The sequence below is a fragment of the Moschus berezovskii genome, chromosome 8 (assembly GCF_049115385.1).
Source record: "Moschus berezovskii isolate FMDL1 chromosome 8, NW_MosBer_1.0, whole genome shotgun sequence".
In the NCBI taxonomy this organism is placed as follows: domain Eukaryota; kingdom Metazoa; phylum Chordata; class Mammalia; order Artiodactyla; family Moschidae; genus Moschus; species Moschus berezovskii.
The window spans coordinates 42,187,442-42,331,266 of NC_142467.1; the positions used below are offsets into that span (position 1 = coordinate 42,187,442).

The following is a 143,825-nucleotide window of genomic DNA, read 5'->3' on the forward strand; positions in this document are numbered from 1 at the left end:
TCCTCACAGTCGTATGTGCGTGTGTGCATGCTATGTCCCTTCATTCGTGTCCAACTCTTTGCAACCCTATGGACAGTAGTCCGCCTGGCACCTCTGTCCATGGGATTCTTCAGGCAAGAATATTGGAGTGGATTGCTGTGCCCTTCTCCAGGGGATCTTCCTGACCCAGGGATCGAACCTGTGTCTCTTACATCTCCTGCATTGGCAGGCAGGTTCTTTACCACTAGAGCCACCTGGGAAGCCCTCTCATAGTCATCTATAGCTATTAAACTTTCGTTAGTGCAATCCTGAAACTAATGATCTTTAATGATGACTTCGTTCATAAGGAAGGTTTCTGGCTCTTTGAAAAGGACAGAAGATCATTATTTATTCTGACCAGCCCTTCTTCAAATGGGATCCTAATCCTTAAACCTTGCGGGAATATTGATGCTTTGAGGAAGTAATTCTAAGCTCCCATTAGTGTTGCTAATATTTGGGAAAACTGCTCCTTTTAGACTTGCTTCTTTGGCTTGGCTTTTCACTTAGAAAACTTTGGTTACAGAAAACACAAGGAAGGGCCTTGCAAATGATACTGATCAATATAAGCTTCAAGAGGCAGGGAGGATATGATGGGCTTAAGTGGTCCCTGGTGATCCTCCCTGAGCCAAATGCACTTTCAAGATATCTAAAGCAGTGACTTTTAAAACCTAGGTCCCTATTCAGTGAAAAAGACTACCTTGTACCTTTGATGAGAGAAAATCGTCAAATCCTTTCATCTCCAGTCTCTGAATCATGGTCTCCATATGCCACTGAAATTACTCACAGTCTGATAAAGAGGAAATGTGGCTGTGGATGGGGACCCTGGTTCTGGAAATAGTATGAATCATTCCAATGTGGTGAATGGGGCATCACTGACTGTTGGCATTATATCCCAGTTCTACTCTGCCCTTAGCATCCACTGCCTGCTCTAGTGATCTGACACACAGTCTCATAAACCCAACTTTTAGTTGGATGCTAATAGCAGTTGTTTGCGTCTGTGTAACTCTTTGTAGTTTGCAATGCATTTTGAACCACTTACTGATCCTTCCATGTATTCATTCATTCAGTAAACACATAGTAATAAGTAATATGGGCCCACCATAGGTCAAAGCATTGTGCCAGATATGGAAGCTAAATGGCAACCCACTTCAGTATTTTTGCCTGGAGAATCCCAGGGACAGAGGAGCCTGTAGGGCTGCTGTCTATGGGGTTGCACAGAGTCGGACATGACTGATGGGACTTAGCAGCAGCAGCAGCAGCAGTGATTGATCAAAGGAGTCATACAGTTTTGGTTACTGCCATTGTGGAGCTGATAGTGTAGTGGAGTGTTTTGCTCATTTTAAACACATTTCAGTGAAATCCAGTTGAATTGTGATGTATAGGTATTTCTTACTGTGGGTCATGGTCAAAAACATGGAAACATACTGGTTTAGTGGAGGCTATCATAAAAGATTCCTCAAAGTATCCTCCTCACGACCACTGGAGAGTTCATGAAGGCAGTTCAGGAGACAGAAAATATCATTACTGTTCTTGCTTATCCACCAGGTATTGTACCTTGCAAGGTAATCAAAGGCGATCAGACACATTGGTCCTTGCCTTCAGTTCTTTGGGGGCTCCCCATTATCCTCAGGATGGAGGCTCAACACCTTAGGCTGATATAGAAGCCACTTCTGGATCATCTGGTCTCTCTGTCTCTCTGGCTTCTTTTACCACTATTCATATCACTCATTCCCTCCTCCTCCTCAAATACCCTTTTGACACCAGATACCTGAAAACACCTCCTTACCTTTGAACACTCAGCTTAAGTGTCACTTCATCTGTGCCTTTGCCATGTTCCTCCATGTGAAACTGACTGCTTCTTGTCTGGTCTTTCACTGTCTCCTTTCTTATCCCTCTTCTTCTTCTGTTCATGGCACCCTTTTTCCTTTGGGAAGATCCCCTCTCCCCAGCTCTCCATGTGGTGCTGATGACAGGCAAGGTCCATAGAGTAGACTCATGATCCTGCCCTAAAACCCTATATTCTGGATATTGCAGTTGGTCCAAGGATGGTATATAACCCAAGCAAAGCCAATCACAGTCCAAGAGCTTTTGCATCGAGATGGTTCAAATTGTGTCTCTAAATGGTCATGAATGTACAGTCTCTAACTTTATATTCTCTTGTTTTTCTGCATCTGTCTCCTCCTATCACCTATAAGTTCCTCAAGTCAGGGACTTGTCCCACATGCTGAGGAACACCTAACCCTGAGCTTGCCAACTACTGAACCTGAGCAACAGAACAAAGAGCCTGCATACTGCAGTTAAGACCCAATGTAGCCAAAATAAAACAATTAGGATATAATAGAATATATGATTTTATAACTCATTTTTTCACTGAGTTATATATTGTGAAAACTTTCTCATGTAATTAGCTATTTCCCCACATGATTTTTATTGGTTATCTATTTTCCTGTCGAGTGGATAAAATGTATCATAATATATTCATCAAAAATCTGTTAGAAATATGGGTGGTTTCTTCTTTTCATTATTTAAAAAGCTGTGTCTGATTTATGCAAGAAGTGACACTGCAAAGAGTGGTATTTTCATTAAATGAGGCTGTTCAATGTGATATCCACATGGTGAGTGTTAGTTACCTATTGCTATGTAACAATATTACTGCAAACTTGCAGTATATACTTCTTTTTCTTTTTGTTTTTAACTGTGCCACATGACATGTGGGATCATAGTTCCACAACCAGTTCCCATACCCCTGCAGTGGAAACTCCAAGTCTTAACCACTGGACTGTCAGGAAATTCCCAACACACACTTACTCTCTTAAAGTTTTTGTGGACAATACTTTTGTTAAGACATAGCTTAACTAGTTCCTCTGCTTCAGGTTCTTACAAAGTTGCAACCAAGATGTTGTCTAGGGCTGCAGTCTCATCAGAGGCTCAACTGGGGAAGGATCTACAATCAAACTCATGTGGTTATTGGCAGAATTCAATTTCTTGCAGGCTGCCAAACTGCGGGCCTATTTTTTTGCTGCCTGTTGGCCTGAAGCAACCCTCACTTCATTGCTGCATGCTTCCCTACATGGAGTAGTTCACAAAATGGCAGCTTGCTTCTTCAAAGCCAACAAGTGAGAGAGAGAAAGAGAGGGACTTCTTTGAAGTTGAGTGTTACAGTTTTAAGTACCATAATCACAGACACATAATTACATATATTTTATCACTTTTGCCATATTCTATGGTTAGAAACAAGTCATAGGTCCAATGTCCACTCATGAAGAGGGGAATCACACAAGAACATAAGCACCAGGGTGGGAATCATGGGATTGCTCTATACTCTGCCTCAGTGAGGGTCTGAAACTTCTTTTCCCCCCAGTTTTATTTATTTGTTTGTTTATTTATTTTGTGCTGAATTGGGTCTTTGTTGCTTCATGCAGGCTTTCTCTAGTTGTGCTGAGCTGGGTCTACAGGTTGTTGTGCTGCATAGACTTCTCATCGCCATGGCTTTTCTTGTTGCAGAGTATGGGCTCTAGGGCATGGGCTTCAGTGGTCGTGGCACAGGGGCATAGTTGCTCTGCAGCATGTTGGACCTTCCTGGATCAGGAATAGAACCCGTGTCCCCTGCATTGGCAAGCAGATTCTTAACCACTAGACCACCATGAAAGTCCCCAAAACTTTCTTGATACATAGCACCTTTAATGTCTCAGTCATTTTTTTAATGGCAGCTCTAGACCTAAATATATCTACCTAACAATTCTGTCTATTAAGTAATTAGATCCAAGCAACTTAGTAAGTATTTATATAATATACAGAAAAGAAAAAATAATATTTTATTTTACTTCTAAGCAACCACAGTGTTTGCTAATGGACTTGTGCTCCTGTTGGGCACTGCAGACCTTATCAGGTGTTAGAATCTGATTGAAAACCATTACTCTTGTCAACTTTATGTCACAGGAACTTTGAAAAACCCAGTTTTACAAAAATATGATGTTATTGAAGAGAATATAGTACAATTCAATATTGAAACTATGAACTACTTCAAGTTAATAGTTTATGTGGTACCCAATGGATGTGACTATGCTTCATTCAAAACTGTGAAATATCCCATAACACCTGTGTGAATTTACTGTGGTTCACAAGGGTGACTTGTTACACAGTTTGAGAGCCATGGTCAAATGGAAAAAATTTCCAGGACCTCTACTTCACACTATAAACAAAGTCAACTTCAGATAAATTGTAGATCTAAATGTAAAATAAAAACAGTAAAACTTTTAGAGGAGAACACAGGAGAATATTTTTCTGATCCTGGGGTAGGACAGTTTCTTGAATATGACTCAAAAGGTACTAACCATAAAAAGGATTGATTAATTTGGATATATTAATAGTATATTAAGAATTTCTTTTCATCAAAAGTAAGTGAAAAGACATTTTATAAAGTGGAAGCTGATATTTGCATTCATATATCCGACCAGGGGGTTGTCACCAAGATGTTTATAGAACCCCTGTAAGCCAATAGGATAAAGACCAACTACTCAGTAGAAAAATGGAGAGTAGACTTGAATAGAGGATGTCCATTGGCTAATAATCATATGAAGAAGTTTCAGTCTTGTTAATCATTCAGTTCAGTTCAGTCGCTCAGTCGTGTCTGACTCTTTGCGACCCCATGAACCACAGTACGCCAGGCCTCCCTGTCCATCACCAACTCCTGGAGTTCACTGAAACTCATGTCCATCGAGTCGGTGATGCCATCCAGCCATCTCATTCTCTGTCGTCCCCGTCTCCTCCTATTCCCAGTCCCTCCTAGCATCAGACTCTTTTCCAGTGAGTCAACTCGTCGCATGAGGTGGCCAAAGTATTGGAGTCTCAGCTTTAGCATATAGCACTACCAGATGACTACAGTTGTTTAAAAGGGGAAGTATCAAGTTTTATTGAGGATTTGAAAACATCCAAATTCTATTACAAACCTGGTGAGGGTGTAATACATTGCTTGAATCATTTTGCTAAACTGTTTAGCAGTATTTGCTAAAGTGGATCATTTACTCTGACCCAGCATTCAATGGCCAAGCAATGTCACTTCTAAGCAGATACCCAAATAAATGCAGATATACAGTGACCAAAAGAATGTTCACAACAGCCTCAGTCTGGGAACTATCCAAATGTCTATAAATTGCAGAATAGACAACTTGTGGCACATCCCAGTAATGGAATATTGTACAAAATGAACAATCTATAACACACGAACAATATAATACAATCTGATGAACACAGTGTTAGGCAAAAGAAGCCAGGGCATCCCAATAATCCCCTCCCCTCCCCTAGCTACAAACCACATCCTGTGTGATTCCATTTATGTAAAGTACAAAATGAGACAAAATCAATCTATACCCCAAATGAATTACAAAGGGCAAAGGTATTCAGGAAATGCCAACATACTACCTTTGCCCTTTGCAATTCATTGGCGGTTTAGGTGAATGTCTGCTCTTATGCATAAGCCCCTCATATTGCTGACTCTCAGCTTAAAAGACACCCAACTGAGAGCCTTTCTCAATCATGCTGTCTACATAGTCCTCCTTTCTTATCCTCTTTTTTAGCTGCTTTTGTTTACAAACCCCAATGTGTGATAACTATGTTTTATGTATATTGTGTAGTTCCTTGCTTATTGCCATTCTCCCACTGGACTCTAAGTACCATGAAGATAGAAATGACATGTATCTTGTCCACTATTATAATCCGAGCACCTTACAGAGTGCCTGGGATGGAGAAGGGCTTTATGTTAGTCAGACATTTTCAGACTTCTAACGAAGACAAGCTTAAGCAAAAAAGAAAATTTTGGCTCATGTAATTGAGAAGTTCCAGGGGAAGGTTCACCTCAGACATGGCTTGGTCCACAGGTTCAAATATTATTAGCTAGCTCCACCCCTCCCCCACCCCCCATCTCGCTTTTTCCGTCTCTTGTCACTATTTGACTTAATTTTCAGACAGGTTCTTTCCAGACATGGTAGCAAAAGGACTACCCACATCCTCAAATTTACTTTGGTCAACATCTCAGAAGAAAAGGAAGCAGTTTTTGCTAGGGTTGTCAAGAGTCTTGGGGAGGACGCTCATTGGTCCAGATTAGGGCCACATACCCGACAATGAGCCAAACACAGTGGGTCTGGGGATGGAGTTCTACTCCCAGGCCTTGGCTCCTTAACTGTCTCTACAGGGGCAGATGGGCAGGAGAGGAGGCTCCACCCTATACTCAAAGCATAAGCAGATGTGAACAGGTGCAAGGCCACCTGGAGCCGACTTATTTGCCTGTCTCCTAGTTTAGCTTACCACTCAGTCAGCTGCAGAGACTCAACTCTTTTACTGAGAGTATGCAGTCATTAACCTAAAACCAGAATGAGACCTACAAGTAATCGAGCTATTTTCCAGTTAAGTGAGGCCAGCTGGAATTAAGTGCCTCCTTGAACCTTGATTGCCATTTTTAATCAGGCAGTATGTTGGCATTTCCTGAATACCTTTGCCCTTTGCAATTCATTTGGGGTTTAGGTGGCTGTCTGCTCTTTATAACTAATACAGTGATGTAGTTCATATATAATGTTTTCCTCCCTTCCAATCCTTATCCTAAACTGGGTCTGTTTATAGCATTTTCTTGATCAATTTAAAGATCACACTCCCACCCTTCCATTTTATCGACCTGTGTCTCCTTCAGTCAGATCAACCCATAGTTGACCGAGCTAAGTGACAAACAGGCATTTTCTCATTGGTATGCAGAGGTACCTCAGATCCATAAGCTCACTGGCAGAGTTAGTATTCACTGCCTCGCAGACTCATCACTTTAGACTTCCAATTTGGCTCCTCTTTCAGGATTTGTCCATGACCTTGAGGAATTCAATTCCTTCCTTCTGGACCTTGGTAGCTCTCACTATAAAATTAAATAATTACCTTGTCTGCTGCACCAGTTAGTTTCTGAAAACCCTCTCCCCTGCAATCTCTGATCTTGAAATCACCTTTCCATCCTCCTTAGCAATCTGGTGATGAGAAGGTTAAGATTAAGTGTGGGGTGGCTGCAGAATCAGCCACATGATTTGTGGGTCCTTCTACAAAATGAGAATGCAGTTTCTCTTGTCCAAAAATTATTAAGAACTTCAAGATAGCAACAGCAAGGTATTAAGCCAAGTATGAGGACCATTTGAGACTGGGGTCCTGTGTAACTGCCTGGGTCATACTTCTGTGAAGTCAGCCCTGGTGTCTGAATTAATCAAAGAGGATTAACCAGCTATGCTCATGCCTGTCCTCAGAAGTGTGCATATGTCTCCACCATCTTTTCCTGGGATAGGAAATCAAATGCCTTTTAAATAAATGGATGCTGTGACCAGGGGAGAATTTAGGCCAATGTACATTCTCATCAACAGTAGACAATGGTTCCATTTCTTTCACATCCTCACCAGTATTTGTCATTTGTGTTCTTATTGATAATAGCTATTCTGACCAGTGTGAGTGACAGCTCATTATAATTTTGATTTGCATTTCTCTGATGATTAACAATGCTGAGCATCTTTTCATGTACCTTTGGATCACTCACCTAGACCCACACATCTTGAAATGTGAAGTCAAGTGGGCCTTAGAAAGCATCACTACAAACAAAGCTAGTGGAGGTGATGGAATTCCAGTGGAGCTCTTTCAAATCATGAAAGATGATGCTGTGAAAGTGCTGCACTCAATATGCCAGCAAATTTGGAAAACTCAGCAGTGGCCACAGGACTGGAAAAGGTCAGTCTTCATTCCAATCCCAGAGAAAGGCAATGCCAAAGAATGCTCAAACTACCGCACAGTTGCACTCATCTCACACGCTAGTAAAGTCATGCTCAAAATTCTCCAAGCCAGGCTTAAGCAATATGTGAATCATGAACTTCCAGATGTTCAAGCAGGTTTTAGAAAAGGCAGAGGCACCAGAGATCAAATTGCCAACATCCGCTGGATCATGGAGAAAGCAAGAGAGTTCCAGAAAAACATCTATTTCTGCTTCATTGACTATGCCAAAGCCTTTGACTGTGTGGATCACAGTAAACTGTGGAAAATTCTGAAAGAGATGGGAATACCAGACCACCTGAGCTGCCTCTTGAGAAACCTGTATGCAGGTCAGGAAGCAACAGTCAGAACTGGACATGGAACAACAGACTGGTTCCAAATAGGAAAAGGAATATGTCAAGGTTGTAAATTGTCACCCTGCTTATTTAACTTATATGCAGAGTACATCATGAGGAACGCTGGGCTGGAAGAAGCACAAGCTGGAATCAAGATTTCTGGGAGAAATATCAATAACCTCAGATATGCAGATGACACCACCCTTATGGCAGAAAGTGAAGAGGAACTCAAAAGCCTCTTGATGAAAGTGAAAGAGGAGAGTGAAAAGGTTGGCTTGAAGCTCAACATTCAGAAAACAAAGATCATGGCATCTGGTCCCATCACTTCATGGGAAATAGATGGGAAAACAGTGGAAACAGTGTCAGACTTTATTTTTGGGGGCTCTAAAATCACTGCGGATGCTGATTGCAGCCAGGAAATTAAAAGATGCTTACTCCTTGGAAGGAAAGTTATGGCCAACTTAGATAGTATATTAAAAAGCAGAGACATTACTTTGCCAACCAAGGTCCGGCTAGTCAAGGCTATGGTTTTTCCCGTGGTCATGTATGGATGTGAGAGTTGGACTATGAAGAAAGCTGATCGCCAAAGAATTGATGCTTTTGAACTGTGGTGCTGGAGAGGACTCTTGAGAGTCCCTTGGACTGCAAGGAGATCCAACCAGTCCATTCTAAAGGAGATCAATCCTGGGTGTTCATTGGAAGGGCTGATGCTAAAGCTGAAACTCCAATACTTTGGCCACCTCATGCGACGAGTTGACTCACTGGAAAAGACTCTGATGCTGGGAGGGATTGGGGGCGGGAGGAGAAGGGGACGACAGAGAATGAGATGGTTGCATGGCACCACCAACTCAATGGACTTGAGTTTGAGTGAACTCCGGGAGTTGGTGATGGACAGGGAGGCCTGGCGTGCTGTGATTCATGGGGTTGCAAAGAGTCGGACACGACTGAGCGACTGAACTGAACTGAACTGAACTGATGCTTCTTTGGGAAAATGTTCATTCAGGTCTTCTGACCATTTATAAATCAGGTTGTGTTGTGTTTTTTTTTTCATACCTATCAGATTTGGTGACTTTAGGTTGTAAATCTAAGGACTTGTTTGTTGTTTTGAATTCTTAAGGGATATGTTTTTTCCCCCCTCATTCTTGGTATAGATGTTGGGCAAGACTGTTCTCCTTTCAGCTTCCTGGAAATTAGTGATGGGAAGGCTTGTTGATTTATTTTTGTATATTTATTTATGGCGGTGCTGGGTCTTCCTTGCTGAGCACTGTGGAGATCAGGGGCTACTCTGCATTGCGGTGCACAGGCTTCTCATTGCGGTGGCTTCTCTTGTTGCAGAGTACAGGCTCTAGACAAGCAGACTTCAACAGTTGTGGCTCACTGGCTCTAGAGCGCCGGCTCAGTACTTGTGGCGCACGGGCTTACTTGCTCCACAGCATGTGGAATCTTCCTGCATCAGGAATTGAACCTGTGTCCCCTCCATTGGCAGATGGATTCTTAACCACTTGACCACCATGGAAGTCGTAGGTTGTATTTTCGATGTTGAGTTGTATGAGCGGTGCTTGTATTTTGGATATAAATCCTTTATTTGCCATGTCATTTGCAAATATTTTCTCTCATTGTATAGGTTGTGTTTTCATTTGTTGATGGTTTCCTTTCCTGTGCAAAAGTTTTTAAGTTTAACTAGGTACCATTTGTTCATTTTTGCTTTTATTTCTTTTGCCTTAGGAGACATATCCAAAAAAATTATTGGTATGATTTATGTCAAAGAGTGTTCTGTCTATTCTTAGTTATGGTTTTTTAATGTTGATAACTATTGAGAAAAATTATCCAAAAATTGGAAATGAGGCAAAAGGATAATTACAGTTCCTTTCAGTGACATCCAAATACAGTGGCTCTCAAATACAGTGTGCTTCAGCATCAATATAATCTGAGAACAAAACATCAGTAACATCAGCATATGTGTGTGTGTGTGTATCTTTACTATTCTCTTTTGATTTTCGCTTCTCTTCTTTTCACAGCTATTTGTAAGGCCTCCTCAGACAACCATTTTGCCTTTTCGCCTTTCTTTTTCTTGGGGAATGTCTTGATCCCTCTCTTCTGTACAATGTCACGAACCTCTGTCCATAGTTCATCAGGCACTCTATCAGATATAATCCCTTGAATCTATTTCTCACTTCCACTGTATAATTGTAAGGGATTTGATTATGTCATACCTGAATGGACTAGTGGTTTTCCCTACTTTCTTCAATTTAAGTCTGAATTTGGCAATAAGGAGTTCATGATCTGAACTACAGTCCACTCCTGGTCTTGTTTTGGCTGACTGTATAGAACTTCTCCATCTTTGGCTGCAAAGAAAATAATTAATCTGATTTCGGTGTTGACCATCTGGTGATGTCCATGTGTAGAGTCTTCTCTTGTGTTGTTGGAAGAGGGTGTTTGCTATGACCAGTGTGTTCTCTTGGCAAAACTCTATTAGCCTTTGCCCTGCTTCATTCTGTACTCCAAGGCCTAATTTACTTGTTACTCCAGGTGTTTCTTGACTTCCTACTTTTGAATTCCAGTCCACTAGAATGAAAAGGACACCTTTTTTGGGTGTTAGTTCTAGACGGTCTTGTAGGTCTTCATAGAACCATTCAAGTTCAGCTTCTTCAGCATTACTGGTTGGGGCATAGACTTGAATAACCATAATATTGAATGGTTTGCCTTGGAAACAAACGGAGATCATTCTGTCGTTTTTGAGATTGCATCCAAGTACTTCATTTCAGACTCTTTTGTTGACTATGATGGCTACTCCATTTCTTCTAAGGGATTTCTGCCCAGAGTAGTAGATATAATGGTCATCTGAGTTAAATTCACCCATTCAAGGCCATTTTAGTCCACTGATTCCTAAAATGTCGATGTTCACTCTTGTAATCTCCTATTTGACCACTTCCAATTTGTCTTGATTCATGAACCTAACATTCCAAATAGGGAAAGGAGTATGTCAAGGCTGTATACTGTCACCCTGCTTATTTAACTTATGTGCAGAGTACATCATGAGAAACGCTGGGCTGCATGAAACACAAGCTGGAATCAAGATTGCCAGGAGAAATATCAATAACCTCAGATATGCAGATGACACCACCCTTATGACAGAAAGTGCAGAAGAACTAAAGAGCCTCTTGATCAACGTGAAAGAGGAGCGTGAAAAAGTTGGCTTAAAGCTCAACATTCAGAAAACTAAGATCATGGCATCTGGTCCCATCACTTCATGGCAAATATATGTGGAAACATGGAAACAGTGACAGACTTTATTTTGGGGGGCTCCAAAATCCCTGCAGATCGTGACTGCAGCCATGAAATTAAAAGACACTCATTTGAAAAAAAGTTATGACCAACCTAGACAGCATATTTAGAAGTATAGACATTACTTGCCAACAAAGGTCCATCTAATCAAGGCTATGGTTTTTCCAGTAGGGACGGGGGAGCCTGATGGGCTGCCATCTATGGGGTCGCACAGAGTCGGACACGACCGAAGCGACTTAGCAGCAGCAGCAGCAGCAGCAGCATGTATAGATATGAGAGTTGGACTATAAAGCTAAGTGCCAGAGAATTGATGCTTTTGAACTGTGGTGTTGGAGAAGACTCTTGAGAGTCCTTTGGACTGCAAGGAGATCCAACCAGTCCATCCTAAAGGAAATCAGTCCTGACTATTCATTGGAAGGACTGATGTTGAAGCTGAAACTCCAATACTTTGACTACCTGATGCGAAGAGCTGACTGATTTGATAAGACCCTTTGATGCTAGGAAAGATTGAAGGTGGGAAGAGAAGGGGATGACAGAGAATGACATGGTTGGATAGCATCACTAGCTCAATGGGCATGAGTTTGAGTAAACTCTGAAAGTTTGTGATGGACAGGGAGGCCTGGCGTGCTGCAGTCCATGGGGTCTCAAAGAGTCAGACATGACAAAGCGACTGAACTGACTGACTGTGTGTGTTTATACACATACATTATGTATATATATATATATATATATATATATATATATACAAGTGTGTATATATATATATATATATACACTTACATGTAAGTGAAATGAATGAAAGCAATGATACAAGGGAAGAGTTAGTATTACTTTATTATTATAATGTACTCATGCTACCTGTGAAGTGACATAGTGTTGTTTGAAAGTAGACCTGAATTAGCTGTAAATGTGTATGGCAAACTCTAGAGAAACCACAAAAAAAATTTTTTTTAAATAAAATTAAATTAAATTAAAAAATAAATAAATATAACTGATATGCTAAGAGAGAAAATGGAATCATATCAGTTCAGATCAGTCACTCAGTCAAGTCCGACTCTGGGACCCCATGGACTGCAGCACGCCAGGCCTCTGTGTCCATCACCAACTCCCGGAGTTTACTCAAACTTATGTTCATTGAGCTGGCGATGCCATCCAACCATCTCATCCTCTGTCGTCCCCTTCTCCTCCCACCTTCAGTCTTTCCCAGCATTAGGATCTTTTCAAATGAGTCAGTTCTTCGCATCAGGTGGCGAGAGTATTGGAGTTTCAGCCTCAGCATCAATCCTTCCAATGAATATTCAGGACTGATTTCCCTTAGGATGGACTGGTTGGATCTCCTTGCTGTCTAAGAGACTCTCAGGAGTCTTCTCCAACACCACAGTTCAAAAGCATCAATTCTTCGGGACTCAGCTTTCTTTGTAGTCCAGCTCTCACATCCATACAAGTATGGATGTATAGAATCATATATTATGTTCAAATAAAACCACCAAAGGCAGAAAAAGAGTGGAAGATAAAAGTAGGAGCAATGAACAAAGGCATCAAATAGAAAACAATAGCAAATATGATAAATAATAATCCAACTTTATCAATAACCACTTTGAATGTCAATGGTATAAATGACCAATTTTAAGAAAGAGATAATCAGAATGTTTCAAAAGACAAGATGTGTACAAGAAACGCAGTGTATATATATATATATATATATGTGTGTGTGTGTGTGTGTGTATACGTATGTATGTATGTATACACATATATCAGGGGTCTGATGCTTGGAGGGATTGGGGGCAGGAGGAGAAGGGGACAACAGAGGATGAGATGGCTGGATAGCATCACCGACTCAGAGCACATGAGTTTGGGTGAACTCTGGGAGTTGGTGATAGACAGGGAGGCCTGGCGTGCTGCGATTCGTGGGATCGCAAAGAGTCGGACACGACTGAACTGAACTGAACTGATACATGTATATATAAATTAAATGGATAGAGAAAAAGATACTATTCTAACACTATCTAAAAGAAAAGAAATTGGGAGTAACTTTATTAATTTTTAGATGGAGAAGACATCAAAGCAAGGAAAGTTCATCAGGGATGAAGAAGCGGGAAGGTTGTACATGAGTTGGCAAGTATAAGGAATTCTCTCTACTTTCTGTTAAATTTTGTGGTGAACCTAAATCTGCTCTAAAATAATAAAATTTGTTAATTAAAAAATCTACTTCCTTTACGTTCTAGTGAAATTTTTCTTTTAGGTTCTTGTTTCTGCCAATGCCTCTTTCCTAGCTGTGTGGGCACTACCTTGATGGAAGTGCTCCTAAGAATGGCCTGAAATCAGCCCCATTTGCAGAGAGACAAGGAGGCGAAGCAAAATAAAGGCAGTTTGGCCTGGAATTTGAAGCTAGGATGCCCTGAACATTTGAGCATGGAAGATCCCACAGTCATCTCAGACAACTTCACCTTTTCACTCGGTTTGCTCCTTTGTCATAATACCAAAGTAGCATATATGGGCTTCCCTGATAGCTCCATTGGTAAAGAATGCGGGAGACCCTGGTTCGCTATCTGGGTCGGGAAGATCTGCTAGAGAAAAGATCAGCTACCCACTCTAGTATTCTTGGGCTTCCCTAGCGGCTCAGCTGGTAAAGAATCTGCCTGCAATGCGGGAGACCTGGGTTCAGTCTCTGGATTGGGAAGATTCCCTGGAGAAGAGAAAAGCTACCCACTCCAATATTCTGGCCTGGAGAATTCCATGGACTGTATAGTCCATGGGGTCATAAAGAGTTGGACACGACTGAGTGACTTTCACTTCACTTCAGTATAGTATATACAGATTACTATGGCTTCAGTGACTCTGAAGTTCTTCACATTTCAGTTTGAATCCAGGCTTTCTCTTCAGTGCATGAACGTACTTAAGTTACCATTCTACCATCACTTGCAGCCTCAGTTGTATCATCTATAAAGTGGGAATATTAGTAGTAACTAACATAGAGGGTTATCCTGAGTATAAAATGGATAATGCCCTGGGCATATTGTAAGCTTTGTGTAATCAATTATAACTATTATTTATTAGGTTGAGGGCTTCCCTGGTAGCTCAACTGGGAAAGAATCTGCCTGCATTGCAGAAGACCCCAGTTCGATTCCTGGGTCGGGAAAATCCTCTGGAGAAGGGATATGCTACCCACTCCAGCATTCTTGGGCTTCCCTGGTGTCTCAGACAGTAAAGAATCTGCCTGCAATGTGGGAGACCTGGGTTCGAGCCCTGGGTTGGGAAGATCCCCTAGACGAGGGCATAGTAACTCACTCCAGTGTTTTTGCCTGGAGAATCCCCATGGATAGAGGGGCCTGGTGGGCTACAGTCCATAGGGTCACAAAGAGTTGGATACAACTGAGCAACTAAGCACAACAGAAGCACACTTTAAGTTGAACCATGTTATACTGCCAAAGTTTGATTCTTTATGACCTTCAAAATCAATAATACCATATGGTTTAACCTAAAATCTCTTATGGGACTGTTACAAGAACTACATGAGATAATATAGGTACTGTGCTTGGCACCATTTGAGGTGCTTAATACATGATAGTGATTATTATTATCCACAATCCTGGAGACATTACCTGGTGTTAGGAAATCAAGAGACCCAAGTCACACATCAAGATAATTGGTCACTGTGTATAACTAGCCCTTTATCTGGTAGCTCCTAGCTCCTTCTCTCTTTCCCGTACCTCTCCCTACCCTAATTTTTATAGTGGAGACCTTATCTTAGAAATCTTTGTTTTGGTAGATTCTTGCAAAGGCCAGGCATATAGTAAATGCTGTTGGTTAAGTAAGTGATTCTGAGAACTTTATGGGTTTCCTACAGGTTAGGTGGATATTTGCATTTTCTGTGGGTAAAAACTCAAAATTAGAGATGAAAACTTTGTTTGAGGCTTTCACTGTCATGGACCTGGGTTCAGTAGGTGGTTGGGAAACTAAGATCTCACAAGCAGTGAGGCTTAAAAAAAAAAAAAAGTACTAATATGTGTAACATTATGGCTGAATCTTAAATGAATTATGCTTAGTGAAAGAAGCCAGACTCCAAAGGCTACATTCTGTATGGTTCCATTTATATAACATTCTAGAAAAGGCAACACTATGGGACATGGCTTCCCAGGTGGTGCTAGTGGTAAAGAACCTGCCTGCCCATGCAGGAGACAAAAGAGATGTGGGTTCGATCCTTGGGTCATGAAGATCCCCTGGAGGATGGCATGGCAACCCATTCCAGTATTCTTGCCAGGAGAATCCCATGGACAGAGGAGCCTGGTTAGCTACTGTCCATAGGGTCACAAAGAGTTGGACATGACTGAAACGACTTAGCACGTATGCACATAGAGGCGTAAAACAGACCAGTGATTGCCAGGAGATCGAAGTCACAGGAGACAGGAGTGTGATCTTGATTGTGGAAGTGGTTATTAGATTATATGCATTTGTCGAAGCTAATAACCATGTGTACTAAAAACAAAAAAAAATGGAGAATGTTAATGTATGTAAATTATACTAGAATAAACTGAACTTGAAAAAAAAAAGAGCTAGTTGCTGGGAAATGGTTTACAAAGGAAAGCTATCGTAGGGCCAACATTATTTTCACAGTAAGGGCCCATGGGGACAACTCTTCCATGAGCATCTTGGAAGTTTGTCCTGAACCAGAGTAAAAGAATTATTATTAGTTATTTAATTTATTGGAGAAGGGAATGGCAATCCACTCCAATATTCTTGCCTGAAGAATTCCATGGATAGAGGAGCCTGCTGGGCTACAGTCCATGGGGTTGCAAAGAGTCAGACATGACTGAGCAACTAACACACACATTTAATTTATAATTAACTTAAACATTTGTTGTCTGTCTTCCAAATGTGGATGAGAGAAGGAAAAAGTCCAGCTCCTGTTCACAAGGGACTCACAATGTAGTGGATGTGGGGTATGAAAAAGACAATTATTAATACAGCATAACATGATAATTAGCTTTGATAATAATTAGGGAATCAGTATATACTTAAATTCTTCACACATTATACAACTAAAAGCACAAGCTAAACATTATGAATATGGTCCCCACCCCCACATTATTAGCAGTAGATTGAGAATAATTAAAATTAGCATGTGTTAACTGCTTACTATGTGAGAGGTACTAGTCTAAGCACCCATTTCAGCCTCACAAAAATTCTATCATTTAGGAACTATCATTGTTAGCATCTTTTATAGATGAGGCAACAAAGTCACAGAAAAATTTATTTGCCTATGCTGCTAAAGAAAAGAAAAGGGATTTAAGCCATGGAAGCATGACCACATTCTAACTATGATATTGTACTTTCACTGTAGCTGGAACAGTGACCTGGTTCACCTGGACTTCTGAAATCTGGAACTAGTGAGGCTCACTCTGCCTCAGTTTCCCTAACATCAGAGGAGAGAGTCAAGCTTGTATACAGAGGTCAAGTATTCAAAACTCTCTTCATAAAACACCAAGATGAACCATTATTCCTTTTGTGTTTCTTTCTTGTGTTTACCACTTATCCACCCACCCCTACTGCTAAAGTTACACAGTAAGTACATAAGTATTGTAGAAAATAGAAGAGGCAAAACAGACAAACAAAAAATGATGAACAAAACCCCCCAAGACAAAACCAAACAAAAAACCCTTCATCCTTCCATAGTCTCACCATCCAGAGGTAACTGCCACTACCATTTTGGCACATTTCCTTCTAGTCTTTTTAAAAAGTTTTTTATTTACATAGCTGAGATCATACTTACATTTGTAATTTTGGACACTGTTTTTCTTTCACTTAACATCAGAGCATAAACTCTTTGCAAACACTATTTTAAGTGGCCACATAGTAACCCATCATACGAATATTCTGTAATTTATTAACTGTCCCTTCACAGTTGGATATTTAGGTTGTTTCCAATATTTTCACTATTATAAATAACACTACTATTAACATTCTAGTCCATAAATCACAGATTATTATTTTAGGCTAGTTTCCCAGAAATATAATTACTAGGTTAAATGGCATGACTATTTTAAAGATTATGTAGAGATGTAGTATTCTTTATAAATAACAAACACATTCTTTATAAATAAATGGAAAGTCTTATGGGGGGGTCAAAAGTTGATGTGTATATGTTTGTTTTGTATATAAGTGTGGAAGTGGGTAGATGAGACAGAATTGGGAAATTTCTCATTTTTTGGTCAGTACAGAGACCATCAAACTTTTTCTCTCGTGAGCTACTTCCCAATTTTCAGGTACCTCAGCTGATTAAATATTGATCAAGTGAGGGTCAGGAAATGGGAGCAAATTTCACGTATGGAGCTTGGATGCCTTTTGCAAGTAGACTGTCCATGGAATGAGTTAGACTTGATACTTTAGCATTTTTTACCTGGCACAGCACTTTCAATACCGTTATCTCAATAACTTCTCCTAGGTCCTGAGTGAGATCGACTAGGGTGACTATTACCATTGGGCTATTGGTCAGAAACTCAGGCCCAGAAAGAAGTATCCAGAAGACTTATCCAGAGTCACAGAGTTGGTTGGTGAGAGCTGGGTCTAGAATTCTAGTCTCATGTTTCTAGGGCTAGAGCCCCTGTTCTGGACTAAATTGTATCCTCTCCACCCCCATTCATATGATGAAGCCCTAACCCTCAATGTGACTGTATTTGGAGACAGGGCCTATAATGAGGTAGTAAGGTTAAATGAGGCTATATCTGATTGGATAGGATTAGTGTCTTCATGAGAGGAAGATCAGAGCTTCTCTCTCTGCATGCTCACTCAGAGAAGAGGCCATGTGAAGATACAGCAATGAGGCAACTGTCTAGGAGTCAGGAAAAGAAGTCTCACCAGAAAACAACCCTGTCAACACCCTGATCTTGGACTTCCAGCCTCAAGAACTGAGGAAATTAATTTCTGTTGTTTAGACCACCCCCAGTCAATGATATTCAATTGTGCAAAGCCCTGAAGACTAATACAGATTTTGGTACCAAGAAGTGGGGTCTTGCAATAACAAATGCCTAAAAATGTAGAAATGACTTTGAAACTAGGTAACAGGTAAAAGCTGGATAAGCTTTGAGGTCCATGCTACAAACAACCTAGATTGCCTTGAAGGGGCTGTTGGTAGAAATGTGATGTTAAAGGCAATTCTTGTGAGTGTTCATGAAGAAAACAGAAGTACTGCAAAGAAAGTGACCATCATTTAGAGATTTATGAAGAGACCATTGGTAGAGCTATGAATGTTAAAGGTGATTCTGGTGAGGTCCCCGATGGAAAGGTAGAACATGTTATTGGAAACTAAATAAAGCTGATCCTTGTTTTTAATTGACAAAGAACTTGGTTGAATTGTGTCCTAGTGTTTTGTGGAAAGTGATATCGTGCAGGGCCCAATGGGGCTTCTGTGCACAAGGCCTTTCTGGGACCCTATTTCTTTGATTATAGGAAACAACCTTCATTCAGCCTCCATGACTTCCCCTGAGTTCCAATGGGCAGACTCAAACAGTTGTTAGGGAAGGGAGGGGATGCCAAGGCCTCCCAGGTAGTGCAATTGGTAAAGAACCTGCCTGCCAATGCAGGAGACCTAAGAGACACCGGTTTCATCCCTGGGTCAGGAAGATGCCCTGGAGGAGGGCACGGCAACCCACTCCAGTATTCTTGTCTGAAGAATCCCATGGACAGAGGAGCCTGGTGGGCTACAGTCCCTGAGTTTGTAAAGAGTCAGACATGACTGAAGTGACTTAGCATGCACACACAGGGATGCCAGACCAGGGAGAAACAAACAGCCAAGAGCAGCCTTGGGGCAAGGTCCTGTTTCCCATCAGGGTATACACACAACAATATCTTTGAGCTATTTTGCAGATACTGAAACCCCCTCCAGGTGGGAGAAGTTAATGGTATGCTGCCCACAAGCATATAGAACCCAGACTAGTTGGACCTGAAGGTTGATGCTGACTCCCACTTACCTCATTGCTAACCCATCAGAAGAATGTCCACAAGCTGATCACGCCCTCTTTGAGCAATTATTATAATAAAACTTCTCACTATTTTCCCCAAGTTGGGACACATGGTTTTGAGGGCATTAGCCAACTGTGTCCCCTTTGCTTGGCAAAGCAGTAAAACTATTCTTTTCTCATTCACTCAAAACTCTGTCTCTGAGATTTGACTTGGGACCCATGTACAGAGAAGCTGAGCTTTCAGCAGCAAAAGTAGAAATTCCAAGCGATGATCTTGGATATTTGGCTAAGGAGATTCCTGAGCAGAAGTATTCAAGGTGTGACCTGGTTTCTCCTTGTTGCCCACAGTAAAATACAAGAGGAGGGAGATAAACTGAAGGGAATCTAAGCAACAAGGAACCAAAGCTTGAAGATTTGGAAAATTCTCAGCCCATCTACATTGCCAAAACGGAGAACACATGTTCTAGAGAGGGTACCGAGGGTGTGGCTGGACAATCACTCTATACGGAGATGACTCAAGCCATTTATCAGCCATCTCTGCAGCTACCAGAAATAGAGATGCGCTTATGCTAGCAGAGACACTGCCAGTTTGGACCAAGGAGAAGAGAGATAACACGAGGGCTTTTGAACTGCTGTGACCCATAGGACAGGCCAATACAGCTATTTGGTTGTGAATATGTTTTGTCCTTTAAGAAAAGGGGAGAACAACCTGAAGGTGATTCAGAGAGCATCAGGACTGCCATTCTCACTATTTATAGAGCACACAGGCCGAGAGCAAAGGCTATTTCTGTCTTGGTTTCAGAGTATGGGACACCCTCTTGGTTTCAGGGGGCCAGTCCTCCCTTGCTCAGTACCTCAAGGGCAGCAAGAAGGCACAGGGTGGGGCTGCTGCCCAGAGCAGAGGGGGCAGGGCCACTGCTTTGGGCTGTGGGGGTGACACTACTGCCCCAGTGGGCTGGGAAGGCAGAACATCCTGCCAGAGGATTAGTCTAGAGCTTTAAGATCTAGTGGGGACTTCCCTGGTGGTGCAGTGGATAAGCATCCACCTGCCAATGCAGGGACACATGGGTTCAATCCCTGGTCTGGGAAGATTCCACATGTCTCGAGGCAACAAAGCACCTCGACCAGATCTACTGAGTCCATGCTCTAGAGCCTGTGAGCCGCACCTACTGAAGCCCGTTGGGTTAGTGTCTGTGCGCCAAAACAAAGGGTAGCCCCTGCTCACCACAGCTAGAGAAAGCCCGCAGGCAGCAGCAAAGACCCAGTGTAATCAAAATAAAGAAAGAAATTTAAATTAAAAAAAAATCAAATGGAATCTGCTTGCTAGCTTTTGGACTTGCCTGAGACTCCTTTCTTCTTTCTCTTTTGGAATGAGAAAGTCCTTCTAACCTGTATTTTGGAAGCATATAACTTGTCTGGTTTCAAAGGTTCACAGATGGAGAAGAATTTTTTTCTCAGGATGAATCAACCTTGAGTCACCCCATACTTGATTTAGATGATATTTAGATGAGACGTTGGGCTTGGAACTGATGCTGGAATGGGTCAAATCTTTTGGTGTTGCTGGGATGGGATAAATGTATTTTGCATGTATCAACTAAAAATTGCCATTTCCCTCTATAAGAATGATATAAGTCACTAGCTGGGCTTCCCCTGTGGCTCAGTGGTAATGAATCTGCCTGCAGTGCAGGAAATGCAAGTTCAATCTCTGGGTCAGGAAGATCCCCTAGAGGAGGGCACAGCAACCCACTCCAGTATTCTTGCCTAGCAGGCTACAGGCCATGGGATCGCAGAGTCGGACACCACTGAAACGACTGAGCATGCATGCACACAAGTCACTAGCCACTGCAGTAGCTGACCTTCAACACTCCCTGAAAGGAGGTAAGGGTGGAGATCAAGAATGAGGCACTCTGTGCTCTGGGAAAAACTGGCAGAACAGGCCTTTAGAGAGATAGTTAGATATTTTTAGGAGAAGATTTTATGAGCTCAGATTCCTGCATCTCCTCATATCTACAAAAGCACTAAAATCATTAACGGTGACATTTGCTCCTCGTGACTAGCAGCATGCATCTCTCAAAGTGTGTGCTTGACTGCATGCACCCCCGCTTCCCTAAAATCATATATAATTCTGACCTGCCCTTCGGAGCAGCTCTTCAGAGCCACCTGAAATGCTGTCTCCCAGGCTGTAGTCCTCATTTTGTCCCAAATAAAACTTAACTCACAACTCTCATATTGTGCATTTTTTTCAGGTGATACATGTGAGAAGGAATGAATTTTGGGGGCCACAGAATAGAATGTTATGGACTAAACTATGTCCCCAATTTCATATGTTGAAGCCCTAACCACTCAAATACTGTGTGACTGTATTTGGAGACTGAGTCTATAAAAGGTAGTAAAAATTAAAGAAGATCATAAGAGTAGGGCTCTGTCTGATGGCATTAGTGTCCTTAAGAAGCAGAAGACAGCAGAGCTTGCTTTCTCCAAACAAGTAGAGAAGAGGTCATGTGAAGCCACAGCAAGAAGGCAGCCACCTATAAGCCGGTAAGAGAGGCTTTATATGAAACGCAACCAAGCCAACACCATAATCTCCAAAACTATAAAAAAATAACCTCCTGTTGTTCAAGTCATTCAGTCTTTAGTTTTTGGTTATGGCAGCCTGAACAGACTAATATAGCCTCTAAATGCATCAATGGCAAGAGCAATGTATTTTATTTATGCCCACTGGTTTCAACAGACATACTTACTAATATCTCCCCAAAACACAGCATCTTGTTTAGCTGTACAACCCTGGGTTTGAAGAAGGAGACGGAGTGAAAGGAATAGATAACAACAGATCTGAGGCTCAGACTTTGCCAGGGATCTTAGGCAAGACAGTTTTTTTCTGATTATCAGTTTGAGTGTTAGTTGCACAATCGTGTCCAACTCTTTGCGACCCCATGGACTGTAGCTCACCAGTCTCCTCTGTCCATGGAATTCTCCAGGCAAGAATACTGGAGTGAGTAGCCATTCCCTTCTCTAGGGGATCTTCCTGACCTAGGGATCAAATTCCGGTCTCCTGCATTGCAGGCAGATTCTTTACCATCTGAGCCACTTGGGAACCCCCAGTTTATTCATCTGTAAAATAAGATGTGCTGTAAGAGGCTCTGGAACTATTTAGATGTGGACTTGAATCTAGCCTCAGACTTTAGCTGTGTGACCTTGAGTAAATTACTTAGCCTCTAAGGTTTGGTTTTCTCATCTCTAAACCAGGATACTGTTAGTACTTATTTCAGGGGATTATTGGGCTAATGAAAAGAGATGATGTATACAAAGCCCCTGGAAGATTTTAAAGGGCAATAAAAGGTAATTCTTCTCCTAGATTAATTAAATAAATTGACATGTAAAGTGCTGAGAACGGTGGCACTTAGGAAATGCTGTATCGGTCTTAGTTATTATTTTCTTCTTCTAGCAGATAGAAACCTTCAGTAAGTGACAGTCATTATTATTATTATTTTCAAGTCTCATCTCCCTCCAATTTCCTTCAAAACCCTAAATGCTAACCATCCCAAATGCCGGTTCCCCCAATTCCGCCCATGGGCTTTTCCGCCCTAGTCCGTCTGTCTAGGGTTTTCTGCTCCATTTCGGCTCCTCCGGAGCTCAGATGTCATCTCCTCTGGGAATCCTCTCTTCACCATCCCGCTCCTCCCAGTCAGAAGGAAAGGATCCTAGATTTGTGCCGTGCTAAGAAAACAACTCCATATAGCACTTGGTTCTCCGTGCCAGGTTAACTCTTTCGGAGCCTGCCTCCAAAAGTGGAGGCCGGTGCTGGGTGAGCAGCCTCTTGAGTGACACCCAAGGCGTCTAGCCCAGCGTGGGACAGAGAAAATGGGCTGTGCAGAGAAGGGTCCAGTTTAATTCCTACAAACTCGAGCCCCCAGCCCTCCTCAGGCAGCGCCCACCGTGAAGGGTCCCTACCCTTCCTCGGGCTCGGGGTCCCCCTCCCTTGATCGCCGACACCTGAGCGGCCTCCCCCGGCCCTGCCGCACCCCCGCGCCGGGCTCCGGGGTCGCTCTGGCTGCCGCCCAGCCTCCTGCCGCCCCTCCTCCAGCGCGGTGGAGCTGGGGGGCGGAGCGAACGGTCAATGGCTGGGAGCGGGCTGGGAGCTGCTGGGCGACCGTGGCGGATTCCAGAGGCGCGGCGGCCTGGTTAGGGGGCTGGCATGGCCGCGTGCTGCTGAGCGCCGACTGCGCGAGGGGCCGGCTGCCACCATGCCCCGGGGCGCGGGCGTCGCCCGGCTCTGCCTGCTGGCGCTCGCCCTGCCTGGATGGACCAGAAGTAAGGAGCGGAGCGGAGCGGAGGGGCTGGGGGTGGCTGACGGGGGCTTTGGGGGTGGGTGGACTGGGGGACCTGGGTGGACTGGGGGACCTGGGGACCCACCCCCCGCAGCAACTCGGAGCCGCGCCCCTGCCGTCTCCTAGCCCGGGAGCCCCGGCTTTGTTCCCACGTTGTGCGCCCCGGGAGGTGGTGGAGATGCGGGAGATACAGAGCAGGCGGAAAACAGTGGGTCCCTCCCCGGCTTGCCTCCCTCTCTCTCCTTTTCCTCTGTTTTTCTGGCTTTTCCGCTGCTTTCCGAGTCTCTCCTCTTTTCTTCAGTCTTTGTGTGTGTGCCTAGAAATACGTTTGGGTAAAATTGGAACCATACCATATGTACGGTTTTGTGTCTTGCATATTCCACTTAACTTTATGAGCATTTCCACATCGTTACATTCTCCAACAACATGGTTTCAATGATTGTAAATTCCGCCAAGAAATTGCAGAAGTGCAATTTTCAGAAAGTTAAAAACACGACTCGTACAAATATAGGATGGAAGATTGGCAAAGATTGATCTGATTCTTCAGAGAGGCAGTGAAGAGAATGATAAAGCTAGTTTAAAGCACTAGAGGAAAAAGGAGTGATACGGGCATTGGAGACAGTGTTGAAATCCTGTGCTGGGACAGATATGAAAGTGGTCAGTGCTCCACCGGGCCAAACAACTGTAATTCTTACTTATCTGTCTATTATGCTGGAGTCATTTGCATCTCTACCAGACTGAAAGTTACAGTTAACAGAACTTCGCAGAGTATATAGCCTTTAATTACTAGTAAATAAAGGCAAACAAAGATACATTTCCCTAGGTAATTCACTAATCTGTGAAAAGGCCTGCTAACCAATGCTCCAAATGTGATATTGAAAGGACATCCTACTTGCTCTTTTTGCTTTATTTCCAAGGTTTGAACAGTTTTTCCTAAGTTGTACTGTTTCTCTATTACTAAGCCTAGCTTTCGTAATTTTTGCAATCATAAAGATCGTTTCATTCCTTTAAATGTTCTATTAAATATCATAATTCCTTTTTGTTGCAAAGAATCTAGATTTATCAGAGCTGCTAGAGCAAAAACTGTCTTTCTGATTCCCCAGTGAGTATCAGACATCTAGCATAGTGTTTGGCCTGTAATTAGGCACTCAGAAAATGTGTAAATGAATGCATTGCTTCTCATTTTTACTAATATGATAACACTAATGTAGTCTAATGAATTTTTTTTTTTTGGATATATTTTGACTGAGAATGCATCATATCAGTAATCTGAAACGGAAGTTAATCACTCATCATTGGGCCAGTGTAACAGAACAAATATGGCCATCTTCTATGTAACTCATTATATTCTATGCAATTCATGTGATTAGTTTAGAAAGAATAGATTTTTGGAGTCCTCACTTAGGACCTCAGGAGTTCTGTGGATGTGGCCTATTCTTACCAGAGGCTAATTTACTTAGGTCTTGAGCAATTACCACTTTATTAAGATTGTCTGCAATCAGTGTTTGAAGTCTGCCCTGCCTAGAACAAGTCTGTCTGCAAACAGATTTCACTTCACCTTTCTTGAAAACAGGAATCTTGTTACCTATCTCCCAGGGTTGTGTTGAGTACAGAGATCTGGGTGGTGAGAATTATTTGGAAAGTAGGAAGCGATATGCAAATACAGCCTTGCCCTTAGGAAGTTCAGGTTAAAGCAATGATGCTTTTGTGGATTGGGAAGCACTTTCACAGTAACTCTCCCTATTAATGATGTGAGATGGGCAGGTGGGTATCATTTTACAGATGAGAAAACTGAAGCACAATGTGAATAATACCCAGGGGCTTGCCCTCCAGATATACCCAGAAGCCAAACACTTCATTCCTCTCCACTGACGTCATTCTAGTCTGAGTTACCAGCAACTCTGACCAGCACTCCCGCAAGGCTCCATCCTTGCCTTCCTGCTTCTACTCTCACCCCTGCCCCTACAGCACTTCCACCCTCTCAGTCTCCACCCAACTGTCAAAAAGATCTTTCACAAACCGTATACAGATCATATTGCTCTGTTGTCTAAACCCTCCAGTGCCTTCCAAGTCACGGGATTTATAATACAATCTAGACACTTTCCATGGCCTCTGTGATAGCAGACCCCGTATCTGTCTTGCTGACCATATCTGCCAATTTCCCCTCTCATTTGCTTGGTTCTAGTTACTTCTAATTTCTGCTTATTCCTTAAACAGGCCAAGCTGTTTCTGATCTTGCTGATCCTTCTCCCTGGGACACTCTTAGACCCCTAGACTTTGCATCTTCTTTCCATCCCTCAAGTCTCAATTAAATGCTGTCCTTGACGATCATCCTAAAATAGGTACCCCCTCTTCAGTGTCTCTTTATTTCATGACCCTGTTGTACCATATGAGAATATTTGTGTCATCCTCTTCCCATCTCTAGAAGGTAAGCCAGTGAAGTATACACAGATCTACCACTCTATTATCAGCACCTGGCAGAGTGCCTGACCCATAGTAAGTGCCGAGAGCCTGGAATCCACAGGTCTCCTAACACCCCAGTGTGGAGTCTTCCCTATTGGCACTGCATGCCTGACTTAGCTAGGGTATAGAGGTCTGGAATTCCAGTGATGTGTTTGCTGTATTGGCAGGAGGAAATGGGGAAGGCAGCCCCCAGCTGCAGCATGAACTGATAATACCTCAGTGGAAGACTGCAGAAAGCCCCATGAGAGAAAAGGTAAGACTCAAAGCATCTCATTTTCACAGGCGGAAGCTGACAACTCTGTTCTGTGAGGCTTGGGGGTCACCTACTTAACTTTTCTGGAGGTGCTAATGGTTGTCACCATTAGTTCTGTTTCTGGCCCACTCTGCTCTCTGTGTACTCCAGTTTTGGAAATCCTCGATGGGACTTTCCTTCACTGTGTGACAACCTACTGTAACACTTCCAGATGCCAGTAGCTGAGGAAATGAAAATCCATGTTAATGCCGACATAAGCTAAATGCAAGTGTGTTTCACAAAAATCACTGACTCTCAACTGGGATTGATTAAATGTGGTCATTAGTATTTTTTGCTCTGCATAATATGTGCTTCACTGTATTGATGAGTTGATATACTTGGAAAGAAAAATGACAATCCAAACTATTTTTAAAATAAGAGGCAGGGTAGGGCTTCCCAGGTGATTCAGTGGTAAAGAATCTACTTGTCAATGCAGGAGATGCAGGCTCGATCCCTGGGTCGGGAAGATCCCCTGGAGGAGGAAATGGTAACCCACTCCAATATTCTTGCCTGGGAAATCCCATGGACAGAGGAGCCTGAGGGGCTTCAGTCCATGGGGTCCCAAAGAGTCGGACATGTCCGAGCAACTGAGCACACATGCAGGGACCTAGAACTGCCTTAAGTCTGTCTTAAAATCCAATAATATTAAAATTCAGTAGGCTCCTTGGGCCACAACACCAGCAGAATGGATAGGCCTCATCGAGGGCATTGGGAATAAGACAGAAAACATTATCCCGTTCTTGCAGGAAGGACCTGTGCACCTAGGATAGTCTTTGGTTCTGGTTCTTACAACTCAAGTGAGACAGGAAAGACCTAGAAAGGAAGATGTGTTTGCTGTGTGCCAATAACCAGCTATCGGACCTTTCACTTTCTGAGCCCAGTTTCCTCATTTAAAAAATAGGGCTTAGAGGGGATAAGAAGGAAGAGGGCTGGAGAGGAGGGGTGCTTAATAAGAGTGCTTTGGGTTCAAATGGTCAATGATTTATTGGGCAACATATAACAGCAAGATTATAGTAGGAGAGAGAGGAGAGAGCGGTGTCAGGAAAGATTTCAGACTTCGAAGTCCTTGAGTCTGGAAAGGTAAAAGGAAAGTAGAAATGCCCAGAGTCCGTGAAATTATGGCTGGAGGAATGCAGACATGTCCAAAAAAGTGCTCCAATTTGGAGGAAACTTACAGCAAAAATATTAGGACAAATGAAAGCAAATAATATTTTATCCTAAAGATAATAAACGCATGGAGTTCATTTCATCCCAAACTAGGAGAGAATGAAAATAGCTCCAGGAAAAGTCTAGACAAATTAATGGATGGACATCCTAGGGCAGGTTATTTTTAAAAATTAAGATCTTGGATATCCCGGCCTATCCGTTATTGTCCAAGGGATGGATCTGATACTTTTATAGATGCCTCTCTGTTCTCTCCAGATGTGGGATGCCGGGCATCCTCAGGAAGGGCCTGAGAAACAAAGTGGAGCTCAGATCCTGTCTTTGTTCCCAGCCATTGTCTGCCCAGGATCTGCCCAGGTCATTGTCCTTTGTAGGACCAGCTTGGCACCGTAAATATTTGTTGAACCAATGAATGAATGTCAGAGAGGGAGAGGAGAGGTAGGTCTCACTCGGGTGTCTTGTTCTCATTCATGTAATTACTTCATTTAGCAAATGTTAGTTGAACACTACATACTAAATATACATGTACTATGTCTTAAGGGGGATGTAGATGTGTAGTATAGATTTCCAATACCCTGTACAGCTGAAGATCTATTTAATCTACCTCAGAAGAAAAAGGCATTTAAAACCTTGCCCCAGGGAAGTATAAACAGTGGGTCAACTCCCTTCATTTCCTAGGAAAGGTGATGTTGCCCCTTCCTAGCAGAGTGGAGTTGCTAGAGAAAAACCTGAGTAAATCTGAACAGGGAAGCTGCATGAATCTTTGTAGTGCTGTTTCATTGTTTTGCTTGAAACATCTCCTGGAAACAAGGAAAATCATATATTAAATATCAGTGTCTGAGCATCTTCCAGACTAGAGAGCAAGAGTTTTGGATTTCCCACTTAAATATTCATACTCAGGCTGCAACTTGTGTCTCTTTGGGGGAGAAGTGACAGTGGTTTGATTGGTGTCAACTTTCCTTCTTTGTGTGTGGACTCTAGGCCACCTTCCTCTTGGATAAGGGAATAGATACAGCTCTGTTGCTGTGTGTTTCCTCAAGTGCCCACTTGGGACTGTGTCCCTGATGCTTTATGTGATTGGGCAGGGCCCTTGCTCCAGAACTCCCCAGAGTGAAGCAACAGACCAGAAATAGGTATGGGTAGAGCTGAATCCGAGCATCAGAAAATAGAGAAGTGAATTTCTTAGTGCAAGTTTTTGCATAAACATCCTTGTCGCTTCCTCTTCCCGTGTTTTTGACATGTCCCTTAAGAGAAGTGAGTAGAATAAATTTGCAAAACAAAGCAAAGGACAGGGTTGCACAAGCATCCAAGATCCCAATGTTCGGACCACATCAGAGCCCTCAGTGGCACAAAAGCCTTAGGGATGCTCAGGACCCTAATGGGAAATGGGGTTTGAAGCTGATAAGAAGAGAAATGTGCTTGGAAGAGGCAGGCCCCCAACCAGAGGTTGCAAAGCAGGTGACGCACTCACTCATACATGCCAAAACTAAGTTTTGAGGCTGACCTTAAAAGGGATAGAAGCTTTCCTCTAGCAAGAGCTTCATGTGAATTGAAAGAGACTTCACGAGTTTATCAGTTCCTTAGTCCCAAGTTGGAGAATGTATATCTAAAACACGCAAAGAATCGATCCTTTTAAAAATGTTTAAATACGTAAATACTCTGTTTTAATTAAATAATTTCTGCCTTTAAGAAAAGTTCAGCTGTTCTAAATTGAACTTTTGTTAAAGCATGAAAGTTTATGATGATTTGGATTTCTAATATCTTTGAAATTTTCCACAATAATTAGATAAAAGGGGATTAAAAGTCCATTTCTGAAAATATAAAAGGCCATTATAAAAACATGGGAAAGTGCATAAAATAAAATTGAATTATGATCTCACTGAGCTTCCCTGGTGGCTCAGTGGTAAAGAACCCAACCTGCAGGATATGCAGGTTCAATCCCTTGATCAGGAAGATTCCCTGGAGAAGAAAATGTCAACCCACTCCAGTATTCTTGCCTGGAAAATCCTATGGACAAAGGAGCTTGGCTGAATACAGTCCATGGGGTTGCAGAAGAGTAGGACACGACTGAGCGACTAAATAGCAACAAATGATCTCACTAACGAGAAGTTAACTGTGGTAACCTTTTGGTTTATTTCTACTTTTGTCCCTTTATAAAAATATGTATGAGTAAAGCATATAGTGTTATGTTTTAAACCTTTGTGCTTAATCATTATCAGGTGTACTTTCTTGATAATTTTAAAATGATTGAAAGCCCTCATTTTGAATGGCTGTCTAGTGTTTTGTCATATGAATGGATTATTGGCTATTTAAACATTCTCCTACCTTTGGATTATTTGGATTCTGTTTCATTAGTTATTATTATAAGTAATGAGCATCCTTGTATATAAACTATTGCCTGTGTTTCCATTTGTTCCCTTCAGATAGAATCTTCTATAGGGTTTGCGTGTTTAAACATTTTTAAACTCTTGGTTCATACTGTCAGATTATTTTCTGGTGAGCAGGTATCAATTTAAATTCTCATAGGTAGGGTGTGAGAGTGCCCATTCTATAGTATACCCTTCTGCATTGTGATTTATGGGTTTTTTTTTTTAATCTTTGTTGCTTTGACTTTTTAAAGGATATCTTAAAAAAATACTTTTGGGTGGGGGGCAGTTACCAGTGATGCTGAACATGTTTTTAATGCTTATTAACCATTTGTATGACACCTTAAAAGGTCTATTCTGGCTATCTAGCTACTTTGGCTCTTAGTACATTTTTTGTGTAAAATATATCTTTTGGACCTTTAAAACCTTACTTGGAGGTTCTGCCAGTTGTCTCCTCTGAGATGATTGAGGGGTATCCAAACTGAAAGCCACTGTAAAATAAGAGTCCATGATGAAGAGGCTTTTCCCTGGTATCTTAAGTAGCAGCCAGCATGCAACAGGGGCTTCCTGTGTGCCAAGCACTATAATAAATTCTTTCCGTTTACTTTGTCACTTAGTCCTAACAACATCCCCACAAAGTTGACTATTACTTCTATTTTACAAATGAAGCTGAGCTGTAGGGAGGTTCAGTAACATGCCTGATTCCACGGCTGTAGTGTTGAAGCCTACACTTGATCCCAGATCTGACTCCACTCAAATTTGCTGTCCAGGATCGTGTTTTTTAGGGTTTGCCTTTACCAGGCCTGACACCGCATCTCGGCTTGGAGTTTCTTTCCTTTGTCTCTGAGGAGAAGGCAGACAGGGAAGGAGAGCTGGGTCCTTCTGGGACTGAAGTTATTTCGCGTCTGGGCTAAGAATGCAGTTGGCCCTTTCTCCTTCACTTCCTGTGGCTCCATCGTGTCAGAGCTCTGTGCTGGGCCCTCCGCCTCTCCCTGGGAGCCTCGGCCCCTGCTTTTCGGAACTGACGTTCTTTCATTGTTTCTTTTAGCATCCACTCAAAGCGGAGCTCAGGGTGATGGCTGACGGGCGAGAGCTGATCCTGGACCTGGAGAAGAATGAGTAAGTGGACTTCTCCTTTGTCTAAAATGAGACAACCCACTTGTGTGTCAGCGCCAGATGCAGGTGCCACTGACTTGGAAGGAAGTAGTTAATGAAGTGACCCAGGCTGTCAGCCTGTGGTTCATTTACTGGGAGCATTCTTGCAAAGCCTGCATTTCCACAATCTCTTGACTTGCTGTGAAATTACTGGACTGTTTACCGTCTTCCTTGAATTTCCTCAAGCTGGGGAAATTCTGGGGCCTCTTAGGGTTCACTGTCTGTGTGTGTGAAAGAGAGAGAGAGACAGAAAGACCCGAAAGAAGGGATGGGCTGGAAGACTTGGGCAGCTGTCTTACTCGCTCCAGCACAGCGCATGGCAGGAAGTGAAGGAGATGAGAGGAAAGCAGCAGAGAGGAAAGAGGCGAGGTGGGGTGTTGGGATTTGACGCTCACACCCTGACTGCTCCGTCCCTTCTGGGTCAGCTACATCTGAGCTTCTGCCAGTAAGGGCATGGTCGGCAGTCTCCTGGCTTCATCAGCCTGGTTCTTCCATATCCCCAACCTCATTTGTCTTGGGTGGCTGCCTTGCTCAGAAATATTTCCACATTGATTTGCCGTCAAGCACAGTTGTATCTTGATTGATGTTATCGAGCAGGTAAATAGACATAAGGCACAGCTGCGTCTGTTGCCCATTCATTGACCAATCCCAGCCTGTTTTGGGCACTGGAGAGCTTTCCTTACTTGGCCAGGGCTCTCTGAAGGCTTCTGCTGTCTCCTCATCAACAGTCCTGCTTACATTATGCCACACAGACCTTGCAGATAAGGCTGCGTGGCTTAGAGAACTGCCTGTCTCCTCTTGGCAGCCTCTGGAGTCCCCTGGAAGCAGATGAGTAATCACACACATCACTGCCAAGAAAGGGATAGATAGGGACCTTCCCATATCCAGAAGGATGGGAATGATTGCTCAGCTTGTGTGGAAAGCAAGAATATAAATTATTCCAAATTTGGGCTTTTTGGACACTTGTGGAGGAGGATGAGTGGTGTTGGAAGTGCATTATAAGCGTGACTTAAGCAGTGTGTGCAGTGCTCATCCATGTCTTTCCTCTGCCTCCAGGATGCAGTGGCCTTTAGGAAGCCAGAAAAATGGGCATCTCAGTCATTTTTGCTGCTTTCCTCCTTGGAGTGAAAGCAGTCCTTTCCTTGTGCCTTCCTCCTGAGGTGAAACCGGCCCAGGAATGTATTCTTTCTGTTCCATTTCCCTGGAACAGACCCGGCTGTCTGTGTCTGTCAAGAGCGTAGGCCCTGTCTGCCTGGGATTTCTCCTTGCATTGTCTTCCTCTCCTCTTGCAGGGAGGTCTCTCAGAGGGTGTGTTCTTAGTCTCTCTCAGGGCCTATTTCAGTTTCTTACAGTCCCAGCCCTCTAGCTCTAGACTAAAGGTTTCCTATTGCTACCTCCATCTCAGCTGTCCTCTCCTGCCTCCGTTTAGAGTATCTGACTCCTCAGTTTCCTCTGGGCTGCCCATATGATGGGGTTGGTGTCATGGACACACTTGGGAGTTGGATTGGCCAGGCAAGGATCCCGGGACTCATCCTTCCCTCATATTTTGTAATCTTTACAAGAGGTCATGGGAAGTTAGGGCACAAAGATGCCTTGGAAAACCCTGAGTGCAGCAGTCTTATGCGTGGAAACAGAAACTTCAGCTCAGAGAGGGAAAGGAACTTGTCTAAGGCCGCACAGCAAGTAAATGAGAGAGATGAGATGAGAATCATTTGTGTCACAGAAACCCAGATTCGACTTCCTAGCTGATTAACCTGGGGACGCATTGCTGGGTCTTTTGGAGTCTCAGTGTCCTTAGTTATAAAATGAGGATAGTAACACCTACCTCATAAGCGTGGCTATGAGGGTTAAATGCAGTGATGTACACAAAGTGCTTGCAGAACACACAGTAAATAGTTGACTACTATTGTGACTTTTTTTACGGTCCCATTCTGAGGTTCCAGAGGAGAGCCCGGAAATGTGGTTCAGTTGTCTGCTGCTGGGAGCAGCTCTCTTGTTTCCCAGTGATCAGCAGTGGGCTGGATATGGTTCCTGGCCTCCTCCAATTGGCAGAAGGCAGGAGATCCGACAAGAATGGAGGCAGCAGAGCCAAGCAATATGACCTCACCAGGTATCCCTAGGGACGGCTTCCTGCTATTTTCGTCTAAACTGGGCTTTTTGTTTCTGAACATGTGTTAGCAAGCGGAACTCCAACTGCACACGACTTCCTAGTTTGTTTACTTCCCAAAGCCTTTTCATTCATGGTGCGTGCGAGCCTGGATTCTAAACAGCTTGGGGGTGTGGGGAGGGGTTTGGAGGAGACGCTGCTTTTCTGATTTTCAAACCTTATTAAAAAAATAATTAAATAAACTTCTTACCATCCTATGATATTTGAGGGGAAACTAGGCCCTGTGCTCAGGGATCCTCACGCTCTGATTCTTAATATCCTCAATTGATTCACTCATCTTTCCCATCTCGGGTACGTCTATAACATTCTAGGCACCAGTGCAGGTAGTGCAGATCCAGCTGTGGATAAAATAGTTCTGCCTTCTTGGAGCTTGTATTCCAGTCGGAGTGAGCAATAAATAAACAAGCAAATGATGACAACTGCTACAGAGGAAACAAAGAAGTATTAGGGCTCCGAAGAGGGAGGGAGGTGTTGTTTGGAATGGCAGCTAGAGCCAACCTTCGTGGTGAATTGATATTTGAGTCCAGACCTAAAGGAGGTGAGGAAGTGAGCCACATGAACAGCGGGGAGATGACAGTTCCAAGGAGCAGGAACAGCCGCCGAGTTCAAAAATGCTGCTAGACTATGAAGGCTTCCCTTCCCTCTGCCTACCCCCAAACACATTCCCCCGCATGTTAGATTCTCAGGCCTCCCAGGAGCGGTGGGCAAGGACTCCTGGAACTGTGAGGGCAGGGAGAGGACATTTCTCGTTTCTTTCTCATCATCCTGAGGTGTCTGGCCTTCTCACATTTAATCAAAGCCCAAGTGCTAATGCGTGGCCCAATATAGCAGTGAGCCAGCCTTTAATGGAATTCACACGTGAAGAGATTGCCAACAATGGTGAGGATGCAGGAGTGTGGGGCTTGGGCCAGGAGCGAGGGCATAGCAAATGGGTCTTCAGCTCAGGCAGCAGACACCCCAGAGTGCCTTAGTTCCATAGCATGCATGGCCGGCAGCAGCCTTTTTCCATTGAGAGGCAACTCAGGATCAACGGCTGACATTCCCATGGGGGATACACACCCTTTCCCCTACTGATTGCAGGTGGAAAAGAGTGACATCACAAGGATGATCTGAATGTGGCTTCCGTGTGGGATCCTGACCCTGCCTCTTACTAACTGTATGTCCTCTTCAAGCCTCAGTTTCCTTATCTGGGATATAATATATCTGAGTTCCACACTTAGAGCCATGGAAAATGAGATGGTGCCTGTCAGAGGCCAGCATAGTGCCTGACTTGTACTCTGTATACCCTGTAGGAGGCAGCTGCTATTTTTCTCTTGCTTGTGGTTTTGTGATTGCAAAAGCAGTGTGTACTCATTGTAAAACTTGTGGCAATACCACAGTATGATGAGTAAAAGAATGAAAGCCTCCTGCCTACAGGGCGGATCCGCTGTGAACGGTTGGTGGGCCACCGCGGACCTGTCCTGTGTGTGAGAGCACACACAGAGATACTTGCAGGCACAGTTACACACAAGCACAGCCAGGCTGCTACTTTTGTGATGATGCAAGACCAGAAATGAGACTGTAGTGTGCATATTGCTCCACACTTATTTTTATAGACTCAACTGCAGTGATGAAAGTAGTATTCTGCTCTAATAAAATATATGTTCCCTTTTGTTGTTCAGTTGCTCAGTCATGTCCGACTCTGTGACCCTGTGGACTGCAGCACTCCAGGCTCCCTGTGCTTCACTATCTCCCAGAGTTTGCTCAAACTCATGTCCATTGAGTCAGTGATGCCATCCAACCATCTCATCCTCTGTCGCCCCCTTCTCCTCCTGCCCTCAATCTTTCCCAGCATCATTGTCTTTTCCAGTGAGTCCGCTCTTTGCATCAGATGGCCAAAGTATTGGAGCTTCCAACTTCAGCATATGTTCCCTAGTTTTATATTTATTCACACCTATACTGATCATTTGCAAATGTTGGTGCATAGCTGTGGTTAGCAGAACCTGACTTGTGACTGGGACTCTGTGGTACAGTGGAAAGAGTACTGAGCTCAGAGACAGGTGATGTGGAATTGGTCAGCAAGCCAGTTGGCTTTGCTGGGCTTCCACCTTCTCGTCTGTTGCATGGGGGTTTTGTCCCAGTTAGGCTCTAAGAGCCTTTCCTGCACTTATTTAAGGGACACCACATAAGTGGAAAATGAAAAAGAAGTCCCTGCCTCAGGGCATTTGCTCCCCAGTTCTGGAGACATTCCTGGAAAGAGGGGGCAGTGGGATAAAGGCAAATATCCCCAAAACCACAGAAGCTGAGGATGAACTGCTAGCTCAAGACCCATTGTTTAAGCTCATAAACACAAGGAGGAAAATTACAGGAAAGAAATTACAGGCTGCTATTTTCGTAACCCACAATTTTGAGGCATAAATCCATAATATTTGTCCTCCATGTCATTTCCCCCAGACACTGAGGACTGCCTCATCAATCCAGAAACCATACTGGACAACAACTTGTTTGCTGAAATAAAATGGAGTCTTTCTTCACTGTAGGCATCTGGACATCTGGATGCCTCCAGGAAGATGTAGACCCTGCTCTCTCCCTTCTCACTTTTTCCCCAAAGGAGGGCATACTGAACTTTGAACCTGCTTGCAGGATGCTCACTATGTTACTACATTACAAGGTCACCTTCAAAAGCAGATGAGCAGCCCAACCAGAGGGCGCTGTGCCCAGAGGACCTTCGGCTACCTACTTCTCTCTGCTCATCCCTTAAACACGCTCTGGAACTGTCATCTCTTCATTAGACTTCCTCCCTTGAGTCTAAATGATGCTAAGATTTAGGTTTTGGCTTGGGAAAGGGAGAGATATCCCTTGTTCTCACCACAGCCCTGTTAGCGGAAGAGAAACAGAGTTTGTACAAGGCTGGCTTATAAGAGTGGATATTTGTTTTCTTTCGTGTGTGTATCTACCTCCAGACCTCAGGGGGAATAGTAATTGTCAAGGCAGAATTTAGGTATTTGGAGGTTTACTGGTTATCGTGCCTACCACTACTTCTGACTTTCATCTCTCCTTGTATCTCTAACTTCTTTTCAGTCCCTCCGAGATATCTTAGGGATGAAGACTTTTTGTTATCCTGGAAATCAAGCTGCAGCCTGGAAAATGAATAGTTGTTCATTGCTAATGGAGTGATCCAGCTCCTTGACTCTTTTTCTTCAACCCTATTTGAGTTGTCTGTAATACTGGAGAACCCAAGAAGGGGAGGAAGAGGCAGAAGAGGAGTTTTCTCAGCAATAGATTGGGTGGGTTAGTCACCACCGCTTACCGTTGCACTTCTCTTCCAAGGAGGCCTGGTGGTAATATTAATACATAGCTGATCTGGAGCAAAACTCTGCATACCACCCAGACCACGGACCTCTTCCCAGCTCCCTGCTTCCTTGTGGGTGAGGAATAGCTTTTAACATCTTATCTAGGATAAAGGACAGCTCTCTTTGACCCTCTCTTGTCAGGAGCTTCATTTATTGTTGGCAGAATTCAATTTCCTGGATCAAAGAGAAGCTTAAGAAAGGCTTAGGCATATCCCAGCGCTCTTGGTAAACCATGCTTCACTGAAGTGCATTTAAATGAGTCACAGACATATGGCTTACATTTCACTTAAAATACACATGGCTTAAGAAATTGGAGGATATCGTCCTTTAACCAAGTATTTGGCAGATCCAAAGTATTCAAAATGTTTTTCCAAACTCAGCACACAGCTGGGTTCCCCATTCCCTGCAGCTGAGATCCTATAACTCCGGTAGACCAGTGCTGAGGAAACCGTTGGATAGATGGGTGGGGACATCAGAATTTGCCAAGAGCTGCCTCCAAGTGGCTGAAATTTTCTTCAATAATATATATATATTTGAAGTACCAAGAACTGGAATTAACCCCGCTGCATTGACTCTGAGGCAGTGAATGCGTAAGTGGATTTAAATTCTAAGTGCTAGGTTAGGCACCTTGCCCCAGAGAGACCACATAGTCCTGTCTGAAATGCAGCTTCCAATTGTAGCTTTGTAGATGGAGATTGATCTCACAATTCCTATGTTGCCCAGAACCTCTGGAGTTGCAGACTGGATTGCCAGCCAATGTGATGTGGTCTTTCTACAAGCTAAATTCTCAGCCCCAGCCCTGCTTAAGCAGGGGCTCCATTATTTCTGAATCATTAGAAACATGATACTGCTTTGTTAGGGTCCACTGCGTAAACTCAGTCTCAGTAACGGGAAATGGTGATCTGCGTGGATGCAGCTAGACAGTAGCTGGAAGGGAGTATCAGGCAGCATCCACAATTTTAATAACCCAGCTGTGTTGATTCTTTTTTTTTTTTAATTTTTAACTGGAGGATAATTACTTTACAATATTGTGTTGGTTTCTGCCATACCTCAAAATGAATCAGCCATAGGTAGACATACATCCGCTCCTTCTTGAACCTTCCTCCCGCCTCCCACAGATGTGTTGATTCTGAAGGCTGTGAGAACGTAAGGCAAAATGCCTAATCCATAGTAAGACAGGCTTGGGTTTTGGTGCTGGAAGGACCCAAATTCAGTTCCAGGCGCTGACACTGTCTGGTTAGGTGGCCTTCAGCAAGTCACGTGTCTTCTGAATGTGGTTTCTTCTTGGGTATTCACCATAATGCTCACTCATTCAGTCCAGTTCAGTTCAGTCGCTCAGTCGTGTCCGACTCTCCGCAACCCCATGAATCACAGCACGCCAGGCCTCCCTGTCCATCACCAACTCCCGGAGTTCACTCAAACTCATGTCCATCGAGCCGGTGATGCCATCCAGCCATCTCATTCTTTGTCGTCCCCTTCTCCTCCTGCCCCCAATCCCTCCCAGCATCAGAGTCTTTTCCAGTGAGTCAATTCTTCACATAAGGTGGAAAAGTATTGGAGCTTCAGCTTCAGCATCAGTCCTTCCAATGAACTCCCAGGACTGATCTCCTTTAGGATGGACTGGTTGGATCTCCTTGCAGTCCAAGGGACTCTCAAGAGTCTTCTCCAGCACCACAGTTCAAAAGCATCAATTCTTCGGCGATCAGCTTTCTTCACAGTCCAACTCTCACATCCATACATGACCCCGGGAAAAACCATAGCCTTGACTAGCCAGACCTTGGTTGGCAAAGTAATGTCTCTGCTTTTTAATATACTATCTAGGTTGGTCATAACTTTCCTTCCAAGGAGTAAGCATCTTTTAATTTCATGGCTGCAATCAGCATCTGCAGTTATTTTGGAGCCCAAAAAAATAAAGTCTGACACTGTTTCCACTGTTTCCCCATCTATTTCCCATGAAGTGATGGGACCAGATGCCATGATCTTCATTTTCTGAATGTTGAGCTTCAAGCCGACCTTTTCACTGTCCTCTTTCACTTTCATCAAGAGGCTTTTGAGTTCCTCTTCACTTTCTGCCATAAGGGTGGTGTCATCTGCATATCTGAGGTTATTGATATTTCTCCCAGAAATCTTGATTCCAGCTTGTGCTTCTTCTAGTCCAGCGTTCCTCATGATGTACTCTGCATAGAAGTTAAATAAGAAGGGTGACAATATACAACCTTGACGTACTCCTTTTCCTATTTGGAACCAGTCTGTTGTTCCATGTCCAGTTCTAACTGTTGCTTCCTGACCTGCATACAGGTTTCTCAAGAGGCAGGTCAGGTGGTCTGGTATTCCCATCTCTTTCAGAATGTTCCACAGTCCATTGTGATCCACACAGTCAAAGGCTTTGGCATAGTCAATGAAGCAGAAATAGATGTTTTTCTGGAACTCTCTTGCTTTCTCCATGATCCAGAGGATGTTGGCAATTTGATCTCTGGTGCCTCTGCCTTTTCTAAAACCTGCTTGAACATCTGGAAGTTCAAGGTTCACATATTGCTGAAGCCTGGCTTGGAGAATTTTGAGCATGACTTTACTAGCATGTGAGATGAGTGCAATTGAGGGTAGTTTGAGCATTCTTTGGCATTGCCTTTCTTTGGGATTGGAATGAAGACTGACCTTTTCCAGTCCTGTGGCCACTGCTGAGTTTTCCAAATTTGCTGGCATATTGAGTGCAGCACTTTCACAGCATCATCTTTCAGGATTTGAAATAGCTCAATTGGAATTGCATCACCTCCACTAGCTTTGTTCGTAGTGATGCTCTCTAAGGCCCACTTGACTTCACATTCCAAATGTCTGGCTCTAGGTGAGTGATCACGCCATCGTGATTATCTTGGTCGTGAAGATCTTTTTTGTACAGTTCTTCTGTGTATTCTTGCCACCTCTTCTTCATATCTTCTGCTTCTGTTAGGTCCATACCATTTCTGTCCTTTATAGAGCCCATCTTTGCATGAAATGTTCCCTTGGTACCTCTAATTTTCTTGAAGTGATCTCTTGTCTTTCCTATTCAGTTGTTTTCCTCTATTTCTTTTCATTGATCACTGAGAAAGGCTTTCTTATCTCTCCTTGCTATTCTTTGGAACTCTGCATTCAGATGTTTGTATCTTTCCTTTCCTCCTTTACTTTTCGCTTCTCTTCTTTTCACCGCTATTTGTAAGGCTTCCCCATTCAGCCATTTTGCTTTTTTCTATTTCTTTTCCATGGGGATGGTCTTGGTCCCAGTCTCCTGTACAGTGTCACGAACCTCCGTCCAGAGTTCATCAGGCACTCTATCTATCAGATCTAGTCCCTTAAATCTATTTGTTACTTCCACTGTATAATCATAAGGGATTTGATTTAAGTCGTATCTGAATGGTCTAGGGGTTTTCCCTACTTTCTTCAATTTAAGTCTGAATTTAGTGAGCATTAACTGAGGGCCAATCACTGTGCAAAGGCACTTCACGTACCATCTTATTTAATCCTCCTGGCAACCCTTTTAAGAAGGTATGAGTATTATTCACATTTTATAAATGGGGAGATTCTCAGGCGGAGCCAGGAGTCAAACTCAGGTCCATTTGCTTCTTACTATACTTTCCCTCCATATAGAAAATGAAAATAACTTCATTGTGGGTAAGGTAGGCTGAGAAATGTTCCCTACCCCCCAAAAAGACCCACATTCTAATTCCTGGAACGTGAGACTATACTGCCTTATGTGGCAAAAAATAATCTTTGTAAGTGTGACTTAATGAAGCATTTTGAGAAGAGATAATTTTGGATTTTCTGGGTGGGCTGTAAATTCAGTCACTACTATTTGTAAGAGGAAGGCAGAGGAAGATTTGCTCACAGACCGAAGAGGAGAAGGCATTGTGACCACCGAGAGGGCAGTGATGCAGCCACAATCCAGGGAATACAGGCAGTCACTGGAAGCTGGGGGAGGCCAGGAATGAAACCTCTCAGAGTGAGTGCAGCTTTGCTAGCACCTTGACTTTGCATTCTTGACCTCCAGCACCCTGAAAGAATAACTTTCTGTTGTTTAAAAAAAATATTTTTTTCTGGTTTCTTTTTCATCTTTTTTTCTCTTTTCTTTTTTTGGCTGGGGCAAGTGGGATCTGAGTTCCCTGACCAGGGATGGAAACTGTGCTCCCTGCAGTGGAAGCATGGAGTCTTAACCACTAGACCACCAGGGAAGTTGCTAACTTTCTATTGTCTCAGCCACCCAGTTTCTGGTAATTTGTTTCACACCAGGCACAGGAAACAAATCCACTATGTTTATGAACCTTAGGGATAATGTATTACGATGTGCTTAGTATCATTACAACGCCTAGGTAAGCTGGTTTTCAGTACTTGTTAACTTTCATTAATGTAAAATCATGAACAGATGTTTTCTAAAGTGTCTTGGTGATGCAAACCATTGCATATGGCCCCTGTGAGTGTTTTCAAGTAAGAGTGACAAGAGAAAAACATGTTGAGACATAGCATGTGTGGTTACAGTTTGTCAGCATTTCCTGAATGCTGGGTCATGTTGTATGATACAGTCTGCCTTCAGGCAGCTTCTGGCTGAGGAATGATCGTCAGAAAGTGATAATGATATCGTCAGTCATGGTAACAGCTACAAAGTAGGAGATGCCCTTATAGCAGGCTCTGTTGTGCAATCTCTACATAGTTCATCTAATTGAATCATCACAGCAATGCTATGGGTTGTCGTTACCTGTGTTAGTCCTGTTTGGCCGATGGAGACCCTGAGGCACGGAGCAGCATGAGTTGGTCACCTTGGTGGGAACGGTAGAGTTAGATCTCTTTGACTCCAAGCCCAGGCTCTTAGCTGTGGCCTCAAATTGCCTCCTGGATGCCCTGTCCTTACTCAGTATGCTCTTCAATGAACACTTGGTGTTCTCTGATATTCTGTCTGCCTTCCTCCCTTTCCTTCTGCCTTCCCTGGTTGGATTTGGATTTCAGTGGATTGTAATGATGTAATCTTGGTGTGTTAGATTCAGAGCCTGGCTTCTTGTACCTACTGGAGGTGTAAGCTTTGGCAAGTTGCTTTACCTTTGCAAGCCTCAGTTTCCTCATCCACATGATGGGGCCAATAATAGTGGCCACCTTATCAGATGTTGTGTGTTATTCGATAATGCAATGCTCTTCGAGGACTTACTCTGGCGCACTGTGACAGCCCAAGAGTTGCTATTATTTGTATTTTGCAGGATGGGGAAAACATTTAAAAATGTAGTAAGAGGTAATTCCCCTGAGGTGGTTTCCAAATGTAATTAGGAAGACGACCTTAAAGTCCATTGCCCTTGGGAGGAAACTCACTTCTGCTCCCCCGCTGTGCCAGTTTGACCTAACTGTATCTCCAGAATACAGCTTTGCAGGGTTGTCCAGTCAGCCAAACTGTACCTCTTGTCTCTGCCTGCAGAATCCGTGCCCTCCCTAGGCGAGGCTCTGAACTGTCTGATAAGCAGGTAGAATTTGTTCACCATTTCCGGCTCTATCTCCTTCCAGAGACCTGCAGCCAGGGCTGCCTGTGTAGCCAGGAAGGATGTCCATAGTTCTCTTTTGTCTCAAGTTTATTTCTCCTGGCAGCCCTTCAGCAGGAGCACAGGGTAAAATGAATGGAAGGAAGCTGTCAACTGCCCTGTTGGCCTTAGATGGACTCTTGTCAGAGCAAAGGGAAGCTGTGTACTTGGAGGAAGTTGAGAGTTGATTCTTGAGTTTGAGGAACCCTTGACCATCAGCTGTTTACCTTAAGATAACAATGATAGCTGGCATCCAATGAGTGAACATTTACCATGAAAATACTATTTTACATAGTTTTTTTAACCCTGTATAAATTTCCATGTAAATTTATCCAAATGGGGTCATACTATAGCCTAAGTTTTGTTATCTATTTTTTTAAAAAAATTTTGAAATACAGCATGAGAATCATCAATTATTTTTTTAAAAATTACAGAAGAAATTTTTGGAGTGTTTGAAACTTTCATAATAAAATTCTAGAAAAAATTACACAAGTAATAAAGTTTTGGGCTTCCCAAGTGACTCAGTAGTAAAGAATCTGTCTGCCGATGCCAGAGACTCGGGTTTGATCCCTGGGTCGGGAAGATCCCCTGGAGAAGGAAATGGCAACCCACTCCAGGATTCTTGCTTGGGAAATCCCATGGACAGAGGAGACTGGCGGGCTACAGTCCATGGGGTCGCCAAAGAGTTGGAAGCAACTTAGTGACTGAACAACAAAATAAGGTTTTAAAGTAAATGAGATCATACTTTATGAACCATTCTGTAATTTGCTTTTTAATTATTTGACTTCAATACCCTTCCACATTCGCTTATTTATAGACGTATTTCATTCTTCTCAGTGATGACAGAGGATTCCACTGAATGATTTCTCGCTGTTATAAGTAATGCTGCAATAATAGTCTTATGCATAATCTTTAAACATATTTGCAAGTATTATCGTATGATTAATACCTTGCAGTAGAACTGCAAGATCATATAGCATGTATGTCTAACATGTTTTAACTTTTGACGAATTGTACTTCCCATTCCACAGATTCCTCCTCAAAGGCTGTACCACAGTTTGGGAGTATATTATGGATATATTTCTATGTAAATTTATGGGATCATTTTTAATGGCTGTATGATAGTACATTGTATGTGTATGCCATAATTAACTTTTAAAATTTCTTATGATGATTTTGGGTAAACTCTGGGAGTTGGTGATGGACAGGGAGGCCTGGCATGCTGCAGTCCATGGGGTCGCAAAGAGTCGGACATGACTGAGCACTAAACTGAACTGAACTGATGATGAAAAATTATCAAATGCACACAGAAGTAGAGAGAATGATATCATGAATCCCCGTATACCCATCATTCAGATTCAGTAAAAATCAAGATGCCATGATTAATTTAATCTCCCATTTTGATGGGTATTCAAGCAATTTTTTCCTTTTATTTCTCCCCCCCCGCCCCATTTTTACAAATAGTGCTAGAGTGGACACCTTCATGTTCTTTGAGAGACACTTTTGGGGGATCACTTCCTAGATGTGAACCACTGGGTCGCAGGGAGTTTACACAGAACATGTAGGTAGATAAAGACACTTTGCTTTTGGCTTCTGTGTAGCTTAAACCCACTGCCTGTGTTGAGAGAAGTTGTTTCACATGCTGACACTAACAGGTTAGTTGCTGAGCTTGGGCTGCTGCTGCTGCTAAGTCGCTTCAGTCGTGTCTGACTCTGTGCAACCCCATAGACGGCAGCCCACCAAGGCTCCCCCATCCCTGGGGTTCTCCAGGCAAGAACACTGGAGTGGGTTGCCATTTCCTTCTCCAATGCATGGAAGTGAAAAGTGAAAGTGAAGTTGCTCAGTCGTGGCCGACTTTTCACGACCCCATGGACTGCAGCCTACCAGGCTCCTCCGTCCATGGGATTTTCCAGGCAAGAGTACTGAAGTGGCGTGCCATTGCCTTCTCCGACTGAGCTTGGGCAGTTGCTTTAAATCCAAAATTTTTTTTTTAAACCAGCTTTATTGAAATGTATCTTACATACCACATAGTTGATCTGTTTAAATAAGTATGCCATTCAGTGTTTGTTAGTATATTTAAAGAATTGTGCAGCCATCATTATATTCTAATTTCTGAACATTTTCATCACTCTAAAAAGAAGCGATTAGCAGTGTTACGGGTTGAATGTGTTCCCCCAAAGTCATATGTCAGAGTCCTAATCCCTGGTACATCAGTGTCCTTATTTGGAGATAGAGTCATTGTGGATGTAATTAGTTGGGATGAGGTCATCCTGGAATAGCACCTAATCCAGTATGACTGGTGTCCATATAAATAGGGGAAATTTGGACACAGACGTGCACAGAGGGAGAATGCCATGTGAAGACGAGAGTGAAGTTATGTGGCCACAAGCCAAGGAAATACTAGAAGCTAGGAGAGAGGCCTGGAACAGATCCTTCCCCAGTATCTTCAAAGGAGCACGGCCCTGCCAGTGCCTTAATCTTATGTTTAACTTTTTAGAACTGTGAGATGATAAATTTCTATTTTTTAAATCTCTAAGTCTGTGGTGCTTTGTTAAATCAGCCTTAGCAAATTAATGTAAGCAGTTACTCCCCACGTTTCCCCAATGCCATCAGCTCTCAGTTCAGTTCACTTCAGTTCAGTCGCTCAGTCGTGTCCGACTCTTTGCGACCCCATGAATCACAGCATGCCAGGCCTCCCTGTCTATCACCAACTCCCGGAGTTCACTCAAACTCATGTCCATCGAGTCAGTGATGCCATCCAGCCATCTCATTCTCTGTCGTCCCCTTCTCCTCCCGCCCCCAATCCCTCCCAGCATCAGTCTTTTCCAGTGAGTCAGCTCTTCGCATGAGGTGGCCACAGTATTGGAGTTTCAGCTTTAGCATCAGTCCTTCCAATGAACACCCAGGATTGATCTCCTTTAGATCAATGGACTGGTCTAGGCAACCACTAATCTGCTATCTGTCACTATAAATTTGCTTACTCTGGATATTTCATGTAAATGAGATTATCCAGTATTTGTGTGTGTGTGTGTGTGTGTGTGACTGGCTTCTCTCACTGTGTGATGTTTTTGAGTGTTACCCATGTTGCATAGCATGCATCTGTACCTCACTCCTTTTTATTGTTTTATAGTATTCCATTGTATGAATGTACCACCCTGTGCTTATCCGTTCATCAGTTGATGGATCTCCTGCCTTTTAAACCAGAGCTTACTTGACTCCACTCTACAAGTTTGATTTCAGCAAATTTTTTAAAAAATTGAAGTACACAGTTGGTTTATAGTGTGTTAACAGCTGCTGTACTGTCAAGTGATTCTGTTATATATATATTCTATTAATATTCTTTTTATTATGGTTTATCAGAGGATATTGAATACAGTTCTCTGTATTCGACAGTAAGACTTTGTTGTTTATCCATTCTATATATAATAGTTCACTACTGCTAACCCCAACCTCCCACTCCACCCTTCCGCCAATCCCCTCTCCTTTGGCAACACCAACTTTGTTCTTTATGTCCACAATTCTGTTTCTGTTCCATAGATAGATTCATTTGTGTTGTATTTTAGATTCCACATATAAGTGATATCATATGGTATTTGTCTTTCTCTTTCACTAGTATGATAATCTCCAGTGGTACTCACGTTGCTGCAAATGGCATTATTTTGTCCTTTTTTATAGTTGAGTAGTATTCTCTTGTGTATGTATATATACCACATCTTTTTTTCATGTTGTTGGACATAAGTTTGAGTGAACTCCGGGAGTTGGTGATGGACAGGGAGGCCTGGCGTGCTGTGATTCATGGGGTCGTGGAGAGTCAGACACGACTGAGCGACTGAACTGAACTGAACTGAACACTTATTGACATACATAGTTCTTTTTAAAATTAATCTTTTTAATTTTTTTTACAGTATACCTTGTTGGTTATATAGTTTAAATATAGCAGTGTGTACTACATCTTCTTTATCCATTCATCTATTAATGGACATTAGGTGTTTCCATGTCTTGGCTGCTGTTCATGTATCTTTCTGAATTATAGCTTTGTCTGGATCTGTATCCAGGAGTGGGATTGCTGTATCATATAACTACATTTTTCGTTTTCTGAGAAACCTCCATACTGTTTTTCATGGTGACTGTACCAACCTTCATTTCCACCAACAGTGTAGGAGGGTTCCCTTTTCTCCACATTCTCACTAGCATTTGTTTTTTGTAGGCTTTTTAATAATGGCCATTCCGACTGGTGTGAGATGGTACCTCATTGTAATTTTGATTTTCATTTCTCTAATAATTAGTGATGTTGAGCATCTTATCATGTGCTTTTGGCCATCTGTATGTCGTCTTTGGAGAAAAGTCTGTTTTGGTCTTCTGCCTGCTTTTGAATTGGGTCGTTTGTTTTTTTGTTGTTGAGTTGTATGAGCTGTTTGAGTATTTTGGAAATTAAGCCCTTGTCCATCACTTTGGTGGCAAATACATGCTTCTGTTCTGTAGGTTATCTTTTTATTTTGTTTGTGATTTCCTTTGCTGTGCAAAAGCTTCTAAGTTTGATTGGGTCCCATTTGTTTATTTTTGCTTTTATTTCTATTACCTTGGGAGACTGACCTAAGAGAAGATTGGTATGATTTATGTCAGAGAATGTTTTGCTTATATTCTCTTCTAGGAGCTTATGGTGTCATGTCTTATGTTTAAGTCTTTAAGCCACTTGGAGTTTATTTTTGTGTTGGTGAGTGGATGTGTTCTAACTTCACTCATTTACATGCTGCTGTCCAAGTTCCCAACACCACTCACTGAGACTTTTTTTCCATTGTATATTCTTACCTCCTTTGTCGAAGATTAATTGATGGTAGGTGTGTGGGTTTATTTCTGGGCTCTCTATTCTGTTCTGTTGATCCACATATCTGTTTTTGTGCCAGTGCCATGTTGTTTTGATTACTGTAGCTTGAAAGTATTTTTTCAGCAAATATTGATTGAGCACTATGTGTAAAGTCCTGTGCTAGGTGTTCCAGGGAGTAGATGCAAAGACCACATCCTTGCCTCCGGCTATTTACTCTCTGTGGGAGAGAACATACTCACACAGCATAGTAAGAGACTGGGTAGAGATTTACTTAATAGAGTTAAAAGTAAAGTGCTGAGGGAGCCGTAAGGAAGGAAGAATGTCTGATTGGGGGCTAGAGAAAGCTTCCCTAACAAGGGTTCCTCGGAGCTCTGTTTTGTGGGAGCAGGGAGGGGAGGCTTTGGATGAAGGAGGGAGGAGAGATGAGTGGGAGAATGAGAAAGGAATTCAGACTGAGAAATTAATATATAAATATTTGGTCTGGATCTAGGGAAACCAAGACTGTAGTGCTAATAAACCGTTAGGAATTCAGTATTCCAGCTAGCCAAATCATTGTATTTCAGAAGAGTGGTATGTGGCAGTGGGGAAGGGGTTTCTCGCCCTTCCACAGTTGGGCTACCTGAGGATTTGAGTGACTTAGAGTTCACTTTTTTTTTCTTTTTTGGGCTGAGCTGAGTGAATGGAGATGGACCTGGTAGATGGAGCCTTGGCCTGAGAGGGGCTGGCCCAAGGCAAATATAGCTTCTTCCGAAACTCAGAGTGGGTGGTAGGGTGGGGGTCTCCTGAGAAGCAGGGCCTGGAGAGCAGGATGCAGATTGACGTATGGCTGTGCATTTGGATTTGGGAGATGTGCTTGAAGTCCCACCTTACAGACCTAATTTTTCATCTTCAAGGATGTGCCTATATTCTTCATCCAGACTCTCTGGAAGCTGGAGGATATCTCTGCTCTTCAGCGTTTGTGCTTAGGAAATGGAGCATGATTATCTGGGGAAGAGTTCTACTTCTCTGTGGGAGGAGGAGGCCAGTTCCGAGGCCTCTAGACTGGTTCTGTCCTGAGAATGAAGCCACGTTCACATTTTTATTCTGATTTTAAGAAGGTAAACTTTAGTCTTTCTCTATTTAGCACTCAGTGACATACACACACCTTTGCTTGGTACCTTGAATGCTGAATGAACAGGCTTTTGGGCACCCTGGAGCAAATTACAGGTCTTGCTCAAACTCACCTGGGAGCAGTTATTGGGTCAGTGAATCCCTGGTTTTTCTAACAAGAGTCTCCATTGTACTGGGCTTGAGTTATGGATTCAGTTCAGTTCAGTTAAGTTCAGTCGCTCAGTCGTGTCCAACTCTTTGCAACCCCATGAATCACAGCACGCCAGGCCTCCCTGTCCATCATCAGCTCCCGGAGTTCACACAAACTCATGTCCATCGAGTCGGTGATGCCATCCAGCCATCTAATTCTCTGTCGTCCCCTTCTCCTCCTGCCCCCAATCCTTCCCAGCATCAGAGTCTTTTCCAGTGAGTCAACTCTTCGCATGAGGTGGCCAAAGTATTGCAATTTCAGCTTTAGCATCAGTCATTGCAATGAACACCCAGGATTGATCTCCTTTAGAATGGACTGCTCATTGGGAATTCTTAGCTTCCTGTCTCTCTTACTTTCTCTTCCTTCATTTAACAAATACTGTGCATACCAGCCATGTGGCTGGCATTGGGCTAGGTCCTGGGTGTTCTGGAAGAGTAACGGCAAGCAAGACACTATCTGCTATCTTGGTGCTTGCTCAGTGGAGGGGAAAGATAGGCCACTCATTGTTGACCAGTGTGGGGCATGCTATGATGGGGGGAAGTAGAAGGTACTGTGGGAGCACGGGGAAGGGAACCTACCCTGGCTCAGGGGTTGGGGATGCCTTCGAGGAGGAAGTAAAGTAAAAGGAAGAAGTAGGGTGGTGGTAGAGGGGTGGTAGAGTTGGTTTATACAAGGGTGAGTTCCACCCAGTGCCAGTAGCAAGAACAAAGGCCTTTGTTGATGATGAAATTAGAATAGAAAGCAAGAGGAAGGCAATGGTCCAGGTGGACAGGGGAGAGTCCTTGAAGGGCCTTGTAGCTTCATTAAAAGGGCTGGTGTGTATCTTGAGGGCAACAGGAAGCTGACAAAGACTATTTTAAAAGCCATATAGTGACAGCATCCAAAGCATCTAAGAAAGATTACTTAGTCTGAAGTTTGGAGGATGGATTGAAAGGGGCAAGACTGGTGATAGTAATCAGACCCATTCAAAAGCTTTTTTAGAATCTGAGGGGGAGATGATAGTGATCTAATTTAGGGAAGAGGTTGCCGATACAGGCAGAACAGCTCAAATTCCAGAGAGATTTACAGGGTGGCTCATGGAGACAGAGAGGTGGGCTGAATATGAGCTGGGGAAGAGGATGGCTTCCAAGGCCAATCTGAGGTTCCTGACTTGAGAAAGTAGCAGGACAGTGGTTTGAGTGCCAGGGTTTGTCCTTCCTGGTAGCGGAACCTTGGATAAGCCACTTCTCTTCTCAGATCTTTAGTTTTCCCATTAGTTGAAGGTAACAACCCCTAGTCATCAACTTCGCAGGCTTGTGGTGGTTGGGAATCCGCTGACAAAATCTATGTGAAAAGTAGCATCCTATACTCTTTCCATGACCCTAAAAGTCCTGGCAGAAGCGAAGTATGTCCTTACCCTGGTTATCTTTATAATTTGGACTCTTTGTATATAGACTTCCCCCCTTATCTACAATTCTAAGCACTTGGTCTCCCAGGAACTGGTGAGGCCTCGCTGAGGGCCTCCTTGTGGATTCTCAGATTGACTTTTGCTGAAAACAATGATGTCATTGAGTGGGTGGAGCTGAGCCAGACTCCTCAGCCAGTTTAAGGAGAATTGGGGTCTTTATGACTTCTGTACTCATGGCTGTCATCCAGGCCCCTCCGTAGTGCCCATGTGCCCCACTGCCCCCTTTTCCTCCTCCTTTCACCCCTGAGGTTACGGGTTTGCAGAAAACTGGCAGCCCCCTTGTTTTCTTCTCTTGCATCAGTCTCCCTGGAGAGAGATCCAGATGGGCCATGGGGTAGAATGGCTGTATTATATCAGGCGTGGTTTCTCTTTCCAAGTCCCCCTTCCCGGGAAAGGAAGGACAGGTCATGGGAAGGGATTCCCTTGGAGGAAGACTGAAGTGCTAGCGAAAGAGGGGATCTAAGTGCTGGGAGAGATGTTAGACTCCTTGTATGCTAAAAGCTCTTTATCTGGCTTTAATGCTGGATTGGGGGCTTCAGTAAGAATGCAAAGGTTAAACTGGCCTTTCATTTGTGTGATGACAGGAATATGGCTGTGGAAAAGGAGATTAGCAGTGTTGAGGATGGTGAGTCCCTGGTCCCTAGGCAGCTCTTCCTCTCTGCTTTCCATACACCCATACTCATGCACAGGCACCCCTCCTCCAAAGTGGTGTAGGCAGCTTGTTAGGGGAAATTGGAAGTTGATTGCTGCTCTGGTTTGCAATCGTTCTAGCAAGGAAGGAAGTTTTTGGCCAGCCCAATAGGTTGTAAAACAGAAACTTGGTTTCTAGGGACCAACTAGTAATACCTACCTTCTGTGTGGCCTGTTAGTGTTTTCAAAGTACTTTCACAGATGGCCTTGGAAAGAAAGAAAAACCAATTTCTGATTACCTGTTCAAGTTCTCAGCTGTAGCAAAAGAGACTAGCAAGAGAAAAACAGAAGTTTATTAAAGCATATACATGGGAGATACCCAGAGAAAAAGAACCGACAGTTGGCAGTCAGGCTTCTGTAGCATCTTCAACAAAAGACAATGTTTGTAGAGAAATGGTAGGAAAAAGGAAAGAGGTTTTGGGCTTCTAAAGGCAGTTAACTGTGGGAAGGTAGATATTTGGGAAATGCATGGTAGATAAAGGCTGGTTTGTAACGTTTGTTTTGTAGATTCCTCTGGTACCATCTCCAGGCTGATGGGGCCTAAAACTATCTCGGCTGATTAGATTAGCTTTTGTCTTTCCTGGTAGAAGACCTTTGAGAACTGATGTCTCGTTTTTAGGCAAATGGAAGGAGGACAGGGAACTTTCCTTGTATCTGCTGCTTCTCAGTTGCCTTCAGCTCAAAATGATCCTTTCACTAAAGTTGCACATCTGGGGTGCCATGATCTGCCACCCCTTCAGCCTCCTCTAATCCTCATGAGCAAGTTGCCGTGTGGAGGGCAGGAAAGCAGTACTTGCCTCCTTCGTACCACCTAGCACAGTGCCTGGCACATGATTGGCCTCAGTACATATTTGAGGAATGGCTGTTCCAAAGAGGCCCTGCAAGTTCATGGTCTGAGGTTCTGAAGAGGTACCACACCTTGGCCATGAATTCAGAGCAAATACATAATGAATTCAAGCTGGGAGGGACTTGACCTTCCTGAGGTCATGTGCCCTGTAGTTTGTACCATATTATGCTGCTTAATAAGCATTCATTGATGAGATTTCATGAACATCCTTCCTCTCTGCCTCCTGGCAGTGTCTGGATGGCCCAACTCTTGGATTATCTACTGCTGATGATTAGCTAACTGTATTTAGACTGATGAGTTTTGAAGCAAAATACAATTGTGTGATGTTGGTAGGTTGCTTTTGTTCTTTTTCAAATTCTACATTGATAAGAGTAGAGGGTGAGGTCGGGGGGAAGCACTGAACAGAGAGCCTGATTATATATATGAAGATTTTTTTTCTTTGCTGTCTGAAATTTATTCACCGATCCCCTTCCTCTCCAAAAAACTGCTTTAGAGAAGGGTATGAGGCAATAGTGGAGAAGGAAATGGCAACCCACTCCAGTGTTCTTGCCTGGAGAATCCCAGGGACGGGGGAGCCTGGTGGGCTGCTGTCTAGGGGGTCACACAGAGTCAGACACGACTGAAGTGACTTAGCAGCAGCAGCATGAGGCAATAGAGTGAGGGAAAAGCTGAAGAAATAAGGCTTGAGAAGGACAGGGTCTGGGAGGTCAGGTGGTCTCTTCTGGTGCCACCAATGGTGTCTCAGTTTCAGTCATTTTCACCAGGTGTCACTCATCTTGAAATTCAATGAAATGAGACCTGATTGTCCTAGTTTGTTATGACTAACTCCAGGTGACCCAACTCAGCATGCAGCAAGAGGGGAATATTTCTCTAAATGAAAACTTGGCCCTGTTTTCCCAGGAAAGTGGCAGAGATACTGGGCAGTCTAGGATGACACATGTCCACTGTGGTCTAGGAAGACTTTACAAGTTCAATCCTTCTTGACGTGTGCATTTGCATTGATTTGTCCTTTAGCTTGCTGAGAAACACTGGGCAAGGTTTATCAAAGTTACTGGGGTATTTAATCAGAGCCTAAAAGGGACCAGGAACTCACATTTAGGGCAGGTTCGTTTGTGGTCTTCGCATTTTGTCTGTTTGCTTTTATTCATGGGATGGCCTACCTACTTCCTTTTTCTCAGCATATTTTCAGAGGTCCTGTGGTTTAGAGGTTTCTTTTCTTCACTTGCCCCATGTCTTATCCCCAAAATTTACTAAAGAGTTTAACCATTGCCTCTTGCATTGACTCTTCCCTTTGGGTTAATCTGATAACTGGGGTTATTTACCATAAACTGTTTGCTAGTGCACTAGTCACTTTTTTTTTTAGCTTTCTCAGAAGTGGTAAACTTCTGAGTAGTACCCCATTTCCCCGAACTCTTCTTATCCAATTCCCTAAGTGCCTATATGGGCACTTTACAGTACACTGCAAAACAAACTTATAAACTCTTCCTGGGTGAGCCATTCTGCAGGCCTCTTAAGTCTCTGACAGTTAAGCATCCCCACCCTGAGAGGTCAGCCCTGTTTGCACAGACAGGTTATTCATCGTGGAGGCAGCCAAGAGTGAGGCCTGAAGAGGATTAAACGAAGGCCCTGCTGGCCAAAGGAGTAAACAGTGCTCATCCAAACATCCTTCGGTCAACAACACACAAAAGCCAAACACAGGACCAGGAGCTGGTCGGAAGGGGGCCAGGTCTTGTAGGAACTGGGAGAAGATGTAATGAGATGCGATCTGTGAAAAACAGTGTTGATTTAATGCATTGTTTGGATACTTCCTTAATAGAAGGAAAGACAACATGCTTTGGCTTTATGCCAGGCTTGTGGGTGGCACCATCTTGCTTTGTGCCACTGCTTCTGGAGCTGGCCCTCTGGCAGCCACGATGCTTGATCCAAGTGAATGATTGCACTAGAGGAGATCTCCTACTCTTTACATCAGAAGCAACCTTTGAAGACCCGCCTTCCTTGGTTTTCTGTTCCTTCAAAGAGAAACACCTCTGCCCAAGGAGTGCCTCTGCCTGTGGGCCCCTTATTTGGCTTTAGGTCCTTGCCTTTGGCATGTTGCTTTGTTTCCATTCCTTTGGAGTCAGAGGTGAAATGAGCACTGCTTTGGAAGTTTTGGTTCTGAGGCAGATCAAGCTCTCTCCTCCCCTTTTCTTTCTTGCTCTTTGAAAACAAAAGACAACAAAACACTGCTTACTGAATCTGTTATTTTGTCCCAAATATGGACACTAGCCATTATACTAGAATATCACTCTCTGCTTTTCAAAAGCTCTTCCCAGTGTGTGCCTGTCCTGGGTATCACCATTTCCATTTGAGAGAAAGGGAAACTGAGGCTGAGGAGCTTGTGACGTGCTTAGTATTACCTCTCTAGTTAAAAAAATATGAATATAGAAATTTTCAAACATACCCAAAAGGAGAGAGACTAGTATTATTAAAACCTCAGAAACCCATTGTCTTGGTTTGAAAATTACCTGGTTTTACCCCATGTGCCCATAGAGGTGTGTGTGCACTCAGTCACTTGTCTTAGACTCTTTGTGACCTCATGGACTGTAGCCCACCAGGCTCCTCTGTCCAGGCAAGAATACTGGAGTGGGTTGCCCTTTCCTTCTCCAGATCTTCCTAATCCAGGGATTGAACCCAGGTCTCTTGCATCTCCTGCATTGGCAGGCGAATTCTTTACCAACTGCACCACCTGGGAAGCCCATGAGCACATAGCTAGTCCTGGAGAAAATGTTAGCAATGATATTAGTAGAAGCAAATACTTTATACTCTGCAAAGAGTTCTTTTGCTTTTGTTCATTTTATTTAGCAGATATTCATAATACTTTTCTAACTTTGTATAACAATTCTATGAAGTAGATTCTATTATTTCCCCATTTTATAGATGAAAAAACTGAGTCTCTGAGAGGCTAACTAATTTGTCCAAATTCACAGAACTTAAAAATGTCGTAGCTAGTATTGTGAATGTATTTTCTCATTTGATCCTCTCAGTGGGGCTATGAGATCATAATTATCACATTGTTTATTTGCAGTCTAGGAAACAGAATTTAGGTGGCTCAAGTGCAAACAGTTCTCTTTCTCACTATTTGTATGAATACAAATAGTGAGCATTTGTCTAAGTTTTATTTATCTAATTAATGAGGGAACCAACACAATGATAAAACTGGTTTTAAAATTGGCTAGATAAGGGAAACATATATATGTGTATGTGTCTATATACATATATATTTCAATAGTGGACAGAGAATGCTGAGATAACATCGCTAAATTACATATAAAATTGGTTAATATCCAGGGGCAATAAAATCATAACCTTGAGGATTATCTTTTCTGTTAGGTGGAAATCCTTTGCATCAATGTTGTATCTTATTAAGTTTTTACAAGTTAACATCTAGTCTTACAGGATTTTACAAGAGTTGTCTTAAATAATTGTAAATAGTCTTTCAAAGCTACATTTCCCCCCGCCACGGAGTCCAAAGGACCTCAGTCAGGCCTCTTAGAGTCTGCAGTTTGTTGGTGCTCTTGTATAACATTGAAAGGCACCGCCGTGATCTTTTGCCTCAGTTTCAGGGTTTGAAATGACAACTGGAGAGTGCAACTGGTACTGAAACCAAACCTTTCTGGGCCCTGGACTTGCCCTCTAGGTCGGGCTGGTGTCATCTTTAGATTTTGAGAGGGTGCTTTAGGAGGCTAGAAATGAGAAAAAGAATTAAGAATGTTAAAATTGGTACAATGGAGTAGAATTCCCAGAGCCTGTAAAAGCATCACCTGGAAAAACCATTAAAAATATAGATTTCTGAGTCCTTCTCTAGAGACTTAAATTCTCAGTGGGGCCTGGGGTTTTATATTTTTCCACAGTATTTCCGGGTGTTGTATTACTGTGGCGAGTCCCATAATGACGGCATTAGGAATATGAGTGAGAAATGAAAGAGCCTGTGTTATCAGCACCACAGGTGGACGGGGTATGGGTGCAGCTCCCCCAGAGAGGAAAAGAGGGACCAGCACAGCTTACCTCCCAAGCACTAAAAGTGTATAAGTGCCCCAATACTCTTGAAAGAGCCAAATATGAAACAAGACCTGGGAGAAGGAGGTGTCAGTAAAAATAGCCACTGGGATGAGCAGAGTAATGTTTGTTTATGCTGAACTTGTCTGGGTAGGTTGTTTTTCAAGGTAGTTTGAAAATTGTTATCACTTTGTCTTCACCGATTTGCTTATCTGTAGTAGCAAGGTAGGGGGATTGAACTCAGGAAGATGTTTTGCAAATTTGTTTTTGTTCTGTCACTTCTCTTTCCCCAGAAGGAGTTTTAGAGAAACTTAGAGAAGCATTTGAAATTGGTCTGACAGGTCCATAGCCCTTAAGGGCTTCCCTGGTGGCTCAGTGGTAAAAAATCTGCCTGCCAAGCAGGCAATGGGAGAGTTTGATCCCTTGGTGGGGAAGATCCCCTGGAAAGGCTACACACTCCAGTATTCTTGCTGGGAGAATCCCATGGACAGAGGATCCTGGCAGGCTGCAGTCCACAGGGTCGCAAAGAGTCTATACAACTTAGCAACTAAACAATAACACATAATCATTAAAGGGATAGTTCTGGATTTGAGGGCTGTGAGCCTTGGGAAAGGTGAGTCAGGGCTGTTGGAACTTCAGTATGTTTGGGGTCTGGCCGAGTGTACAGTTTCCAGGCCACCATGGGCAATTCTGTTGTCTTTCTCTGAAGAGTGACCTTACATTTTAAGTCCAGTAGTTGGAGGACAGTTTATTTTCCCAGTTGGGTTTCAGAAGATGCAAAGAGTCAGGAGATTGCTTGAGGACTTTGTGGCCAGGGCAGCCAGGGTTTCTCCCAAAGTTAGCACTGCAGTGAGCCTTGGGATGGTGTGTGATCTCTGCCTGCCAATGGGCTTGTCAGCCCCGAGGGCACGGGTGGGAGGCACTTCTTCAGAAACTGCTTTTCCATCAAAGCCAGAAAAGGGAGGGGGCGGGGTGGGAAATCTTGAACAGTCTTTCTCTCTTCCTGGACGCACATCACTCACAACTCGTTTCCTGAAAAACCTAATACACTCCAGTGGTGAGAGACAGCTTCCTGCAGATCTGCTGAGCCAGCCCCTTGTCAGAGAGGAGATGAGAACAAGATGTGGTTGGAGAAGGTTCGGCTAGGCTGAGCTGGGCTGCTCAGGGGCTCTGCCGCCCCGTCTCTGAGGGGATTGTCTTTGGTGCTTAGAGCAGTGCCAAGGCACCACCTGGGCATGGGGACATAGATGAGCCTAGCTTGGGGCACTGGGGAGCATTTAAAAGCAGGGTTTTATGAATCAGTACAACTTCACAGATGGTAGTGATGAAACATGACCCTTCCTTTTGCTTCTAGAAAGAAGGATGACCTTCCTGGCTAATATTGCAACCCCATTTGGGGAAAGGATTATTGAGAAAAAAAGCAACTGAAATAGCGCTGAAGTCCTTACATGTCCATCCTCTTTATCTTGCCCCGTGCTTTGCTACCCCTTTTCTCTGCATATATTCTCACATCTAAGAGCCAGGAGCCTCCTTTCTGTGGGATCACATGTTCTCAAAACTGCTGTCATCACCATGAAATTGTGCCCTGGACTGCTGCTGACAGTGTTTTCCTTTTATGCTTCTGCTTTCTAATATGCTTTTTCCTTCCTTGGAGAAGGAAATGGCAACCCACTCCAGTAATCTTGCCTGGAGAATTCCATGCACAGAGGAGCCTGGCAGGCTACAGTCCATGGGGTTGCAAAGAGTCAGGTATGACTGAGCAACTATCACTCAACTATCACTTCTAATAGAGACAGAGCAGACAACTGCTTCAAAAGTGGTCTGGTCTAACAGACTTGGCTTTGAAACCTGCCTCTGACGCTGTGCTGTGACAGCTTGGACAAGTTACAGGTCTTGAAGTCACAGTGTCCTCATAGGTATGTTGTGAAGGTGAAATGATTTCACACTTAAATAAATCCACATGAGCTAATTTGATTGCAACTTTTTGGGGTTTCCTTAGCTCGGAAAGATACAGGGTGTGATGGATGCAGAAAGGTGAGACAGGTGGCTATTTCTGAAGTTTGCCTGCCTTAAAAATATGTTGCGAACTTGTGGTCTAGGGTAGTGGTTCTGCATGATAATCATTTGAAGAGTTATTACAACAGATGATTGGGCTCCAGTATCAGTTTCTGTGTTCTTCAGGCCATCTGGGATGAGGCCGGGCAATCTGCATTGTTTTTTGTTTTTTAACAATCTGCATTTTAAACTAGTTCCTAGGTGATGCTGATGCTGCTGATCCTGAAAAGGGCAGTTAGGTGGACGAATTGTTTCATGTAGACTCAGAAGACAGAATGAGGCTGGTGGATACAGATTACAGAGAAAAGATAGCTTTTGGTTCAGTGTGTAACAACTTTCTCTAACTACTGTATGTGGTCAGGAATGGAGTGGGTGGTCTGGAGACGTCCAGTGCAGGATGGCCATTTGGAAATTCCTACACAAGGTACAGGATTCATTTGTTTGTTCATTTATCCATTTATCCACTTTTTCACAGAATAAACATGCCTGGTGCTAGGAGCTGAGGAGAAGCCTTGAACAAGGCAGCCGTGTGCTCCCTGCTCTCAAGGAACACATAGTCTAGCGAGTTTGGCTTAATGATTCTTGAGGTATCTCTGAGTGCTGAGGCTATGAGTGACAGAGGCAGAACCTCAGAACAAGAAGGTGTAGAAAGATGCTCACCCTTCTGAGGACGTGTGGCTGAGAACCGACAAGAATTTGGACTCCTCTGAGGTTGTCTGGATTGCTCTCTTTTTTGGATCATCCTGGTGTTACTAGATGAATATTCCACCCCACCCCTCAACTCCCAAGATGTAGAAGAGGCTGAGGATATGTTTCCAGGAGTGCACTTACTGTGGGAACATTCACGTCTGGCACCCGGGATGAACCATTAGATTCTGAACTCCTGACTGGCCGTCCATTATGCAGTCTGAAAGGAGACCACAGAAATGGGCTGCAGAAATGAGCTCATTGTTTCCTCGCCTCTTTCAAGTGATATACTGGGGAGTTAATGGCTGGGGGGAGTTGGAAGGAAATAGGTAAATTCCGCCAGTTTTTCTCGGTTCTTCTCATCACAATCCCTGTTGAAAGCAATTGTGATAATCACTAACGTTTCCTGAGCTCCACTCTGAGCCAGGCCTGATTTTAAGTTCTTTTCATGCATTATGTAATTTTACTCTGATGACAACGCTGTTGAGCAGAAGGGTTTTTGCAGAAGAGGAAACAGGTTCAGAGAGGTAAAGTAACTCCCCCCTGGCTATAGAGATGGTAAATGTCAGAGCAGGGGCTGAAGCTTAGTCTCTGGATTCCACACCATGCCTCAGCTCCCAGCATGCTCAGTGACCACCTCCTTCATTCAGAGCAGGGGCTGAAGCTTAGTCTCTCGGATCCCACACCATGCCTCAGCTCCCAGCATGCTCAGTGACTACCTCCTTCATTCAGAGCAGGGGCTGAAGCTTAGTCTCTCGGATCCCACACCATGCCTCAGCTCCCAGCATGCTCAGTGACTACCTCCTTCATTCAGAGCAGGGGCTGAAGCTTAGTCTCTCGGATCCCACACCATGCCTCAGCTCCCAGCATGCTCAGTGAGTACCTCCTTCATTCAGAGCAGGGGCTGCAGCTTAGTCTCTCGGATCCCACACCATGCCTCAGCTCCCAGCATGCTCAGTGAGTACCTCCTTCATTCAGAGCAGGGGCTGCAGCTTAGTCTCTGGATTCCACACCATGCCTCAGCTCCCAGCATGCTCAGTGACTACCTCCTTCATTCAGAGCAGGGGCTGAAGCTTAGTCTCTCGGATCCCACACCATGCCTCAGCTCCCAGCATGCTCAGTGACCACCTCCTTCATTCAGAGCAGGGGCTGCAGCTTAGTCTCGGATTCCACACCATGCCTCAGCTCCCAGCATGCTCAGTGAGTACCTCCTTCATTCACTCATTCATTCATTCAGTAATTAGTTAACACAGCCTTCCTTTGGGTAAATGTTAAGCATCAGTATATACTGGTGAGCAAACAGCTTGGCCTCTGTCCTCCTGGGGCTTAGCCTTTATCCCCTTCAGACAAATGAGTGACTCTTCCCTTAGATCCTTGACTGGTTAGATGTTAAGGAGAAAGAGGAAGAAAGAATCTGGCAATTTAGCTACTGACCCAAACTTGCCATGTGAATTGGAGTTTCTCTACACAAACTAGGTTTTCTGCTTTGCTTTGTCTTCACATCTCCCTGTTGGGTTTCTTTTCTTCTTGTTCAAGGCTGGATGTTGAAGGGCTTGATATTGTGCAGGAGATATCATCCTTGTGGCATTTGCCTTCTGACTGTGCTCTGGGGGCGGAGGGGAGTCTGAGAGTCCAGAGTCCCAGAACTTAGAGCTGGAAGTGACTCTGGAGTGACTCTAGAAACCCTCTTCAGTGACCCTGTCTTGTGGGAAATGTCACCTCTTACAAAACCAGGGTGGTCCCTGCGGATTCCTTTGGCTTTCTGTGCTGGCCTCAGCTTGTATTTTTTTCTCTTTTTAAAAGGCAGTTTCAAATTAGATTTTCCGTTTTCAAAATAAATGCATGATAATTATTTTTTTTAATCAACCAGTTTTTCAGAAATATACAGCTTACATTGTGAACATCTTCTGTAATCCCCTGAGATCACTACCACTACCGATAGGCATGTCCTTCTCCAGCTATTGTCAATGCATGCCCTAGTGTATACTGCTATTACTTTTTCATTTGAAGAGATTTTAAAGGTACATACTTTCCTGAAATTTTTCTTTATCTGACTCCATTTTAAACATCTTTCCATGGTAAAAGATATAGATCCACTTAATTCTTTTTTGTTAGACTCCAGTTTTTAATGATGCCTTCCATTAAAAACCATTTTGCTTCCTGACCTCGATTTTCTTTAGATTCATTCTGCTTTTAACGTGGCTGAACTAGTTGAAGAATCCATTTGGCATTTTTATTTCTCTTTTAACTTTCAGAGAAATTCTAAAAGCCTTATTCAGGGTCACCTTGCCTTGGGCGAGGGATTCTTAACCTCAGCTTTTGGAGATCTGTAACAGGAGACAAACCAACATCCAGTTTTAGAAAGGAAAAAAATTATTGAAAAGGTAACACACAGAACCAGGTCTCAGGAAATCTGAACCATTAGGTCTCATAAAAGATGGGCAAAGGAAACTTCCAGAATCCTTGCAGCAGGAACAAAGGAGCAGATAAATAGCTCCCATCTGTTACATTCTTGCCGCATTACTCCATTGGCTTGGCTTGCACAATGGGCCAAGGCTAGGTAGGATACCTTGATTGTCAATCTTAACAAAACCTGCAACAGGCAGGAGGGGTTCCCTTAAAGAATGGTTGGTGTGCTGATACCAAAAGTTAGTGGATGTGCTGGAAAAATAATCAATTAAGGTATACAGTAGGGTCCATAGACCCTGGGAAATTCTATGAGTGTGTTTGCACATTATCTTCCCAGGACCCAGAACAAATTAGGATCTAATATCACTGCTTTGGTGGTCAGCAGCATCTGGATGTGGCTGAATTAAGTGATGATCCCAGTGAACACAAAATTCATAACAAACTTCATTCTGTTTTTCTTTTTATTCCTTAAGCCCTTCCATAAGGCTGCCCTGTTCCTTCTGCATGGAAATGTTTGGGGATGGTTCTACCAGGTTCAGTTAGAATCTGGCTACTGTTCCTAGGAGGGTAAAGCCTATCTTCTAAGGAGACAAATGTCTTTTTTGTTCTATTCAGGCGCCTTTTTGCTCCAGCCTACACAGAAACTCGTTATACTCCAAGTGGCGATGCTCAAACCACCACCCTGAAATCCGAGGTAAGTTCAGATCAACATAAATCTCCCAGGCAGCTTCCCTGTCCCAACCCCACCCCTAGGAAGCCAGGGGAGAAGCTCAGTGGAGACAATGCCTCCTCTGAAGGAACTATTTTCCCTGACTGAGATTCAGGGAATGAGCAGGAAAAACAACATGTGAATTTGTTGTTTCATGGATTCATAATGCTTTGCTGGCTAAAAAAGGTGAAATAAACCATATTTTAAGCTTATTGCATCTGATTAAAATTGATACAAATCACTGAATTACCCACATCCTCACAAAAATCTAAGTAAAAGAAATGATTTGCTGTTGTTTCTCCCAGTCAGGTGTTAGTTGCTTTTTCATATGGGTGTGTAAAGTTTTGTGGTCTGATTTGTCAATGTGAGTTTAGGATGTGAAGATTTTCTTATTTTGCTGCTATTTTCATATTGGCTATTTTTCTCCCTCAAAATTGAGTCTGACTGTTAGCACAGAAATTTAAGAAAAAAAAATTTTTTTAAATTCATTTATTTTTAGGTGCATTGGGTCTTAGTAGCAGTGTTCGGGCTCTCTAGTTTTGGTGCGTGGGCTTAGTTGCCGCCCATCATGCAGGATCTTAGGCTTCCATGGTGGCCTAGCAGTAAAGGTTCCACCTGCAATGCAGGAGACAAGGTTTTGATCTCTGGTCTGGAAAGATCCTCTGGAGGAAGAAATGGCAGCCCACACCAGTATTCTTGTCTTGGAATTCCCATGGACAGAGGAGCCTGGTGGGCTGCAGTCCATGGGCTTGCAAAAGAGTGGGACATGACTTAGCAACTAAATAGCAACAACAGGTGGGATCTTAGGTCTTGGACCAGGGATCGAACCCACAGCCCCTGCATTGAAAGATGAATTCTTAACCACTGGGCCACCAGGGAAGTCCCGTGCACAAAAACTTGTCATTTAAAAGCTGGTCTTTCAGTTTTAATCTTTTAGTTTGTTTCATCATGCCATTTGGTCACCAGTGGACATTTAAGCTTGTGAATCACACACATTTCATGATTTGCTAGCTTTTCCTACAGGGGACCTGTTAGAATTTGTAGGATTAGAGTGGTGGTTCTCAATTAGGAATGATTTTGGTTTAAGTCATTTCTTAAAACCTTTGTTGAATATGTTGATTACTAACATAATAAAGCAAGGAAAATATGCTTCATGATGAATTATACCAATTTTAATCAGGTGCAAATAAACTAAAATGTTCTGTTTCTTTGACCATTTTAGTCAACAAAGGATGGGAGGCTTGGCAATGTGTGGAGATAGTTCGGATTGTCATGACTGGAAGGAGGCTGCTACTGTCTGGTGGGTAGGGACTAGAGGTGTGCCAGTTACCCTCCAGTGCACAGGCATCCCTCCACAGTAGTTGCTGCTGCTGCTGCTGCTAAGTCGCTTCAGTTGTGTCCAACTCTGTGTGACCCCATAGACGGAAGCCCACCAGGCTTCTCCGGGATTCTCCAGGCAAGAACACTGGAGTGGGTTGCCATTTCCTTCTCCAGTGTGTAAAAGTGAAAGTGAAGTCGCTCAGTCGTGTCCGACCCTTAGTGACCCCACGGACTGCAGCCTACCAGGCTCCTCCATCCATGGGATTTTCTAGGCAAGAGTACTGGAATGGCTTGCCATTGCCTTCTCCTCCCCAGCAGTTACCCTGTCTTAAATGTCAGTGGTGCCCAAGTTGAGAAATTCTAGATTTGAGTGATCCTTCTCAGACTCTCTTCTTGCCTGGAGAATCCCATGGATAGAGGAACTTGGTAGGCTACAGTCCGTAAGGTCACAAAGAATCGGACATGACTGAAGTGACTTAGCACTCTCAAACTCTATGCCAAAGAGCAGGGGTGAAGGAGAAGGGACAATAGATCCAGGCAGGAGGAGCAGTGTCTTCTGCCTTTGGGGTCGGGCATCATGGGCTTTCATGGGTGCAGACCTGGGAGGTGTGCTGGGTAGGCAGCACAGTGCCTCAGTGCCCCTCCAAGAGCTTCCTGTGGAACTTGAGATTCCCGTTTTTAAAATAGCCCTGCCAATCTTTAGAATAGCCTAGAAGACAGTGACAGCCACTGTCAGTTGTTAACAGCACAGATGAGTCGATCAGATCACCCTTGCGTGAGGAGAGGGACACAGGACAGTTATGTTTTGACAGGGTCTGTGAGGTCTGAAGTAAGCAGGTCCTGCGGGGCTATGTTGGATCTTTGGGCGTGAGGATCGTGCTGCTTTCTTCACTGAGACCTTCCTGGATGGGGGGGTAGTGGCCAGTGCCTGCAGCAGAGTAGCCCATGTCCTTTCGTCTCTGGGGGAGCTGGCCAGCTGTGGCTCCACACGTTTTTCACGGCCCCTGGTTGAAACTTCCTCCCTTCAGACTCCAGTTCTCTGTCTCCAGCAAGATGGGAGGGGACGGACAAGCCTCTGAAGCCCCTCTCCATTATGACCTCACAAAGCACCCTCCTCCGGGTTGGGCTCCTGCACTTCTGTACCCAGAGCCGAAGAATGGGTCTCAGTGCATGAGTTTGCCATGAGCTCATGCTTCCTGCTACGAAAGCCCCCTCAGGGTGGCCCCCTTAGGCCGAGAAACTGAGAAGGAATGCGATGACTTCATGGCTGTTGTGTTCATATACTTGTTCTTTGTGCTCTCAGGATTGGGCAGAGAGGCTGTGAGGACCTTTGAGAAACAGAGGGCAGTGAGAGAACTTCCCCTCCTGCCCAGACAGCCCCTCCTTCCCAAAGGTCTCGTTGACCAGAGTACATCCCAGCTAAAGTAGGGGTGACTCTGATTTCCTGTTCAGTACATCCCCTCCTCCTTGGCTCTTGCAAAGCCCCCACCCAGCCCTGGGGGCTCCCAGTCAATATTATTTGGGAGCTGAAGACTCAAAAGAGAAATGGGAATGGAATAAACCACTTAGCTTCAGCTGACCCAAGTGTTGTGGCCACACTCTCCCACAAAACTTGGCTGGGGGTAGTGGGAGTTCTGGGAACCTGATCCTGCTCATTGCCAGGCCCGTGGGTTCCAGCCCTGATCTAGGTCAGGTCACTGGGGGAATGGTGAGTGTGTTCCAGTAGAACAAGTTGCAGAGTTTGGGGTCTGAAGCCAGGGTTTTTGTCTTGGCTTTGACCGACTGTGTGACCTGAAAAGCCCTTTCAGCCATATTAACGTTGAGTTTCCTTATCTGAAAATTGGATATGCTAAGATATGACTCTCAGGAATATGGAAGGGTTAGATGAATCACTGATTTTTATGGGAATTTATAAACATCTCTTCCAACATGACATTTTACAGATGAGGATATTGAGAGGAGATGGGGAAAAGGAGCATGCCTTTTTGCTTGCTCTCAGTGAGCAGCAAGGCTTAGACTAACACCTCAGTCTGGGTCAGTGTTGGAAGATAATAGAGCTTTTTTTCCTTTAATATTTATTTGACTGTGCTGGGTCTTAGTTGCAACATGGAAACTCTTAGTTGCAGGATGTGGGATCTAGTTCCCTGACCAGATATTGAACTCCGGCCCCCCCCTACCTTGGGAGTGTGGAGTCTTAGTCACTGGATCTCCAGGGAAGTCCCAGTGATAGAGCTTTGACAAATTAAGCCCATGTACTTTGCTGGGTCTGCTTTTGCTAAGATAGGCTGAGCATGGAGCCTGAAGTCAGGCTGCTGGGGTTTGCATCTCCACTTTGCACTTAAGTCATCCCTGTGAATGACTTAAAACCTCTCCAACTTATGAGAATGAGAATAAGAGTATCTACTTCATAAGACTATGATCAGAATTAATGGGGGGAAAAATCTATATAAGTTGTTTATCCAGGAGCAGGAGCTGGGTAGATGTTAGCTCTGTTGTTAATAACAGTAAATGGCCGGCATTATTATGTCACGCGGTGATGTGTGTGAAGACCCTTTACATTTTTAAAGCATGTTACACTGCAGTCACGCCTAGAGCTGGGCAGTACTGGAGCCCGAGAATGTAGACAAATGGCTTACTTAGCTGTCTCCTGGTTCACATGCCTGCCTGCTGGGGACCAGGGAACAACCGCAGTCAAGCGTGGTCCTGGTGATGGCTCGCTCAGACTGTTGTAATGTGGGCGAATGCCGGACATTCCTGATTGGCCCTGCTCACAGGACGTTGGTGGGGAAAGAGAAAGCTTCCGTATCTGCAACTACATAGTTTACATCCTTTTTAAGACCTTAGAACCAGACTGTGCTCTGGGGATTTTACCTTTTTTTTCTTTGCTCCAGCTTATCTCTTTTGACCTATTTGGGATGAAGTTTATAGGAATGTGTCCCTTGTTATCACTCATAGGTCTGCTGAGGACAGCCCTGGTTTGTGTCTGTCTGTCTGGTTTAGCGCTTTATCACTCTCAGCAGAGTCCTGCTTTGCCTCATAAATACTCTGACTACCCTACTTATCAAACACTCTGCTGATACCTCAAACTTTATTTCAAGCCATTCTTTGTGATTTGTGTCTTTGTATGACTTTTAAGCTACGACTGGCTCTCACAAGACGCTAAGTCCTACGAAGTCTAGACTCGACTCACTGTTGTGTCTTAGAGCCTAGCCCCGGGCCTGGCACATCGCAGTGTGTAGCCAGGAGGAATCCAGCTGGGTTGGGAAGATCAGATGGCCGTGACATATGCCCTGGTGAGAGCACAGCAGCAGACCTGCAAGCATCCATGGACACAGGTGCAAAATCAGGTCTGGTCCAGGTGCGCAGGGGATTCAAGGGAGGCAGGGAAGATGCATGATGGATCAGTTTCCTAGGGCCGCTGTAGCAAAGTGCTGTAAACTTGGAGGTTTAAGACAATTAGAAATGTGTTCTTTCACGTCTCTGAGGGCTAGAAGTTCAAAACCAAGGCCATGCTCTCACTGTAGTCTCTAGGGAAGGATCCTTCGTAGCCTCTTGCAGCTTCTAGTGGCTCCTGGCCATCCTTGGCGCCCACTGGCTTCTAGTTTCATCACTCTAATCTCTGCCTCTGCCTTCAAATGGCCTTCTTGGTGTGTGTGTATCAGTGTCCTTTTCTCTTTTTATAAGGATTCTAGTTCAGTATTGTTTTATCTTGATTTAGTTATATCTGTAAAGACTCTGTTTCAACTAACATCATATTCTGAGGTTTTGAGTAGACATGGATTTTTTTTTTGTTTGTACCACATGGCCTGTGGGATCTTAGTTTCCTGATAGGGATCAAACCTGTACCCCTCACACTGGAAATGCAGAGTGGGTAGACGTGAATTTTGGTGGGGACACAGTTCAGCTCTCATGGTGGGTGGTCACAGAGGTGACTCTAGCGGTGAGGCAAGCTTTTCGGAAGGCAGTGTTTCCTGTGACCAGCATCATGTCATAGAAAGAGATCTGAAATCCTGGCTTCTCCAACCAGCAGAGAGACCTTCAGCAAATCCCTTTGCTCTTTGAGCCTTGGCTGCTTCATCGATTCAGTGGGGATGATGGCATCCGCCCTGTCCCTCCTCCCAGGAATATCATGAGGATCAAATAAAACAGTGGCTGGGAAAGCTCTTTGCAGATCTAAGGTTGCGGTAGGTATACAGTCATCCCTGACTGTCTCAGGATGCCAGCTTGGCTGACTTGTCAGTGTCCTGTGGTCTGACCGCTGCTCTCTCCTTGCTAGGATCACTGCTTTTACCACGGGACAGTGAGGAAGGCGGAGCAGTCCAGTGTCACGCTCAGCACCTGCCGGGGAATGAGGTAAGAAGCCCTGACAGTGCGAGGGGCACCTGGAGAGTGGAATGTTTAGGACAAGTGGTTCTGACCTTGGGCAGGGACTTTGAGAAGCTGTCCGTAGAGAATGTGTGCAAGCCAGCTCTGAGAAAGGCTGAGCTCGGGAGGGATAAGGGTAATGATAATGATAAAAATAACCCACAAATTCACTGGAATTGACCATACTCTTTCTTGAGGAACTTGAGGTTTTATTATTATTTGGGTATGGGGAAGCCAACAGAGTAGGAGACAGCTGCCATTAGAAAGAGGGTTGTACTCAAGATCCCAAGAGGTTGGGGCATGCCATGCTTGGTGGGGGCCCCAAGGGTCACTCAGGAGGCAAAGGGGGAGAAGAGAATATGGGCAAGAGTCTTTATCATGGTTATTATGGGAAGGAACAGGCAAGGTGGGGTAAGCAGCTTAGGATTGGCTAGTTTGAATAGTTTCAGTGGGATTTGGGGCACGGGGCTGTTGCTAGGTGCCTGGTACCTGGCCCTGGGGTGAACAGGCAAGGGGGTAGTGGCCCAGAGAATGAGATCCCCATTGGAACATCATGCTGTGCTCACTGGTGAGTTCTGTCTCAGGGAATGGGCTAACTCTGGGGGCAGGGGCAAGGTCCCCAGATATCAAAGCACCAAAATACAGGACATAAAGGAAATCGTTCATACACTTAAAATTGATGAGTTTGAGCATTTATTCCCACTTCTTCTTTGCTCTTCTCCAGTAGAAGTGCTTATAAGCAGTAAAAAGGGAAATGGGCAGCTAGTGGAAAGAGCAGGAAGAGAAGGGAGGAGCAAGGATAATCTTCAGGACAGGAAATGAGGTGGAAAGTTCCATCTAGATGGCATGTTGAAAAGAGAGTGACTTCATTCTCTGAGCTAGACAACCTGGCTTTGAGCCAATAGCAGTTGACCAGCTGGGCCACTTGTAAAATGTGGGTAAGGGAAATAGACCTCTGTCATGTTGTGAGGATTGTACATTGAAATAGCACAATGGCATAGATTGTGCTAATAGATAGCTAACTGGCCCGTACATACGGGCACTTGGTCACCTCCCAGACCCTTGCTTCTTAGATGAGGCCCACAGAGGTGCATCATCAACATCACCTAGGAGCTTGTTCAAATGCAGTATCTCAGGTCCCACCCAGACCTACTGGATCATTACCTGTATTTTCCCAGGATCCCCAGATGACTCGTGTGCAAGTTATAGTTTATACCTGAGTATGTGTGTCCCTTGAGAATATGAATTCTGTCTCAATTTCTGTTTCTCTCCTCCAGCCTACCCTGGTGCTTTGCATATAATAGGATTTATACATCTGTTGAAGTGATATCATTTATTCATACTCTTCCCACCCTCCCCTCCTTTTGGAAAAGGGATGATGATTCGAAAAACCTAATTGTCTATACTAACTGCCTCAGTTTTAATTGCCTATACTATGTAGTACCTGTGCCCAGTATGTTGGTAAACTAGCTCTGTGAAAACGAAAACAGAATAAAAGCCCTTATTTTTAGCATTTGCCAATATAGTGATAAAAATATTCCCACCATGACCAATTCAAAGCTGTCAATGTGATGTTAGTAAAGGCATCACTGGGAAGATATACACACGTTAGCTCTCGTGAACCAGAAGGAGGTGTTTCTACGTGTACCCTTCCTCTCTCTTAATTGATTCAGTCAATATTGTTTCTCTTTTTTTTAAATTAGTATTTATTGGAGTATTGTTGATTTACAGTGTTTGGGGTTAGTTTCTGCTAGACAGTAAAGTGAATCAGTTTTACATATACACATATCCACTCTTCTTTAGTTTCTTTTCCGATATGGGTTACTAGGGAGTATTGGGTAGAGTTCCCTGTGCTGTACAGTAGGTACTTATTAGTCATATGCTTTATATACAGTAGTGCATATATGTCAATCCCAATCTCTCAATTTATCCCTTCCCTCACTTCTCCCCATTGGTAACCATAAGTTTGTTTTCTGCATCTGGGACTCTGTTTCTGTTTTGTAAATGAGTTCATTTGTACCATTTTTGTTTTTTTTTAGATTCCTCATGTAAGTGATATCATAATATTTATCTTTGACTTACTTCACTCATTATGGCAGTCTCTAGGTCCATCCTTGTTGCTGCAAATAGCATTATTTTGTTCTTTTTTATGGCTGAGTAATGTTCCATTGTATATATTTACCATAGCTTTTTTTATCCGCTCATCCATTGATGGACATTAATGATTGCTCCTTTCATTCAGCAAGCTAATATTGGCTGTCTGTTCTCTGCTGGTGCCCTGCACAGGTGGAGGGAAGACAGGAATATAAAAGTAATTTCCTGAGCCCTCAGTCTCTTGTCTGTAAAGTGAGCATGGATGATAGGCGTGGTGGAGAATGCTAAGTGCTAAAGCATGCAGACAGGATTATTGTCATCTTACCACAGTGAAGCCATTCTGAGACTCACCCAGGCTTACATGCCAATGTGAGGCCCATCGTGCTGCTGATCCCACGTGTTTGTTTATAAATCGAGCCATGTCTCCTCTGTAAGGCTTCAGGCTGAGTCGGCCGGAGGGAATTAGGCAGGAAACAAGCTTTGGCTGGGAGGCCATAACAGTGGCCCCAAATCCCCTGCTCAAGTGATCTGATTGAGCCCAGCCAACTCCCAGTGGTGTTTACAGGCCCAGCCACCGCCACCTGCAGCCTGCAAGTAAACAACGTCTGTCTCGAGGAGGATGAAAGGGAACATGCAGGTGCGACTCACTTCTCTGCCTCTTCCTCTGTCCTCTTGGTCTGCAGCAGTGGGAACTTGGCCCAGCCTCTTATAAATCATTCCCACAGCCGTGCTGACAAGGGAAAACTGAGTGAGCCATCCATGTGTTTCTGTTTTGCACGCTTACCTCTGGTGGGGTCCACCCGCCTTATTTTCCCAGCCTTCTCGCTACACACCTTCAGAAACCAAGGGTGTCTGTGGGCCTGACTGATTTAAGAGCTGGAAACGCAAGCCAGATGGCTCAATTCGGACTCTGGAGAAGGAGCAGCTGCAGCAGCAGCAGGCTTCAAACCCATGTAGCCCTCACGTTGTCCCCCCACCAAGGCTCATAAAGTGATGCTGCAATGGAAAATCTCCATAGCAATTGTGCTTCTCTCCTGGAAACAAGCACTTTGTGATTTGGAGAAAGTAGGTAGGATTTATACCAAGTAGGATCCTCAGGGTGATGATCCAAATCCAGAGGAATTCAGCTGAGTTTCTAGGCTGTTGCTGGGTCCCCTCTTCTCCTCTAAGCAGTTCTTTAAGCTAATTTAACTGAAGCAGTAATACAGGATCATAGTAAAAATAAATTCACATAATACAAGAATGTACAGTGGAAAAGGTCTCTTCCTGTTTCCTGAATCCCTCCCCAGAGGTAGTCATTGTTAACCACTTTCTTGTGTTTCCTTTTAGAAATACTTCTTCCAAGAAGGAACGTGGATATGTGACATAATGCTTTGTAATCTTGTTTAGGCCACTGACCCCTTTGAGATTTGAGTGGCAGCTGTGGATACTCACAAGCTACACCAAGGAAAAGATGTAACACACCATTTCTTAGGGATGTTTTTATGCACTGGAGGAGGCCACGGCAACCCACTCCAGTATTCTTGCCTGGAGAATTCTGTGGACAGAGGAGCCTGGCGGGCTACAATCCATGCAGTTGCAAAGAGTTGGACATGACTTAGCGACTGATAACAGCATAGTATCCACAGTCCCCAGGCCTGTCTTCTGTGAAGGACTCATCTTCTAAATGTGCTGCACAGCATCTTGTGTGCACAAATGCTTTGCAGATTCACACAAAGTAGAAATGTTAGGAGCAGTGATTATTTGTGAGGAAATCTTGAGCGACTGAACTGAACTGAACTAGGCATTACTGGGCTGAGATGTCCTTGACTGAACCTGTGGGGTTTGGTAGACACTGTGTGTACATGTGTGTGTGCCCGTGTGTGTGTCCCCAGCTTACCCAGCTCACTGTCTGTCTGTCAGCAGGAGAGGTATTGATTGCAGTAAAAACATTTTTTTAACCTGAATGATCAGTCTATTTGTAAAGAAAATACTCTTTAAAAATGATCATTATATAGCTAATGGGTGTGTTAAACATTTAGTTAATACAAACAGCATAAAACTAAACGCAGTGAAAATTCTTTATCCTGTCCTGCGCTTTCAGTCAACCTCATTTCCCATCTGTAATCACTGTTGGAGGCGTATACATAATTGAAATATGTCATCGTGTATATGTATATGATTTCTTTAATCCAAGTGAGATTACCGTGTACATAGCATTCTGTCAGTTTTTTCCTCCCCTCAATTTAACATTATGTCTTAGACACACATAGATCAAACTCATTCTTTTAATAATCACACAGTATCTTAGATACTAATGTCTCGCAGGTTTAATTACATGTAAAGTTTTTCAGAGACACACAGCAGATCATCTGTAGTCATCTGTTTGATGCATCGCTCGGATTATAGCAGATGTGTCCTCAGTGCTCTGGGGCCCACACTCACTGTGCTTACACCTTACCCCGGCTCCCTGGACTCAGACTCTGTGGGAGAGAGTACGAAGCTGAGGGTGAGCACAGGAGGATGTGTGTGAACGTGTGTGTGATGTCTTAGAAGGGGCTCGCAGTCAGATCTCACCTCACAACTCTCGGCTGTGTGACCTGTTGAGTGTTTCTCTCCCTGCTAGATTTCATTTCCTTCTGGCTTTACATTGGCCAGGCTGTTGCCTCCCGTGAGCCTCACTCAGCCCTCTAGATGGTCAGGAGTGGGTCCTGGGTAGGGGGCTGAGGGTGGCGTCAGGGCCCCGCCTGTAAGTAATGAGGCCGCACGACAGGAGGCCTGGGATATGCCCCTAGCTCCTCACTCAGTCACCTTGGGCAAGTTCCCGTGTCTCTGGGTTTTTGTTCCTCTTGTCTGAGAAAGGAGGGTAGACCAGACCATGAAAAGGATCCTCCAGTGTCGGAAGTTCTGCGCCACAGGCAGAGTAGGCAGAATTTTGGGAGGTAGGTCGCCTGGGGCAGCAGAAGCCAGTCTGTGCCTGTCTGCCCCTTTGCCGACCTGGCCTTCCTTCTGCAGAACAAATAAGGCGGGCCACCTGTGTGCCAGGCACCGAGTAAACCCTCACAGGGCACTGTCAGGGTGTGCCAGGTGTGGATTCTGGAGTCAGGCAGTTCCTGCTTTAAAGCCTGACACCTTGCTTCAGATCTCTTGCATTAGTTTTCTCCTCTAAAATGGGAGCAACAGTAGTGACGTCATTGGTGGGTTTATGCTAGGTGATCAGTGCAGCCTCCTTGACAGCAGGGATTTTTTTTTTTTTTTTTTGATGAGCCTGCTGCATCCCCAGTGCCTAAAATTGTTCCTGGCACACATTAGGTGCACAGAGTACCTATGTGTTGAATGGCTACTGATAAGATGCCTTGTACCAGTCTGGTGTATAACACATGCCCAGTGACTGTTGCTGCTGCTGCTAAGTTGCTTCAGGTGTGTCCGACTCTGTGCGATCCCATAGACGGCAGCCCACCAGGCTCCCCCATCCCTGGGATTCTCCAGGCAAGAACACTGGAGTGGGTTGCCATTTCCTTCTCCAATGCATGAAAGTGAAAAGTGAAAGTGAAGTCACTCAGTCGTGTCCGACTCTTAGTGACCCCATGGACTGCAGCCTACCAGACTCCTCCATCCAAGCGATTTTCTAGGCAAGAGTACTGGAGTGGGGTGCCATTGCCTTCTCCACAATAACTGTTAGCTGTCCTTTTAAAATATTACCCTGCCATGAGTTTGAGTGAACTCCGGGAGTTGGTGTTGGACAGGGAGGCCTAGCGTGCTGTGATTCATGGGGTCGCAAAGAGTCGGACACGACTGAGCGACTGAACTGAACTGAACTGAACTGAATGGTTAGTAACCACTGCCTATGACTTCAGTTTTCATAGCAGCCCTTTGAGAGGGCAGTCATGTTGAGAATCATGCCCCACAGCTAGCAGACAACAGAGCCAGACTTTGAATCCAGGTATGTCCCCCTTCCTGAGTCTAGGCTCTCCACTTGTGCCTTGCCACCCCCGTCCCGGAGGGATCACATCACCCATGTGCCTTCTTGGCTCCCCTCAGTACTGCCTTTGAAACTCCCTTCTTCTCACTTGCACACAGATTTTAAGGGAAGGAACGAAGGGTGATGGAGTGATTACCTCTTAAGGAAGCTCTGGATGTATCCTTGTAGGCTGCGTCCCCTTTAGGTTTAGCTCTGAATGGACTGATTCCCAAGAAGCAGTTCTCAAACCCAGGTCCTGGAAGGATGCATTTGAGCGAGTCCAGCAGTCATTCAGGGGTTAAATTCACTGCCTGCCTGCCCTGCCCTGCCAGACTTCCTCTGTACAATTTCATTTGTATCAAACTCTCAACAATGAGGAATATAGATTGCAGAGCGGAGCGGAGAATTGCGTGTGAGGTCCTGGCCACCCAGCCTCCTGGGTCCCCCTCCTGAGCTCCCCCCCACCCCCTAGGCGAAGCTCTGCCAGTGCGTACATTGCACAAATTAGATCAACAGAGATGTTTCGGAGGAGAAATGACTGGGGAGTGCTCAGGGAAGGACGGTTAGCAGGGCTTGAGGGTGGTGAGAGGGGAGGCCCCTGGGAACTAGGTTCTCACAGATCCCCCCACTCTCAAAGCTGGCTTCCCTGTGACGTGCTGGGGCCCCTGCCTGCCTCTACTCCGCCCTAGGGAGTAGGGGGATGGCAGCTGTGACACAGGCAAGTTATGGGGGACCACATGAAGGAGGGGCGGAGAGCAGCCATAGAGTCCTATTGCTCAAGGACCCTCGGGGTCACTCTGAGCTTGTGTTTCTGCAGTGGTAATCTGCCCACTCCCTGGAACAGGATTGCTTGGAGCTCTGTGGAAAGCCCTCCAGAGCCTGGGCTCCAGGTCAGAGCTGTGACTGTGCAGGAGACTGTGTGGGGCTTGCTCACAGTGCAGATGCTCAGACTACAGAATCTGCATTTCCTAGACTAGGCCTGGACATAGGCATTCCCCGCCCCCGCCTCCCCCTGTGCTGTACAGTAGGTTCTCATTAGATACCTGTTTTATATATTGTATATAATTGTATGTCAATCCCAGTCTCCCAGTTTATCCCACCGTCCCCTTTCCCCTCATGGCGTCCATATGTTTGTTCTCTATGTCTGTGTCTATTTCTGCTTTGCAAATAGGTTCATCTGTACCATTTTTTCTAGATTCCACGTATATGTGGTAATATACAGTATTTGTTTTTCTCTTTCTGACTTATTTCACACTGTGTGACAGTCTCCAGGACACAGGCATGTTTAATACATTCTGTAGAATATTCTAATGGATAGCTCTGGGAGCTTTTATTCTAGTATCTCTGACTCATAGGTTTGGAACTCACCGATAGAGGCAGATAGCACAGAGGTTAAGGGCGTAGGGTCTAGACTCTGCCAGACCTTAAATTTTTGGCCACACAATACTCATGAGAGTTTGTTAATTAATCTCTCTGAGGCTCAGTTTCCTTATCTATAAAATGGGACCTGTGATGGTGCTTTATAGCATTAATGTGGGAATGAAATAAGAACCATTGTATGCAGAGCCCTTGGCATATAATTGTGTGTTAAGTCACTCCTTGTCTAACTCTTTGTGACCCCATGGACTGTAGAGCCCTTCAGGCTCCTCTGTCCATGAAATTCTCCAGGCAAGAATACTGGAGTGGGTAGCCATTTCCTTCTGGAGGGTATCTTTCCAGCCCGGTAATTGAACCTGCAACGCCTGCATTGGCAGGGGGACTCTTTACTCTGGGAAGCCTGGTGCATAATTCAGTTCAGTTCAGTTCAGTCGCTTAGTCATGTCATAATTAACTCTCCCCCAAATGGTATCTAAAAATGAAAAGTAGCCAGTGCCTCTTCCAGCTGGTGTCTTACTTCAGACAAGCAAGTTGCCTGATGGCCAATCACACCTCAGAGGAGAGTTGCTGATTTTTGTCATTGATAGCCACTCTACAGGGCTGTTGTGACAGAGGCAGTGTGAGGTCATGGTTAAGATCTCAGGACATAGAACCAGGCTGCTGAGGTTCTTCTTGTCTGTGTGACTTTGGTCAGTTAGTTAACGTCTCTGAGCCTTAGTTTTCTCATTTGTGAAATGAGGATAATATTTGTAAGAATAATGGGAGTTTGTATGAAGAGTAAAATACTCAGCACAGTGCATGGTCGATAGCACAGACTCAGTGATTTATGGCCGCCACGATTGCTGCTCACTGTGCACCGGAATCCTGTGTGGTCCCTGCCCTCCTTGGCCTAGAGGCTTGTTCAGGCGATGCCCTGTCAGCCGCACCGGGACTTTCCACCCACTGAGTTAGTTCCATAGCCACAGCAGAATGCAGACAAAGCCGTCACCTGGTTTGTGGTCAGGCCCTTTGCTTCCAGTGTTTGCAGCCTTTGGGAGAAACTGAGGGGTCGGGAGGGGCCTTGGTCAGCCGAGATGAGCAGATAGCTTGGGAACAGGATGCCCGCAGCAGCTCTGCCCTCTGCTCTTTTCCCGTCTGGACTCAGGAGCGGATGTGACCCGTGGTCTTTGCTCCATCCCCACCCCCAGCTGCTCAGGGAGCACCTTAGGTGTCCCGCTGGGGGCTGGCTCGGGATTGCTGTGTCAGCCTGGGCGAGGCAGCCGGAAAGTTGTCAGGCTCCCTGGCACTGGAATGAGGTCAGCCAGGGATGGATTCCAGGAAGGGCTGCTGCTGACTAGGACCTGGCGCCGTCTCTCCTGAGAGCCTTGCAGGCCCTTCCCGAAGGGCAAAACCTGGGTGGAGATCTGGAGGGGTCCACGGTGGGGATGGAAGCCTGAGAGATGCCCTGCCAGGTCCTTTACCTTCGGAAATTTCTGGGTGGATAGAGCCTGAGGCTTTGGAGCACACAAAATGCTATGGGACTCCTGGGATTCATTGCTGGGATCTTCCTTCCCCAGGGCCCTGGTCACACTCCCTTGCTCTAGTTTTCATCTTGTAGTGTCAAGGATGGTAGATGCCTGCTGCATGGGTATCTACTGATCTGCTGTCCCTTCCATTGATATTATTGGGATCATGATTGATAATAAGCCATGGCACTCTTTCTCACCGAATTCAGATAAAGGGCCCAGAAGCCTCAGTGATGCAGCATTCCATGCAGCTGTGTCCAATCCATCAGGGTTAAGGGTGGGGAAAGCTTTTTGCCTTCTGTTACATGCTGCTGCTGCTGCTGCTGCTGAGTCACTTCAGTCGTGTCCGACTCTGTGTGACCCCTTAGACGGAAGCCCACCAGGCTCCCCCGTCCCTGGGATTCTCCAGGCAAGAACACTGGAGTGGGTTGCCATTTCCTTCTCCAATGTGTGAAAGTGAAAAGTGAAAGTGAAGTCGCTCAGTCGTGTCCGACCCTCAGCGACCCCACGGACCGCAGCCTACCAGGCTCCTCCATCCATGGCATTTTCTAGGCAAGAGTACTGGAGTGGCTTGCCATTGCCTTCTCCGCTGTTACATGCTACAGTGATTTATTCCCATGTTCAGACTCTAAGGTCCACGAGGGCAGGCATCTTATCTGTCCTGTTTACTACTCCATCCTTAGCAACTAGCACAATGCCTGGCACATAGTAGGAAGCATTTGTGGAATGAATGTCTGTCTGTCCCCCAGTGAAATGTGAGTCACTCAAGGACAAAGATTGTGTCTAGATTACATCTAACACAGAGTAAGGACTCAATGAGTGAAAGAATATAATGAACAAATGTACATCTTTATTCTGAATTCAAGGTTAGCATCTGTAACCCAGAGAAAAAAGTAGTCACATATGCTTGGTTGTGGCCACCACCTCACCACAGAGCTGCATTGCTGATCCTGGGAAATTGGGGCTGGTAGCTGATGACTCTAGCTTTGGCTTCCAAAAACAAAGATACTTGTCTTTCCATTTAATCGTCCCAGGAGTCCTGTGAAGTTAGAAAATTAACATTGACATTTGCATCTGGGGAAACTGAGGCACAGAGTGATTGAAGAAGTTTGTTGAAGAGCGTTTGGCAATTTAATATTGGAGCCAAGATTAGAACTTGGGTCTCCTCTCCCCTAGACCAGCGCTCTTCCTGTGGTCAACTTACTGTCTCTTTCTCAACCTGTAAAGTTTTGACCTGTGATCTGCTGTATGCCACGTTTGGGATTGGGAGGCTTTTAGGAATCCTAGCCCTACCATCCTTTGCAAGTGTTAACTGTCCCTGTTCCAGCCCTTTTAGAGCCTTTGGGTTTTTCCATGATAGGCTTTCACACCCTGAAACTGAGCACCACATCTTGTGTCCATGTACGTTTCTCTGGAGAGGAGGTCAGAGTTTGTATCAGATTCTCACCAGGGGGTGCATGACCCCATAATAAGATTAAAAAGCAGTGATCAAAACCAGCTCTGCCATTTTGCATATGGGGAAGCTAAGGCCCGAGCAAGGGACTTTTCCAGGACCGTAGCCTTTGACCAGATATTCTAATTCTCTTGTCAACAGAGGACTGATTATAGTGAGCAGTAACCTCAGCTATATCATTGAGCCCATTCCTGACAGCGAGAGCCACCACCGTATTTACAGATCCGAACATCTCAAGCTGCCTCTCGGGAACTGTGGATTCGAGCCCACTGCCAGGGACTGGGTGCCCCAGTTTACAAACCAGACCAAGAAGCGACCTCGCAGGGTGAGTTTCTCAGTACAAGAGTCAGTTGGGAGATAATCCCTTCTGAGAACCCCTTCCCTGGATCCACAAGTATTTCTAAATTGAATGGAGATGGCTATGAAGGAGGCAATAGCTTTTTCATTTTGTTTATTTAAAAATAATTTTTTGGCTGGACCACATAGCATGTGGGATCTTAGTTCCCTGACCAGGGATTGAATCTGCGCCCCCTGCATTGGAAGCATGGAGTCTTAACCACTGGACCACCAAAGAAGTTCCAGCGTTTTCCTTTTAGTCTAAGTCATTCTTGAGTGTGAGAAACCCTTGTATTTGATAGAATAACTGCTTTGGGGGGAAAACATTACTTCATTTAAGATACTCTAAGGTGCCGATTTCAGAAACTTTAAAATGTGAGAAAAAAAATACATGCCTCCCTTTTTGAAATAGCCACTTAACCACATGCACAAAATGCTTGTATTTATTTATACAAAAATAGAGGTACGTGGTTTAAATATTTTTGGGAATTTGATTGTCAGCATGTTCCCTCACAGTATGGTGGCCTCTGTTCTGTCTGCACTGGACAGCCAGCTCATTATTTTTGGAGACTAAAGGGCTGGACCTGGTGTCCCAGAGCAGCCTCCAGCGGTAACCAAGATGGCGGGCAGAAGGTGTGGTGAGGGTGATAGTGAGACGGTCATGGCTGAGTTGTCTCTGGAACCTGGCAATGAGGTTCGCTGCTTATTAACTCCACCGCTTCTGAGCAGTGTTTTGAAATGAGGCCAAGTCCACCATTTCCATAGCTCTGACATGCTTATGTCTCTTCCTTAGATGAAAAGGGAAGATTTACACTCCATGAAGTATGTGGAGCTTTACCTTGTGGCTGATTATGCTGAGGTAAGGAGGGGCAGTGGGGTTTAGCAGAAAAATCACTTTCTTAATCACTTCCATTCCAGCCTTCAAACTGCTTGGGGAAATGCTGAAGTGCCAAAATGCTGAATAGGGGAAATGATGAAAAAAATGCATCTTTTTCCAGTTTGTCATGTAATTTTGACCTTAAATCTGACCAAAGGCTCTTTTCACTATTTTAAACATAGTTGGGAGAAAAGCAAGGAAAAGTCTGTTCAAGCTCAATACATTAATCAGAAAATCAGGACAAAGACTGTTATTTGGATTAACACTCCTAGACCGGATCTGGGAGATCCTTAGGTTTTTGTGCTTACTCTTTGGGAGTCCATGAATTCTTTATAGAAATTAAAAAAAAAAAAAATTTTTTTTTTGTTGTTGCAAAGATAAGGAGTGTATTTATCTGATTGAATACAATTTCCTGCCAACATGTGGATCCATTTTTATAATCACGTTAGTGCCAAATGAGTACTGAAGCTGAAGTGCCCTGAATGTGGTCCCTAGCCCAGCAGCATGAGCAGCATCCAGGGGCTTGTGACCATACAGATTTGGGGGCTGCACCCAGATATTCTGAATCCCCAGGTGTGAGGCTGGGGTCTAACAAACTGTGTTTTAACAAGCCTCCGTGTGATCCTGATGCACAGGCAAGTTTGAGAACTATTGACCTAAAGGAGTAGCTGTTTGGCCTTTAATTCCACATTCTTCAAGTTAGGTTCTCATGTGCCTTGGCTTCTAAACTTTAATAAACACTCATTTCCCTCACTCTTTCATTTCATTCAGCCATTGATTTCTTGATTCTCTGTTATGTGTCAAGCACAGTGCCTAGACCCTGGAGATACAGACCTGCCCCCCACATGGCAGAGTTTCCAGGAACAGCACAAAGACTCTCTAGTTCCGAGTGTGATGCCTGCTCATTGGAGAGGATGAGAGCACAGATAACGAGGGGCCCAGCGTGGTCCTGGGAACTGGGGGAAACCTTCCTGAGGCGGTGGTGTTGAAGCTGACTCCTAAAGGGCGAGGTCAGACCCCGGGTTTGCCTAAGTTAGCCGTATTTCACCTCATTCTCACTGTGTAGTGGCTCAACCACAGAACTGACGTATCTTTCAGGCGCGGAAGGTGAGGTGAACTGATCGCTCCTTAGTTCTAACATGGCACCTCACCCAGGGCTCCCTTTGACAGGCATTCATCAAACTCCTGTCTGTCACTCTCCATCCAGATAGATAGAAACCGTTTATCTCAGACTGGGACTCAAACCCAGACAAAATCCAGTTTGGGACTTAAAACCACAGGGCTGGGACTCGAACCCAGCCAAAGGCCTGCCTGGGACTCAAACCCAGCCAAAACCCACAGTACCTGGTTTCAGGACCCAGTGAAGCTCAGGCTCTTGATGTCTCATCACAGAAAAATTCAGTGAGAGACAAAGTGATCGGTAAGAAGTGGTTTTATTCAGATGCAGAGAGAAGCACATTCCTCAGTCAGAGTGTGGGCCATCGCAGAGGGCAAATGCCACGCGAAATTTGGCGTGGTTAGTTTTTGTAGGCTGGGTAATTTCATATGCTAATGAGTGGGAGGATTATTCCAGCTATTTCTGGGATGGGGTGGAGATTTCCAGGATTTGGGCCACCGCCCACTCCTTGGTCTTTTAACAGTGAACTGTCACCTCTGGGTGTGTCATTTCACTTGTTGATTAAGGTCTAGTCTTGTCTGCCATTTTGGTCCCATGTGATTCTAATCAAATTAGAATGTTTATGTGTGTCCTTGGGCTATGTCATTCTTTCAGAAGTTGTGCCCTGCCGCTTTACCTCCTGTTACAAGATGGGTTCCTGACCAGCTCCCCAGAGGCTTATTCTCAGGTGGTTAGTCCAACAGCACAGGTCCTGGAGGCTCTATGGGGTGGGGGAGAACATTTGACTTCCCGCTGGGGGAGCTGCCTTCCAGTGTTGGAGGCAGCAGGAGGTGGCGCTTGAGAGTCTACGAGGATATAGAGTCATTTACTGGGCCGAGAAGGAGGGGCCGGGCCCTCCAGGCCAAGGGAACATCTTGTTCTGCTTTGAGAGGAGTTTTGCTTTTTAATTGATGTTGGTGCTGGTTGTTCCAGCAGCCTTTTTCCCCCCTCCTTTTGTTTTCATTTCCAAAGACTGATGTGTGTGCAGGTTGGGGGAGTGGTGTGGGGAGCAAAAGCCAAAGGTGATTGGAAAGCTGCAGCTATGCAGTCTGGGAGGGGCTAACGGCCCTGGCCCCTGACTCACAGACCTGCCTTAATGGGAGAGTCCCTGGTTGAAAGCTGAGCTCCTCCAGGGTTGATTTAAATCAGTAGCTTTCGATTATTTTTGTTTTCCTGGTGGGACTCCCTTTTCCAATGTCTAATATAAAAGTCTAGTGAAAACAGACTTCTCCAAGCTGAAGCAGGGGTGAGGACCCTCTTACACCTAGGTCATTTAATACAGTGGTCTCAAACCTTTTTTTCTTTCCCCTATTTTTTTGCCATGCTGTGTGGCCTGCGGGATCTTAGTTCCCCAGTCAGAAATCAAACTTGTGCCCCCTGCAGTGGAAGCACAGCATCTTAGCCACTGGACCAGGGATATCCTTTCTTTTTTGAGCCACAGAACCTTTGTTCAGACTACAGCTCCTGGGACCCCGATAGTTAAGCGTGTAGAAACACAGCTGCTCTAAAGTAAAGGTGGGGTGGGGCTGCCCTTTGGCCCTGCAGTCTCCCCAGAGGACTCTTGGTGCCGGGTTTTAAGATTTCAGGGGGTGTGAGTCTAGAAGCTGGAGAAGTGAGGGTGGGGTAGAGACTGGGGTCTTTAGTCTCCTGATCCCAGAGTCACAGCAAAACCCCTAGAGGAGAAGTGTCGGCCCCAGGTGCCTTCAGGAGTGTGGTGCCCTGGAGAACTGTCTTCCTGTTCTGAAAGACAGCGCCTCCACCAGCAGCCTCGCAGGTGTTGCTGCAGGCCATGATTCTTGCTGCTCTGTGGATGGTGGGTCGGCCCTGTGCTCACTTCCCAGGTCCCCGCTTTGGCTGATTTACGACAGGGGTGGGTGGAGGATATGAGAAGCCAGGCTGGGCCCACAGGCTCGCAAATCCCTGCCCCCGTCACCTCCTCTTCCCCACTCCCTCTCCAAGCGGCCTCGTATCCTCCACAGGCAGCAGTGTATTCCTGACAATGAATTAATCTAAAAGGACGGAAAGACAGGGCCAGGGCCAGCTACCTTATCTGTGATTTATAACCTGGTGCTGAGACAGGCCCAGCTTCTCCTGGGCTGTGAACTCGGCATTGGGAATAGAGACAAGGATGGTGTTACTGCCTGGAGAGAGGGTTTTTAGCAGTAAAAATGATCAAGCAGCTCCCTGGGCCTAGTTTGGAGCACTTGGAGTAGTTTGTCTTTTGCTTTTTTATTTGTTTTTAGAAAGGTAGAGCAGGTACTTTTTTTTTTTTTTTTAAGCTTTTTATTTTTGACTACGCAGTACAGCATGTGGGACTTAGTTCCCCGACCAGGTGTCAAACTTGCTCCCCCTGCTTTGGAAGCCCAGAGTTTTAACCACTGAACTGCCAGGGAAGTTCCCCGGGGTGCTTTTCAGCTTATTCATTCCTCAGGTAAAGCAGGAGACCTAGGCAGGGGAAGAGCAAGATGGGATGTTGTAGGAGGAGACAGGGTAGCTGTGAGAACAGGTGTGTCAGGGACTTTCAAGACACAGACAGGTCGTGGGCCAGTTGGGAAAGCCCAGGTGTTTTAGTGTCTGTGTCCACCCAGAAAGTGTGAAGGGGAGGTACTGTTTTCTTTACATCAGAGGTCTGTAAACTATAGCCCATGGCCAGATCCAGCCCACTCCAGGTTTTTGTAAATAAAGTTTGTCTGAAACACATCCATGCGTGTACTGTCCATGATTACTTTTGAGCTAGAATGGTCGAGTTGGGTACGTCTGGTAGAGACAGTATGACTGCAAAGCCTACAATATTAACAACCTGGCCATTTACAAAAAAAGTTGACTGACTCCTGCCTGAAGCTCCAGGACAGCATGATACTTTGCTTAAACTGTGGTGGCATTATCAGGTAGTTGTTTGAAGATAGGATTAATATATTTGAAAGACAGTGAAGTCTGCCTCTGATGTTCTAATGAGTATTCACTAAATGCTGCTGCACTTGCCGCGCAGTGAGACCGGTTTAGAAATGCAGTGACTCCGTAAAGAGAAGCTTCAGGATTGACACCTTGGAAAGGCCTGAGTCCCAGCGTCTTACATGGAATTTAACTGTGTAGAAAGCAGTCATGAAAGTGAGTTGGTTGCAGTTCTGATGGAGGCCCAGGAGGGTCCCAAAGCGGTGGGAGAAAAGGAAACCGTTTCTCCCTATATCGTGGCTGAGACACACCCCTATCCAGACAAATACCCAAGGGTGTCTGTTCTTTTTGTTCTTGAATATTCTTGTGGGATTTTGTCGAGGAAGGATGCGAAGGTTTGAAGTAAGGTATATTCATGTATATCCAGAGTAATTCAGATGGTAACACAGTATTACTGTGTATGGGACATACCTATTCTTTTCAAATTTAGGCTGCAGTTGTGGCAAATTTTATCTTTATGCCATGAAGCATTCCTTCATCATTGCAGCTGAAAGTGATATATCGTTTTGAAGCAGGCATGATGAATGTGAGGCTACCTATGAAAATGTGCTCCTCCTGGTACCCATGGCAGACATTTCTGATCGAGCACAGCACTCTTTTCTGCTGAGCCCCTTGCAGTCTCAGAATCTTTCTCACAGTGAAAGGCACTTCAGTTGATCTGAGTGATGCGCCAGTTGAAGCCTGTTTCCCAAGGTCTTATGATCCTCATTGCTCACACTCGTTTTGTGTTATTCACGTGGCCTCTTGTTGCAGTTATTTCTGTGCAGGTTTTCTCAGCCCGTTTCAATTTCATACTCCTTACATACAAAATCTGCCTTCATTGTTATTTCTGACCCCTCTGTGTTCTGACTGAAGCTCCTTCAAGGTTAGGGCCAGGACCTCACACTTTGTGTCCTACCCAGCACCAAGTGCAGTGCCTTGCACACTGTGGTGTTCAGCAACGGTTTGACCATGTTGACTGACCACCTGCATGGAGGCCTTGGGTGATCCCTGTGATGGGGGCTCCATGTGGGGTGATGACTGTGGCAAGGACTGGATTGGTCCTGCTTCTGAGCCCCAGTGGGAGTTTGCAGAAGGCCTTTTAAATAGGGGGATAGGAGAACAGGGTCGACCTCACAGGCTGGAGGAAGACAGTTCAGTTCACTACACAGCTACTGCATGCCTACTGTATGCCTGGCACTGAACTGTTAGCTGGAGATACCAGGATGGATGTGATGCAGGCTCTGCCTTCGCCGAGCTAACACTGTGTGTCAGGGAGATAGTCCTAAGGAAATGACTGCTCTCAGAAGATGAGAGAAAATGAAAGAATTCACAGACAAGTAATGGGACACATGAGGGATCTTGGGAAGGATGCTGGGGTCTCACCTAGTTCTGCTTGCCCCATTTAGTTTCAGAAGAATGGACGGGACCAAGATGCCACCAAACACAAGCTTATGGAGATCGCCAATTACGTTGATAAGGTGAGACCAGGTGTGTACTTGTGGGAAAGGTGCCAGCACCTTAGCGGAGCTGCCCAGCAGGAGCTGACCTGCCTCTTCCTGGAGTGGCTGCCCTGTCAGCTTCCAGGAGGCAGTGGCGATGCTGCAGGGGCTCGGTGCTCACGACAAGCCGTCAGCTGCATGGACCTAGCCAAGTAACTTGTCTTGTTTGGGTTGCAGTTTTGTTTTTTAATTTACAAAGTAGGGTTGATTTAAACCAATAGCTTTCGATTATTTGTGTTTTTCCAGTGGACTCCTTTTTCCAACGTCTAATATAAAAGTCCAAGGAAAACAGGCTCCTCAAAGCTGCAGCAGGGCTGAGACCCAGAGCGCCGTCCTCTGACATCCTCAGCCTCACCCCTGCCTTAAAAGTGGAGGAGTGGATTGCTTGGGGTCAATCTGTGTCATCTCTGCCTGTTAAACTGTTCTAAAATTATTTGGTTTTGTCTCTTAGAAAGGCTGAGCAGAGGGTTAACTTTCCTAGGTCAGGCTGTTTTAAAACATGCTCTTAGGAAATACCCAAATTCTTTAATTTGACTAGAATAGGCTGGTTTGGGACTTGGAAATACTTTGTTTATATGAAAGAATGCAAAACGAAGTAGAAGAGGTAACCTAGAATGACAGTGACCTCTTGATAGGCAAGTAGTAAATAGTTTTTAAAAGTAGATTTTAATCATTTGGTATTGCAGGTCTCTGTGAGAATCTGATCACATTTATTATACAGTCTCAGGGCACTCAGAAAATGTCTGAAGCTTAACTCTTGGTCTGCTAGGGATTCGTGGATCCCAAGTCTGAAGGGGGAATCTTTTTTATTTTTTTTAATATTGGAGGATAAGGAAGAGAACTTCAGTATTTTTAGGGATTTACAAACAAATTTGGTAGTGTTCCGGAGTCATTGGATGGGAAGGTCTATGCCCTCTATTTTTGCTTTAGATGAAGTGCTGGTCATTGACAGGTGAAAGTTAAACACAAACACTGGCATTTCCTGGAAATGAGGACTCCAGGGACCCAGTCCAGTTCTCACTCTAGCCTTCAACTCCTCAGCAATAACATCAAAATGATCCCACAACCCAAACACTCAGCATCTGGGAAAATAAGAAAAGCTTGTTTCCCTGGGGTAGACCCTGTTATCACCCACGTGACGCCTATTGTTCTGGAGACGCTGCAGGTGGGAGAATTGGCTGGCTCTCCTTTGTGGACTCTGCAGCTGGTCTGGGTGTTAGAATTGGGGGTGCTGGTGAAAAGTGGAAGGAGAAGAGAGGCACTAGCCAGCCCCATCCTTGCTGGAAGTCCCCAACCTTGCCTGCTGGTTTGTTTTGTGAAGCAGCCTTGGTTCTCTCATCTGCAGCTGAGGTTAGTCAGCCCTGGCTGGGGTGAGGGCAGGCAAGCCCATTTCTCTCAGGCTTGCTGACCCAGCTCCTTGAACTGAACTGTTATGGGACTAAAACTGGGATGCACTGCACTCATTTGCCGAATCATGAACCCAGGCTAGAATGTTTTTCCTTCCCTATGAAAAAGCTAAGTCAAGTCCTCAAAAAGCTCCCTAGTGAAGCAAGTTTGAATTGGAATCCAAACCCTTCATTTTCTGGAATGACTGACCTGGCACAAAACAGGAAAATCACAATTTCCATTGAAATCAACTGATATTTTGCTGAATCTGGAGACCATTTACACCACAATTTCCTGGGGGCAAGTTGATTCTCTGGGTGGGTAGAGTCTGAGGTCTAATAATCCAAGTCTTCATCCCAACTCTGCCAGCTTCCTGCTGAGAATTCAGCAAGTTACTGAACTTCTCTAAGCCTCAGTCCTTAATATATAGAAAGTGCTTGATAAACATTGGTGCTACGATTGTTATTTTTACCAGGGGCTGTACCTGCCAGTTTTGGATTGAGATGACATCTCTTGCTTACGTGACCTAGGTTTAGCTGTGATGACTTTTTTTTAGGCCAAACATGAGGCATGCAGTATCTTAGTTCACTGACCAGGGATCGAACCCGTGCCCCCCTTGCATTAACCACTGAGCCACCAGGAAAGTCCCCATGATGACTTTTTTTTAAGTTGCTGCCTCAGTATTCTCTAGGGCTTGGTCAGTCAGGGAATTTCTGGTATCTATGCCTTCCAGTACTTAGCTTTAAAGAAAACCTTCTTCCTGCTATGTGTGCGTGAGATGAAAGATAGCGTGTAATAAAGCTTAGATGTAGCTCTAGCCTGACAGAATGTGGTCCACTGGAGAAGGGAATGGCAAACCACTTCAGTATACTTGCCTTGAGAACCCCATGAACAGTATCAAAAGGCAAAATGATAGGATACTGAATGAGGAATTCCCCAGGTCAGTAGGTGCCAGTATGCTACTGGGGATCAGTGGAGAAATAACTCCAGAAAGAATGAAGGGATGGAGCCAAAGCGAAACAAATACCCAGTTGTGGATGTGACTGGTGATAGAAGCAAGGTCCGATGCTGTAAAGAGCAATATTGCATAGGAACCTGGAATGTTAGGTCCACGAATCAAGGCAAATTGGAAGTGGTCAAACAGGAGATGACAAGAGTGAAGGTCGACATTCTAGAAATCAGTGAACTAAAATGGACTGGCATGGGAGAATTTAACTCAGATGACCATTATATCTACTACTGTGGGCAGGAATCCCTTAGAAGAAATGGAGTAGCCATCATGATCAATAGAAGAGTCCGAAATGCAGTACTTGGATGCAATCTTAAAAATGACTGAATGATTTCTGTTCATTTCCAAGGCAAACCATTCAGTATTACAGTAATGCAAGTCTATGCCCCAACCAGTAATGCTGAAGAAGCCGAAGTTGAACGGTTCTATGAAGACCTACAGGACCTTTTAGAACTAACACCCCCAAAAGATGTCCTTTTCATTATAGGGGACTGGAATGCAAAAGTAGGAAGTCAAGAAACACCTGGAGTAACAGGCAAATTTGGCCTTGGAGCATGAAATGAAGCAGGGCAAAGGCTAATAGAGTTTTGCCAAGAGAACACACTGGTCATAGCAAACACCCTCTTCCAACAACACAAGAGAAGACTCTACACATGGACATCACCAGATGGTCAACACCGAAATCAGATTGATTATATTCTTTGTAGCCAAAGATGGAGAAGCTCTATACAGTTAGCAAAAACAGGACCAGGAGCTGACTGTGGCTCAGATCATGAACTCCTTATTGCCAAATTCAGACTTAAATTCAAGAAAGTAGGGCAAACCACTAGACCATTCAGATACGACCCAAATCAAATCCCTTATGATTATACAGTGGAAGTAAGAAATAGTTTTAAGGGACTAGATCTGATAGATAGAGTGCCTGATGAACTCTGGATGGAGGTTCGTTTCATTGTACAGGAGACAGCGACCAAGACCATCCCCATGGAAAAGAAATGCAAAAAAGCAAAATGGCTGTCTGAGGAGGCCTTACAAATAGCTGTGAAAAGAAGAGAAGCAAAAGCAAAGGAGAAAAGGAAGGATATAAGCATCTGAATGCAGAATTCCAAAGAATAGCAAGGAGAGATAAGAAAGCCTTCCTCAGCGATCAGTGCAAAGAAATAGAGGAAAACAACAGAATAGCAAAAACAAGAGATCTTTTCAAGAAAATTAGAAATATCAAGGGAACATTTCATGTAAAGATGGGCTCCATAAAGGACAGAAATGGTATGGACCTAACAGAAGCAGAAGATATTAAGAAGAGGTGGCAAGAATACACAGAAGAACTGTACAAAAAAGATCTTCACGACGAAGATCACGATGGCGTGATCACTCACCTGGAACCAGACATCTTGGAATGTGAAGTCAAGTGGGCCTTAGAGAGCATCACTACGAACAAAGCTAGTGGAGGTGATGGAATTCCAATTGAGCTATTTCAAATCCTGAAAGATGATGCTGTGAAAGTGCTGCATTCAATATGCCAGCAAATTTGGAAAAGTCAGCAGTGGCCACAGGACTGGAAAAGGTCAGTCTTCATTCCAATCCCAAAGAAAGGCAATGCCAAAGAATGCTCAAACTACCGCACAATTGCACTCATCTCACATGCTAGTAAAGTCATGCTCAAAATTCTCCAAGCCAGGCTTCAGCAATATGTGAACCTTGAACTTCCAGATGTTCAAGCAGGTTTTAGAAAAGACAGAGGCACCAGAGATCAAATTGCCAACATCCGCTGGATCATGGAGAAAGCAAGAGAGTTCCAGAAAAACATCTATTTCTGCTTCATTAACTATGCCAAAGCCTTTGACTGTGTGGATCACAATAAACTGTGGAAAATTCTGAAAGAGATGGGAATACCAAACCACCGGACCTGCCTCTTGAGAAACCTGTATGCAGGTCAGGAAGCAACAGTTAGAACTGGCCATGGAACAACAGACTGGCTCCAAATAGGGAAAGGAGTATGTCAAGGTTGTATATTGTCACCCTGCTTATTTAACTTGTATGCAGAGTACATCATGAGGAACCTTGGGCTGGAAGAAGCACAAGCTGGAATCAAGATTTCTGGGAGAAATATCAATAACCTCAGATATGCAGATGACACCACCCTTATGGCAGAAAGTGAAGAGGAACTCAAAGGCCTCTTGATGAAAGTGAAAGAGGAGAGTGAAAAGGTTGGCTTGAAGCTCAACATTCAGAAAACGAAGATCACGGCATCTGGTCCCATCACTTCATGGGAAATAGATGGAAAAACAGTGGAAACAGTGTCAGACTTTATTTTTTTGGGCTCCAAAATCACTGCAGATGCTGATTTCAGCCAGGAAATTAAAAGACGCTTACTCCTTGGAAGGAAAGTTATGACCAACCTAGATAGCATATTAAAAAGCAGAGACATTACTTTGCCAACCAAGGTCCGTCTAGTCAAGGCTATGGTTTTTCCCGTGGTCATGTATGGATGTGAGAGTTGGACTGTGAAGAAAGCTGATCACCGAAGAATTGATGCTTTTGAACTGTGGTGCTGGAGAAGACTCTTGAGAGTCCCTTGGACTGCAAGGAGATCCAACCAGTCCATTCTCGAGGAGATCAATCCTGGGTGTTCATTGGAAGGACTGATGCTGAAGGTGAAACTCCAATACTTTGACCACCTCATGCAACGAGTTGACTCACTGGAAAAGAGTCTGATGCTAGGAGGGATTGGGGGTGGGAGGGGACGGGGACGACAGAAAATGAGATGGCTGGATGGCATCACCCACTTGATGGACATGAGTTTGAGTGAACTCCAGGAGCTGGTGATGGACAGGGAGGCCTGGTGTGCTGTGATTCATGGGGTCGCAGAGTCAGACATGACTGAGCGACTGAACTGAACTGAACTGAACTGTAGCTCTAGCCTTAAGGAGCCCAGGAATCAGATCTCATTTATAGAATTTCAGGATCTCTGGATTTCACAAAATCTTGAGGATTATCTGGGACGTTTACAGCCTCATGCTTACAACCTGTTTGTGGTATCCTTTACAAAACCAGAGAACTTCCAGTGATGGGGAAGGAAATTTCGAGAGTAAGCACATCTGTGTGTATATATTATCATTTATATCCATTTACTTCCAAAATGAATGGGAGACACCTTTAAGTAAAGTCGTATGCAATTTGGTATATTCTGGCATGGAATACTGGTCAGCAAATAAAAAGAAGTGGCAGAATGATATAGACAGCAAGATGGATGAGACTCAGAACATGTGAAATGAAAGAAGACACACAGGACCATGTATTATATAATTCCATTATAGACTATATCCTGGAGAAGGCGATGGCACCCCACTGCAGTACTCTTGCCTGGAAAATCCCATGGACGAGGAGCCTGGCGGGCTATAGTCCATGGGGTTGCGGGGGGTCGGCCACGACTGAGCGACTTCACTTTCACTTTTCACTTTCATGCATTGGAGAAGGAAATGGCAACCTACTCCAGTGTTCTTGCCTGGAGAATTCCAGGGACGGCGGCACCTGGTGGACTGCCGTCTATGGGGTCACACAGAGTCAGACACGACTGAAGCGACTTAGCAGCAACAGCAGCATAGACTATATCCAGAAAAGGCAAATCTGTGGAGACAGAAAGTAGATTAGTGATTACCCCAGTCTAGAAAAGGCAGAGGAACCAGAGATCAAATTGCCAACATCCACTGGATCATGGGGGAAGAGCATCTATTTCTGCTTCATTGACTATGCCAAAGCCTTTGACTGTGTGGATCATGATAAACTGTGGAACATTTTGAAAGAGATGGGAATACCAGACCACCTGACCTGCCTCTTAAGAAACCTGTATGCAGGTCAGGAAGCAACAGTTAGAACTGGCCATGGAACAACAGACTGGTTCCAAATAGGGAAAGGAGTATGTCAAGGTTGTATATTGTCACCCTGCTTATTTGACTTCTGTGCAGAGTACGTCATGAGGAACGCTGGGCTGGAAGAAGCATTAGCTGGAATCAAGATTGCCGGGAGAAATATCAGTAACCTCAGATATGCAGATGACACTACCCTTATGGCAGAAAGTGAAGAGGAACTCAAAAGCCTCTTGATGAAAGTGAAAGAGGAGAGTGAAAAGGTTGGCTTGAAGCTCAACATTCAGAAAACAAAGATCATGGCATCTGGTCCCATCACTTCATGGGAAATAGATGGGGAAACAGTGGAAACAGTGTCAGACTTTATTTTTTCGGGCTCCAAAATCACTGCGGATGCTGATTGTAGCCATGAAATTAAAAGACGCTTACTCCTTGGAAGGAAAGTTATGACCAACCTAGATAGTATATTAAAAAGCAGAGACATTACTTTGCCAACAAAGGTCCGTCTAGTCAAGGCTATGGTTTTTCCCGTGGTCATGTATGGATGTGAGAGTTGGACTGTGAAGAAAGCTGATTGCCGAAGAATTGATGCTTTTGAACTGTGGTGTTGGAGAAGACTCTTGAGATCCTTGGACTGCAAGGAGATCCAACCAGTCCATTCTAGAGGAGATTAATCCTGGGTGTTCATTGGAAGGACTGATGCTAAAGCTGAAAACTCCAGTACTTTGGCCACCTCATGCGAAGAGTTGAGTCACTGGAAAAGACTCTGATGCTGGGAAGGATTGGGGGTGGGAGGAGAAGGGGACGACAGAAAATGAGATGGCTGGATGGCATCACCGACTCGATGGACATGAGTTTGAGTGAACTCCGGGAGTTGGTGATCAACAGGGAGACCTGGCGTGCTGTGATTCATGGGGTCGCAAAGAGTTGGACCCGACTGAATGACTGAACTAGGTGTGAAAATGGGCAATGATAGTAAATGGACATAAGGTTTCTTGTTCGTATGATGAAAATACTCTAAAATTGGATTATGGTGATCACCTTACAACTTGGTAAATTTGCCAAAAAATAGTACCCTTAAAATGGGTGGATTCTATGATGTATAAATTATACCTTAATAAAGTTGTTTTAAATATTCATATAGAAGAGAACTTTTTAGACATATATAAAAATAAGGGCCATGAAAGGAATTGGGTGGGGTGATTGTACCAGACACATGAGCCAAGGGTGCTTGTTACAGATGACAGTGAGGCTTAGCTCTTGACCAGCTTTGAAAGTGTTTTCCGGTTTTAAAATGAACCGTGTCTTTTACCTATTAACCGAGCCCCACTTCAGGCTCATGTGTAATAGTGCTGGTCCTTCCCCACTAAGAGCCCTGTGCCTGTCTGAAAGCAGCTCTGTGTCCTGGCTCGGTCCTCGTTTCTCTAAGCTAAGTCACCCCAGTTCTGCTAGCAGAGGCAGAGCCTCTCTCAGGATGTTGAGCCTCTCAGGATGTTGTGCCTCTCTCAGGCTGTCCCCCTTCTGAGAAATCGGAACACCTGTTCCCTCCTCCCCTGGAGGCAAGTAGAGAAGAGAAATCTGGATCTGAGCTCAGGAAGGGGTTCGTCCTCCCAGGTGGTGCCCACAGATGACGCTGTGACTTTTCCGTGTATGTTTTCAGTTTTACCGATCCTTGAATATCCGGATTGCCCTCGTGGGCTTGGAAGTGTGGACTCATGGGAACATGTGTGAAGTTTCAGAGAACCCGTACTCTACCCTCTGGTCATTTCTGAGCTGGAGGCGCAAGCTGCTCACCCGGAAGAACCATGACAACGCGCAGTTAATCACGTAAATAGCCTTTTCCATGTGTGCTGCCGTGCCCTTGGCTGCAAAGCCCCTGCCCCCAGTGCGTGTGCTGTCTGTCCTTTCTCCCCAGTGTTGACAGTTGGCTGGATTAAGCTATCCTGACTCTGCTCCAGTAACCAAATATTCCTCAGGCATGTGCTCTGTGCCCAGTATATTCAGGAAAATATTAAACAGCCCGAGTCATAACAATTCCAAGAAGTGTTTACAACCCAAATTAGAAAATTAGTGCCTTGAACATATTTAGTTGAGTCTCTGAATCAACTGGGTGTGTATATGGGAAGTGACTGTCATGGCTGCTTTGAAGCAGACTTTCTGAGGGGCTCACCCTGATCTTCATGGCGTTTTGTTCCAGTGCAGGAGTTGATTTCCCCATGCAGGCCCAGGAGAGGGGCTGCCTCGGCTTGTCCTTCATGTCATTCCCAGGGTCTCAGGGCCAACTGCGAGGTAGTCAAGTGGCAGATGTTGCAGGAATAGTGTGTTTGAGGGGACGGAGACATGAGGGGGAGAGGGTGGTTGTGTTGGTGTTTGTTCAATCCCAGAGAGAAAAGAACAGAAACTGATGGGGGTCGTGGCGGCCCGTGACAGTCCCCCATGATGACAATCTGGTATTTATTAGTGCTGACTTCCAAAGGTATTCTGAGGAAGTTACAACAAAAAGCACATACATAATAAAGCCATTTTTTTCCTGTTCCCTAAATATCTCTAAAACAACAATCGTTTAAACTGTTGTTTATGCTTTAAAAGAGACCGAGGAAATAGCGCTACCAAAAACCTGAGTTCTTGCTTCATGATGACACACTTACCTAGGAAGAGTCTTTGATTACCAAAATTTTGGCCTGATCTTTGAAAATCTGGTGTCCTGCTTTGGGCAAGACCTTGAATCCAGTTTCCAGTATAAATTCCTCAGTGCCATGTCTGAGTTTATCAGACAACCAATAGGGCTTCTTAGAGATTTGCATGGTTTTTTTTTTCAGATTATTTCTCTAAAGATAAATCTGCATTGAATTCAGCGAACATGTGTTAAGCACCCACTATGTGTCTGATTCTAAGCTAAGTTCTCATGATCCCAAAATAAATAAGATAGTCTTGGCTCTCTAAGATATCATGGACTATATAAGAAGGCAAACACAAGAGATATGAAAGCATGATGTAATGAATTTCCACGTAGATCCTTTAAATAAATTTCATGGTTTGTGGCTTGCACGAAAACACCAGTATTTTATTCATTCCTTTGCCCCTGTGCTGAGAAAAGAGTACATTAAACTAGGGGAATGTAGCTGGCTGTTGGCAGATTAGGGTCACAGTCACAAAACAAAGGCAGAAACAGCCCATCCTCACACCCAGCTGCACTCTGTCCCGATGGGACGCATCTGCTTCCTTGGCCTCAGAGTGATTCAGGAATGAAACATCAGCGCCCACAGCTGCTGCCCTGACCCCGACCCCCGCCATACACATACCACAGAGCCAGGGCTATGGTGGGGGACCTTGGCAGCTGGCGGAAGTGGGCATGATTCACTTCAGCAGCAGAACCTGTGCCACCCTTCCCTCATCCCCACCCTCTGACCTTTTCCTCTGTAGCAGGAATGGGATGCAGCTTTGCAAGCCCTGCCCATTTCCTTCCAGGGGATGGGATTATGGCCATCCTGTGGGAAGAAGTGACCTTTTGATTTTCTGTTTGTCTAGAGCGGTGAGAGAGTAGGTGAGTGGAATTGAGAGATGTGGTGACTTGGGAATTGTCGCGTTGACTTAGAGTAGCAGGACCTCTCCCCTTGGGAATGATTTGGGAATGTCAGCAGGGCCAAGGAATGCCATGACGGCTTCTGGGCACATGGGAGCAGCCCCCTCCGCCCCTACCCTAGTCACCTTCTGTCCTTCCTTCCTGCAGGGGCATGTCCTTTCATGGCACCACCATCGGCCTGGCCCCACTCATGGCCATGTGCTCCGTGTACCAGTCTGGAGGAGTCAACATGGTAAGTCTCAAGCCATTATTAATGCTGCAGAAAGTGGAACACTGTCTTACAAAACAGGAGGTCATCTGCTAAAAATAATTGTGTATGAAGTATTACAGGAAAAAAGGTTGGACATAAAGAAGGGAAGTTTTTTTTTTAAATGAAAGTATTATGTTCTAAGAGATGGAGGTACTAAGGGATGAATTTTCATTTATTGTCATTTGTTCCCAATTCTCAAACTCAGGAGAACCCTGAAGCATTACCTTAATCATACATCACTACATCTCTTATATGGTCCAGACCAGGGCTGATAAATTATAAGTTACAGAGATAAAAATGCCTTTATTTCAAGACTCGGGTTGTTCTGTGTACCTTTATGGAGCAAGAGCCTTTCTCAAAGTCACAGTTAGGAAATTATTGCCTTCTTTTGAAGTTCTCTCTGAGTTTGTGAGAATGTTTGTGCTGTTCATTTCTGGCCTGTGAAGTGGACAGCAAGGAGGCTGCCGGGCATTTATCTGCCAACCTCGGTCGACCTGTGCTTACTAACAGATGCTGCAGGGTACTTAAGATCATGGACTTTAGTCCCTGAGCCTGTATGCCCAGCAATTGTGTTATCAGTGGAGAGCTTGGCTAAGGAAAAGGCAGGGCTGCAGAAGGGAGCTGTCTTTGACCTGAACTCTCTCCCCGAGCAGGACCACTCTGAGAATGCCATCGGCGTGGCTGCCACCATGGCCCACGAGATGGGTCACAATTTCGGCATGAGCCACGATTCTGCGGATTGTTGCTCAGCCAGCGCAGCTGACGGTGGGTGCATCATGGCTGCTGCCACCGGGTGAGTCAAGCAGGAAGCTGAGGATGCGGAGGAGGGCAGAGGGTAGAGCACGAGAGGCCAGTGCAACACGCTCCTGGCCCAGGGAGCCTCTGTTATACTTCTGACATGGACCTCAAAGAGAGAAGGGGAAGAAGACTAAGAAAACTAATATTGGAAGCAGCACAGGTTTCTAGCAGAAATTTTGGTGTCGTAGAACCTGTTATTGTTTAGTTCAACCCTTTGTAACCCAATGGACTGTAGCTCACCAGTCTTCTCTGTCCCTGGGATTTCCCAGGCAGGAATTCTGGAGTGGGTTGCCGTTGCCTTCTCCAGGGGGGGTCTTCCCAATCTTGGGATGGAACCTGCATCTCCTGCATTGACAGGCAGATTCTTTACCACTAAGCCACCAGGGAAGCTGATGAAACCGGAGATTCACTTAATTTCTGCCTCGGGGGTCTTCAGCTGTAAAATTGGTCTGACCACATGTGTCTTTTCCACTTCACGGATTTTTGCTGAGAACGCATTTATAACAGCCACAACCCTTCATCCCTTCATGTGAAGGAAGTATGATCAGGGCTGTCACGCCTAGGCCTGACTGGAAGCACTGATGTCGCCTCCAGAACAAGGAGAAGGAAGGACAGCAACCCCACACCCCACGGTGACTCCTCAGGGGTTTTGCAGGCTGCATTTACCACAAGGAACAGGGACAAGTCAGCTCCATCTCACTGTAGTTCTGAGGGGTCTTTAAACCAGAGCCTTTGAAAGAGAACTCTGAAGTTGCTTCAGAGGACTTAGAGTCAGTGTCTGGACTCACACAGCAGAGAGCACTGGGTTCTTCAGGGACCCAAGTCACTCTTCAGAAGGCATAATGGTGGGAGCTTGTGTTCCTCCTGCGGCAAGCCATTAGGACCTGCTCATGCTGCTCAGGGAGTGGTGCTGCTGTGTCTCTGAAAGGAGATTCAGCTTGCTTGGTGTTCCAGTGTCTTCTCCTCACTTCGTGGAGAAGTAAGTAAATGTTAGTTGCTCAGTCGTGCCCGACTCTTTGTGACCCCATGGACTGCAGCCCACCAGGCTCCTCTGTCCAAGAGATTTTCCAGGCAAGGATACTGGAGTGGGTTGCCATTTCCTTCTCCAGGGGATCTTCCCAAGCCAGGGATCGAACCTGGGTCTCTTGCACTGCAGGCAGATTCTTTACTTACTGAGCTACAAAAGTATCACACAAAGAATGATGTTGATATGCAGGAGACAGCTCCATGGTTCGTGCTCAGATCCCTGCTGTTTGAGCAGGGTTCAAGTTCGCTGTTAAGTCCACCTCTTTCTCTCTCAATCTAAAAATCTTATTTGTAGACAGGTGTTTAAGAGAGTTATGTTAATTACTACAATTTGTTTTAAACTGTTCAAACATTTTAGTAATTTAACAATTTTTAGTGACAAGCTTTTTGTGATATTCCTGACAACTGAAAGAAACCCTCCAGTGTCTAACTTTTACTTGGTTTAGGTAGTTGGGATCAGGATAACTCTTCCTCTGTACACCCAGATCATGGTACCCACCTGTCACTAAGGAGTGCATGACTTCTGCTTCTTTTCCCCAGTAGCGGGATGCAGGGCCTTTCACACTCTTTTGCAATACAGACCATGTGTTTGTGAGTTGGGCGGTTGAATTTGGAGTGCTGCCTGCATCGTTAGAGCAGAGATCAGATCACTGGCCCAACAAAGAAATTAAACTCATAAACTTGGCCTTTTTTGGCCTGGTCTTCTGTTCTAAGAAAATCTCCATCTAATATCAGCTTCAGGAAAAGTTTGGGTTGGCTGGAATTTTATTCCACTCTAAGGCTCAAGAGACCTATTGTAACATACTAGTTATCCTTTATTTATTGCAACTCCTTCATGGAAAGGGCTGAAATCATTGCTTCAGATTCTCAAATAAATCCTCCATGGAGAGAAAGGGGAAAAAAATATTATGGGGTGGTTAATATTTCTTAGTTCATAGAAAGTTAATGTACAGGTGATGTTCTCAAGGGGCAGAATGTGTGTGCATGGGCCTGTGGGGGTCTGAATCCAGCTGGAATGAGCCTCATGGGCAGCAGGATTGCTGCTATTCTGGCAGCCTGATGCTCAGACCCCCAGCTGATTCCACCCTGGCTCTCCTCCCAGGCACCCCTTTCCCAGAGTATTCAACAGATGCAACAGGAGGGAGCTGGACAGGTATCTGCAGTCAGGCGGGGGGATGTGTCTCTCCAACATGCCAGACACCAGGACGCTGTATGGAGGCCGGAGATGCGGAAATGGGTACCTGGAAGATGGGGAAGAGTGTGACTGTGGGGAGGAGGAGGTAAGGTGTCATGCCGTGTTAGTGGGAGGGGAAGAATTTACATTGACTTCAAATCTCAAGGTCAAAGAGCATGTATTTGAAAATTAGTCATAGGCATTTCCTACATACACGTGGCAGTCAAAGACCCCATCACAAATAACATGTGGGGAGTAAGCCTTAAATATGGACCATTTATGTAGATTCTCCCAGTTTGAGGTTGATAGTATCTGTGTCCAAAATCCTGGGGAGTTCTCCTTGTGAGCATCTGATCTACTCAGAAACCACAGTCTTGGCCAGTGGAGCTACAGATGGCTTCCTTAGCTGTCCACAGCCGGATACATGAACTTGAACCTGGGCATTATGAGGATACTTAAAATAACAAGCTCATGCTCTTTGACCTGTAGAAGAAATGATTGCAAGGGGAAGTCCTGTCAAGTCTGAAAGGGGCTTCTAGGAGGAAGAAAGAGCAGAATTGGTGGTGTACAAGCCCTTTCCTTCCTTCTGATCTTCAGGATGAATATAGTGGGCATATCATAGCTCTGTCACTTCTAACAGATGCTAGCGGTTCTACAAAAAGCAGAACTGGATAGTTTCATATCTATTTTATGAAGCATGAAAATATGAACGTTAACAGTTTGTGGGAGAATGTGTCAGTAGTCTATGCATTCAGAATAAATTCTGGGGATGAGATTGAGGGTCTGTATATGTGGGAAAAGACTATTTGCTTTTTTAATCTTCTCTATTGTTTGACTTTTTAAAAATGCCAGCATGTAACTTTAATAAAACAAGAACCATTTAAAGGCTTCCCACCTGCACCAGCATGAGTTCAGAGAGATCAGCCCAGACCCTTCAGAAAGGAGAGAGTTGTATTATCATGGAGGGCCCAGTGAGGTTGAGGGGCCCACTCCTATGAGTGGGCTTGGCCAATGGGTTATATTCAGAGCAGTTTCTCCTTCAACAAATGAGTATGTGATACTAGGTCATGTGCCAGGGATAGGAAAATAAATAGGTAGAAAAAAATAGACATGGTCCCTGTCCTTACGGGGTATATAGTCCAAAGCCAGAAACACACATTGGCCAAATAGCTGCAAAAATGTATAAATACAACTGTGGTAAATACTAGGAGAGCCAATAGCATGATGCTGGCAGTGTATGTAATGTGAGGGGAGCTGCCCTACTCAGGTGGGGGTGGACTCTGACCCTACACTCGAAGGCTGAGGTAGGAGTTAGCGAGGGGCACAAGGAGGGGAAAGCACACTTTAGCTAGTGGGAGAACTGTGCCTTGGGGTGGGAGGACACCCGGTGCTCTAGAAGGGAAGGAAGACAGTTCTGTCTGGATGCCAGGAAGACGTGGTCTCTGGATGTTGGATTGGGGGTGAGGAAAACAAATCATAACATTTCCTTATAATGTAGTACTATGCTAAAAATCACATTTTAGAAGAATCCATGATTACAAGGAGAAGTGGGTGTAGTGTGTTAAGTTTAAAAGCGGTATGGATACTGTGATTTTGTAAAATAACTGTATGTTTATAAATGTGTCAAAATGCAGTTGTGTCTAAGTTGTGCATTACTGATGATTCTGCTTATATATATTCTCTATAATATATACATACTATCTTAATGATAAAGCTATAAGGAGATGTTTTGGGTAGAGATTTCCCAGGGAGCTGGAGTTCCAGGGACACATGAGGTGGGATGGAGGTAAAGGCCCCTCATCCTCCCTTGTCTCTCATCTCGCTGCCCTGCTGCCTTGGAGGTTCACGCCCCCTCTCGCTGCCTCCCCAGGAATGCGATAACCCCTGCTGCAATGCTGCTAACTGCACCCTGAGAGAGGGGGCCGAGTGTGCGCACGGCTCCTGCTGTCACCGCTGTAAGGTAAGGGGCCCTCCCCGCCCGGGGTTCTGACCTGACAGTCCGAGGTTCTGCAGGGGCTGATGGCCAGGATTCAGCCTCAGTCCTGGGGAAGTGGTGGTGTCAAAGTTTCAGAAATATGGAGCCAGAAAGAGCCTTTGAACAAAAGTTCCCCTTTTCTATATTTGACCTCACTGAGTTCAGATTATCCCAGAAGGCTGTGTGGACCTCCTGGAAAGCGGAAAATTAAAAAAAAAAAAAATGTCCAGAGAGAGAGAGTAGGCTTGATTTTATTTGGCATTCATAATAGTCCTCATCACAGTTGTGATTAACATTAATGGATTGCTTGTTAGGTGCCAGGCACAGTGCCGAGAATTTTATATGTGTCATCTCATTCAGTCCTTATAGAACACCTATGGGGTTTGTGTTAATATCCTCAACTTAAGATGTAGAGACAGAGGCTCAGAGGGTATAAGTGACTTCTCCAGGGTTAAACAGTGAGGAAGGGGCTGAACCAGGTTTCTCTGACTCTGGAGCCCACATTCTTAGTATTGATTGGAAGAGCATACCATTTTTACCACCAGTGTTACTATAGGTCTGCAATCTCTTATCTACAATTCTGAAATTCAGGAAGTTCTAAAAACTGAAAAAAAAAAAATTTTTTTTTAAACTCATTTGGTGGCAAAATTGGACCTGAATTGACATAAATCTAATTATAGTCTTTTTAAAAAATCACACTTAAAGCAAATGGTGTATTTCATTGCAAAAACTTTAGTGTGTTTGATTTTAAAGTATAATCCTAGGCCTTGATGCTGGGTTATGTAATATACATATGTCATGTGTATGTATAGAGATAGATATACACATATACATATGTATGTACATTTGTGTAATGTCTGCTTTCTCAAATCTGTGAAGTCTGGGGCCCATCTGGTCCCAGGGTTTTAGTTTGGATCGTGGACTGTGCTTCCACCTACCACATGCTCAGGGCTCATTATGTTCCCCACACTGTTGAAGTGCTTTATTAGAACATTCTTTCTAGCATAATCTTCTAGCAATAACCACGAGAGGGTTATTATCCTCATGCGCCCATGAGAAAGTACATGAACAGAGGTCTGCTGGCTAAGGAGCTGGGATTTGAACCCAGGCAGACTGGCTCCAGGGTTGGTGGGTCTTTTTCCCCTCCATCCTGCTCTTGGGTGGGGAGATGCATCTGAGGCCACTCTTGCTGTGAGACTGTCAGCAAGCTGCTCAGCTGGCCCGCTCCCACCTTCCCTCCTGGGATGCCTCGTGGGTAGTGTGGAGTCACCCAGGAGTGTGGCGGGGTGCTGTTCTCAGACATAGCTCTCTTTGCCTATTCAGGGGAACTCCCAGGCCGTCTGTTTGACTTTAAGACAGACCGGCATCCCTCAGAGAGGCTGTGCTGCGTCAGGTCCTTGGGTCTCAGGCTGAGGCCTGAGAATGAACGTGGACAGCACTTGTCTCCGGGTCCCAGGATTTCAGCTTGGATCTTGGAAAGGGTTTCCCTGCAGAGAAGTGTGTGGGGAAAGATGAGCCCTGGAGTCTGAGATCTTTGTTTCCAGCCCTATGTGTGATTTGGGGCAGCCTATTACCCATCCAAGCCTGAGTTCTTTATCTATAAGATGGGAAGAGTACTAATAACACTGACCCCCACCCAGGGAGGCTGGAAGACTCTAACAGAAACTCAGTCTTTACCAGTTCCCTAAGATGTGCTATTTGATCAGGTTATTTCATCTGCAGAATGGGGCAAATAGCAGTATCTAGCTCATGGACATTGTGAGGATCTCATGAGAGGAACACGTGTAACATACTTAGCCTGGAGCTTGACTCAGTAATGTGGGTATGTTATTGCTAGAGTGCTCGTGAATTCAAAGATGCATGAATGCTAGTGTGTGTGTGTGTGTGTGTATCTGTACATATATACATGTGGGTTTTGCTCTTCTGCCACTTACTAACCATGAGACTTTGGAGACATGCCTCAGATTTCATCATCTATAAAACAGGGATAATTATATTACATAGGACTGTCGTGAAGACTAAATGAAGTATTATTTGTACTGGGCATTTAAGTAGGTGCTCCATAAAGTAGCTGTTATTACTAAAGCACTTCCGTTCCATTCCGTCGCTCAGTTGTGTCCGACTCTTTGCGACCCTGTGGACTGCAGCCTACCAGGCTTCTCTGTCCATGGGATTCTCCAGGCAAGAATACTGGAGTGGGTTACCGTTTCCTTCTCCAGGGGATCTTCCTGACCCAGGGATCGAACCCGGGTCTCCCGCATTGGAGGCAGACACTTTAACCTCTGAGCCACCAGGGACTAAAGCACTTAGTGAACTGTAAATAGTTGCATAAATATTATTTCTTACCTGATTCTTAAGACTGCTATGTAGAGTTAACATTTGTAAATCCACCTTGAAACTAAGTGTTAGATGTTTCATGTTAGATGATTTATGGTGGTTTAAGCTAGTGAGGTCATGTAAAAAGGGCTCTGAAATAATGGTAACGGGAAATTCTGTTCCATGGGAGTGATGCTCATGAGCCCATGCTGGGAGGGTTGAGGACAGGTGGGAGATTGACTTTATCCCCCTTCTTGTTCCTCGGCTCAGCTGTTGGCCCCGGGCACGCTGTGCCGTGAACAGGCACGCCAGTGCGACCTCCCGGAGTTCTGCACGGGCAAGTCCCCCCAGTGCCCCACCAACTTCTACCAGATGGACGGCACCCCTTGCGAGGACGGCCAGGCCTACTGCTACAATGGCATGTGCCTCACCTACCAGGAGCAGTGCCAGCAGCTGTGGGGCCCTGGTAAGGCTCTCCCCAGGGAACAGACGACTCTCCTTCCACCCCACTGCTTCCTAGCCAGCCTCCCCCTTCAGATACACTGGATTGCTTAGAATCAGCTTTAAAAGAGCATCTCCAGATATTACCATTTTTTATCCCCTTGCCTCAAGGTAGACTTTCAGCAGGAGGCAGTAGACAGTGTTCTTCCTAGTTCTTTGATGCTTTAAATTCTCAGTGAGTGAATGGATAAGAATAATACAACAAAACAGGTGGATGATGGAGCTGTGAGCAAAGTATCAACTATGAGATGGGATTTTTTTTTTCATGTATCATATTGGCAAAGACTGAAGAATTAATATGATAAGTTGGAATGATAATACTGTAACAATAGTAATATAGTTGGAGAAAACCATATTATACATGTGGGGAAACAGATGGGTACAACCCCAATGGGAAGCAGTTTGGAGATACCAGAATTTTAAGTGTACCTATCATTGGACCCATCCATACTGCTGCTTAGGGATGTGTCCTACGTTTGTATTTGGCCAAGTAGATTTACAAGGATATTTGTTACAGCATTGTTAGAGCAATAACAACCCGTAAATCCTTCAATAAATCCTACCAGTTAAGGTAATTCTGGTTCACCCATACATTGGGACTCTATAAGCTGAATAAAAGGATGCAGCTCTGTATGTGAATCGTGTGAATAGACTATGCTGCCACTCTTTATTAGATAGGTTATCTCTAGAAGATACACAAGAATTGTATCTAGAAGGTAGAGATAAAATTATCTTTGGAAAATACACTATTAATTGATTGCTTCTCCAGGTTTTAGGGATGGAGGAACTGGAATGACTAAGTAGAAAAAACTGAAAGACATATTTTATTTTTAAAAATCTTCTGCAGGTATTACCTTTATTTAAAACAAACAAACCAAAAAAAAAAACACCTGAAATGAGACAGGGCTTCTTCATGAGAAAGAAGGCTTATCACACAAACCTCCCATAGATAAATAAAGTGTAAAGAACTGATGTAAAACCTTTTTTTATGAGTAGGTCTTGAGAAGGCAGGGGTAGAGAAACAGATAGGGTAAAGAAAAGGCTGTGAATATTCCCTTCCACAAAACTTCCCTAAGTTCCTGATTTTGTCAAGGGCTAGCACAGTGTTCTTGCCTAGATAATCCCAGGGACGGGGGAGCCTGGTGGGCTTCCGTCTGTGGGGTCACACAGAGTCAGACACGACTGAAGTGACTTAGCAGCAGCAGCAGCAGCAGCTCTGTCCTTTGGGGGCTTCTGACTTCTACTAAAGTTGGCTAGTGTGCTGATAAATGTTTCTTGCCCACCCAGGAGCCCGGCCTGCTCCCGATCTCTGCTTCGAGAAGGTGAATGTGGCAGGGGACACCTTTGGAAACTGTGGGAAGGACATGAATGGGAAACACAAGAAGTGCAACATGAGGTGATGACCATAACGCAGACCCCATGAGAGGAGGATGACAAAGCAAGTCCTGCCCTTTCGTCACTCCCGCCCACTCATCAGCTAGAGCGGGCCCTTAAGTAAATCTCTTCCAGGCCGTTTTGACAATGCAGCATGCAGCCCTAAGGAAGTCAGAGGGAGGGTGTGGAAGCAATGCTTCCTAGAAGGCTGGTCACATTTCCTTTTGGGACCTTCTTATCCTAGGGCAGCCCATCAGCCCTCTTGGGTCATTTCCGCAGGGTACTAATTACACCCTCATCGGAATAGCCTGTCATTCACCCAGTCATTCATTCATTTCAACCATCCATCCACCTACCCACCCATCCACTATCGTGGATTTACCATGTGCCAGACACTGGGCTGAGTACGTGGAACTTAACAGGATAGTGTAATAATGGAAATATGGTGGGAGCCACCCAACCCACCTTAGTGGGCTGAGGTGGTTTCCCAGAGGAAGTTATGCTTAAGCTGCGATCTGGAGAAAGTATCTATTTGAACAGGATGAAGAATGGTGCTGGTACATGGGAGAGTATCCCAGGCAGGGAAATGAGTAGAGAAAAGCTGGTGGTAGGAAGAATTGACAGCAACTTGATATAGTGAAAGTATAATGTTGGGGTGCAGTGGTGGGGGAGGCTACTGAGAAATGAGCCTGGCTAGTTGAGTAGGGACCATATCAAGAGAAACCTTGAGTCCCTGGCTAGGGGAGTTTGGACTTTGGCTTGAGAGCAGTTTGGAAATTAGGCCCTTGTAGGGAGGCCTGGCGTGCTGTGATTCATGGGGTTGCAGAGAGTCAGACACGACTGAGCAACTGAACTGAACTGAACTGAGGGCAAGTCTGGAGCGGGGAGATCAGTTTCCTGGTGTCTAGGTGAGAGAGGATGGTGGTATGAACTTGGGTTGGTATATAGGACGGATGAGTGAGGTCGGGGATGACACCAGGCTTCTTCTGGCTACAACACCCGGGTGCTTGGGGGTACAAAGAGCATAAGGGGTTAGGTTGCTCAGGTCAGGCAATTGTTCTTGCAGTAAAGAGGACTTCCCAAGGCCAGCCCTCAGGCTCCGTCTGCTTGGGAATAAGGATGTAGCATCCTATTTTTGGTCTAAGACCACACAGAGGAATTCTGGCTGAGCCCCTACAGCACACTCACTGCCTTTTGCCCCGCCCCCATACAAACCTGCTGTCCCAGTCGAGAAAGATTGAAGCTCTTTCGTGTCCCAGCTCTTCCCTGTCTCTGATTCCACCTCCTTCCCTCCTTCTCTCTTGGGCTCAGAGATGCCAAGTGTGGCAAGATCCAGTGTCAGAGTTCCGAGGCCCGGCCCCTGGAGTCTAATGCAGTGCCCATCGACACCGTCATCGTGATAAACGGAAGGCAGATCCGATGTCGGGGCACCCACGTCTACCGAGGTCCCGAGGAGGAGGGTGACATGCTGGACCCCGGCCTGGTGATGACCGGGACCAAGTGTGGCCATAACCACGTAAGTTCCTTCCTCCAGCCTCACTCAGCCTCTGGGTTGCAGAGGGCAGTGATTGAAGTGGGAGTCTGGGGGAGGATGCCTAGGTTCAAATCCCAGTTCCCCAACCTCTGTAGCCCTGTGGCTTGCATTCTTTATAAAGCACATTATTAAGAGCAAGACTCACCCCATAGAATTGTTGTATGGATTAAATGAGATAATCCCTGTAAACCGTTTAGAAGGATTGGCTATTATATCTCTTTAGTCCTCATCATTAATTATCATATGAATTATGAAATGGTCTAAACTAGGAGTTTGGGAAGCCTGGGGTGGCTATCTGAGAGTTAACTCTGAGAATAACATTGTAAAACACATCTGAAGCACTCGGTGTAGTACCTGATACAAAGTAAACAGCTATCACCATGGTCATTATCTTTAAGTATAATATTTAAATTAGTACATATTAATATACAGTTAAGTAATTAACATATAACCAATATATAGTAATATAGAATGAAATAACACATATTTAGTATATGGGCTTCCCAGGTGTGGCACAGTGGTAAATAATCTGCTTGCCAATGCCAGGAGATTCAGGAGACTCGGGTTCAATCCATGGGTCAGGGAAATCCCCTGGAGAAGGAAATGGCAACCCAGTCCAGTATGCTTGCATGGAGAATCTCATGGACAGACGAGCCTAGTGGGCTACAGTCCATGGAGTTGTAAAGAGTCGGACACAACTTGGCAACTGAGCACGCACGTACATTATATTATTATATTTTCTTAAAATGTAATATTTGTTGTTTTCTCCCTCATTGCAAGAGGAATAGCAGAACTTAGTTAATTGCCATCCTGTTTTTGGCTTTTTAGGTTGTTTTTTGCACTATAATAACCTGAAGCAGGCTGCCTTTTTGAGTCCCATACGTTCTGAATGCAAAACCTCAGTCTTCTAATCACCAACCGGTGTCCCTTCTGTTGTACTGACCCGTTTCTTCTCATTACAGATTTGCTTTGAGGGCCAGTGCAGGAACACCTCGTTCTTTGAAATGGAAGGCTGTGCGAAGAAGTGCAATGGCCACGGGGTACGTATGCTCAGGGTTCTGGGGCTTCTCTGTGATGATGTCCATGGGGGCAGGCACTGTGGGAGGCCAGAGCTCTCTAGGGTGCTGACACCTCTTCCCTGCCCTGCCTTTGCTCCAGGTCTGCAACAACAACCAGAACTGCCACTGCTTCCGGGGCTGGGCTCCACCCTTCTGCAGCACGCCAGGCCAAGGGGGCAGCATCGACAGCGGGCCCATGCCCCCCGAGAGTGAGTGGCCAGCCTGCGTGGCTCCTGCCCACCTTTGTGAGGAGGGATGGGTGGCATAATGCAGAGGAATAATAAGTCAGCACTGTCCTCCTGAATTTTACAGATGAGAGAACAAGAGGGGCTGAGTGGGCGGCATGGCCCAGGCTAGCAGCCTGGTGTGGGGCCCAGCTCCGTTGTTCCTCCTCTGTCTCTCTCCCTTCTGTTGAGGAGTCTGTTCCTGCTTACAGAGAGATTAAGACAGACCACAGGTTATTGAAGAATCCATTCTATCTGGGGGTCAGTGGTAGCAACTACCCCTTCTTAGCCACTTAAAATTAATCATGAACCCAGAGCACATTATATTGACTCAGATGCCCTTTGATGGACAAAGCTTAAAATGAGCTGGAAACTCAGAAATGTATTTCAGGGATTCTAGCTCTTTGGTTTCCAAACTTTAAAAAAATAATAGCAAAAAAAAAAACTTTTTTTTTTGAGCAAAATCTTTCAAGGACGAAACCTCAATATATAAAACAGTTAAAAGTAGTGTGTCACTGGTCTATATATATTTTGTATATATAGATTTATAATTAGATATTTTTTTAAATATAATTGTATATTTAGATTTATAATTCTTGAGAACATTGAGGTGAGTTTGGTGAAACCAAATGTGAAACTGTGGATTATGTGTGAGACTTCTAATCTTAGATCAATCTATATGTCTCAGTGTTTTGTGCTTGCTTTGTGTTTAGGAAAATCATGATTTAGGAAGAAAACAAGTGGTAAATAATAATAGAGCTCCTTGCCTTATATGAAAAGGAATGCTTTTCAATTAAGAAGAAATAGCTGGAGAAACTTTACTGTGAATTCTCTGCCAAGCAAGTTGACCTGATTATTGAAGCTAGTAATAATATTAGTGACTTCACAGTGGGACATAGTATGTGTTTTTTTGTTATAGTTTTTAAGTTAAAATAAGTAATACAAGGTGAATACAAATCAAGGATCTGAAGAGTATCTGGAACATATTTGAAATCTGCTACTGAAGCTCCAGCTGCTTCTAAATCTGCCACTTGGGTTCTGTTTCTGGAAGGCACTGGTCCTGTGGTAGCCGGAGTGTTTTCAGCCATCTTCGTGCTCATGGCCCTGATACTGATGTACCGCTGCTGTAAACAGAACAACAAACTGGGCTACCTCAAGTCCTTAGCCCTCCCTTCCAAGCTGAGGCAACAGTTCAGGTATGACGGGGTGCTGTGAAGGATTTGAGGTCTACCTGCTTTCTGAAAGCAGTGCCTGGTTTTAAAAGAAGAAGGTGGTGGTGGTGGGTCTCATTTAGTTGGAAGGCAAATGCCCAGTGCACGTCACCCTCTCCCCTTCTGCTACGCTCCATGACCACAGCAAACATTTCTACCTGATTTTTATTGTAAGTAAGCTTGGTTGAGCCTAGTCCTCACTTCAGAAGCCTTCTCAGCAGAATGCCCCCAACCAATTCAAGCTGGAATGTGAAATGAAATCTATCCTGTATCTAATGGATTCCCTCCCCATCTTAAAGCCCAGAAAGTGAGGCAACAGAGGAAAACTGACTAGCTCAAGTCAGTCACAGAGGTGGCTAGACATCAACTCAAGACAGAGAGTAATTTTTTCCCTAAGTGATTCATTCCTGTGGATATTGAAGATATATAGTCTCCAAGTCCTCTGTTATAAATCATACTTTTTCCAGAGGAGATTTTTAAATCCCAGGTCCTCCTGGAATGATGCCTGAGGGAGACTGGTTGATGGTTGGTAACATCCTTGTCTTCTTGGGGGAGAAAGGTCTTAAAAGGGTGAAGAAAAGATACTGAGGCATACTGTGCTGTGTATGAGGCCAACTCTCTTTCCTTGGGAGTTTTCCACTGGCCACTGTCTCCATGCCGAGGGAGCTGGGCTTCGGGAGGGCCAATCCCACTTCCGCCAGAGCAGATTCAGGGAAGACTGAGCTGCTGGCTGGCCGCACCTCGGTCAGAGCGAACTCAGGCAGTGACCTTCAATGAACAACCTGTGCTTCTCCTTTCTTGTTACTAGTTGTCCCTTCAGGGTGTCTCAGAACGGTGGAACAGGCCATGCCAACCCGACATTCAAGTTGCAGACACCCCAGGGCAGGCGAAAGGTAAGGGCTTTGCATCATGAACTTTGCTACTTTGACCTTCTCTCTTAGGACTCTGCTAGATTTTCCCTTAAGCACCTTTGTGGGCCCCTTGGGACTGGTAATAAATGACACTTTCATGGCCTGAGAGATGGTCAGCTGGTTCTACCATCCCCTCATGACTTTAAAAGTTGCATCTGACCTCTGGGATCCGAGGTCTTTGTTCGTGCCAGTGGGACACCCAAGGCCACCCCCAAGTTTTTAAGTGCATTAAGGGTTCCTGTTCCTCAGGCGTTCCTCGTCTTATGCATACAGGTGACTAACACTCCTGAAACCCTGAGGAAGCCCTCCCAGCCTCCTCCCCGGCCCCCTCCAGACTACCTGCATAGCGTGTCACCACCTGTGCCGTCACCAGCACACCTCAGCAAGGCTGCTAGAAACTCCCCAGGGCCCAGACCATCAGTAGAAAGGAAAGAATCATCCAGGGGACCTCCCCCAAGTCGGCCGGTGCCCCCTGCACCTAAGTGCGTCCTCTCCCAGGTAAGTGGCTTCTCAGCAACCCTGGATCAGGAGCATGAGTTGTCAAGTCATCAGCCATGAGGAATGAGGAATGATGGAGGCTGGGAAGAGAGAGCTTGCTGAATCCTGGGCTGGCTGCCTTTCCTGCATTCTGGTCCATATTGGGCACACAGAATGTGAGGCGATGAGACGGGGAAATATGCTGCAGAGGATTTCCTCCCTGGTTGGCCTCTTCTGTGCCAAGCCAGTGCCCGACTTCCACCCCAAACGTGCATGTTCAGTTAGTGTTTCAGTTCCCCGTGGTCTTTTCCTCTCTGCTGCTGCTGCTGCTAAGTCACTTCAGTCGTGTCCGACTCTGTGTGACCCCATAGACGGCAGCCCACCAGGCTCCCCCGTCCCTGGGATTCTCCAGGCAAGAACACTGGAGTGGGTTGCCATTTCCTCTCTGCTAGGCCTTTGCAAATGCTGTTTCCTCTGCCGCATACACTTTCTTCCCTTTGCATCAACATCTCGTGTTCATTCTTAGATCTCCTGTTAAATGCTGCTTCCTCCAAAAAGCCCTCTCTGACCCCCACGCCCAAGTTCGCTGTCCCTGTATGTCTCTCATCATAGTACTTAATCTACCAAGTTGTGCCAATCAGTACCTTGCACAAGTCGGGAAGTCTTCCTGAGGGATGTAGGGTGATGCTTTGCTCATCCGGGGGGCAGGTCAAGGGCCCCAGCCTCTGCGAGGGGTGGGCAGGGTCTGGGCTATCCCCACATCATGGTGTTCTTTAGAAGCAGAGCCATCCTGCCCAGCAGTCTGTTTACCTGGGTGTCTGTGCTCTGATGACTCCAGCTATACCTTCCGGCAGGAGTTCCTACAGCACAGACACAGATGTTGGGTAGTGGCCAGGCGTAGTGCCTTCCGGAACCACCTGTGTTTTACCCTCAGTTGGGGTAATGGACTTGCCCATTTTCCTCCTGGGACTGTTGTTCTTGGGCATGGTCCAGGGGGCCCAGGCTGTCCGTGCCCCTAAGGACTGTGGTTGGCTCCAGGTCCTAGGGTCCCTGGGACATGGCAGTGTCATGGTTCAGCAGAGCCAGGAGCAACAGGTTTGGTTCTCTGATGATGCAAAGCTGCTGCAAGTGCATGCTCCATCGCTCAGTCATGTTCGACTTTGTGACCCCGTAGACTATAATCCACCAGGCTCCTGCGTCCATGGAATTTCCCAGGCAAGAACACTGGATCGGGTTGCCATTTCCTTCTCCAGGGGGATCTTCCCAGCTCAGGGGTCAAACCTGCATCTTCTGAATGTGGCAGGCAGATTCTTTACTCCCGTGCCACCTGGGAAGCCCTGCAAAACTGCTGCTGTCCCATTTTTCTCATCTGGGGCAGGAGTGGGATAGAAAATTCCATACAGAAAGAGAAAAGAAAGACTGCAGGGAGAGAAGAGGCCAGAAGAAAGAGGGGGAGAGAAGAGGACGTGGAGAGTGTTAGGCTCCTTGGGCAACTGTCACAGACACGGCCGACTGGGGCTGGGGTGGTGCCGAAACCACAGAGACCGCTTATTTCCTGACGGTTCTGGAGGCTGCAAGTGCAGTAGTTTGGTTTTCTCTGCGGCGACTCTCCTTGGCCTGCAGGTGACTGCATTCTCCTGTGTCCTCACGCGGTCCTTCCTTTGTGCGTGTGTGCCCCGATGTCTCTGTGTGTCCACATTTCCTGTTAAAGGGCGGCAGTCAGATTGGATTAGGGCCCGCTCTTAACGGTCTCATTTCAACAAAATCACCTCTTTAAAGGCCCTGTTTCCAAATACACTCACATTCTGAGACACTGGGGGTTAGAGTGGCCACATGTGAGTTTTGAAGGGCACAGAAGGAGAGAGAAGGGGAACAAGAGGGGAGAAAGCAAGCATGCGCAGACGAGGGTGTAAGGGGAGAACAGAGGAGGAGGGAGGGAGGGAGCAGTCCACGGAGACCAGTGTTCAAAAAAATCTTGCACTGGAGGCTTGTTGAATGGAGATGGCTTCAGCCTGAGCCCCAGGTGCTGAGCATAGGCTGGGGGAGGGGCTGGGTAGTGGACTCCAGCTGCAGGGAGCCCTGGAGGCTGCTGGCAGGAATCCAGAGCCCAGAAGGCCCCTCAGCCAGTGGCAGGTACCCCAAAATACATACCCCCAGCATGGCTTCAGGCCCAAACAGCGATTTCTCAACAGTGCTGAGGACAGGCGGCAGGGATTCAGTCTGGGCAGATGCCCTTCCTGGGAACCGCCCCAGGGCTGAGTCTCTGCTGCCCTCAGTTTCTGTTTGGGGGAGCTGTCTCACAGGGTTGAAGGGGCCAGGCCAAGGAGGTGGTTTGTAAGTAGAGTAGCCAGGACTTGCAGCTAGGGCTGACTCCAAACCCTTCACCACCTTGTGTGTCAGGTCCAGGGTAGGCTCTGGGGGGATCCACACTCTCAGGTCTCAGCTCCACCACCTCCTAGCCTGGTGACATGCACCACTCTTGAGAGGCAAAGCTTTGCAACCTCTTCTGCTCTCTCTGCACATGTGTGTGAACTACTTCGTACCTGGCAGTGGTGAGCAAAGCAGAAGCCATTTCTGCCTCCTGGAGCTCACAGCCTGCTGGGGAAGACACTGGTATGTGTGTAGTTACAGTAATGGTAAGTGCTATGAAGGAGAGGTTCAGCTTGCTTACAAAGAGAGTTATCGGGGACTTGATCTAGTCTGGAAAATCTGGGAAAGCTTCCCTGAGGAGGTGACATTGGAGCTGAGACCTGAGGGGTGAGCAGGAGTTAGCAGGCTGTGAGGGGCAGGAGAGGTTCTTGGACCAGGGACCTATTGATGGGGAAGCTTTGTGGTGAAGAGAGCCCACAGATGGAAGGACCTTCAGAGCCCCTTTGCCTGGGGCCCAAGGAGCTATGATAAGAAGCTGGAGAGCCAGGAGAGGCCAGACTGTGCCATGGGCCTGGATTACAAATTGGGTTTGCATTCAATGGGAACAGGACAGTGGTGGGATGTGGGTGATGTGATCAGATTTGCTTTGGGATCTCACTTTGGGCTACATTTAGGGAAGAGGGAGGCAAAGTGCCTAAGAGAGGGCCCAGAGATGTTTCTGGGGCTATTAATCTTCCTTTTTTTTAAACCTGGGTAAGGATTACATTAGTGTGTTCACTCTGATAATTCATTTGGTTGTATATTTATGACTCATGTTTTTTATGTATATTGCACTTTAATTAAAAAGTCGTTTTAAAAAATGAAAGGCCCACTATGGTGGCATTTGATCAAAGGGGGATGAGGCTGAATGCACAGACATTATCAGTTACAAGGTTTAAACTGTGTCTCGGGGAGAGGCGATGGTAGCATTGAAAGGGTGAAGCCCATGACGGGTGTATAGACAAGAAAATAGATAGGACTTGGCGAACAGTTACTGCTGAGGGTTGGGAGGGGATATGATCCCCGCCTGCCCAGTGTCTGGTTTGGTTTGTGCAGCTTGACTGACTCCCATCCTGCTGCTGAGGATGGGAGCGTTGGGCCAGAGCAGTTCAGGGACTGTTTCTGCCCCAGAAAAACAGTGTTGGGTGAGGCCTCTGGTAGAGCCGAGCTGGGCTGAAGCAGACGTGGCCAGTGGCACGACCCTGCTCGGGGAGGCCCAGTGTTGGCATGCTGACGAGGTTCCTGCCCAGATCACCTCTGTTAGCTCACGTGCGCGTGCGTGTGCGCGCGCGCGTGCACACACACACACACACACACGCACAAATTGTTCATTTTGCACAGCAAGCCAAGGGAACACAGCATTTCCCCACTGCATCCTGACATCTGCACCCAGCTGTTGCTTCCGCCAGAATGTCTCTGTCCTGGCCTCCAGCAGCCACTCTGGTTTGGCAGCTGTCTGGCCTGGAAGGGTGTAGGATCTCTTGGTCCTTAGGGGAAGGAATGGAGCAGAACAGCGTGGTTTTTTGGTCCCAGGAATCTGCTGCTCTTACTCATTTCTGCTCCGTTTTCTGCTGACTGAGAAGCTTCTTGCAGAAAATCTCTGATTTACTCCCACCCTCTCCCCATGCTTGCCATTTAGCCATTTTTATGCTCGCTCATGACCTTCTCAAGAAGGGGAACCATCCAGGTCAGCAGGCCCTGAAACCCTCACTTGTGGAATCAGCTTCTCTCTTGTACCAGCCTGGGGATCTGTGGGTGGTGGCATGATCCAGTCTTTGCCCCTTAAAATTTGTTTTTTGATCACAGAAGAGATGTAGTTATTTAAACTTTTCTGAGTAGTGCAGAGTTTTATTTATTTATTTTTTTCAACTAATGTATGTTGAGTGCTTACTGTATATAAGGACCTCCTCAGGAAGCTTGAGCTGTATCACTGAATCAGACAGAAAAGGACCTCTGCTCCTCTTTCTGGTCTAGTGGGGAACAGAGAGAGAAAATAAAAAATAAGGGAGTATACAGTGGTGGAATGGGCTAAGTGATATATACCAAGAAAGAAAAAGTAGATTAGGATAAAGGGGTCTGGGAATGCTGAATGAGGGAGTGGTGCAGGTTTTAAAATTCTATTCCCTTTTATTTTTATTATTTAAAAAAATTTGACTGCCCCATGGGGCATGTCGTTCCCCAACCAGCAATTGAAACTGTACTCCCCGCAGTGGAAGCACAGAGTCTTAACCACTAAACATCCCAACTGTAGTAGTTTGAGTCTCTAGAATTTTCTATATGTAGTATCATGTCATGTGCATATAATGACAACTTTACCTCCTCTTTTCCAATTTGGATACCTTGTATTTCTTTTTCTGGTCTTGACTACTGTGGCTAGGACTTCCAATGCTTTCCAATGCTATATTGAATAGAAGTGGTGAGGGTGGGCATCCTTGTTCGGGATTGTAGTTGGCAAGGCTTTTAGCTTTTCACTGTCAAGTATTATGTTGGCTGTGGGTTTGTCATGAATACCTTTTATTATGCTGAGATATGTTCCCTCTATATCCACTTTGGTGAGTTTCTGTTATGAATGAATGTTGAATTTTATCAAATGCTTTTTCTTCATCTATTGAGACAATCATGTGGTTTTTGTCTTTTCTTGATGAGGTGTATCACATTAATTGATTTGCGTATGTTGAACTATTCTTGCGACCCTGGGTTGAATTCAGTTTGGTAGTGATGTATGATCTTTTTTATGTGTTGGATTCAGTCTGTTAATATTTTGTTAAGGGCTCTTGCATCTACATTCATCAAAGATATTGGCCTGTAATTTTCTTTTTTGATGATTTTGTCTGGTGTTGGTATCAGAGTGATGGTGGCTTCATAGAATGCCTTAGGGACTGATCCCTTCTCTTTAATCTTCTGGAGTTGTTTGAGAAGGATTTGTGTAAGTTTGTCTTTGTATGTTTGGTACAATTCTCCAGTAAAGCCACCGGTCCTGGACTTTTGTTTGCAGGGAGTTTTGTTTTTTTTTTTTTATAGATTGTGTCTCACTTCTAGTGATGAATCTGTTCAAATTATCTATTTCTTCCTGATTCAGTTTTGGAGGGATGTATGTTTCTAGAAACTTGTTCATTTCTCCTAGGTTGTCCAATTTATTGGTATAAAATTGTTCACAGTTTTCTCTTATGATTTTTTTGTATTTCTGCAATGTCTGTAGTTGTTTCTCCTCTTTCTTGTTTTATTTGGGTCCTCTGTCTTTTCTTCTTGGTGAGCCTGACCAGATGTTTATTGATTTTGTTTATTCTTTCAGAAAACCAGCTCTTGGTTTTATTGATTTTTTTCTATTGTTTTTTAATCTCTGTTGTTTGTTTCCTCTCCAATCTTTATTATTTCCTTCCATAAACTGACTTTAAGTCTTGTTTGTTTTGTTTGTTTAAGTCAAACTGCTTTTTCTAATTCTTTTAGGTAGTAGGCTAGGTTGTTTGAGATTTTTCTTGTTTTCTGAGGATGGCCTGTATCACTATGAACTTCTCTCTTAGGACTGCTTTTGCTGCATCCCATAGATTGTGTATGGTTGTGTTTTGCAGGCTGTTATAATTTTAAATAAGGCCATTAGGGAAGGCCTTATTGAGAAGGTCGTAAAACATGAAGGTAATGTGAAAGTATAAAGGAAAGAATTGTGCCACCCACAGACAACCAATATGGAAAATATGGTTTCTTCTTTTTTAAAATTTTATTTGCACAGGTAATATACATATATATACTCTTGTTAAAAAAAAATTGAATGTTCACTTGGACAACCCCTTTCACCATGCACAGCCCACTCTTAACCTCTGACCTCTGTTATCAATTTGGTCTTCATCTTTTCTGACATCCCCCCATACATTGGTAGGGGGCTGGGGGACGGTGACTTGTTTCTCTAAACTGTCTTCCGCAGCTTGTACCTCACCTCGCCATTCCTCTTGGTCATCTTTCTCCCTCAGCACTTATCAGCCTACTTCATTCTTTTAAAATGCTGCGTCATATGTCACTGTGTAATTTTAGTAATTTGTTGATGAAAATTTTAATTATTTATAATTTCTTTTGCTGTCACAAACCGTGCTTCGAGGAATAGCCTTGCAGTTTCATTTCTGTGGCCTTGTGCAAATAGTTCTCTAACATGGGTAAAAGGAAGTGAAATCATGTATTAGACCAGAGAATGATCACTTCTAAATTGAGTATGATTTCTAATTTTAATAGATACTGCCAACTTCCTCTCCAAAAAGGCTTTTTTTCCTGAGCAGATAAACATGTACGCACACAATCTGTTTTTATAAATGGGACCATTCTTTTTAAATGGTATATCCCCCTTCTCATCTGCTTTTGGCCTGTAACATATTGAGGATGTATTCTCTTGAACGGGAGTCTCTGGCCTTTGAGTGAGGCTTGTGGCTTTCTCCACAGGATCTCTCCAGGCCTCGGCCGCCGCAGAAGGCACTCCCGGCTAACCCAGTGCCAGGCCGCAAGAACCTCCCTAGGCCAGGTGGCGCCTCCATCCTGTGGCCCCCTCCCTCCGGCCCTCAGCAGACCCGGCCCCTGATGGCACCCGCCCCAAAGGTGAGTCTTCAGAAACCCCTGAGGTGAAAGCTGAGAGCAGAGGGATCCAGGGGACACAAATATGGTTGAGAAAACAGACCAGTTCATGCTTCTTGGGTAAGGCTGAACTTCCAGAACAAAAGCCAAGGACAAAAAGCTTAGCATTTCTTGATGCCTGAATGACTGTCTCTTAAATTGGTGATATCACCCCTTGGTGATAGAGGAGTTTTAGTTTCACATGAAAGCTGATGTTAAGGAGGCTGAGCTCTGGTACCTTCAAACCAGCTCTGCAGCTGGTGAGCTGAGTGGCCCTGAGCAAGTCACTCTTGAGTCTCCAATGCCTTATCTTGAAAGAGGTTTTAGGAAGCAGCAGTAGACAACCCCCGCCCCCACCCCGGGTTGCTGTGGAGGTCAAGACAGTTAATTGCCATTAACTGCCAGCCTTTGGTAGGCTGTGCACAGTGGCCTTTCCTAATATATCTTCCTTGAAGCTGAAATATTCTGTGCGGCCAGTCCTGGGGGTTGGGGCAGACGGGAGCCAGTGAGGAAGCTGGCTGACTGCCCTGTGTTCCCACGAGGCCCTGCAAACTCTGCAGACTGAGGTACAGCTTTGCCGAGAGGGAGGAGAGGGGATAGCTGATCAGCTGGTGTCAGGACGGGGTGGGGGGTGCCACCATGCCGCTCACTGGAGTTGATGGACAAGAAGACACGTGGACGGACTTCTGTAGAAACCGTCGTTCCCAGCTGTCTGTCACGTCTGCTCACCTGTCACAAGCAAGAGGACAGCACCCCACTGATTCCATTAATCCGCACGGATCTGACGTCTCTTTCCCTCCTCTCTTTTTTCCCCCAGTTTCCTGAATACAGATCACAGAGGGCTGTGGGGATGACTAGCTCGAAAATCTAGACTCGTCTAAAGGGGCTTCTCCCTTCCCTTGAGGACTTTGAATACCACGAAGGAGCCATTAGCCATGGGCTCTGGAAGAAGCATGTCTGGCCGCCTCCGAGCTCCTCCTCCCTGCCCCCTTCCTCCTGGAACCAGCACATCTCTGAAAATCTCCTTCTTGACTCAGTGCCTCCTCGGCCTTCTCAGGGGCCCAGAGTGACTACTACTCCACGGCATCCAAGTGTTGTTTTGTGCAATATCCAGCCCCAGGCAGGAACAGGAAAGTGGAGGAGGACGAATGGCTGCTTCTCCCCCATCCACCCTCCAGCTGGGCCATCCCTGCAGAGGTGCCAGTCCAGCTGGTGCCAGTGGTCCGAGCTGGAGCCCAGCTGGGAAGCTGGTTTAGACCTTCAGGCCAGGACTCAGCTTGGAGAAGCCATCCATCCACGTCTGTGGCGGAGGGTACATATGAGAGCTTTCTATTGCTTCTGTCTTCCTCCATGGTCCCAGGCTGGCTGGAGGTAGGCACTTAGCCTCCCTTTTAGCTCTGGGATCGAGGGGTCCCTCCCATGCCCAGGGCTTGGTCAAGATCATAACTCCTGGCTCAGTGGTCACATGTGAACAAATCAAGTCCTCTCCTTACCACCCCCCACCACCCCCAAACCCCTCCCTCCCTATATTCCCACGGGTCACTCTGACTCAGACAGGTACTATTTGTAGGCGTTTAGACAGCAGGGGGAGCACAGCCTGGGCCCCTCTGAGCCGTCAAGCCAAAGGTCGCCATCCGCTCGCCATGATTCTTGCTTGCTCTGTTTTCTCTTTTCTGCACTTTCCAAGTGCCTCGTGCTTTGGATTTCTCTTTCCCTGCTTGGACCTGCCCAACGTGTGGTGCTGTGGAATGCGATTCCCCAGCAGTCCCGACTTCCTGGGACCTGGTGCTGTGACTTGCAGGTCAGGGTCCTGCCTGATGGTTGGCCCTGGGATTCCCTGGTTTCTCGAGTGATGACTGGCATGGCCTCTGGCTATGGCTGTGAGCTCCTGGCTTTACTGTCCATGGTTTTGTGACCTCAGCAGAGCGCAGGTCTTCCTCTCACTCCCTGCCCTGAATCTGAGCATGGACCTCAGGGATGGCGGCAGGTGTAGGGAAGGGAGCAGATGTCCTGGGAACCCCAACTATCCCCAGGCTGATCAGCGACGAGACGACTATTGTCCTCTGAGCAGAGAGCAGACCTGTCTCTCGAGCTCCCTAGAGAAGCAGCCTCGATGGAGCAGAGTCTGTGCTGGGACCAGCACGACGATTTCTCATCCGCTTCCTTGTGCTCTTTCCTCTGGTCCTGCACTCCCCACAGGGAGCGGGGCTGTGCGGTGCTCTGCAGGCTGGGGCAATTGTCAGAGTCACCGGCGAGGTTCTCTGGGACTGTCTCCCACCCCAGGAAGGTGCTGGGCATCTGGGGGCTGCCCACCTCCTGTGATGAACAGATGTTTGCTCTTGAAAACCTCAGTTCAAGGAAGAGGCTTGAGTTCTCACCCCCAACCACTAGCCCAGGGCCCCATTCTAGCTCTCCATACACAATGGGTGCTTAATTGATGTTCTGGGTTTGGAGACAAGTGGGAGATTTGGGCTGTGCACCTGGGGGACTCTTGGGGTAGATTTAGAAAGAGCTCAGGAAATGAAGTTCTCCTCCCTCAGGTAGTTAGGTAGTTGTGATGTTGGTGATATTCACACCTCTGTCTTGCTGACAAGGGTCCTGGTTGCGCCCCATACCCAATGTCCATCATCCTCACTTCCAGGTGGGGTCAGGGGACAGCCTTCCATTTAAGCATGCTACTCTAGATGCCCCAGGCCTCAAGGCTGGGTCCCAGAAAATGAAAGGCTAAAACACTTCCCCCACCAAAATCACCCTTAAGCCCAATCCCATGCCTCACCAATGACCCTGTGGTTCCATCCAGCTTTCCTCCCCCGCCATCAGGAGGTGGAAGGCTCTGAGATGTGAGCCTCTTGAATCTGAAATCCACCCTCCTTGAAATCAAACCGGAAAGAGACCTGGGTTGTTGCTTTTTTGTGTGTTTGTTTTCCATTATCTTAGTACCACCTCCATGTGATAAAAGTTGTACTGTGAACTGGAAGATGGTTGAATTTTTAAAATCTGGTAAGACTTTTGGCAACCTGTTCTATTTACTGTTTCTCTCCTGGTTCTGTTCAGGGAGGCAGGAGGCACCATTCTGGCAGGCCAGGGAGGCTGCCCAGGGGGGACAAGACTGGCTACTGTGGCCTGCTTCTCCCCTCCTGTGTCCATGTGCTGCTTTGAGGTGACAAAACCCAGTATGGATGTAGGGAAGGAAGGACTTTACTCGCAGGGATTACTGCAAAACTGGGGAAGGGAATGTTGAGTCAGGGGCATGGGGCAGTTTCTTTAGGAGAATGCTCGGGTGAGTGGAGCGGCTGCAAGATCTGTAAGCATCTCACAGCTCAGAGGGAAGAGGCCTCTTATAGGAAGGAGTGAGCATGGCTGGAAAGAACCACATTCAGGGACAGACTTTGTGGTCAGCCTTTGGGGGAGGGGCTGATGCCCCTCTGGCTGAGGGCGAGTCCATGCTCAGGGTCTGATGCGGAGGAAAGGAGCTTAACTGCGGCTTGGTGGAGTGACTTAACCAGCCTTCTGTTCAGATGGAGACTATGTAAATCTTTTTAGAAGCTAACTTAGCCTCCTACCGGTTTTTCAACCCTAGACTTGTTTTCCTTTAGAGCCTGGGAGGCATCTCTGAAATGTAAACCTCAAGGGATCTCAAGGGAGCTTGCATTGGCTCTCCTTGTCCCAGTGAGTTTTAGCCCAGGCACTGGGCTCCAGTGGTAACTGCCTGCTTACCGTCGGTTCTTTTTAGCCTTGTTTACTTCTCCCTGTAAAAGAAAAGCTCCTTTCTGCTCCAGCTCTGAGAGCCTTGCAGATCTCGTAGTGTCTCGTTATAGATCTTAGAGTGATGTCGTAGCCCCATCCACTATGGCCATAACATCCCTCTCCCATCTCTTGCTGTAATCCTTTAGAACAAAGCCTCCTCTTACCCATGTCAGATTTTTTTTGTGTGTGTGCTGGGGGTATAGAAGACTCTCATGTTTTAAATTGGGGACTGGTTTTAAAGTCAGAGATTGCGTTAAATGTATGTACAACAGCTCTGCAGGACACCCAAGAAAACCAAGACTATGCCAACTGGAATGGTGCCCCACCCCTCCCTAGGGAACCTGGTGAAGGAGAGGATCTGCAGAATCCACGCCAAGTGCCCCCAGAGCCACCCACCCTCTCTTACCACCCGCTGTGTGTGCGTACGTATGTGTCTGGGATCCAGGGCAATGTGAATTTTCTTTTTATTTGGGAGATTGTTCACGGAAAACAGATCCTCTTTTCTCTCATTCACCTATTAATTGTTTACAATATTTGTATATCTATGCAAAATACTTGAATGGGCCATGGTGCCTTTTTTCCTTGTTTGTATTTAATTAAATTGTCATTTGAAATGGTGGCTGGTTTGACAGCTTGTTTGTTTGTTTTCATGATTTATTGGCCAGCCTGGATAGGATCCATCCCTGAGGATTCCTCAGAAGAGGAGCCACAGGGACCATCCACCTAGCCTGTCAGAACACCGTGGAAGAACCTGAGCCACAGAGAAGCCTGGGGTCTTTGCTTGTCTTTGCACCTGGACAAAGGCTGGTCTAGTTTAAATAGGTCTGGGGTCACTCGGGACATGAGTGATACAGACCTACCTTGAGGATTTGTGAGGGCTTAAAGAATTCATGGGTGGCTCTTAGCATTGTGATTGGTTCCTCCTAAGGGCTCAGGCATTAACAAGGGATGGTAAAAACAAATGAACAAAAAAACAAAGGATGTGCAGAAGTCTTCGGCAGACTGTATTCCCCAGACAACGTTTCCCTCTCTAGTGAAGGCTGGGCTGCAGAAGACACCGGAGGGACAGGACCTCCTTGACAGCCACAACTCTCCAGAGACTGGGGCCTGGCCTGGCCCCCCAACCTCCACCACTAGAAGAACCAGTTTAATTGTTCCATGTCCAAGGAGGGCTGAGATGTAAGCATCAAGTAAACACACTCAGAGGTCTTTATTACTGACCCCGTAGACCACACTCTCAGGGCCCTCAGATCACGGCCATTCTCAACATCCAACGGGTTGCACTGATTTTAGTTATAGAGAGAAATCCAGTCTCTTATACAGGGTTCAGGTTACCATTTTTCTAAATTCCATATATATGCGTTAATATACAGTATTGAAATCCACAGTCATTCACAATTGGGGCTTTGAGGCTGCAGTGCGTGCAGAAAGCCAGGCTGTTCATTGGCACTCTAAGGTCAGCAGGAGTTTCTCCTGGGCTTGGCTGTGCTGAGGGCCTGGGCCATAAACACAGGCACAGGTATGGAGTTACACAGGGGGGCTCTACTCCAGCTCGGGGGGCTGAGGGCCAGGGCTTCCTTCTTGACAAATATAGTGACTCCCTTACCTCCATATCAATGATCCTTGAATCAACTGTCACAGTCTCACTGCTAGAAAGAAGACAGGAAGGGAGACTATATTAATTCTCTCTCTCCAGCTGCTCGTGGTTTTTTGACTGCCTCCAGCCAAATGTCGGGGGACCACAGGCAGTCCCCAAAGCAGGTGGTGGTGCAGCAGTTGTGACATGCCGCCTCCCAGGGTGGGCAGCTCATCAGTGGAGTGGGGACTTGGTGGCAATCTGGTCCATGGCCAGAATGACACCCTGGACCTAGCTTACATCCCAACTTGGTCACTGAAGTTCAAAGCTGATCCCATTGGCCAAACCTCTAAGGCTTCAGCCCAGAAGTTACTCACAGGAGACTTCCCTGGCAGCCCAGTGGTTAAGACTTTGAGCTTCCACTGCAGAAGGGGACTTCCCTGGGTCCAGTGGTTAAGACTCCGTGCTTCCACTGCAAGGGGCATGGGTTCAATCCCTGGTCTGGGAACTAAGATCCTGCACGCTGCATTAAAAAAAAAAACACACACACCCAGAGGTTACCTTTCCCACCTGGGTTCTTGGTCAGCCACCAGAGTAAACACAGGTTGGCCCCTGGTTTCCAGAGAGCTTGTGTCTTCTCTCTGCCAAATCCTGACTCTGCTCCTCACTCTTCTCCCCATCCCCCCAAATCATATTATGGTTTACTCCTTGAGGAAAAGGAAAGTGCACTCTACTCAACAGCCAGGCTACTTTTAAGAGTGGTGCAACTGCTGTTCTCTTAGAGTTAGGCAGAATGAAACTCTGGGCTTGGCCAGCAGAACTTGGCTGGGAGGCACCTTTTGTTGTGGTGGTTGGTTATGTTGTTTCGAGTTGTTGGACAACCACCTGAATGTCTCTGTGACCAACTCCTTGGGGTGCATCTAGAGAGGGAAGGGGCCTTTCCAGGTGGCGCTAGTAGTAAAGAACCAGCCTGCCAATGCAGGAGACGTAAGAGACGTGAGTTCAGTCCCTGGGTCGGGAAGATCCCCTGGAGAAGGGCACAGCAACCCACTCCAGTATTCTTGCCTGGAGAATCCCATAGACAGAGGAGTGGGGTTGCAAGAGTTGGACATGACTGAAGCAGCTGAGCACAGCGCAGAGGGAAGGGTTGGGGTGGGGTGTATGAAAGCAGATGCTAAGCTCCAGGCGGGCTGCTCTGGAAATGGGGCTGGTGGCAGGGTTTCCCTGAGACATCAGGCAGCTTTCACAGTAAGAAGTTCAGCTGAGGTCTTGTTTCCATCTCCGAAAATGAGGTGGCAACAGCAACAAGACATTTGACGATACTTGTGTGTCTAGTAGTTCCAGATCGGGGGGCACAGCGAGTTGCTTTCTGGGCCCCAGGGGAGCCAGGTGCACTTCAGCCTTGGACTCGGGGAGCCGTGAGTCAGTCTCAGAAGGCGAACTTCCTGATGACCAACGTTTCAGGGAAGTTCCTGGCTTGCGCTACATTCAATGGGTCAAATCCGATCTTCTTCCCCACAACACAGAGGAAACAAGTGGGGAGGGAGGTCCAGGGGACCTGCTGGCACCAAGTAAAGTAGGGTGTTTGGTCACTGAGGCTGGGTTTCCAGGAAGTTGTACCACCACTGCTCACTGCGTAGGGATTTTCCTCCTGGAAACAGCGATGAGGTATAAATGAAAGTCTCAAGAAAAGAGCCCATTGGTAAGAGTTGTGTTGGAAGTAACCAGGTGGCTCTGAAAGCAAGCAGTCAGGCTGTACCACAGGGCTCATCCTCTCACTTCTCTACTTCAGGCTTTATGAATGGGCTGTAAACACTTTGGGCTTCTCTTCTGGTGATGGGGTGCTGGAGAGTTCCATGTTGTCCACCAGGACATTCTTGTCTCCAAGTCTAATGACGCTGGGCTCTGGGGCAGGAGTGGCAGGTAGGTTTTTGTGCATGTGGGGCAGGCTGCTGTGGCTGATGTCCAGGTCTTTGAAAGCATGAAGCATGAATACCCCCAGGATGATGGTGATAAAGCCAGAGAGGGTGCCCACGATGTCCACGGCCGACATCCTGTACCACTCCTTGAAGAGGATGATGGAGGAGATCATCACCGTTGTGGTGAAGAACACGTAGTAGATGGGGAACACCAGGGAGGTATTGAAGATGTCCAGCGCCCTGTTGAGGAAGTTGACCTGAGTGCTGATCGAAAGCGCCAGCATGAGGGACAGGATGTAGGGGAGAGGGTGCCGCACGACTGGCAGCCCCTGGAAGAAGTTCCTAATGGTGATGCCCAGGCCCTTGCTGGCGGACACGGAGAAGGCCCCGATCACAGAGCAGATGATGATGTAGACGAGGATGTTCCTTTGTCCGTAACGCGGGGCGACGACGAAGATGAGGATGAGGCAGGACACCAGCAGAAACACAGCGAACACGATGTACCCTTTGTGGGGGGAGAGAGGGCCTGAGCTGGGAGGATGCCATCAGCATCTAGGGCTCCCCCCCGACCATGGCAGCGGGATGGTACATTAAGAATCTGGGCTCTGCAGTCCGAATGACTGTTATCCAAAAGTCTACAAGCAATAAATGCTGGAGAGGGTGTGGAGAAAAGGGAACCCTCTTACACTGTTGGTGAGAATGCAAACTAGTACAGCCACTATGGAGAACAGTGTGGAGATTCCTTTAAAAACTGGAAATAGAACTGCCATACGACCCAGCAATCCCACTCCTGGGCATACACACCGAGGAAACCAGAACTGAAAGAGACACATATACTCCAATGTTCATCGCAGCACTGTTTATAATAGCCAGGACATGGAAGCAACCTAGATGTCCATCAGCAGATGAATGGATAAGAAAGCTGTGGTACATATACACAATGGAGTATTACTCAGCCATTAAAAAGAATACATTTGAATCAGTTCTAATGAGGTGGATGAAACTGGAGCCTATTATACAGAGTGAAGTAAGCCAGAAAGAAAAACACCAATACAGTATACTAACGCATATATATGGAATTTAGAAAGATGGTAATGATAACCCTGTATACGAGACAGCAAAAGAGACACAGGTGTATAGAACAGTCTTTTGGACTCTGTGGGAGAGGGCGAGGGTGGGATGATTTGGGAGAATGGCACTGAAACATGTATATTATATGTGAAACGAATGCCAGTCCAGGTTCAATGCATGATACAGGATGCTCGGGGCTGATACACTGGGATGACCCAGAGGGATGGGATGGGGAGGGAGGTGGGGGCGGGGTTCAGGATGGGGAACACATGTACACCCAGGGCAGATTCATGTCAATGTATGGCAAAACCAATACAATATTGTAAAGTAATTCACCTCCAAGTAAAATTAAAAAAAAATTTTTTTAATCTAAAAAAAAAGAAGAATCTGGGCTCTGGAGGACTTCCCTGGCAGTCTAGTGATTAAGACTCTGCACCTGCAATGCAAGGGGTGTGGGTTTATCCCTGGTTGGGAAACTAAGTCTCTTCAGTCGTGTCTGACTCTGTGGCCCTGTGGACCATAGCCCACCAGGTTCCTTGGTCCATGGGATTCTCCAGGCAAGAGTGCTGGAGTAGGTTACTATGCCCTTCAGGGGATCTTCCTGACCCAGGGATCAAACCCACATCTTCTGCATCTCCTGTCGGCAGGCAGATTCTTTACCACTAGCGCCACCTGGGAAGCCCTTTCATACTAAGCATGCTAAGTTGCTTCAGTTGTGTCTGACTCTTTGTGACCCTGCTGGGCTCCTCTGTCCATGGGATTCTCAAGGCAAGAATACTGGAGTGGGTTGCCATGCCCTCCTCCAGGGGATCTTCCCTTCTGAGGGATTGAACCCAGGTCTCTTATGTCTCCCGCATTGGCAGGCACGTTCTTGACCACTAGTGCCACCTGGGAAGCTCGTCTTGTGGCACAGTCAAAAATAAAATAAATAGATAAATAAATCTGTGTTGGTAAAAAGGAAATCTAGGCTCTGGAATCAAACATGGGTTCTGGTCCCAGCAACACAACTTTTTAATAACTTGTACAAGTTATTCATTAAACCCCCAAGATCTCAGTAAAATAGGAATAATAATAGGACCTTCCCTATAGGAGCTTTTTTTTTGTGAGATTAAATGAGATAATATACTCAATTGACTGAATGCTCCCTCCCATTCATATGTTGAAACCTAATCCCTAATGTGACAGTATTTGGAGGTGAGGGTTTAGAGAGGTGATTAAGTCATAAGGGTAGAGCCCTCATGAAGGGATTAGTGGCCCTTCTAAAGGGGACTCCAGAGAGCTCCCCTGCCCCTTCCACCAGATGAGGACACAGATGTCTATGAACAAAATCTACAGGACTTGATCAAGGACTTGATGATGGCTTCCAGAACTGTGAAAAATGTCTATTGTTTATAAGCCACCGCGTCTATGATTTGAACTAAGACAGTGCAAACAAAGAATTTAGAACAGTTCCCATTACATAATAAACAGCATCAATACCTATCAGACTGGGACCCTGTAAGCTAGCCTTAGTACCAGCCCATCAGTTTTCTTCTCCAAACTTGCTTCCTCCTCCTCCAGGTGGCAGCACCTGAGATGGCCATAACCCAGTCAGCCCTCCCCAGGGTTCACCCCCAGCGCCTTCCTGCTCAAGGGGAGCTGGAACCTACCTGTGTCTTTCATCTTGGCAGCCATCTCCATGATGGTGCTGATCTTCTCTTCCTCGGGGGCGTGTATCACCATCACTGTGCTGCCAGCCACGCAGATCACACAGCCCAGCTTCCCCAGGAGGTTCAGACTCTCCCCCAGGAAATACGAGGAAAAGATGGCACTGTGTGTAGAAGAGGAGAAAGCGCTCAGAGTAGCCAGGCGGGCCCCAGCATCCCGGAGAAAGGCCAGGGCAGAGCAAGGGCTCACTGCTCTCCCACGGGGAAGCTTTTCTGAACCCCTTGAAAATATCTGAAATAGAAACTTACTTATGGGAGGGCTACAGTGTAGGCTGGACAACAGCCACGTGAATTTCTTTCATTTTAGAGACGGAGAGTATCCCCAAACAGAAGAGTTGGAAGAGCCCTTCAGAGCACTCTTGTCTAACTTCCTACCCAATGAGCACATCTTCTGTAACACTGCAAACAAATGTTAAACGCTTTCAGCTTTGGCTTGTATATCTCTCGTGGCAAACAGCTCACCCCTTCACAACGCAGATGAATCCATTGTAGGTTCATTCTATGAGGTATTACCCAACTGTGGTAATTTCTACTTGTCCCATATCTTATTCCTTGCACCATACAGAACAAATCCATTCCTTCCATTTGCATATGCCAGTATAAACAACCATCATGACCAGTACAGGCACTGTATCTTGAGCACACTTTATCAGCATGCACGGTGTGCATGCGCAGTTGTGTCCAACTCTGACCCCATGGACTGTAGCCCACCAGGCTCCTCTGCCCGTTGGATTTCCCAGGCAAGAATACTAGAGTGGGTTGCCATCTTCTACTCCAGGGGATCTTCCTGGCCCAAGGATTGAACCCATGTCTCTCGCATCTCCTGCACTGGCATTATGCTAGGAACTTTCTATTTATTACCTCACCAACATCTTACAACTCAGAAGTAAAAAAAAATACACTTATGGCCATTTTATAGATGAGAAAACTGAGTCCCATAGAAGTTTAAATGGTGGCAAGATCATACAACTGGTAAGAGACAAGCCAGAATTTGAGCTCAAATTCTGTCTAATTATAAAGCCCATGGTTTTTCCCTCTACATCTCACTGAGGAGAACTGTGACTTGAGTCTTTTCTGGGCAAAACAACTCCAGTTCCTTGCTGTTCTTTGGTGATATAACTTTCATTCCTCCAAATGAGCTGGCAAAGGTGAGAGAAGATGGGAGGGAAATGGGACAAGTATGATCACGGGGGTGTGCTTCTGTTTCTTTACAAGGGTGGCATTACTTTAGGGTAAAAATCTGTTGGCTGACCTAAGGTCACCCAGTAAGCTTCATGAGTCCTGCTTAAAGAGATCAGGAAGGAGGAGACTGTTGTCTAAGCTCCTCTAAATGTCTCCCATCTCTCCTCTAAAAGTGCCAAAAGTATCTTACCCATGATGCCTTTTTACCAGCATTTGGTGGCCTTAGCAAAGGCAGGGGTCACAAAGTAAAGGGTTTCCTGCCTCTTCTAACTACCTGGGATGGCAATTTGTAAACTAACCAGATATGCAATAGTGGTATCACAGCTACATCAGCCAACTATGCAGTGTGAGTCATGGCTCTATCTGGTTTTTGACTGTATAGATGTTGCAAGATTATCTTCAAGCTGGTAAAACAAAACAGGAAATTACAGGTATTGGGTGTGGTGGGCTGGCACTTACCAGGACTCCATGGTTAGGGCAGCAATCAGAGCCAGCTTCAAATGGGATTCAGGACCCCCACAGAGGAGGGGTCTTGTAGCTTGGGAGCAACAGGGCAATGGGAAGCACACACATGTAATAGCAGTTATCTTTAAAATCATCAAACATTTTCCAGGAAACATGGCCTAGTGATTAAGCATCCAGACTCTGAAATTAGACTGCCTGGGAGGGAATCCTGGCTCAGTCTCTGGGGATCTGGGTGACCTTGGCCAAGATGCTTAACCTCTCTTGGCCTCAGGTCTCCCCTCCTTTCTAATTAGTAGGGATACTGTGAGGATTAAAGGTGGCGCATTGGTAAAGAATCGCCTGCAATGCAGAAGACTCGGGCTTAATACCTGGGTTGGGAAGATCCCTGGAGAAAGAATAGGCTACCCACTCCAGTATTCTTGCCTGGAAAATTCCATGGGCAGAGGAACCTGGCAGGCTACAATCCACGAGGTCACAAGAGTTGGACATGACTTACTGACTAAACAAGAACAACAAAAACCCTAAACACAAGTTAGCCATGGTTATTCTTCAGTGCCAATTCTGTACTATGCACTTTCTGTGCATTATCTCATTGAGGCCTTGAAGCAATGCCTTCAGGCAGGTATTATGAACATCCCCACTTAGGAGATGGGAAATTGACACTTAGAGTAGTTAAGTGACCTGCCATGTATTGTAACTACAAAGTGGCAGAGATAAGGTTAGAACTCAGGGACAGTTAATCTAGGGCTTGTTCTTTCAATGAGTGTGCTGCTCCTACTATGGCACCAAAACACTGACATGAGACCTCCAGCCTGGTGGCAGGGACAGCCCCTTCCCTGGATGGGGCTTGGCCTTGCCCCTTCACTGCCCACGCAGCCGAAGGGATGCTAGAACAACAGGCAGCACGCAACCCCCAGTGCAGAGCCTCTTTCCAGGAGCTGGGACTGACCCAGGTCCCTGACTGCGAGTAGCAGTTGATCCCATATGGCAGTTTCAGACATCAACTGAGAACATGAAGGAGTCAGAGAGGGTGGGAGAGGTGACTAACCTTATGAGGATGCTCAGTGCTCCCAGAGGGGTAACGACTGTGGCAGGAGCGAACGCGTAGGCCCCGAAGTTGGCAACTTCCCCAGCAGCCACTAGGACATGAAGGGAGAGAAGAGGTCACAGTGGCTCTGATGCACCATCTCTAGCCCAAACGAATGTGGGTGGAAACAGCGTCATTCGGTGTTCACCCGTCCACGGAATCCCAGACCAGCATTCATTTCAATCCCGATCCTTATGCCTTCTCCCTGCAGAATCTCATCTAAAGGTCAGGCCCAGACCATCCTGACCAAATCCTCTCATTTTAAAGATAAGGAGGTAGCCTAGAGTCCAGGGTCACATGGCGCCTTCTTGTTCTAGAGGTCTCTTGGCTTCTAACCTAAGCACGGTTAAGGGCATCTCAGACCAATGATTGGTCTGTATGATTAAGGTAAGTTCTAGAAAGTTGGACAGCAAGGAGATCAAACCAGTCAATCCTACGGGAAATCAACCCTGAATATTCATTGAAAGGACTTCATTGAAAGTCCTTCAATATTCACTGAAAGGACTTCAGCTGAAGCTGAAGCTCTAATACTTTGGCCACCTGATGCAAAGAGCCTACTCATCGGAAAAGACCGTGTTGCTGAAAAGATTAAGGGCAAAGAGGAGAAGGAAGCAACAGGATGAACTAGTTGGATGACATCATTGACTCAATGGACATGAATCTGAGCAAACTCTGGGAGACGGTGAGGACAGAGAAGCCTGGCATGCTGTAGTCTCTGGGGTCACAAAGAGTCAGACATGACTTAGTGATTGAACAACTACAATTAGAAAGTGTTAATTATCAAATAAACAGCCACAGTCATCGATTCTCCAGATACCAAATGGTCCATGGAGCTGTCTTTCCCAGAATAGTTGTGGATAGTCTAGCCTGACAGGCAGGTGGTTAGACAGATATTCCCAAAGGGTCTACTTCTCCCCACATGAGTTTCCAGTTTGCAGACTCCTGTCTCTCTGCTCACAGAGAATGACCTGGGTCTGCCCTTTGAAAGCAGGTGATGAATGTGCTAACTCTGGCTAAGACAGGGATCAAAACCTGACTTAGGGGATTATAAACAGAAAGCTCACTACTTCTCCATCCAACCCAAAGAATTAGGGTTTGAAAGCCAGAAAGAGTGGTGGAAAGTGGGGGGAAATGTGTGAATGTGAAAGTTTGGACAAACCTTGGGTGGTAGACCAGTCACATCCTAAGTGAGCCAACCACTGCTTGGGGAATGGGACAGCTGACTTAGGAGTCCCAGGCTGTGCCCTGTAGGAGTCTGGGAGACTCGGACAGGCAGTCATAGCTCCCTGCCTTTCAGGGGAAGTTGATAAATTATACCTTTATCATTACCAGTTCTGTATAAACCTCCCTGGGGACGGATGCTTTGTGGATGAAAGACTGACTGATGGAGAAGGTAACCTGAGACGCCAGGTAAAATGTTCTACCTGCGAGACTATCAAGGTTTCCCCCTAAGAAATCTGGGCCTTGGATGCATATTTTGCACAACAGAGACATCTATTCCTTCTTTCATCTCTGCCTCTGTCATCAATAGGGCACTGTCCTTAGTAGCAAAGAATCCACTTACAAGGGACTTCTCTGGTGGTCTAGTGCCTAGGACATTGAGTTCCCAAAGCAGAGGGATATGACTGCTTACATCAAAAGTCTTGTAAAGTTTTCAATGTGTATAAAACATTTTATTACTAAAGACTGGGGAAGAAGCAGGTAAAAGAGATCTAAGTTCTGAGGTTTTCTACATTTTATGTAAAGTGGTATACATAGTAGATTGAACTATTTGTATGAAACTTGTAATCCCTAGAGCAACTGCAACAGCTACATACATAAATATTAATACCTGTATATACAGAAAAGATATGGCCCAGATGGTAATCTAATAATATTAAATTTAAGTGGAAGTGAATTAAGGTTTGACCCCTGTTTGGGGAACGAAGATTCTTGTGTCCTGCAACTAAGACCTGGTACAGCCAAAAAAAGAGAGAAAGAACGTACTTACTCGTGAGAAATCCAGCCCACCACATTGAGTCCTTCAGGTAGCCATAGCCTCCATCCACTGTAGAAAGGAACGGGCACTGAGTTAGAGGCTGGCCACACTTTCCCAGGACCTTCCCTCCTTTCCCTCCCCAGTCTCTGAGGGTTCAGTACACGTCAGCTGTGGTGCATCCTCCAGGCTTCCTTCCGGGCCCTCTCCTGAGCAAGTGCATCCTTCCCAAAGTTTTAAATTCCATCTGGATGCTCGTGTATGCATCCTGATCCTTTCTTCTGAGCCCTGATGTGTATCCAGTTGCTTACTCGACAACTCTTGGGTCTGTCACAGGCATCGCAAACTCTGTCCTAAATGGAACTGTTAATTTTAAAATGCTCCCACCCACCAAATGAGGGCTTCCCAGGTTGCTCAGTGGTAAAGAATCCACTTGGATTCTTGGACAAAGGAGATGCAGGTTTGATCCTTGGGTTGGGAAGATCCCCTGGAGAAGTAAATGGCAACCCGCTCCAATATTCTTGCCTGGGAAATCCAATGGGCAGAGGAGCCAGGTGGGCTACAGTCCAAACAGTCACAAAAGAGTTGACAAGACTTAGTGACCAAAACAATAACCCGCCAAATGAAACTCAGTAAGGGGCACCTCTGCGTAGCTAGCTGCTTGATCCAGAAGCCAGGGAATCACACTGGACCCTCCCGCTACTCCACTGTCTGCATCCAGTCCACCCTGTGCATTCTGTCTCCAAAAAGCCTCTACACGTGCCCACTCCACTGCCACCACCCAGCTCCCAGGCACTATTACTTCTGGCCTGGGTGGAGGCAACTGCCTCCTAGTATTCCTCCAGCTCAATCTTGTCCCTTTATAATCCATCCCTTTCATAGTAGCCAGGGGTTTTCAACAATTATGTCACTCCTCAGCTTAGAGCTGGCCAGTGGCTTCAAAATACTCAGGATAAAGACCAGAATTCCTGACAAGCCTGATCCTAGTTCTGACCCTGCTCACCTCTCCAAAGGCATCTCCCACCATTCTTCTTACTATAGCCTAGCCACTCCGGCTATCTTTGCATTCTTCAAAAATGATGAGTTTGTTTTGGCCTTAAGGGCTTTGTGTGTTTTTTTCCGTGTTCAGAACAGTCTCCTTAACAATACTTGCCTGTATCTTTACTTACTCTACAGGTCTCCACTTGGCGCTGCTTCCCCTAAAATGCCCTCCCTTGGGTTTTTCCTCTCATCACACTCAGTTCTTCTCCTTAGTGACACTTACTGTCTATAATTTGAATTGATCTATTTATTTTCTGGCATTTCGCCTACTAAAATGGAAGCTCCACGAAGCCAAGAATTGTGTCTGCTTTGGTCACATGATGGACTCAGAGCCTGTTACACAGTCAAAACTCAAGGTTAGTGATGAGGAGGAGGAGGAGGATGGGTTTTAGACAGTTTTGTCTAAAACTTGAATGTGGTTTTTTGTAAATGTCCATTTTTCTAAGATAGCCCTTAGCTTTCATCAGGTTCTTAAAGGAGTCAGAATCTCCCAAAGGAGCTCTGAGAGCATTTTATTGAGTTGCAATCTCAGAAGGTATCAAAATAGCAGATTGGAGGAAAAAACTCATTCCAGGAAAGCTGCCTTTCTGAATGATCAATGATACTTGCCCTGCTCTCTCCTGAGTGCAAGCAGCTGTTTTTCTGGTACTTTAGGAGGTCTCTGGCCTTTGGAACACTTGTCCGGAAGTAGAGATAGAGCAGCACTGACCCCGACTTTATCCCCAAACCTCACAGCTCTCCATTTTTAGAGCACAGCTGATTCTAGTCCTGGGTATCCAACTGCGTGTCAGGCCCTCCCACTTAGATCACAGTAATATTAATACTAGTGCTTAGTCTGTGCCAAGCATCTCTCTAAACACACGACATATCTCCACAACAATCTTTCAGCCTGGACTATTCCTATCCCCAGTTTGTCAGATGAGGAAGCTGAGGCACAGAAAAATGAATTTCCTTGCCCAGGATCACATCACCAGGAACCAATGAGCTAGAGTTGGTACTCAAGGAGTCTGCTTCCAAAGCGCAGTGTCCCGCAGAATATTAAATTGGACACGTCCAAACCTGAACACATCATCTTCCTATAAACCTGCTCCTCCTGAATCCTTTATCTCAGAAAATAGCACCATCATCTCCCCATCTGCTCAAATCGGAGAGTTCTGAGTCATCCTGACTCACTTCTTCACCCTCTCTTTGGAGTCAGGCACCATCGAACTCAGTACATTGTATCTTCAAAAACTATCCCTGGACTCCACCACTCGTCTCCATTCCCACTGCAGTTTCCTTGCTCAAGTTCTGTTGTTTTCCTCCCCTAACTTGTCTCTTAGCCTCCAGTCTTACCCCCAAATCCATTTTGTACCCAGCAGCTAGGGGTCTTTTCAAATCATAAATCGAACTACTTCATTTATGCCTGCTTAAAAGTTTCATCACTTGCAATTACACTTAAACCCTGGAGCCTAGTTTATAAGACCTCTCATGAGCTGGCCCTCACCCCATCCCTTATCCCTCCGTGCTCCAGCCATCCCGAGATACTTGCAACTTCTAATATCAATCACACTTTCTTACCCCTGGGCCTTTGCACATGCTGTTCTTTCTGCCTGGAATTCTACACCTTTCTCTTTTCCCACCTTGTTATCTCCATGTCATATAGTCTCAGCTCCTCAAATTAGCCTTTACAGAAAACCTCCCCTACCCTCCAAGCCTAAGATTTGCATGCCCCTCCAAAATACTGCCATCAGTTCAGATCAGTTGCTCAGTCATGTCCGACTCTTTGCGACCCCATGGACTGCAGCACTCCAGGCTTCCCTGACCATCACCAACTCCCAGAGCTTGACCAAACTCACGTCCATCAAGTTGGTGATGCCATCCAACCATCTCATCCTCTGTCGTCCCCTTCTCCTCCTGCCTTCAACCTTTCCCACCATCAGGGTCTTTTCCAGTGAGTCAGTTCTTCGCAGCAGGTGGCCAAAGTATTGGAGCTTCAGCTTCAGCATCAGTCCTTCCAATGAATATTCAGGACTGATTTCCTTTAGGACTGACTGGTTTGATCTCCTTGCAGTCCAAGGGACTCTCAAGAGTCTTCTCCAACACCACCAAGTTCAAAAGCATCAATTCTTTTGTGCTCAGCTTTCTTTATAGTCCAATGCTCACATCCATACACGACCACTGGGAAAACCATTTTCCCCATGATAGCACTTATCACGCTACAGAACAACTGCTCATTGACTTGCCTCTCTCTCTCAACTCAACCCAATGACCCACAAGGGCACTGTGTCCCCAGGTCTAGCATGGCACCTTGCACATGCTAGGGACATAATGAATGATGATTAACTGGAGAGATTCTTTTACATAGGATCTCAACAACTGTTTCATGGATACACATCTTATTTTCCAAACAAGCAAATCCCAGTGGACAGAGACTCAGTAATTCTTTTGTAGCCTATAGAGGAGCTCAGGTAGATAGTAAGTGAGGACACATTACTGCCTGACACTGTTATGGGAAGAAGTTTCATATTCCCATTTTTTATGGAAGTTAAGACTTGCCTACAATGACACAACTGGTAAGAAATAAAACCAGGGGACTTCTTTGGTGGTCTAGTGGCTAAGACTTCATGCTCCCAATGTAGGGAGCCTGTGTTTGATCCCTGGTCAGGGGACTAGATCCCACATACCATAACTAAGAGTTCTCATGCCACAGGTAAAGATCCTGCGTTCAGATCAAAGATCCCGAGTGTCGAAACTAAGAACTGGTGCAGCCAAAAACGAAAAACAGAACTAAGCGTGGGGTTTCTTAGTCTTGGCCCTGGGACTTTGCCCTGTCTTCACCCCAATTAACTGATCATGTAGTTCTCATGAACTACTGGATTATAAAGCAGGGTCTCCTGCTGGTGGAGAAGATTCCCAATGGGATTGACAGTGGGCTTTTTGTGGCCATCTAGGATCAGCTTGCAAGCTGTTCCAGTGGGCCCATGAATAGAGGCTCACAGGGCTGGCTGAGGGCTTGCCACCCAACATCCCATCCGCACCTGCCCCCTCAGGAGCCTACCAGCCCGTGTGGCACCCGAGGCCACCAGTCGCTGTAGGCCCTTCTTCTTGAGGATGACACTGCTGCCGACGAGGAAGCTGGACAGGATGGCCAGCCCCAGACCGACGTAGAAGCTGTAGTTCTTCCTGAACCTCTCCTGCCAGCTGTTGGTGGTGACATTGCTGGGCTCCTCGGGCTGGAGGTCACTGATGATCTGGCACAGGACTTTTTGGGAGGAGCAGTACAGGCTGATCAGGGAACCTGAGAAGAGCATGATGAGAGAGTCAGGTGGGGACATCTGCGTGCTTTAGAAGCACTGGGACTGGCTACTGTTTCAGACTCCATGCTTCAGCTACTGCTGCATTCCATCCACATCCTGGGCTCCAAACTAAAAAGCAACAGTTAAGGTTCACTGAGTGCTTACTCCAGACAAGGGACTTTATGAACTCATCAAGTCCTTCCATCCACATGTCAGGTAAGCGCTGTCTTTGATTCCCATTTCATCGATGTGGAGGTGGAGGTCATGAGAGGTCAGGAACCTTGCCTAAGAACACAGACTATCTGACTCTGGAGCTCCAGCACGTCATCACTAAGCCAGAAAGATGCTCCCACACACCAAACACGGTCCCCCCAGCTCTCGGGCATCACTGAATCCAACCTCCTAGCCTTCACAGGAAACATCTCCCACCCTCTGGGCACAGAGGCCTCCAATAGCTCAGGAGCACACATATTCTCCCTTTCCAGAGGCTTCTTCACTTACATATACTTAACTCCAGCCACAGCAGGGAGTCCCTACAAGTAACAGGAGGGAGAGAGGCTGGAGTGCACAGCCCCTCTGAGGCCTGAAGGTGATGGAATACCAGCACCCTTGTCTATGAGAACCAACCATCCCAGGTCTTACTTTGAAGACCTCTGATGTGCATGGTCAGTGGCTGGGGCCTCCTTCAGGCCTCAGAGGAACAGGCTTTGTCTAGGCTCTCTTTCCAAGTCCCCGAGTCTGCAAGAGTCATCAGTTCTCATGCCCTTCAGCCAGCACACTCTTGCTGGTTCTTCTGGTCCAAACAGCAAGGACAAGAGGACAAACCTGAGCATGAGAGGCAGACCCTTAGTCAGTAGAATGAAGCTGCCCAAGTTCACGGAATCAGTACAAAACACAGGCTGGGGCTCACAGGGCCCACCGCTCCAGGACTTTCCAGGAGCATCTTTGTTATGGAAATGGTACAGTGATGATGCCCAGGGTTTTACCTGAAGAAACTGGGGCCCTGACAAGCTCGGTAACCTGGGGCTATATTGGTGATAAGCAGTGAAACTAGAATTATTTCTCAAGTGCATAGAATGCCAAAGTCCGTGCTCTCAGTCACTACACACCCTTCACAAAGCAGGCGGCAAGGGGGCTGGGTTTCACTCAGCCTTTTGAAGGTTATCTTAAAATACGAACTCACTGCTAACATCTAAAAAATCAGGCGATTTCCCACAAAAACTCCACTTCAGGGCTGCCTCTGCTTCCCTCGCTGGGTACGCTGTCCCATAGGCAATCGCTGGCCACAGCTCAGCAAGGGCTTTTGCCCGTAGATAGGACGCGATCTTTGCGATTCCCCAGAGTCCATACCCAGCTCTCTCCAGTCACTATTTTGTTCTCAGCCCCTCGCAGCATCTGAGTTTGTGACTCTTGGTGGAGAAGGTCTTTTTCAAACTGTGTGTCACAAAGACCCAAGCTCCTGTGCCAAGGATATAAGGCTGGGCCTAGCACTTTCCCTTGAGCCAAGCTAGACCTCTGGGCCTGCACTGGAAGAGCCTCAAAGCCCAAAAGGTGAGGCAGCTTTAGCTCTGGCACATCTGGAGCACAGAGTGGCATTTCAGTGGAACAAAGTGAGGGCAATGTTGACCTTTCTTCCACAGCATAGAAAGCATGGAATAGCAACAGCCCATCTAACCTTCTTTCTTCTCAGCTAGGAAAACAGAGGCCCTGAGACGGGGAAGGATTTGCTTGAGTCTCACAAAAGCCTGGAGGCAGAACTGGGTCTGGAACCCAGCAGGAGACACCCACGTGTCTCTTTCCCACACCCGTGCCACAATCCAGAGACGAGGAGACGAGAAACCATCCGGGTCCTTAATCAGACTTGTCCTGACTGCTCACTCCTGTTCCTCAACTTGGACAGGAGTCAAGTCCTGGGAGTTCCCTGAGCTCAGGAAAAGAGCCAGGGCTGGGAGGATGCCCACCAAGGCAGGCAACTCCTCAGAGGAAGCCCAAGCCCACCCCACGCCCTTCCTCTGCCCTCCTAAAGGTACATCTCTAGCAGGTGGAGCCAAAGGGTGGGCTTGGCAGTTTGGGGGAGGCCTGAGGCACCCAAGGAGCTTAGTGCCCTTCATCAGGTCAAGTCTTCCCATAGGGGTGAAAAGAAAAGGAGGGAAGGCTGAGGGCCAAAGGGAACCCAATCCTGAGGCGGATGCGCCGCTGACAAATGGATGCTGGGCCAGATGATCCCTACCTCTCCCCGAGAATATGCTAGGACCAGAACGTATTTATCCCCAGGAGAAGGTGAGGCTGAAAATGGACTGCTTTGTTGTTCAGAAAACCAAAGACAGCCAGCACCCAACAGGCCTGTTTTGAAAGCTTCACTGGAGAAGTTAGAAAAACACGGATATTCCACAGGCTGCAATACCAAGACAGGTAGAAAAATGAGATATGGCAGAAAATGGGGTGATCACAGCGGTGTGAGCACAGGTTTGAGAATCCAAGAGCCCTGGTTTTATATTTCATATCCCCACTGTACTACTTTGAGCAAGTTCATCAAACTTTCCAGAGCCTCAATTTCTGTCTGTCTCCGGAATGATGACAGAGGTGGTAATATCTACCTGCCTTCTAGAGCTGTGTTAAGGATTAGTTGGGATAATGCAAGTGAAGAGCCTAGTCCAGTCCCCAGGTTCATAACTCTAGCATGAGGCTCAGCATCTTTCCTTTTCCTTTCCTGGGTTGCTCCTTCCCTCTTTTTCCTAAAAGATGGATATAGGTTTGGGGGTAGTGGGGCTCTGTGCCCACTCCACTATCTCTGGTGAGCCCCAGAGAGACAGGTCTGGGCAGGTACTAATATCCAAAGCAACTATACATAAAAGAAACCCCGACACCCTCCCCTCAATCCTTCTGATGGACCTGCTCCAATCAATCAAGCCACGCCTCCTTCTCCCTCTTCCCCACCTTCCCGCCCCCCAGGTCCAAAGAGGGGGAAGTCGGCCAGAATCCTGCTCCTCCCAAAGACGGGCCTGAGAACTAGGTGGGGGGACAAGTGCGGACCCCCTGCCCCGTTTGGGGTCCCCTGGCAGGAGAGGACGCGGAAGAAAGGGGCAGCGCGAAGAGAAGGCAAAGCGCAGGGTGCCTCGGGTCCCCGCCGGCCCCACGCACCGTTCTGGCAGCTGCTGTTGCCGGCCGGCAGCTCCATGGGGCTCTGGGCGCTCGCAGCGGCTCCCGGCTGCCGCGCCCCGGCTCCGGAGCAGGTGGCTGAGAACTGTCCCAGCCTGGCCGGCGTGCGAGGAGCCGCTGGGGTCGGGCCCGAGGGTGGGGAGAATGACGCGCCCCAGAGGGGGAGGCTCCCCGGGGAGGAGCCACCCGGCCTCTTGGGCAACTCCGCGGGCCGGGGGCTCTGTGCTCGAGCTGCCCGCGGAGGGCTGCATGCCCTCCTGGGGTGCGGAGGCTGCCTGGCACACTGCGAGGATCACCGCCGCACACCACAGGGTGCGAGAGGGCGGCCTCCGGCGCCGCCCCGCCGCGCGATGCCAGACTACACCCAGTTCCATCCCCGATGACACAGCTGAAGGGCTGCAGCGTGGCTGCAGAGGGAGCAATTTTCTGGCCGAGGTGGAAGTGGGAATGTGGGGGTGGAAAAGGGGGCTCTGCTGCCAGCTGGAGCCCTCTCGGGCCAGGGGTATCTGGGACCCTGGTTTTTTTTTCCCTTTCTGCCTGCCTTCCTGCCTCCCTGCCTTATTCATTCATTCAATATAGGACTGATGGGCACGCGGACACTAATAGGTAACAGGCACACAAAGTAGGTACTCAACAAATGGTCCATACATATATGCGGAGTGAATGAGGGGTGGAAACTCGGTAATCTGAATGAGAGAGGGAATGAAGTACTTAGAGATCAAAATGAATCAGAAATATTCCCTGTCCCCTAAGAACCTTATACATCATCAATAGGGGAAACAAAAATGGGATCAACTCCCCAGAGACTGGGGCTTTCCAAATCACCATTAAAAAGAAAAATGGAGGTGAGGGAAAGTACATTTGTTACTGTGGGGGCAAGTAAAAAGTTCAAGAAACACTGAGCTGGACCATAAAAACACTTGGGCCAGTCACAGCTGTTAGTGCTGAAAAGTCCCCAGTTCATTTAATCCTCATGACAACCTTACTTAAAGCCTCATGATTTAAAGAAAGAATATCGCGAGGCACAGAGAGATCGAGCAACTTGCCCCGGGCTCCCAGCTAGGAAGTGGAAGAGCCCAAATGAAATGCATGCTCCTAGCAGCAGCAGCAGCAGCAGCAGCCACCCCAAGCCTGGCATTTTAGGCCAAAATAACCTTGTGCTCCCAAGTAGTGAGGGCATAGGACTGCCATGTTGCAGTCAGTTCTGTTAGGTCACTGGCCTCCTGGAGGAAATAGCTTCTTAAAGTAGTTATTTACTGAGTCCTCACTCCCAAACAGGTACTAAAGACTTACAGGCATATTTTATTGCAGCCTTCTGTGAGACGGATGCTACTCTCCATGGTATAGATAAGGGAAAATTGTATAATTTTTTGATTATGAAATAATTTTAAATTTACAGAAGAGTTAAAAAAATATTACAGAGAGTTCCCATATACCTATCACCAGTTTCCCATAATTACATCTTATATAGGAATAGAAAAAGTCATATTTTAAATACTGAGAAACACACCCCTCCCAACACCACAAGGTCCCATAGCCAGTAAGTGAGGGTGTCAGGAGTAAAAGAGCTGCTGTGCCCCCAGCTGTCTCCCCAACCACCTCCCTCCACCCTTTACTGGTGGCCTTCTAGCTGGGCCTCAAAGGACGGGTTCTTCTAGCATGTGGCTTCCCTTAACTTACTGAATGACTTTAAAAAGTTACCCTGTCTCCAGAAGGATCAGTTTCCTTACCTGTCAAATAAGACAACCCCTTCTGCTCCTTTATGTCTCTCTGTGTGTGTCTGTGTGTATCCATTATCTGTAAACTTTACCATGGGGTCTAGGGTAGGGTAGGTAGGGCAAAGGTCCAGAGATTAGAAAGGAAAGGGAAGCAACAGATCCAAGATCCTGTGTCTTTACCCCTAACATCCAAGTCTGTCCCTAACCTTGGATGGATGTGGCACTGGAGTTCAAATGGAGGTGAGTACTTCTCAAGACCAGTGTGAATTGGAACATACAGCAGCCAGAAACAGATTGGCCCTCCTGGGAAACGATACTTCATTACAGGAAAATGAACGAGTCTGTGCCACCACGAGGGAGAACATGCCAGGAGAATTTAGTTTGTCTTTTCTCTTATCTGGCTTCCCAGATGGTGCAGTGGTAAAGGATCCACCTGCCAACGCAGGAGATGCAAGAGACACAGGTTCGATTCCTGGGTTGGGAAGATCCCCTGGAAAAAGGAAATGGCAACCCACTCCAGTATTCTTGCATGGAAAATCCTGGAAAACAGAGGACCCCGGCGGGCCACAGTTTATGGGGTCGCAAAGAGTTGGACACAACTAAGCATGCACACACTCTTACTCAAGCATTTCTGCCACCTGTGCTATAAAACAGAGTCCATCTCTGAGGCTGGCCAAGGTACAACCCTCAGACTCTCACTGCATTGTTCCAAGGACACAGGACAAGAGAGATGGAGTGCTTTGCTTTGGCATGGGCTTTTTAAGTTGCAAGAGAAGATCTTGGGTTATCACTGCCTTGTGCCAGAGCTGAGCCTAGATCGTGGGAGACAAATACATGCATGTTCTTTAATACATTAATTGTATACATGTTTGTGATTTATGGAGCTGCTGAATTTCAGAGTGTGGGTCAGAGGCCCCCTTGCCCATTTTAAGGGCAATACTGAGTTCACCCTGAGCTTTGATGCAGGGCTTCTCAGAGTTAGATGGATTTCATGTTTTAGGGCAAAGGGCTGAGGTGGAGGGAACTGGGATCTATTGGAGGCCCTTCCACACCCTCTCTGGGCCTCTGGGTCCCTGTTTGTTCTAGGACGGGGTGGAGCCTCCCCAGGGCTGGCATCGAACATCCCGGGAGTGCAGACATAAAGGGCCCCATTGAACTGCAGTCTCCTCGGCTGCTGTCCTGACAAAGCCCTTTTCTCCCTGAGCCACAATAGCCCTGTCAGGTAGGTAACAGGGCCTGCAGCATTGTCTCCCCAGAAAAGAACAACAGGGTTCACTATCCATCCCAGGCTCAGTCTCCCAGGGGAGGGCGGGTAGCTTTGGAAGAGTCTAACCAGTCAGAGACAGATGGGCTCTGTCCATAGCCAGCCAGGGATGGGCGAACCAGCTACATCTCATTTGGCCACTTATTCAGGGAGGAGCAGGAAAAAAAATTTACTAAAACCCGAATTTCTAAAAATTTGACTTTTTAAATGCATGTCCAAATATTTTATGTTATAGAGCTGCACTGTCCAATATGGTAGCCACCAGCTCCATGTGGCTATTTAGAACTTGGAAGGTGGCTAACCTGAACGGTGCTTTATGTGTAAAACAGGAAATGTTACCATTTTGGGCCAGGCAACCCTCTGTTGTGGGGGCTGTCCCATGCACTGTAGGGAGTTTAGCAGCACCCCCGGTCTCTGCCCTTTGGATGCCAGTCGCACACACATACCTCTGCCTGCCATCCTCTACCCCTCTTGGTTCTGATAACCAAAAACATCACAGACAATTGCCAAAATTGCCCCAGATCAAGAATCGTCCAGATTTCAGAAGCTTAATAAGAAAAAAAGGTATATAATATCTCATTCAATAACTTTCTAGTATTGATTACATGTTGACATGATTATTTCTTGGATACACTACATTAGGTACAACACAGAACTGTGGTGCTGGAGAAGACTCTTGAGAGTCCTTTGGATAGCAAGGAGATCAAATCAGTCAGTCCTAAAGGAAATCAACCCTGAATATTCATTAGAAGGACTGATGCTGAAGTTGAAACTCCAATACTTTGGCTACTTGATGTGAAGAACTGACTCTTTGGAAAAGATCCTGATTCTGGGGAAGACTGAAGGCAGAAGGAGAAGCGGGTGACAGAAGATGAGATGGTGAGATGGTATCACCGACTCGATGGACCTGAGTTTGAACAAACTGCAGGAGATAGTGAAGGACAGGGAAGCCTGGTGTGCTGCAGTCCATGGAGTTGCAAAGAGTAGGACACAACTTAGTGACTGAACAACAATCAATTATTAAAACTACTTTTCTCTACTTCTTTTTACTTTTTATAAAGTGGCTAGTGAACAATTTACAATTATTGGGTTGGCCAAAAAGTTCATTTGAGTTTTGCCATATGATCTTACAGAAAAACCCAAACAGACTTTTTGGCCAACCCAATATATGTAAGAATGTGGCTCACATGCTTTTTCTTATTGGACAGTGTTCTTACAGAGGAAGAGACTGAGGGCCAGAGAGGAGAGATGACCTGTGGCAGTTTACAGAGCAACACGGAGGCAGAGGCAGAGTGCCAATCAGGTTTCCAGACTGGCACCCCAGACCAACGCTTCCAGTGCCACAGTTTCACAGCGGAAAGGATATTCCAAAATCAATATACGGGGTGTTTCCAGTGTGGTGTGGCTGTAAAGCACTGGAGGAAGAATACAGAGTAAAGACATGAGTAATAGAAATGTTATTTGTGGAGGGCTTGTTATATATTTTATGTATGCTCATTGACTCTTTGCAACAATCGTGGGAAGCAAAGGTTTATTATTTTCCCCATTTTCCAGTCCAGTGAGGACACAGCCTGTAATGTGAGAAGCCAAGAATTAAAGGCTGACACTCTCTTCAATACCACACACACTACTTACAGTCCCAAGTCTAGTAACATCCCATGAGACTTGAGTAGGCCACTTTTCCTCCTGGCATCCAGTACCAGGTAAAGGGGCTGGAAAAGATGCAGCTTATGGTCCTTTCCAGTCCTGGAGAGCTGGTCTTCAGGGCAGGGAGGGGATGGACAGAGTGCTGTCACCTCCTCCAGGCTGACCTGGAATCACAGGAATCTCGACGGTCGGTATGCAGAGGCCAGCCCGCTCTCCTTCTCGAGGTGGTTCCCCACGATGGTTGCTGGCCTCAAAGACAGCTTTACTGTCTTACACTCATAAAGTGCATAAGAAATAATGCTTAGAATGGACACAAGTGCACTCAGACTGCCCTAAGAATGAGCACTGTCCCCAGAGATGGGCTCCACAGGCAACTGGCATCAATCACGATTATTAAAACAGCACATCAAAGCCTTCCTGTCTGTGGTAAGCCTTCCTGTCTGTCAGCACTGGGCATCGTAATTCCTGACTCTGGGTACTTGGGTACCATTTTAAGTCCCATTTTATAGATGAAGGAACTGAGGTCCAGAGAAGTGGTGGGAGGACTTTGCCAAGGTCATACACAGAGGTGGGGACCAAATTTCAAGCAGGGCCTGGACATCCCCAAAGTAGTGCTCTTAACCCAGGCACTGGTTTAAGGGGCCCAGAGACTTCTTCCCAGACCTCTTCCTGGACCTGCTCTGTATGGGATAGCTGGGAAGATTGGCACCATCCAGAAACTATACGGAGCAACCATACAACCTTCTCATCAACCATCCTTCAGAGTCAGAGATGGAAGGGCTCAATGAATCCCACCTTCTGAGTTGGCAGATGGGGAAACCGAGGCACAGAGAGAGGTGAGGCCATGCCCAGCATCACTCTTTTAATTAGTGGCAGAATCAATGCTTCACCCACAGTCACTGGAATCCCAATCCAGTGACTTTTATCTCCTACTAAGCTTTCTTTCTGGGCCGAAAGGGCTGACCTGGGGGCAAATAATAAGAGGTATTACTTCTTGGTCCCTTTTTAAGGCTGAGCCAGTGCACTGAGACTTTCATACACATTATCCCATTTACTCCTCACAGTTAACCTGAGTTAGGTACTGCTATGACTCTTACTCTAGAGATGAGAAAAATGAGGCTCAGAAAAGTTAAATAACTAGTCTGCAGTTAAATAGTGGGGTTAGGATGAAACTCAGAAGCCTGAACCTAGAGCTATTTCTCGACCGCCCTTCTCAGGCTGATCACACTGGTTATGGGATCCTCCATTAGAGTATCTGCCTACAGGTGGAAGGAGTTTCACA

The 143,825-nt window shown here is 45.7% G+C and overlaps 2 protein-coding genes across 2 annotated transcripts; one reads left to right on the top strand and one right to left on the bottom strand.

The window, feature by feature from the left end:
- The first annotated feature begins 23,478 nt into the window (after nt 1–23,478).
- Nucleotides 23,479–120,074, top strand: ADAM19 (ADAM metallopeptidase domain 19). The gene is made up of 23 exons (XM_055428987.2): nt 23,479–23,689; nt 26,337–26,422; nt 31,040–31,110; nt 61,084–61,162; nt 66,774–66,850; nt 77,373–77,556; nt 78,361–78,426; nt 83,941–84,012; nt 91,955–92,121; nt 94,025–94,109; nt 94,781–94,920; nt 97,054–97,231; nt 98,996–99,085; nt 101,687–101,882; nt 103,205–103,313; nt 104,603–104,807; nt 105,788–105,865; nt 105,984–106,092; nt 107,159–107,303; nt 108,127–108,211; nt 108,503–108,727; nt 115,541–115,693; nt 116,526–120,074. Exons 1-23 carry the CDS (start codon nt 23,623–23,625, stop codon nt 116,577–116,579), a joined length of 2,721 nt encoding a protein of 906 aa, XP_055284962.2. The 5' UTR covers nt 23,479–23,622; the 3' UTR covers nt 116,580–120,074.
- A 1,349-nt stretch (nt 120,075–121,423) lies between these two features.
- On the bottom strand, nt 121,424–138,205 carry NIPAL4 (NIPA like domain containing 4). Its single transcript, XM_055428988.2, has 6 exons — nt 137,897–138,205; nt 134,518–134,757; nt 130,452–130,508; nt 128,423–128,513; nt 125,671–125,831; nt 121,424–123,455 (listed from the first exon to the last, which is right to left on the bottom strand). The coding sequence occupies exons 1-6, from the start codon at nt 137,931–137,933 to the stop codon at nt 122,827–122,829; spliced, it is 1,215 nt and encodes a 404-aa protein (XP_055284963.2). The 5' UTR covers nt 137,934–138,205; the 3' UTR covers nt 121,424–122,826.
- Nucleotides 138,206–143,825: the final 5,620 nt, after the last annotated feature.

Coding starts and splice junctions, on each gene's coding strand:
- ADAM19 (XM_055428987.2), top strand. CDS start 23,623: ATGCCCCGGGGCGCGGGCGTCGCCCGGCTCTGCCTGCTGGCGCTCGCC. Junction 78,427..83,940: donor TTGTGGCTGATTATGCTGAG/GTAAGGAGGGGC, acceptor TGCCCCATTTAG/TTTCAGAAGAATGGACGGGA. Junction 107,304..108,126: donor AAGCTGAGGCAACAGTTCAG/GTATGACGGGGT, acceptor TCTTGTTACTAG/TTGTCCCTTCAGGGTGTCTC.
- NIPAL4 (XM_055428988.2), bottom strand. CDS start 137,933: ATGGAGCTGCCGGCCGGCAACAGCAGCTGCCAGAACG. Junction 134,758..137,896: donor CAACAGCAGCTGCCAGAACG/GTGCGTGGGGCC, acceptor TGCTCTTCTCAG/GTTCCCTGATCAGCCTGTAC. Junction 130,509..134,517: donor CTCGGGTGCCACACGGGCTG/GTAGGCTCCTGA, acceptor TCCTTTCTACAG/TGGATGGAGGCTATGGCTAC.